Genomic DNA, 134200 nt, shown 5'->3' on the forward strand with positions numbered 1-134200 from the left:
GCCTCCCAGGTTCAAGTGATTCTCCTGCCTCAGCCTCCTGAGTAGCTGGGATTACAGGTGCCCACCATCACGCCCCCGCTAATTTTTTTGTATTTTCAGTAGAGACAGGGTTTTACCATGTGGCCAGGCTGGTTTCGAACTCCTGACCTCAAGTGATCTGCCCACCTCAGCCTTCCAAAGTGCTAGCATTACAGGTGTAAGCCACCACGCCCAGCCACTTTTGCATTTTCTAGTGAACACTTTTTTTTTTTTTTTTTTTGAGACAGTCTTGCTCTGTCACCCAGGCTGGAGTACACTGGCATGATCACGGCTCACTGCAGCCTTGACCTTGATCAAGCAATTCTCCCACCTCAGCTTCTCCAACTGGCTGGGACCATAGCTGGGCACCACCACACCTGGCTAATTTTTTATTTTTATTTTTTGTAGAAAGCAGAGTCTTGCTATGCTGTCCAGGCTGGTTTTGAACTCCTGGGTTCAAGTGATCCTCCCCGTTTGGCCTCCCCAAATGCTAGGATTATAGGCATGAGCTACCATGCCCAGCCAGTAAACACATTTTTTAAAGTTAAAAGGAGGCCAGGCGTGGTGGCTCACACCTGCAATCCCAGCACTTTGGGAGGCTGAGGCGGGTGGATTACTTGAGGTCAGGAGTTCGAGACCAGCCTGGCCAACATGGTGAAACCCCCGCATCTACAAAAATACAAAAAAATAAGCTGGGTGTGGTGGCGCACACCTGTAATCCCAGCTACCCGGGAGGCTGAGACAGGAGAATCACTTGAACCCAGGAGGCGGAGGTTGCAGTGAGCCGAGATCATGCCATTGCACTCCAGCCTAAGTGACAGAGCAAGACTTCATCTCAAAAAAAAAAAAAAAGTTATAAGGAAAAGGTGAAGTTAGTGCGTGTTTGTTTTTGAGACAGTGTCTTACTCTATCATCCAGGCTGGAGTGCAGTGGCTTTAACACAGTTCACTGCAGCCTCGACTTCTGGGGCTTAAGTGATCCTCCTTCCTCAGCCTCCTGGGTAGCTGGGACTACAAGGTGTACACCACCTTGCCTGGCTAATTTTTTTATTTTTTCTAGAGACGAGATCTTCCTATATTGCCGAGGCTAGTCTCAAACTCCTGGATTTACGTGATCCTCCTGCCTCGGCCTCCCAAAGTGCTGGAATTACAAACATGAGCCCAGGTACTCGCAATGAATTAACAATACATTTTATTTAAAATGATATACCATTTTGACAGGAAATCAATATCAAAATATCATTTTGCCAGGCACAGTGGCTCATGCCTGTGATTCCCACACTTTGGGAGGCTGAGGCAGGTGGATCACCTGAGGTTAGGAGTTCAAGACCAGCCTGGCCAACATAGTGAAACCCTGTCTCTACTAACAAAACAAAATTAGCCAGGCATGGTGGCACGCACCTATAATCCCAGCTACTCAGGAGGCTGAGGCAGGAGAATCACTTGAACCCGGGAGGCGGAGTTTGCAGTGAGCCGAGATCACACCATTGCACTTCAGACTAGGCAAAAAAAGCGAAACTCCATCTCAAAAAAAAAAAAAAACAAAAAATCATTTTGACAGAAATAAAAAATTATTGGCCAGGTGCCGTGGCTCACACCTGTAATCCCAACACTTTGGGAGGCCAAGGCGGGTGGATCAGGAGGTCAGGAGATTGAGACCATCCTGGCTAACACAGCGAAACCCCATCTCTACTAAAAAAAAAAAAAAAAAAAAGTACAGGCCGGGTGCGGTGGCTCACGCCTGTAATCCCAGCACTTTGGGAGGCCGAGGCAGGTGGATCACAAGGTCAGGAGATTGAGACCATCCTGGCTAACATGGTGAAACCTCATCTCTACTAAGAATATTAAAAAAAAAAAAAAAAAAAATTGGCCAGGCATGGTGGCGGGCACCTGTAGTCCCAGCTACTCAGGAGGCTGAGGCAGAAGAATGGCGTGAACCCAGGAGGCGGAGCTTGCAGTGAGCCGAGATCGCGCCACTACACTCCAGCCTAGGTGAGAGAGCGAGACTCCATCTCAAAAAAAAAAAAAAAAAAATTAGCCGGATGTGGTGACAGGCCCCTGTAGTCCCAGCTACTTAGGAGGCTAAGGCAGGAGAATTGCTTGAACCTGGGAGGCGGAGGTTGCAGTGAGCCAAGATCATACTACTGTACTCCAGCCTGGTGACAGAGTGAGACTCCGTCTTAAAAAAAAAAAAAAACTAATGCAGTGTATGTTTTACATTCCTTTTTTGTACCAAGTCTTCAAAATCTGGTGTGTATTTTACATTTAAAGCACATCTCAATTGGGATTAGCCACATTTCAAATACTCCACAGCCACATGTGGCTGGTAGCTTCTATTTTAACTGAGATAGCATGAACTCCATTTAATGCATGGGCGTGATTTATGGATCCAGTCTTCTACTGATGAACATTAAGGTCATTTCCATCTTTTGCTGATTAAACCATGCTGCAGTGGGTAAGCTTGTACATGCATAATTTTCCACATGTATAAGTATAGCTGTACCTTCAAATTGTATGTGTAATAGTAATTTGTATAGATCTTGCAAATTTCCCCACTTAGAAGTTGTACCAGGCCAGCCAGGCACGGTGGCTCACGCCTGTAATCCCAGCACTTTGGGAGGCTGAGGCGGATGGATCACCAAGGTCAGGAGTTTGAGACCAGCCTGGCCAACATGGTGAAACCCTGTCTCTACTAACATTACAAAACTTGGCTGAGTATGGTGGCATGTGCCTGTAATCCCAGCTACTCGGGAGATTGAGGCAAGAGAATTGCTTGAATCTGGAAGGTAGAGTTTGCAGTTAGCCGAGGTCGCACCACTGCACTCCAGCCTGGCTAAAGAGCAAGACTCTGTCTCAAAAAAAAAAAAAAAAAAAAAATTGTATTAATTTACTTTCCCAAAAACAGTATGAGAGTACAATTTCTCCACCCTGCCAGTATAATGTGTTATCAGAAAAAGTGTTTTATAATCTTTGCCAATCTAATAGGTGAAAAATTATTCCCTCAGTATAGTTTTTTTGTTGTATTTCTCAGCCTAGTTTTAATTTACATTTTTAAATTATGATAAAAGAGCATTTTTCATATATGTAAGAGCCTTTTAGAATGGCGTGGTGGCTCACACCTGTAATCCTAGAACTTTGGGAAGTCGAGGCAGGAGGACTTGCGCCCAGGAGTTCAATACCAGCTTGAGCAACACAGTGAGACCTTGTCTCCACAAAAGTAAAAAAGAGAAAATTAGCCCTGTGTGGTGGCATGCACCTGTAGTCCCAACTACTTGGGAGGCTGAGGAGTTCAAGGTTGTAGCGAGCTGTGATCACACCACTGCAATCCAGTCTGGGTGACAGAATGAGACACTGTCTCAAGGAAAGAAAAAAAAGCCATTTTTTTTTTTTTTTTTTTTTTTTTTTTTGAGATGGAGTCTCGCTCTGTCACCCAGGCTGGAGTGCAGTGGCGCGATCTCGGCTCACTGCAAGCTCCGCCTGCTGGGTTCACGCCATTCTCCTGCCTCAGCCTCTCCAAGTAGCTGGGACTACAGGCGCCCGCCACCACGCCCGGCTAATTTTTTGTATTTTTTTAGTAGAGACGGGGTTTCACCGTGGTCTCGATCTCCTGACCTCGTGATCCGCCCGCCTCGTCCTCCCAAAGTGCTGGGATTACAAGCGTGAGCCACCGCGCCCGGCGAAAAAAAAGCCATTTATGTTTTTTTCCTTTGAATATCCTTTGCCCATTTTGCTATTGGATTATAGCCCTTTTTCTTATTGATTTGTCAGAGCTTTGTGCAGTATGTATATGTGTGTATACATGTACACATATATGCACACACATACACATATATACATTCACATGTGTATGTGCACATATACATACACAAACGAATACATATATACACATACGTATATACACATACATATATAGTTTTATTTTGCACAAGCCCTCAGAAATAAATGTAGGATATATTAAGACAGTCCTTGGTTGATGACCAGAATTAGAAATATTTTTTCTGAATTTGTGGTTCCTAGTTGGACTTTGAACCACAGTCCAAACAGATATGGTACAAATCTGTCTTGTCTTTTTTTTTTCTGTAGCAGGGTCTTGCTCTGTCACCCAGGCTGGAATGCAGTAGTGTAATCGCAGCTCATTGCAGCCTCGAACTCCTGAGTTCAAGGGATTCTTCTGCCTCTGCCTCCTGAGGAGCAGGAGCATACCATACCCAGGCTGATCGCAAACTCCTGGACTGACATATCTGTCTTTTCTTTAATGGATTTGGGATTTGGTAAATTTTAATTTACTTTTATTTAAATTGTCAAGATGAGATGTCACAAAATTAAGGGCCTGGTTACTAAGGTGTTCAAACACCAAAATCCCAGTTTCCCAGCTATAACTAAACCAGCTTCGACAAGTAGACAACTTTAGTTAATATATACCTTGCTTTGAACAAAATTCAGATTTCAGAAGCAGAGTCGTTGGGGGTAATCCTTCACTTATAAAGAGATATGCGGCCAGGTGTGGTGGCTCATGCCTGTAATCCCAGCACTTTGGGAGGCCAAGGCATGTAGATCACTCGAGGTCAGGAGTTCCAGACCAGCCTGGCCAATATGGTGAAAGCCCATCTGTACTAAAAATACAAAAACTAGCTGGGCGTGGCGCTGGGCGCCTGTAATCCCAGCTACTCTGGAGGCTGAGGCAGGAGAATCGCTTGAACCCGGGAAGCGGAGGTTGCAGTGAGCCAAGAAGGTGCCATTGCACTCCAGCCTGGGCGACAAGAGCAAAACTCTGTCTCAAAATAAATAAATAAAGAGACATGCAATAGAAAAGCTTCCTTTAAATAATGAGAGAAGTAATTAACCATGCTTATGTTTAAATTTACAGCTTTCCAGGGGTCGTGTAAGTGGTGGTTCACCTGAACTTGCATCAGCTACTAAAAGCAAGTCCTATGTTGAGTAGGACATTGATTGGGTGGTGAAAAGTCTAAATTTCAGAGTATGATAGGGTCAGTATTCCAGCTCTGCCCTGTGGGACATGGAGTAAATTACCTGGCCTCCCCAGATCTAATTTCTCACTTAGAAAATGATGGTAACAACCCCAGAGAGGTTGCTGTGAGGATTAAATGGAAAAACTGTGAAATTCTCGGCACAGGTCTAATAATGAAATGCTCAGGAAATAGTGCTGCTATTCACTTATTCTCTTCCCTACTCACCTTCTTTCTACAGAGATTTAAAGAATTCATCCATCTGTCCCATCAATTAATTCATTCACTCAATGACTTATTAAATAATTTGTTATTTCAGCTGGGCACGGTGGCTCACGCCTGTAATCCCAGCACTCTGGGAGGCCGAGGCGGCAGATCACAGGGTCAGGAGATCAAGACCATCCTGGCCAACACGGTGAAACCCTGTCTCTACTAAAAATACAAAAATTAGCCGGGAGTGGCTGTGTGTACCTGTACTCCCAGCTACTCAGGAGGCTGAGGCAGGAGAATTGCTTGAACCCAGGAGGCAGAGGCTGCAGTGAGCTGAGATCGCGCCACTGCACTCCAGCCTGGGCGACAGAGTGAGACTCTGTCTCAAAAAATAAAAATAAAAATAAATTGTTATTTCATATAATTCATCATTCAATCATTTATTTATCCACTTGTGCATTTATTCATACATTCAGTCATTCATTCAACAGATATTTGAGCTCTTAATATGTGCCAGGTTCCAGGCTAGCCCCAGGAATACAATGATGTCTACAGACTGAACTCTAGACTTTAGAGTGTGAGAAACTCAAAAGGCTTCTCACTGGCCGGGTATGGTGGCTCACGCCTGTAATCCCAGCACTTTGGGAGGCCAAGGTAGGTAGATCACCTCTCAGGAGTTCAAGACCAGCCTGACGATTATGGTGAAACCCCGTGTCTACTAAAAATACAAACATTAGCTGGGTGTGGTGGCACACACCTGTATTCCCAGCTACTGGGAAGGCTGAGGCAGAAGAATTGCTTGAACCCAGGAGGCAGAGGTTGCAGTGAGCCGAGATCATGCCACTGCACTCTAGCCTGGGCAGCAGAGTGAGACTCCATCTCAAAAAGAAGTAAAGGCTTCTCATTCATTCTACAACACAACAAACACCTATTGTATTCACTATACACAAAGGCCTTAAATCCGATTACTGCTAGTCTTACTTTTATGACATCATATTCTCCAAGCTTCTTTTATTTTCTGTTTTTGAGACAGGGTCTTGCTCTGTTGCCCAGGCTGGAATGCAGTGGTGCAATCATAGCTCACTGCAGCCTCAAAATCCTGGGCTCAATCGAGCCTCCCGCCTCAGCCTCCCAAGTAGCTGGGACTATAGGCACGTGCCACCATGCCCAGTGAAATTTTTTCTTATGTTTTGTAGAGATGATGTCTCACTATTTTTCCCAGGCTGGTCTAGAACTCCTGGGCTCAAGTGATCCTCCTACCGCCTTGGCCCCCAAAGTGTTGAGATTACAGACATGAGCCACCATGCCTACCCTGATTTCTTTTTCTTTTGTTCTTTCTTTCTCCTTCCTTTTTCTCTCCCCCTCCTCCCCCTTCTCTTTAACCCTCTCTTTGCCTCTACCCAGGACTGAGACCTTTACTCCCCCACCAGAGTCCCTTGGTGACTACCAAGAGATGGATGACCACTCAGACTCTGGAGTCAGAACAACCAGAATTGAGTCTCAGCTCCCCTACTTCCTAGTTATGGAACTTTAAACAAGCCTGACCCTGAGTTTCCTCATGTGTGAAATGGGGTGAGTGATATCTACTTTACAGGGCCAATTAAATGATCTGATAAAATAGCCATATCACTACTTGGCCCTGAGGAAATAATACCAGGGAAATATGATTGTCAATTCAAATTACAATTAGTGGCTCACACCTGTAATCCTAGCTACTTGGGAGGCTGAAGCAGGAGGATCACTTGAGGCTGGGGGTTCAAAGTCAACCTGGGCACCCTAGTAAGACCCTGTCTCAAAAAAAAAGAAAAGAAAAAAATGGCTGGGCACAGTGGCTCACTCTTGTAATCCCAGCTCTTTGGGAGTCCAAGTCAGGCAGATCATCTGAAGTCAGGAGTTCGAGAGCAAACTGGCCAACATGGTGAAACCTCATCTCTACTAAAAATATAAAAATTAGCCGGGCATGGTGGCTCACACCTGTAGTCCCAGCTACTTAGGAGGCTGAGGCACAAGAATTGCTTGAACCCAGGAGGCGGAGGTTGCAGTGAGCTGACTTGCCACTGCACTCCAGCCTGGGCAACAGAGTGAGACTCGATCTCAAAAATAAAAAATAAAAATAATTAGCTAAATGCGGTGGCATGCAACTATAGTCCCAGCTACTCAGGAGGCTGGAGCAGGAGGATCACTAGAGCCCAGGAGTTTGAGGCTTCAGTGAACCGTGATTGTGCCACTCCACTCCAGCCTGGGCAACAGAGCAAGATTCTATCTCTAAAACAAAAAACAAATGACAATTTGTTAAACATCTACTCTGGGTAGGCATTATACTCAGCTCTGTGGAAGGCACACAAAGAGTGAATGCAGTCTTCCAGTCAGGACAGAAGGGTGCATAGCAAGTTCTCTATGGTAAGAGCTCATAATGAGAGCTACCATGACTTGCTATTACTGAGGAAAGGAACAAGTATTTCTTGAGCCCCTCACTCTTGGGTACTGTCGTTTCTCAGAGATCTGTGCTAAGAGGGCTGTCAGGCTGATGCTGGCTTCTCTGGTTTCATTTGCAACTCCAATCTAACATTATTCATGGCTTTAAGTCATTTCACTTAGGGGTAAGTGTGAATATAGATTGGATATTAGAGTATAAGAAGCAATTAATGTTAAATTTGTTAGGAGTGAGAACAGTATGATGGTTACATATGAAAATGTTCTAAACTTTTACATATACATTTCAGAATTTAGGAATAAAATGTCAGGGGTTTGATTTTTTTTAATCAGAAAAAAAGAATATATATGGCACAATGTGATACTTTTTGGATCAGGAGTTCATTATACTGTTCATTCTGAGTGGTTCATTATACCATTTTTCATTTTGGGTGTGTTTGATAACTTTTACAATAAAAAGATGAAATACTTTCTTTGAGGAGTGAGGTACCACTTTAAAGGAGCAAGGGGGAAGGACACTTACCTGCAAGCCAGGCTCCCACTTCAGGGAAAAGCAGGCAGCCCAGGTACCTGGGATGGGCAATGTCATTGGCCACCTGGATTGCCCTCTGCTTGTTTGCAGGGTCTTTGATAGGTGCCTTTGGGGCAATGGGCTTCACAGAGCAGCTGTCCTCAGGAAACTTACTTGGCGAGGGAAGAAGGCTTGTCAATAACTCAGCCCTTCTCCCACCCCAAGAAAACAGGCACAGGTACCCACTAGGGGAACAGCTGGCCCTGAAGCAGTTTCAAGGGCCTGTGGTCCTTCCCCTCCGAGTTTGTTGCATTTCTTCAGCCCTCTCTATTTCATCCATGAAGAGAAAACAAGACCACAAGGCCAAACTCACTGTCTCCCAATCACCCTGCTCTTCCTCTCAGGCCTGGTATCTTTGGTCTTGGTTAGTTTACTCCCAACTCCTTTCATCCCCCATTACCACACACAGGCAACCACCTTTATTAGTTTCCTTCCAGAGGTTCTTTTTTTGTTGTCATTTTTTTTTTTTTTTTTTGAGGCAGAGTCTCACTCTGTCACCCAGCTAGAGTAAAGTGGCATGATCTTGGCTCACTGCAACCTCCGCCTCCCAGATTCAAGCAATTCTCCTGCCTCTCTGAGTAGCTGCCTCTCTGAGTAGCAGCTTTCTGAGTAGCTGGGACTACAGGCATGTGCCACCATGCCCAGCTAATTTTTGTATTTTTAGTCGAGACGGGGTTTCAGCATGTTCACCAGACTGGTCTCAAACTCCTGACCTCAAGTGATCCACCCACCTCAGTCTTAAAGTGCTGGGATGACAGGCGTGAGCCACTGCATCTGGCCCAGAGTTTCTTTTCATCAGTACAAACAGATACAAGAATACATTCTTCAAGAACAGTATGTTCTGAACAGGCATAAACCCAATTCAAAGTAAATTTTCAAAACACATAAAATTACAAAATGTTCCAGGTAAGAGTGAAGTAAGTGTGGGAGTTGTTAGCATCTAGATAAGATCTAAAGCCAAAAGGGCAAGAAAAGAGGAGAAAAAGAGGACAGAAAGAAAAAGGACAATCCTCTAGAGTCACCTAGAGGAAAATAGTGAAAAGAATTACCAGGAGGAAACTTTTTTTTTTTTTGAGACCGAGTTTCGCTCTTGTTGCCCAGGCTGGAGTGCAATGGCACCATCTCGACTCACCGCAACCTCCACCTCCCTCTGGTTCAAGCGATTCACCAGGAGGGAACATTTTAAGTCAATTACATTACCCACTACTGATGTGTGAATAGATCTATGGGAACTAACCCAGACAGATAGCCAAATTAAAGTGGGATTTCAGAGTTAAATAAATCTTATGAATCCACTTTTGCAAAAATCTATCTATTATATATGTATATGTATATATATATATATATGTGTATGTGTGTGTGTTTAGGGAGTAGAAAGAAGTGTCTGGAAGACTATAAATGGAGCAAACTAATGGAAAACCCTGGAGAAGAGGTTTGTGGAAAAAGGTGGGTTTTTTTTTGAGACAGAATTTCACTCTTGTTGCCCAGGCTGGAGTGCAATGGTGCAATCTCAGCTAACTGCAACCTCCGCCTCCCAGGTTCAAGCAATTCTCCTGCCTCAGCCTCCCAAGCAGCTGGGATTATAGGCATGCACCACCATGCCCAACTAATTTTGTATTTTTAGTAGAGACGGGGTTTCTCCATGTTGGTCAGGCTGGTCTCAAACTCCTGACTTCGGGTGATCTGCCTGCCTCGGCCTCCCAAAGTGCTGGGATTACAGGTGTGAGCCACCGCAACTGGCCGGCTTTTTTACTTTGCACACTTCAGTTTTGTTTGCATTTTTGCCACAAGAATGCATTCTTTTTGTAAATAAATAAAGAAGATCTGAGGCTGGGCACGGTGGCTCACACCTGTAACACCAGCACTTTGAGAAGCCGAGGCAGGCATATCACTTGAGGTCAGAAGTTTGAGACCAGCCTGGCCAACATGGTGAAACCCCATCTCTACTAAAGATACAAAAATTAGCTGGGCCTAGTGGTTCATATCTGTCATCCAGCTATTTGGGAGGCTGAAGCCGGAGAATTGCTTGAACCCAAGAGGCGGAGCTTGCAGTAAGCCGAGACCACACCACTGCACTCCAGCCTGGGCAACAGAGCAAGACCCTATCTCACAAAAAAAATATATATATATATAGAACATCTGTAAAGGGGAGAAACTGCTTAAGGACACTTATATTGAAAATTTCTGAGCCCGTATAGAATGGCAATGAAAATCACTGGCTTTAGAGTTGAATAAACATGGGTTTAAATCCCAGCTCTACTGCCATGAACCAGTTAACCTCTCTGAGCCTTAATTTCCTCATCTGTAAAATAGTGATATAATAATATAAGTTCATTACAGGACTGTGATAAGGATTCAATGAAGAAATACAAGTCAGGCATTTAGTACAGTGGCTATCATACACAAAAGGCTCAATTAATATTAGTCATATTTTAAAATAGTGATTAGATCAAACTAGCCTATCAGAGAGGTATGCACTTGGACCACATTATGTTGACACCTCGAGACCTACTGTCACTGAATTGCTTTCTCTGTGTCATGCTTTGGATCCCCACTGAGGGTTATTGGATGCGTCTGCTACATGGCTTCCCATATTCTATTATCCAGTTATGGTTTTTCTTTCTTGCTCTGTCACTCAGGCTGGAATGCAGTGGCATGATGTCAGCTCACAGCAACCTCTGCCTCCCAGGTTCAAGTTATTCTCCTGCCTCAGCCTCCCTAGTAGCTGAGATTACAGGCGTGCACCACCACACCTGGCTAATTTTGTATTTTTAGTAGAGACAAGGTTTCACCATGTTGACCAGGCTGGTCTCAAACTCCTGACCTCAAGTGATCCACCTGCCTTGGCCTCCCAAACTGCTGGGATTGCAGGTGTGAGCTACCGTGCCTGGCCTTTGTGTTATGGTTATTTGAATGCAGGTCTCCCCTACTAGATTTCTTTGAAGGCAGGAATCATACTCTTTGTCTTCGTATTCTTCAAGTTACTCAATGGTGATGTGAAAACTGCTACTGTTATCTACTGCCAGAATCCAATCCATAGGCCCACCCTCTGTACCAAGGAGCTCAGAGGTGGGTGGCATGTACCTGGGAGTATGCAAGATGATTCTCAGAAGAATTTCCATGTAGATATGTATTTTCTTTCATTCTTTTCCATTTCTACATTTGTGTTTTACAAGGCACAGAATATAATAGTGCATACATATCATTTATAAAGAAATACACCTATATTGGGAAGTTTAACCATTTTGCTCATGGAATGTTAACCTATAAAATTTGGAAAACAGTATCTTCTTTATGAGTCCTCTCAGACTCAGGGTCACAAAAAGCTATGTTTCTCCCCAGCAATTGGTTTATTGTTTGTTTGACATGGAGTCTTGCTCTGTCATCCAGGCTGGAGTGCAGTGGTGCAATCTCAGCTCACTGCAACCTCTGCCTCCTGGGCTCAATTGATTCTCCCACCTCAGCCTCCCTGGTAGCTGGGACTACAGGCACCCACCACCATGCCTGGGTACTGTTTTGTATTTTTGTTAGAGATGGGGTTTCACCATGTTGCCCAGGCTGGTCTTGAACTCTTGAGCTCAAGCAATCCGCCTGCCCTAGCCTCCCAAAGTGCTGGTATTGCAGGCATCAGCCACTGTGCCCAGCCTAGGTTTATTGTTTTTAATGAACTTCTATCATTGATACCTTTCCTTCTTGGCTTTGGCTTCCAGAAACCTCAGAGCCAAACCACAAATCACATGTATGCATAGAATGCCTAACATTCACGTTCTGAGGGCTTTGGTAATGAGCATAGCTTCTGGAACCACATTGCCTGGGTGAGCCACTTACTACTTGTGTGAACTTGGGCAAGCTGCTTAACCTCTCTGTGCCTCAGTTCCCTCATCTGTGAAATGGTGATTGTAACTGTAGTAACCTCATAGAATCATTATGAATATTAAATAAGATGGTGCATGTAAAGCAACTAGAACAATGCAGTGACCATATAGTGAACACTCAAATGTTGTTTATGTTGTTTTATTTTATTTATTTATTTATTTATTTTTTTGAGACAGAGTCTCGCTCTGTCACCCAGGCTGGAGTGCAATGGCGCAATCTTGGCTCACCGCAACCTCCATCTCCTGGGTTCAAGCGATTCTCCTACCTCAGCCTCCTGAGTAGCTGGAATTACAGGCATGCGCCACCATGCCTGGCTAATTTTTGTATTTTTAGTAGAGATGGGGTTTCACCATGTTGATCAGGCTGGTCTTAAACTCCTGACCTCAGGTGATCCGCCTTTCTCATCCTCCCAAAGTGCTGAGATTACAGGTGTGAGCCACCGTGCCCGGCCTGTTGTTTTAATGTTATTATTCACTCTTACTCAGTGATTTCTTTACCCTTGCTTTTCTTTTTTCCTTTTTTGAGACAGGGTCTCACTCTGTCCCAGGCTGGAGTACAATGGCATTATCTTGGCTCACTGCAGCCTTGATCTCCTGGGTTCAAGTGATCCTCCCACGTCTTTTTTTTGAGACGGAGTCTCGCTCTGTTGCGCAGGCTGGAATGCAATGGCGCGATCTTGGCTGGCTCACTGCAACCTCCGCCTCCTGGGTTCAAGCAGTTCTCCTGCCTCAGCCTCCTAAGTAAGTGGGATTACAGGCACATGCCACCATACCCAGTTAATTTTTGTATTTTTAGTAGAGACGGGGTTTCACCATGTTGGTTAAGCTGGTCTCAAACTCCCGACCTCAGGTGACCCACCCGCCTCGGCCTCCCAAAGTGCTGGGATTACAGGCATGAGCCACCATGCCCGACATATAAACATATATTTTAATGTGCCAGTCACTGTGTTAGGCATTTGAAGAATACAAAGACAAAGAATGTGATTTCTGCCTTCAAAGAAATCTAGCTCGGGAGACATGCATTCAAATAACCGTAACCCAACAATAGAATGTGGGAAGCTGTGTAACAGACGTGTCTGAATGCCATGAGGACACTGAGGAGCTGAGACCCAGGAAAGTTTCCTGAAGAAGGTGGCATGGGAAAGCAAAGATTTCAAGAGAAGGAAGCAATGGAAGATGCATGACAGTCTCTGCAGGACTGATGTGCCACTCACACTGCTGGGTCCAAGTGGGTGCTCAAGAAATACCTGTTTGTGAATATTTGATTCAAGCAATGTGAAAAGAGGTAAAAAGAGTTGACGGGACAATGCCCAAGGACACTGGTTGTTAAAGGAAGTGAAGAAAAAAAAATAGATTAGGAGGCCAGGCATGGTGTCACGCCTGTAATCACACTTTGGGAGGCCGAGGCGGGCAGATCACCTGAGGTCAGGAGTTCGAGACCAGCCTGACCAACATGGAGAAACCCCATCTCTACTAAAAATACAAAAAAATTAGCCGGGCAAGGTGGCACATACCTGTAATCACAGCTACTCAGGAGGCTGAGGCAGGGGAATCGCTTGAACCCGGGAGGCGGAAGTTGCAGTGAGCCAAGATCGCGCCACTGCACTCCAGCCTGGGCAGCAAGAGCGAAACTCCATCCCAAAAAAAAAAAAAAAAAAGACAGATTAGGAGTCGATCCTCCGGAGGGGGAAAGGTAAACTTGTCCTGCCAGGCCAGAAAACACAGGTGTGAAATCCAGGTAAGCAGCAGTTGCTTTGAGGGAGGAGGAAATGGAAGCTTCGCGGTTGGGAGCGGGTAGGTTTGGGAGGGGTCTTCTGTGCAAATCTATCTACAATACAGAACAAAGGTCCAAAACCCCTAACATCTCCCCTTGGGGCTCAGAGATGGGACTTTCCTTTTTTTTCCTGTGGTGTGGCTTCAATTTCAGGCCCTTCCAGAACTACATATGGGCACAGTCTTTTAAGGTGTCCTATCATCTCTAAGCAAAGTAATCCCAGATAACTTCAGCCACATGCTTCCTTCCTTTGGAGGCATATATAGGGTAAGCCTGAAAATGAAGGACTTAATCACAGTTGATTTCCCACCCTAAGTGTCCCTTAGAAGTGACAGAGTGTGGTGAACAAAGTACGGAATTTGGAGTTGAACAAAACTGGGCTTTTACTTCTAGCTTCTAACAAGATACTAACCTAGTTAAATTAATCTGTAAAATAAGGATGTCAATGTCTGGGTGAAAGGCATGTTGCGAAGATTTCACATGTCTTACACAATGTAACGTGTGCACATCTAGTATTCTGCAGGCACTAAAATTACCTCTAAGCTCCCTCCATTCCTGAAATGAATAAGCTAGAACTTATTGAGGACTTCTACTATATCAGGCACTGTGCAGGCTTGTGTGTTTTCTTTTTTGTATATATATATAAAATTTTTTTTTTGAGATGGAGTTTTGCTCTTGTTGCCCAGGCTGGAGTGCAATGGTGCAATCTTGGCTTGCTGCAACCTCTGCCTCCTGGGTTCAAGTGATTCTCCTACCTCAACCTCCTGAGTAGGTGGGATTACAGGTGCCTGCTACCATGCCTGGCTAATTTTTTCTATTTTTAGTAGAGACGGAGTTTCACCATGTTGGCTGGGCTGGTCTCGAACTCCTGACCTCAGGTGATCCATCCGCCTCTGCCTCCCAAAGTGCTGGCATTACAGTCATGAGCCACTGCGCCCAGCCCAGACTGTGGTTTATTTATTTATTTATTTTTGAGATGGAGTCTTACCGTGTCCCCCAGGCTGGAGTGCAGTGGCGCGATCTTGGCTCACTGCAAGCTCCGCCTCCCGGGTTCACACCATTCTCCTGCCTCAGCCTCCCAAGTAGCTGGGACTACAGGTGCCTGCCACCATGCCCAGCTAATTTTTTGTGTTTTTTTTTTAGTAGAGACGGGGTTTCACCGTGTTAGCCAGGATGGTCTCAATCTCCTGACCTCGTGATCCGCCCGCCTGGGAGTGCTGGGATTACAGGCGTGAGCCACCGTGCCCGGCCCAGACTTGTGTTTTATTCATGCTCCTGTTTTGCCAATGAGGAGGTGGTTCTTGCCCTTTGGAATGAGGCAACAACATGAGCTTTTTCCCTTCTTTCTGCTCTTGCAGACTTGATCTGCTAGAGTCAAGTGGTCAACTTCTAGAATGCCTCAGGTGTAGTCAGAAAGTCTGATACTGCTACCGGGGCAGTGGCTCACACCTGTAATCCCAGCACTTTGGGAGGCTGAGGTGGGTGGATCATCTGACATTAGGGATTCGCCACCAGCCCAGCCAACATAGTGAAACCCTGCCTCTACTAAAAAGACAAAAATTAGCCAGGCTTGGTGGTGGGCACCTGTAGTCCCAGCTACGTGGGAGGCTGAGGCAAGAGAATTGCTCGAACCTGGGAGGCGTAGGTTGCAGTGAGCTGAGATCGCACCATTCACTGCACTCCTGCCTGGGCGACAGAGTGAGACTCTGTCTCAAATAATAATAATAATAATAATAATAATTAAAAAATAAAATAAACCAGTGCTCATATTGTCTGAAATATTGCCTTGTCCACAAGGGCAAGGCTTGCAAGAGAGGAAGGAGGAATTGTGGAGCAGCAAACCAAAGCCAGGCCTGTGTCTTGAGAGGGCTTCTCACCAAGGGAAGGTATAACTGCCCCCTTTCCTGGCCTGTCCTGCTCTACAGGCATTTGAAACAAAATGTGGACTTTAGGAGCCTTCCTGGGAGGAAGGGGAGCCTGGGTGGGGCCATCCCTGGGGATCAGGAAAGGGCAGGATCATAGGATGGCTCCTGTGATTTGGGAAACAGTCGGTAAACAGGTAAACAGCGCAGACTGCGGAACTGTGCAAGAGAGTTTGAGGGAAGAGTTACCCAGTTGGTCCTCAGATTCCTAATCAAGGTGGCAGGTGGGGAAGACCTGGATTCACATCCTGTCACTACTGTGGACCAGCGGACTGAGGAGGCTTGGGGCGAGCCTCTGGATCCATATATATTTCACTTTGGGCTGTGGTGAGGATTAAATGAGGAAACACATGTGATGCACCTACCATTGTTCCAAGCACACAATAGGTGCTCAATAAATAGTGTATTTATCAGTGGATAAAACCACTAGGATACCTAATCCAAGGTGATAGGGAACCACCTAGGAAAGAGGATCCCAAATCCTACAGGACAGCCACCTGTGGGGCCTGAAATCAGGAGCACAAAGTGACAGGCAAGGAGCTTCCCATTGCTGCTGCTTGGTGGGTGGGATGGATTGTCCTAGACAAAGGATCTACACCTACAGCCCTGGATTCTAGGATGTGAACCACGCACCCATATCCCGCTGCCCCACCTATCTGTGTCACAGCAACTCCCCTCAACCTCCAGGGAACCAGGAGGAGCATCTTGGGGTCCAGTGGGCCTGAGGCCGTGGCCATGAGTGGGGAGAGAGGATCATGGGGTGGGAAGGCTGTAAAAGATGTAAATGGTGTGGTGTGGAGCGCGGCTCCAGCTGTCTAGCACTCCCTGGAGCTGGCAGGAGTCCAGGGAAGGGGCCCCAGACTCAGGGCGCCTTTTGTTCCAGGGCTTGGCTATGTAAAAGGTGGGGGAAGGGGCAAGAATTCATGGAACTTGTCCATTCATTGGAGCCCCCGCTGCCAGCAGGTGCGAGAAGGAGGGAGGGAATGAGGGACTTGGGGCTGGAAGGTTTAGATATGAGAATGGCAGCTCAGCATGCAGTGGATGACAAACAGATTCCTCAGCTTCCATCCTCCAGGGCTGTGAACATTCAAGCCAGTCAGACCCCAGCCTGCTTAGAATGTGCCACGAACTGTTTCCTCTAGCCCCCAGCTGGCGTTCCAAACCCCCATCTCTCCAGTCCCCAAATTCCCATTTTCTATGCTCTGCCAAAACACCCTGCTTCCCCAGGACCACTTCCATGCTATCCGATTTTCTGAGGTTTTGTTTGTTTCTTTCTTTCTTTTCTGTTCCTTTTTGGCTGCTTGGGGCTCACAGCTTCCAGGGCCTTTTCCAAAGCACTAGATGCTGCTTGGACATATCAATTGAGATCCCAGAGAAATTAGTATGGGGAGAAGAAGGACTTGGAATCAGACAAACACGGGTCCGAACCCTGCTTGCCCTTCCCAGCTGGGTAAACTCCAGGCAAGTTACTAACCTTTCAGAGCCACATTCTTTAGGTAAAATGAGGATAATGTTTGTTCCTACTTCTCAGAGTTTTTGTACACATTAAATTCTGAGTTGATGTCTAGAAAGCTCTGCACAACTCAGAACAGGTGCTCAATGGATAATAAGCATAGGAAAATAAGTCAGAAAGCCCCTGCAGTGTTTTCATTTGTATTTCCTTGTTGCCAGAGAGATTAATCTTTTTAATGTATGTTTATTATATATTAATATTTCTTTCCTCTTTTTTTTTCTTTTTTTATTTTGAAACAGGGTCTCACTCTGTTGCCCAGGCTGCAGTACAGTGGTGCAATCATGGGTCACTGCAGCTTCCAACTCCTGGGATCACGCAATCTTCCTGCCTCAGCCTCCCAAGTAGCTGGGACTCCTGAGTAGACAGGGGTCCCACTATGTTGCCCAGGCTGTTCTCGAACTTTTGGGCTCAAGAGATCCTCCTGCCTTGGCCTCCCAAAGTGCTGGGGTAACAGGCGTGAGCCACCGTGCCCAGCCTATTTATAGTTCTTATTTCTTACATAAATTACCTGTGTTCATCTCTTATCCATTTTACTTCTAGTTTTTTTTGTTTGTTTTGGTTTGTTTCTTTTTTTTTTTTTTTTTGACCTTTGGTTTAATAATTGATGGGACAGCTTTATACATTTTGTAATTCTTTGTCATATAATTTGCAATTTTTTTCTCTTGGTTTGTCACTTGCTTTTGACTTTTTGGTGTCCTTCAACATACAAATCTCTTTTTCCTTCTATATACCATATTCCCAAATCTGCATTAGTTTCTCATTTTCCACAACATCCTCCCACAAATGGCCCACAGGAGCTATTCCTGTATAGGCTGATTTTCTCAGCATTTTGGGGTCTGCATTGACCCTCGCCTTGACCAGTGCACTCCCCAGGACTTTGTTAGGCCCTCCATTGTTCCCCAGATGTGGAAAACCTGCAGCCAGGGCTGTTTGACTGAATCCTGTAGTATTTTAGTTTTATCCTGAAATGCACACACTCCCCCCTACTGGTTTCTGGAAGGATCACACTCTTTTTTTTTTCCTACTGGTTTGCTCATTTGGGGAAACTCTAAAATCTGATTGAGAAATCAGTGTCTGAATGAGAATGTATTTATTTATTTATGGTATTTATTATTAGTTTTTTGAGATGGGGTCTCACTCTGTCTCCCAGGCTGGAGGGCAGTGGCGAGATCTCAACTCACTACAAGCCATCCTCCCGCCTCAGCCTCCTGAGTAGCTGGGACCATAGGCATGCGCCACCACACTCAGCTAATTTTTGTATTTTTGGTAGAGACGGGGTCTCGCCGTGTTACATAGGCTGGCCTCAAACTACCGGGCTCAAGTGAGCATCCTGCCTTGGCCTCCCAAACTGCTGGGATTACAGGCGTGAGCCACCACACCGGCCTGAATGAGAATTTAAATGTCCCCCATTAACCCTCTCTTTGGGGCCCAGGACTGCCTCAGTCTGTCCATATCTCACCATCTCAGCCAGCTGCCAGACAGACTGGCCATAAGATGTATTTCTGAGAAGTATGTGTAAATCTTACTTGATGAATTCCATTTTAATGCTGTAAGAGAGATTAAAATTAAAATAAATGTCTTTAATTCTTTTTTTTGTTTTTTGAGTCAGAGTCTCACTCTGTCACCCAGGCTGGAGTACAGTGGTGCCATCTCAGCTCACTGCAACCTCTGCCTGCCAGGTTCAAGCGATTCTCCTGCCTCAGCCTCCCAAGTAGCTGGGACTACAGGCGCCCGCCACCACGCTCAGCTAACTTTTTGTATTTTTAGTAGAGATGGGGTTTCACCATATTGGCCAGGCTGGTCTCGAACTCCTGACCTCATGATCCGCCTGCCTTGGCCTCTCAAAGTGCTGGGATTACAGGCATGAGCCACCACACCCGGCCTCTTATAGCTTATTTATTGGGCACTTAACATGTGCCATTCATTGCAGTTAAACACTTCACATGAAGCTCTCAATCCTCAGGACCATAAGGAAAGATCAAATTTCTCCACTTTATAGATAAGTAGACTGAAGCTCTAGGAAGTTATGCAGCTTGGCTGAGGTCACCCAGCTGGAAGGTTGCCAGATTCAGCAAACAGACATAGAGGAAGCCCAGTTAAATTTGCATTTCATATAAATAATGAATAATTTTTTAGTATTGCATGTCCCAAATATTGCATGCCATATTTTATCTGGCAACCCTTCCCAGATGATAAGTAGTAGAATGTGGCCTAGAATCCAGGTCTCCTGATTCCCTGAACTTCCAGTGGAAGGACTAAGGAGTATTGCATGGAATTCTTTGGAAAGAAACCCCTTGTACTAACTCTTAGACTCCACCTCAGACATACTGAATAGAATCTCTGGGAGTCAAGCCTAGGAATCTGCACTGGTTTTTTTTGTTGTTTGTTTGTTTGTTTTTTTTAGATGGAATTTCGCTCTGTCGCCCAGCCTGGAGTACAGTGGGGCGACCTTGGCTCACTGCAGCCTCCACTTCCCCGGTTCAAACGATTCTCCTGCCTCAGCCTCCTGAGTAGCTGGGATTACAGGCGCCCACCACCACGCCCAGCTGACTTTTGTAATTTTAGTAGAGATGGGGTTTCACCATGTTGGCCAGGCTGGTCTCAAACTCCTGACCTCAGGTGATCTGCCTGCCTCGGCCTCCCAAAGTGCTGGGATTACAGGCGTGAGCCACCGCGCCCAGCTGGAACCTGCACTTTTTAACAAGTGTCCTCACCTTCAAACCTCTACTCCCCAGAGATTTTTTTTGAACTTCGAATTTTGAGAGCACTTTTGTCTCTATGCAGCTTGTAGGTGGAGAAGCCCATATTCAGCTGTCCTGTGGCTTCCGATAATCCTAGTATGCTTTTTTTTTTTTTTGAGATGGAGTCTCACTCTGTCACCCAGGCTGGAGTGCAGTGGCATGATCTCCACTCACTTCAACCTCCACCTCCTGGGTTCAAGTGATTCTCCTGCCTCAGCCTCCCGAGTAGCTAGGATTACAGGTGCATGTCACCATGCCTGGCTAATTTTTGTATTTTTGTAGAGACAGGGTTTCACCATTTTGGCCAGGCTGGTCTCAAACTCCTGACCTCAGGTGATCCACCCGCCTTGGCCTCCCAAGGTGCTGGGATTACAGGCGTGAGCCACCGTGCCCAGTCCCTAGTATGCTTTTTACATTCATTCAGTCATCCATCCATAAAACTCCTGACAGATATTTATTGTTTGAAGGCTTGTCCTGCCAGCCAGGGATAGAAAGGAGAATTGGAGGCAGCTGGAGCCCTTGAGGAGCTTCTGTTCCACTGCAGGACACTGACAAGAAAACATACACAATAGGAATACAGGGGGTGTTGGGTTGGACAGCTCCATACGGGCTATGACACGATTTGCTTCAGAAGCAGAGGGACAGGGTGGGAGCAGTCAGTTGCAAATTTCAGGGGACACGCTTCAGTGGAGTCTTGAAAGGCCAATAATTGTGTTTTCCTACCCTGGGGAGAACAAACGATAATAGATATAAATTTTAGACAGTGGTTACAATTTTCAATAAGAAATGAATTTAAATAGGCCAGGTGCTGTGGCTCATGCCTGTAATCCCAACACTTTGGGAGGCTGAGGAGAGACGATCACTCGAGTCCAGGAGTTCAAGATCTGTCTGGGCAACACAGTGAGACCCCATCTCTACAAAAAATATAAAAATTAGCTGGGCCTGATGGTGCACTCCTGTGGTCCCAGCTACTCAAGAGGCTGAGGTGAGAGGATTGCTTGAGCTCTGGGAGGCAAGAGGTTACAGTGAGCCATGACTGTGCCACTATACTCCAGTCTGGGCAACAGAGTGAGACCTTTGTCTCAAAAAAAAAAAAAAATATATGGGGAGCCGGACACGGTGGCTCACGCCTGTAATCCCAGCACTTTGGGAGGCCAAGGCAGGTAGATCACGAGGTCAAGAGATCGAGACCATCCTGGCCAACATGGTGAAACCCCGTCTCTACTAAAAAACAAAATACAAAAAATTAGCTGGGTGTGGTGGCACGCACCTGTAGTCTCAGCTACTCAGGAGGCTGAGGCAGGAAAATTGCTTGAACCCGGGAGGCAGAGGTTGCAGTGAGCCAAGATTGTGCCACTGCACTCCAGCCTGGGTGACAGAGTGAGACTCTGTCTCAAAAAAAAAAAAAAAAAGAGATGGGATCTTGCTCTGTCACCCAGGCTGGAGTACAGTGGCATAATCATAGCTCACTGCAGCCTTGAAGACTGGGGCTTAAGCAATCCTCGCACTTCAGCTTCCTGTAGTGGGAGCAGCTAGGAGTATAGGAGCATGCCACTATGCCCAGCTAATTTTTTTATTTTTTTTTTTGTAAAGAGGGAGGTCTCACTATGTTGCCTGAGCTGGTCTCAAGCAATCCTCCCGCCTCCACTTCCCAAAGTGCTTGGATTACAGTCATGAGCCACCGTGCCCAGCCAGGGCTTGCTTCTTGAAGCACTCATTTTTCTTTGGCTTTCAAGACAACACATTTGTCCAGTTCTCCTACCTCCCTGGCTGCTCCTTCTCCATCTCCTTTGCTGGCTCTTTACTACTAGATGTTGGACTCCCAAAAGGTGCAGTCCTCTGACCTCTTTTGTTCTCAATCTACAGGTGATCTCTTGCAATCTGCTCATTTAAAACCCCACCTTTCTTCTGATGATTTCCAGATTTATGGCTCCAGCTCAGACATCTTCCCTAACTTCCAGACTCAAAACAGCCAATTACTTATATAACATCACCACTGGGTGTCCAACAGGCATCTCAAATTTAACCTGTCCATAAACAAATTCTTGATTTACCACCTGTTCCTCACACATAATCTGTTCTTTCCCCAGAACTCCCAACCCCAGTAAATGGTACCACCATTCACTCAGTTGCTCAGTCCAAAGCCTTAAAGTTGCACTTGAAGTGGGGTCTTTGATAGCTCAGTCGGTAGAGCAGAGGGCTGTTTGGATGAGCTGCAGAACCACACTTAATTCTTTTTTCTCTCATTCACCACATCCAAACCCAAATCTGATTGTCTCTATTGTCAAAATACTATAAAAATACATCCCAAGGGGGCCGGGCACGGGCCAGGCTCATGCCTGTAATCCCAGCACTTTGGGAGGTCAAGGAGGGTGGATCATTTGAGGTCAGGAGCTCAATACCAGCCTGGCCAACATAGTGAAACCCCGTCTCTACTGAAAATACAAAAATTAGCCAGGCAGTAGTGGCACATGCCTGTAATCCCAGCTACTCTGGAGGCCAAGGCAGGAGAATCGCTTGAGCCTGGGAGGCGGAGGTTTCAGTGTGGTGAGCCAAGGTCGAGCCACTGCACTCCAGTCTGGGTGACAGAGTGAGACCCCATCTCAAAACAAACAAAAAAAAACATCCCGAGGCCAGGCACAGTGGCTCATACCTGTAATCCCAGCACTTTGGGAGGCCGAGGCAGGTCAATCACTTGAGGTCAGGAGTTCAAGACCAGCCTGACCAACATGGTGAAACCCGGTCTCTACTAAAAATATAAAAAATTAACTGGGCATGGTGGCACATACCTGTAGTCCCCAGCTACTTGAAAGGCTGAGGCACAAGAATCGCTTGAACCTGGGAGGTGGAAGTTGCAGTGAGCCAAGACTGGGCCATTGCACTCCACCCTGAGCAACAGAGCAAGACTCCATTTAAAAAAAAAAAAAGAGGCAGGACGCAGTGGCTCACGCCTGTAATCCCAGCACTTTGGGAGGCCAAGGCGGGCGGATCACCTGAGGTCAGGAGTTCGAGACCAGCCTGGCCAGCATGGTGAAACCCCTTCTCTACTAAAAATACAAAAATTAGTCAGGGCCTTGCATGGTGGCTCACACCTGTAATCCCAGCACTTTGGGAGGAAGAGGCAGGCAGATCACCTGAGGTCGGGAGTTCAAGAACAGCCTGACCAACATGGAGAAACCCTATCTCAACTAAAAATACAAAAATAGCCAGGTGTGGTGGCACATGCTTGTAATCTCAGCTACTCAGGACGCTGAGGCAGGAGAATTACTTGAACCCGGGAGGCGGAGGTTGCCGTGAGCCGAGATCGCGCCATTGCACTCCAGCCTGGGCAATGAACAGCGAAACTCTGTCTCCAAAAAAAAAAAAAAAAAAAAAAAATTAGCGGGGCGTGGTGGCACATGCCTGTAATCCCAGCTATTCAGGAGGCTGAGGCAGGAGAATCCCTTGAACCTGGGAGGCAGAGGTGGCAGTGAGCTGAGATCACGCCATTGCACTCCAGCCTGGGTGAGAGGAGTGAAACTCCGTCTAAAAAAAATACGTCTCTAATCTAATACTTTTCACTTCCTCTATAGCAAGTACTAAGGTCTCTCAACCTTAGTACTATTGTCTTTTTTTAAATTTTATTTTTGAGACAGGTTCTTACCCTGTTGCCCAGGCTGGAGTGCAGTGGCACAATCATAGCTCACTGCAGGCTTGAACTCCTGGGCTCAAGCAATCCTCTTGCCTCAGCCTCCCTAATAGCCTGGACTACAGTTGCTTGCTACCATGCTCAACTAATTTAAAAAAAGAGATGAGATCTTGCTTTGTAGCCCAGGCTGGTATAAAGCTCCTGGCTTCAAGCAATACTCCCATGTTGGCCTCCAAAAGCGCTGGGATTACAGGCATGAATCACTGTGCCCAGCCACCATTGAGATTTTGTTTTTGCTTTTGTTTTGTTTTGTTTTGTTTTTTGGAGACAGATTCTCACTGTATCCTCCAGGCTGGAGTATAGTGGCACAAACTCTGCTCACTGCCACCTCCGCCTCCGGAGTTCAAGCGATTCTCATGCCTCAGCCTCCCAAGTAGCTGGGATTATAGGCACCTGCCACCACGCCCAGCTAATTTTTGTATTTTTAGTAGAAACGGAGTTTCACCATGTTGGCCAGGCTAGTCTTGAACTCCTGAGCTCAGGTGACCTGCCCACCTTGACCTCCCAAAGTGCTGGTATTACAGGCGTGAGCCACCGTGCCTGGCTCACTATTGACATTTTGGACCAAGTAATTCTTTGTCATGGGCAGTTGTCCTGTGCATTATTGTAGGATACTTTGCAGCACTCACTAGAAGCCAATAGCATCCCCCAGTTATGACAACCGAAAATATCCAGATATTGAACAAATGTCCTTGGCTGGTAGGGAGAGTTGGGGAGAGGTATGTGGATAAGCTAGAGCAAGGTCACCCTGGTTGAGAGCCACTTCTCTACAGCTCTGTACCATTCTATAGTCCCCACCAACCTGTCCCTTTCTATAGTCCCAACCATGACTCTCTCACCTGAAATACCAGAATAGCTTCCTATCTGATTTCCCTACCTCCATTCTAGCTCTCTATACAGCAGCATCCAGGGTGATCCTTTTAAATCATCCACCAAATTTTGTCACTCTTCTGTTTTGAACCCTCCAATGGCTTCCTGTAACAATAAAGATTCAAATTTTTTATGATAGTGTGCAAGACTCTACATGACCTGGCCCTTGTGCATTTCCTATCACCCTCCCCTTGTTCATTGCACTCTGGCCATGCTGGCTTCTTTGCTCTTCCTTGAACATCTCAAGAATAATCCCTCCTGGCCAGGCGCAGTGGCTCACGCCTGTAATCCCAGCACTTTGGGAGGCTGAGACGGGCGGATCACGAGGTCAGGAGATTGAGACCATCCTGGCTAACACGGTGAAACCCTGTCTCTACTAAAAATACAAAAAATTAGCCGGGCGTGGTGGCGGGCGCCTGTAGTCCCAGCTCCTCCGGAGGCTGAGGCAAGAGAATGGCGTGAACCCGGGAGGCGGAGCTTGCAGTGAGCCGAGATCACGCCACTGTACTCCAGCCTGGGCGACAGAGCGAGACTCTGTCTCAAAAAAAAAAAAAAAAGAAAGAAAGAAAAGAAAAGAGAATTGCCTCAGCTACAAGAGAGAATTTGCCCGAGGTTACACCCTTTGCAAGATATCCCACACCCAGTGACTAATTGGGGTGGGGTACAGAGGAGGGCCACTGTGGCCCAACAGGAAGCAACTGAGATGGGCCATGTCCACTCTGGTGCTCCCCATGGGGTCGGCTGAGGCTGTAGTAGGGCCTGCCTCTCAGCTTGATTCCTCTCTCTGCCCAATCATGCTTCCTTCATCTCCCTACCAAGATGCAATCTCTATAGTCATTGAGCATGATAAGCATTGTCTCAGGGTGTGGATCCAGTGGACCCCACCTGTGACACCCACTGTAGTTTTCTTAGCACTATCTGATTTATATTTAATATCGTTTTGTATCTGCCTAAGGTCTGTGAAGGCAGATACTTTGTCTTGAAACTGCTATATCTCCAGCACCTATACCTGGCACATACAGAGTAGTTGCTCAGTAAATACTTTTTGTTTGTTTTTTTGTTGTTTTGTTTTGTAGAGACAGGGTCTTGCTATGTGGCCCGGGCTGATCTCAAACTCTTGGCCTCAAGCAGTCCTCCCGCCTTGGCCTCCCAAAGCACTGGGATTATAGGCATGGACACCACACCTGGCCTGGTCAATAATTACTGAATGTTGAACGAATTATCACTGTTGCCGGTCGCGGTGGCTCATGCCTGTTATCCCAACTACTTGGGAGGCTGAGGCACAAGAATTGCATGAACCTGGGAGGTGGAAGTTGCAGTGAGCCAAGCTCACACCGCTACACTCCAGCCTGGGCGACAGAGTGAGACTCTGTCTCAATTAAAAAAAAAAAAAGTATCATTGTCATCTCCTTAATACTGTTGGAGCTCAGAAAACAATACCCCAAAGTATGGCACTTTGGCATGCTGATACTTTGAACTGAAAGAGATTGGAAGGACTTCAAAAGCAAAGTCTCTCTCTTCTCTTCTCCTGTTCTTCTTTCTCCTGCTTCCTTTCCTCTCCCAAGGCAGGCCATAGAAACTAGAACCCTTCTTCTCCAAAGCCAGCCATAAAACCTAGAAATAGGACTTTAACCTTCCTCCATCCTTCTGTGTAGGAGCTGGCCATAAAATTCTGACCTACCTTGTCTGAAAATAGACCATAAGACCTTCATTTCAGAAGGGGCACTGCCCTAAACCCAGGAGAAAGGAATGCCACACAAACAGGCCAAGAAGAATCTGAACACAGGCCTTGCTGGGTTTCCCCACTCAGTCTGTTACTATTAGATCATTCCCTTTCTGTCTAATCACATTTCAACACAGCTGTCATGCTTCATTGAATCTAAGCATAAAAATGAACAGTTTTTGGCTGGACGCAGTGGCTCATGCCTGTGGCTCATGCCTGTAATCCTGGCACTTTGGGAGGCCGAGGCAGGCGGATCATGAGGTCAGGAGATCAAGACCATCCTGGCTAACACGATGAAACCCCGTCTCTACTAAAAATACAAAAAAAAAATGTAGCCGGGTGTGGTGGTGTGCACCTGTAGTCCCAGCTACTCAGGAGGCTGAGGCAGGAGAATTGCTTGAACCCAGGAGATGAAGGTTGCAGTGAGCCGAGATCGTGCCACTGCACTCCAGCCTGGGCCACAGTGTGAGACTTCATCTCAAAAAAAAAAAAAAAAAAAAAGAACAGTTTTTTTCTTGAGTCTTTTGGTCCTTATTTCTCAAGGCTCCCACATCACATACAATTTTGATTAGATAAATCTGATATGCTTTTAGATGGACATGGTGGTGTGCGCCTGCAACCCCAGCTACTGGGAAGGCTGAGGCAGGAAGATAGCTTGAGCCCAGAAGTTCAAGGCTGCAATGAGCCATGATCACACCACTGTACTCCAGCCTAGACAACAGAGCAAGACCTTGTCTCTAAAAAAAAAAAATTAAAAGAGAAAGTTATAAATTGCTTATGCTTTTCTCTTGTTAACCAGTCTTTTGTTATAGGAGTGGTGGCCATGACCCTTATGATAAGGAGGAAATTTATTACACCTTTCCACCCCTTCAATACTCTAAGATTACTCTATGGTTGGGGAGTCCTTGGGTGATATCTAATATAAAGGCTCCAACTGTTTTTTGTTTTTTGTTTTTGAGACAGTGTCTCGCTCTGTTACCCAGGTTGGAGTGCAGTGGCACAATCTCAGCTTCCCAAGCAGCTGAGACTACAAGCTTGCACCACCACACCCAGCTAATTTTTGTTTTTGTTTTGTAGCAATGAGGTCTTGTCATGTTGCCTAGGCTGGTCTCCAACTCCTGAGCTCAAGCAATCTTCCTGTCTCAGCCTACCAAAGTGCTGGAATTACAGGTATGAGCCACCATGCCCAGCCGAGGATCCAACTTTTTAACAAACTTGCAGGGGCCATAATCTTTCCAAAATGATTCCAGGGTGGAAACAGGCCAAGATGGTTTCAGATCTAGAGGACGTGACAGCAGGGCTCTGCTCAGCTGACAACTCTGTCCCTCCTGCTCACAAATTTAATAGGCTGTTCTCACTTGGGGAAGATGCCACCGTCCTTTGAACCAGCTACACTGCAGACATTTTGACCTGGTCAGCCCACAGGATAAATTTTAGATTAAGCAGCTATTCTTGAGTATTTTTACACACTTTCATGTTTTTCAAGAACATTCACATTGCTCAGGAATTTCTCTTTTTTTTGCTCAGGAATTTCTTAGGATGGTCATTAGATGTGGGTCACTTTATCATTCTAATTTTATATACAGGGAAACCTAGTTCAGAGGAGTAGCTTCATTCATCCCAGAAGTGTTTGGTGAACACCTTCTATGTGCCAGGCACTGGGCTGGGTATTGGAGGTTGACTAGGCAAGCTCCTTGGCTAGCAAGGGAAACAGACAGGTCCAACTCTGTCTATGACTGAGGTGTGAACCAAGAGCTTGGAGGACCAGAAGATAAAATGATTGCTTCTCTTTTAGGGTATAACCTCTGAAAAAAATTTATTGTATAGGTAACATTTTAAAAAACAAAACACAGGCCAGGCACGGTGACGCATGCCTGTAATCTCAGCACTTTGGGAGGCCAAAGCAGGTGGATCATGAGGTCAGGAGTTCGAGACCAGCCTGACCAACATGGTGGAACCCTGTCTCTACTAAAAATATAAAACTTAGCCGGGTGTGGTGGAGTGAGCCTGTAATCCCAGCTACTCAGGAGGCTGAGACAGGAGAATCGCTTGAACCCGGGAGGCGGAGGTTGCGGTGAGCTGAGATCCCACCACTGCACTCCAGCCTGGGCGCCAGAGCGAGACTCTGCCTTAAAAAAAAAAAAAACACACACACAGGCCAGGTGCGGTGGTGCATGCCTGTAATCCCAGCACTTAGGGAGAGTGAAGAAGGCAGATCACTTCAGCCCAGGAGTTTGAGACCAGCCTGGGCAACATGGTGAAACCCCTTCTCTACAAAAAACACAAAAATCAGCTGGGTGTGGTGGCATGTGCCTGCAGTCCCAGCTACTCGGGAGGCTGAGGTCGAAGGATCGCTTGAGCCTGGGAGGTCGAGGCTGCAGTGAACCAAAACTACATCACTGCACTCCAGCCTGGACTACAGAGTGAGACCTTGTCTCGAAAAAAAAGAGAGATTAAAAAAACACTTAAACATACAGGCTCTTTGGTCAAACTGCCTTTTGCTCTCTCCATTCCTTGCATTTTGAATTCCTACAGATTGCAATCATCTTCAGTGGGTGCACACTTATGCACACACAAACATGCTTTTAAAAAACAAAATATGGAGCCTATCTTCTTTTAAACTTAGCCATATTTGGGATATATCCGAAGATGTTAATTGCAGCATTATATGTAATAGCAAGAGACTATAACCCACTAAAATGTCTGTCAATAGGAAACTAGATATATAGTTCCTCTGTAGAGACAGTCCCTGACTTACGATGGTACAATTTGACAATGGGTTTGTCACGAACTTAACAGTGGAAAAAAGTAATTACTTAAATCTATGTATGCTGGCTGGGCGCGGTGGCTCATGCCTGTAACCCCAGCACTTTGGGAGGCCAAGGCAGGTAGATCACCTGAGGTCAGGAGTTCAAGACCAGCCTGGCCAACATGGTGAAACCCCGTCTCTACTAAAAATACAAAAAATTATCCAGGCATGGTGGCGGATGCCTGTAATACCAGCTACTCAGGAGGCTGAGGCAGGAGAATTGCTTGAACCAGGAAGGCAGAGGTGACAGTGACCCAAGATCGCGCCACTGCACTCCAGCCTGGGTGACAAGAGCAAAACTCCATCTCAAAAAAAAAAAAAAGTCTGTATATGCTGATATGGAACAACTTCCAAGATATACTACAAAGTGTAAAACGAAAGCTGCGTCTGGGAGCGGTGGCTCATCCCTGTAATCCCAGCACTTTGGAAGGCTAAGGCAGGCACATCACCTGAGGTCAGTTCAAGACCAGCCTGGCCAACATGGCGAAACCCCGTCTTTACTAAAAATACAAAAATTAGCCAGGCGTGGTGGAGCACGCCTGTAATCCCAGCTACTTGGGAGGGAGTAGCTTGACCCCAGGAAGCAGAGGTTGCAGTGAGCCAAGACCACACCACTGCACTCCAGCCTGGACAACAGAATGAAAGGACGTCTCAAAGAGAAAAAAAAAACGCAAGCTGCAAGACAGAGTGTTTAAAAGGAAAAGGAGTAGTTGTGTTTGAGTGTGGGTATGTGTGAAATATATTAATACATATAAGTTTGCATATATATAAAACATTTCTGGAAAGATTCCTAAGAAGCTGTGAACAGCTTGGCTCTGGGGTGGAAGACAAACTTATTTTTCATTATATGCCCTATCATCTTTTGCAAAATTTTTTTTAACCACATGCTTTTCAATTTTGCAGTTAAAAAACTAGTTAATTAAATGAAACAATAGGGCATGGACATTGTTCAATGTTTAATATTAATGTCACATTTAGCTCTTATTATTGCCAGGTAATGTTTAAGTCTTAATATCTATTAACTTGTTTATTCCCCAAAACAACCCTCTGATGTGGAAACTATTATTACCCTCATTTACAGATTTTAAAAAACTGAGGCTAGGTGCAGTGGCTCATGCCTATAATCCCACCACTTTTGGAGGTCAAGGCAGGAGGAACGCTTGAGGCCAGGAGTTTGACAGCCTAGGCAACATAGTGATGCCCTGTCTTTACCCCCCCAAATTTTTTTTAAAGAAAAATTTAAAAACCTCACCGGGTGCAGTGGCTCATGCCTGTAATCCTACCACTTCGGGAGGCCAAGGTGGGCGGATCACTTCAGGTCAGAAGTTTTGAGACCAGACTGGCCAAGATGGTGAAACCCCATCTCTACTAAAAATACAAAATTTAGCCGGGCATGGTGGCACATGCCTGTGGTCCCAGCTACTTGGGAGGCTGAGGCAGGAGAATCACTTGAACCCAGGAGGCGGAGGCTGCAGTGAGCTGGGATTGTGTCACTGCACTCCAGCCTGGGCGACAGAGCAAGACTCTGTGTTTTAAAAAAAAAAAACAAACAAACAAACAAACAAAAAACAGAGGCAGCATGCCCCCAAGGTCACACAAATACCAAGTGATACAGTGGGGATTTGAACCCATACAATCCGGCTCTGAAGTCCATGTTCTGAATCACTATGGCAATGCTACTTCTCCTTCTTTTTTTTTTTTTTTTGAGATGGAGTTTTGCTTTTGTTGCCCAGGCTGGAGTGCAATGGCGTGATCTCGGCTCACTGCAATCTCCGCCTCCTGGGTTCAAGTGATTCTCCTGCCTCAGTCTCCCGAGTAGCTGGGACTACAGGCATGTGCCACCATGCCTGGCTAATTTTGTATTTTTAGTAGGAACGGGGTTTCTCCATGTTGGTCAGGCTGGTCTCGAACTCCCAACCTCAGGTGATCCGCCCGCCTCAGCCTCCCAAAGTGCTGGGATTACAGGCGTGAGCCATGGCACCCGGCCCTCTCCTTCTTATTAATAGCTGCAAAATATATTCTACACAGTGAGGGTGTCATATTTTGTTTAACTGCTCCTCCTTTGAGAAGCATTCTGGTTGCTTCTAGGATTTTGCTATTACCTTCTATGCTGTAGAAACATCCTTGTGATTGACCCTTTGTCCTTTGTGCTTTTGGGTAAATATATTTATAAGAGAATTCCTGGAAATGAAACTACGGCATCGTCTAAAATCTGATAGTTATTACCAAATTATTTTCCTTTTTTTAAAAAAACATCAATTTGTCTTCCCTTTATCTATGTATAAGAGTGAGGAAGTAGCACAAGACTCTAGTAGCTGAAATAAGGGAAGTTCGGTCCCATTAGAAAACAGTATAAGCAGAGACAGTGACCTGTGGGTTTTCTTTAATTTTATTTATTTACTTTTAGAAACGAGGTCTCACTGCGTTGCCCAGGCTGGAGTGCAGTGGTATGATCATAGCTCAACGCAGCCTCGAACTCCTGGGCTCAAGCAATCCTCCTGCCTTAGCCTCTGTTGTTGAGGCTGCAGTGAGCCCTAGCCTCACTGTGTGTTTTTTGAGGTTAGGGATTGTCTTGTTTATCTTTGTTCAACAAACAGCACAAGAATCACTCAAGGGCTTTAAGTGGGCTGTTGATCTGGTTTACAATTGTGCACATTTCTCTGGCTGCTTTGTAAAAACTGGATTAGAGCCGGGGGAAATTCAAGTGTAGAAACCCAGTTAGAAGGTTTTGCAAATATTTGTTAAACAAATTGCTATTGTGCTCTTACGAGTGCTTCTGGAAAATGGGGACACAGTAGTGTGAACACAACAGACATGGTCCCTGTCCTCCTGGGATGGAGTGAGAGAGGCATGAATGAAGTAAATGCACAAAATGAAAATATAACCAGCTGCAATAAATGCTAGAAGCAGGAAAAAGTGGGGTGCTGTGGAAGGAAACAATAAAGGGTGGTTAGGAAAAGACTCTCTGGGGAAGGGACATTCACAGTGGGGATGGAAGGAAGAATAAAAATCAGCAGAAGAGTAGAGGAAAACAAGGTTTGTTTTCTAGCCCCTAAAGAGGTTCAAACAGAAATTAGCTGGGCATGGTGGCATAAACCTGTAATCCCAGCTACTCGAGAGGATGAAGCACAAGAATCACTTTAACGCGGGAGGCAGAGGTTGCAGTGACCTGAGATCATACCACTGCATTCCATCTTGGGCAATACAGCAAGACTGTCTTAAAAAAAAAAAAAAACAACCAGAAGTTGGAGCAATAGGCAAGGCCAGGGCATAAAAAGCCTTGAAGAGCAGGGCACAGTGGTTCACGCCTATAATCTCAGCACTTTGAGAGGCCAAGGCGGGCAGATCACTTGAGGTTAGGAGTTCGAGACCAGCTTGGCCAACATGGCAAAACCCCATCTCTACTAAAAATACAAAAATTAGCTGGGCGTGGTGGCGGGCGCCTGTAATCCCAGCTACTCAGGAGGCTGAGGCAGGAGAATAGCTTGAATCCGGGAGGCAGAGGTTGCAGTGGGCCGAGATCACACCACTGCCCTCCAGCCTGAGCAACAAGAGTGAAACTCTATCTCAAAAAAAAAAGAAGGCTTGAAGGGCTTTAAGTGGAATGTTGATCTGGTTTACATTTGTTCAGATTTCTCTGGCTGCTTTGTAGAAACTGGATTAGAGCAGGAGGAAATTGAAGTGTAGAAACCCAGTTAGAAGGTTTTGCAGAAGGACATGAAAATGAGATAATAGTAGCTGGTCTAAAGGGGTAGAAGAGGAACCTATAAACTAAAACAGTGTTAAATGACATATGATCAATTGCAATGTGTAGACCTTATTTGGATCCCAATTTTTTTTTTTTTTTTTTTTAGAGATGGGGGTCTAGCTATGTTGCCCAGGCTGGTCTTGAACTCCTGGGCTCAAGCAAACCTTTGGCCTTGGCCTCCCAAAGTTCTGAGACCACAGGTGTGAGCCACTGTGCCCAAGTGGATTGTGAATTTTTTAAAAACCTAGAAAAGAAAAAAATAAAATAAAAAGAAAATATCGATCACAGTTATGAGCTAATCAGACATTTGAACTAATTTTAAGTTGGCTCTAAACCCGGTGGCTTACGCCTGTAATCCCAGCACTTTGGGAGGCTGAGGCGGGCGGATCACAAGATCAGGAGTTCAAGACCAGCCTGGCCAATATGGTGAAATGTTGTCTCTACTAAAAATACAAAAATTAGCCAGGCGTGGTGGTGGATGTCTGTAGTCCCAGCTGCTTGGGAGGCTAAACAGGAGAATTGCTTGAACCCGGGAGGCAGAGGTTGCAGTGAGCCAAGATCGCGCCACTGCACTCCAGCCTGGGCAACAGAGCGAGACTCCATCTCAAAAAAAAGGAAAAAAAAATTGAATCTTATCCAAAAGATAACTCTGAAATATAAACTCAAATATTAACAATGAATATGATATATGGCCTTTTGCTATGCTTCATTATGATTTTTTCTATACAGATATTTACATCTATATTTATTTTCATAGTTGAGATCACATTTTCCATCAAGTTTAGTATTGGTGTAATACTTTGTTTTGTTCAATGCAATACACTCTTTTTTATTGTGAAAGCTGAATTGAAATTAAAAGATCTATAAAAAACTGTCATTTTTGGCCTTCAAGAGCACCAACTCTCATGATCAAAAAAGGCCACAACAGGGCCAGGCGCAGTGGCTCATGCCTGTAATCTCAGCACTTGGGGAGGTGGAGGCGGGTGGATCAACTGAGGTCAGGAGTTTGAGACCAGCCTGGTCAACATGGTGAAACCCCATCTCTACTAAAAATACAAAAAATTGGCCAGGTGTGGTGGCAGGTGCCTGTAATCCAACTACCCAGGAGGCTGAGGCAGGAGAATCACTTGAACTCGGGAGGCAGGGGTTGCAGTGAGCCGAGATCTAGCCTGGGCAACAAGAGTAAAACTCTGTCTCAAAAAAAAAAGGCCACAACAGTTAAGAATGTATTACTTGATTTTATTGTATACTAAGTGGTGGGCACAGAGCAATTCTCCTTATAAAGTAGACAATTAGCTTCACTCCGAACATTTTAAATAATGCACATTAAAACAAGTATTCATTTTACAAGTTGTTCTGCAATCTAAACATACAATAGCTTGGAGGACAACATTTAGAAAACAAAAGCCAATGTAAAAAGACAGATTAAAACAACTAGAGGCCAGGAGCGGTGGCTCGGCCCTGTAATCCTAACACTTTGGGAGGCTGAGGCAGAAGCATCGCTTGAGCTCAGGAGTTCTAGACCAGCCTGGGCAACATAGTGAGACCTCATCTCTATTAAAAATAAAAAAAAACTTAAAAATTAGCTAGGCATGTTGGAGCATACCTGTATCCCCAGCTACTCAGAAGATTGAGGTGGGAGGAGTTGGAAATTGCAGTGAGCCGTGATTATTATCCCACTGCACTCAACCTGGACCACAGAGCAAGAACCTGTCAAACACACACACACACACACACACACACACACACACACACACACACACACACCAACTACACTAGAAGAGTATAGGTTTTATATGGTTTGGATTTCACAGTTTTCTTAACTGCATCATCAGTGTCAGAAATCTGTTCTTGGCCAGGTGCAGTGGCTCACACCTCTAATCCCAGCACTTAGGGGAGGCAAAGGTGGAGGATCACTTGAGCCTAGGAATTTAAGACTAGCCTGGACAACACGGTGAAACACCTCCCCCCACCCCTGCCTTCTCTACAAAAAATCTTTTTTTTAATTAGCATGTGCGATGCCAGCACCTATAGACCCAGCTACTAGGGAGGCTGAGGTGGATCACTTGAGCCCAGGAGATGGAGGGTGTGGTGAGCTGTGATCCCACCACTGCACTCCAGCATGGGCAACAGAGCGAGACTCCGTCTCAAAAAAAAAAAAAAAAAAATATATATATATATATATATATATATTTACGTATATCTTTTACATATATATTTTTATGCATATTATATATATATATATAATCTTTAAATTTAAATTTTAAAAAATCTGTTCCTTCAGCTGGCTTCTTTGCTCCAAATTCAAAGAAATACCTTCTCTTCCTGGTTTCATTTCACCTTCTGGATCCATCCAATATTAGTTAATATCAATTACCCTTTAAAATCCCAAACACTGGCCCAGCTTGGTGGCTCACACTTGTAATCCTAGCACTTTGGGAGGCCAAGGTGGGCAGATCACTTGAGGTCAGGAGTTCAAGACCAGCCTGGCCAACATGGTGAAACCCTGTCTCGACATAAAAGACAGAAATTAGCCAGGCATGGTGGTGAGTGCCTGCAGTCCCAGATACTCAGGAGGCTGAGGCAGGAGAATTGCTTGAACCTGGGAGGCAGAGGTTGCAGTGAGCCAAGATCATGCCATTGCACTCCAGCCTTGGGGGACAAGTCTAAAAAAAAAAAAAAAAAAATCCCAAACACTAATGTACCTCATTTTCCTAACCTGAAACATCATATTATCATCTGTGCTGCTGCTGCTGTTCTCTTTGGAAGATGACAGAGCTCTTCAAGTTTTACCAGTCTTTTGCTTCTTTACAGGTCTTTCTGGAGCAACCTGCTTTTTCCTCTTTAACTTTTTGTCAACATCACTGTCAGAACCACTGCCAGAAGAGCTTGAAGAAACAAGTTCCTTTGATTTGGGCATTGCTCTGCTCCGCTGCACTCCAGTAGCCAAAGACCCTCCCGCTTGCTCACTGGTAACTCTGGTGTATTACTTCTTCTTCTTCCTTTTTTTTTTTGAAACAGTCTCACTCTGCCACCCAGGCTGGAGTGCAATGGCACAATCTCAGCTCAGTGCAATCCCCACCTCCTGGGTTCAAGTAATTCTCCTGCCTCAGCCTCCCAAGTAGCTGGGATTACATGCACCCGCCACCACACCTGGCTAACTTTTGTATTTTTAGTAAAGACGGGATTTCGTCATGTTGGCCAGACTGGTCTTGAACTCCTGACCTCAGGTGATTTGCCTGCTTCGGCCTCCGAAAGCGCTGGGATTACAGGCGTGAGCCACTGTGCCCAGCCTGCTACTTCTTAAAAGTTTACAGTAATAGACAACGCTGAGGCACCCTGGGACAGTAATGCCACCGAATACCAAACTAGGACATTTTTGAGAGTGAAAGGGGACAAGATCTGTAAACCTAGATTACCCTAGAGATGTGAGGTTGCTTGCTTTAATACTTTGGTTGCCTTATTAATTTTTCAAAAATTGCATTCTATTTTTTTGGTTTTCAAAATAAGAAAGACATACTTGAATAAAGTTATTTCCTCTTTAAAGTCTTTCTAGATTCCACTTTTCCCCATGCTGAGTTAAATGCCTCTCTCTTTGGTTCTGGGGCAGTGGTTCTCAATGCTAGGAGGTGGGGTAAAGCTGGAATTTTGGTCCTTTCTCCCCTAAGGGACATTTGGCAATGTTTAGAGACATTTTGGTATGCCTAGGTCAGAGGGAATGCTACTGGCATCTAGTGGGTAGAGGCCTGGGATACAGCTAAACATCCTACATTGCATAGGAAAGCCTACTCAACAAAGAATGATCAGGCCCAAAAACTTAATAGCACCAAAGTTGAGAACCCCTGCTGTATGGCATGTTTGTCAGTGTGTCCGGAATTGGTGGGTTCTTGGTCTCACTGACTTCAAGAATGAAGCCGCGGACCCTCGCTGTGAGTGTTACAGCTCTTAAAAGCAGTGTGGACCCAGAGTGAGCAGTAGCAAGATTTATTGCAAAGAACGAAAGAACAAAGCTTCCACAATGTGGAAGAGACCCAAGCGGGTTACCGCTGCTGGCTCGGGCAGCCTGATTTTATTCTCTTATCTAGCCCCACCCACGTCCTGCTGATTGGTAGAGCCGAGTGGTCTGTTTTGACAGGGCACTGATTGGTGTGTTCACACACCTTGAGCTAGATAACAGAGTGCCGATTGGTGTGTTTACAATCCGTGAGCTAGACATAAAGGTTCCCCACATCTCCACCAGACTCAGGAGCCCAGCTGGTTTCACCCAGTGGATCCTGCACCGGGGCTGCAGGCGGAGCTGCCTGCCAGTCCCTTGCCGTGCGCTCGCACTCCTCAGCCCTTGGGTGGTCGATGGGACTGGGCGCCGTGGAGCAGTGGGCGGCGCTCATCGGGAGGCTCAGGCATGGTGGGCTGCAGGTCCCAAGCCCTGCCCCGCAGGAAGGCAGCCAAGGCCCGGCGAGAAATCCAGCACAGCACCAGTGAGCTGGCACTGCTGGGGGACCCAGTATACCCTGCGCAGCCACGGGCCCGGGTGCTAAGTCCCTTATTGCCCGGGGCCGGCCGCGTGCTCCGAGTGCAGGGCCCGCCGAGCCCACGCCCACCCGGAACTCCAGCCGGCCTGCAAGCGCCGCACGTAGCCCCGGCTCCCGCTTGCGCCTCTCCCTCCATACCTCTCCGCAAGCTGAGGGAGCCAGCTCCCGCCTTGGCCAGCCCAGAAAGGGGACCCACAGTGCAGTGGTGGACTGAAGGGCTCCCCAAGTGCCGCCAAAGTGGGAGCCCAGGCAGAGGAGGCACCGAGAGTGAGTGAGGGCTGTGAGGACTGCCAGCATGCTGTCACCTCTCAATAGCACTTCACAAAGACAGCTGTAGGCCGGGCACGGTGATTCACACCTGTAATCCCAGCACTTTGAGAGGCCGAGGTGGGTGTATCACCTGAGGTCGGGAGTTCGAGACCAGCCTGACCAACATGGAGAAACCACGTCTCTACTAAAAATACAAAATTAGCTGGGTATGGTGGTGCATGCCTGTAATCCCAGCTACTCGGGAGGCTGAGGCGGGAGAATCGCTTGAACCCGGGAGGCAGAGGTTGCAGTGAGCCAAGATAGCACCATTGCACTCCAGCCTGGGCCACAAGAGCGAAACTCCGTCTAAAACAAAATCAAAAACAAAAAAGGGCCAGGCGCGGTGGCTCACGCTTGTAATCCCAACACTTTGGAAAGCCAAGGCGGGCAGATCACCTAAGGTCAGGAGTTCGAGACCAGCCTGACCAACATGGAGAAACCCTGTCTCTACTAAAAATACAAAATTAGCTGGGCGTGGTGGCACATGCCTGTAATCCTAGCTACTCGGGAGGCTGAGGCAGGAGGATGGCTTCAATCCAGGAGGCTGAGGTTGCGGTGAGCTGATATCGTGCCATTGCACTCTAGCCGGGGCAACAAAAGCAACACTCCGTCTCAAAAAAAAAAGCTGTAATTGTCAACTGATTGACCTACCCAGCTAGACTGCAACTTTCATAAATACAATTGATACATGTATGTTGTAGAGTGTTTGGCATGCAGTTGAAACTTAATAAGGATTGGAGGAAAGTGAGAAGATACATCCAGATTCAAATTTAGGGACCTGTGGGATCATGCTGGGTTTTTTTTGTTTTTTTTTTGAGCCATTTCCCACCTCCCTTTGGGTACTAATCAGTCAACTGATAGGCATTTCATTCATTGAGACAGGGTCTCTCTTTGTCGCCCACGCTGGAGTGCATTGGCACAATCACGGCTCACTGCAGCCTTGACCTTCTGGGCCCAAGTGATTCTCCTGCCTCAGCCTCCAGAGTAGCTCGGACCACAGGCGCTCGCCACCATCCCCGGCTAATGTTTTTATCTTTTGTAAAGGCGGGGTCTTGCCATGTTGCCCAGGCTGGTCTTGAATTCCTGGGCTCTAGCGATCCTCCCGCCTTGGCCTCCCAAAGTGCTGGGATTACAGGAGTAACCCACCGCGCCCGGCTGGAAGCCTAATTTATACTTTTTTAAAGATCATGCTGGCTCCTCTGGGAGAATATGTAAAACATCTATTATACTCAGAATCTAAAATTCTTGCCGTAAAGTAGTTACACTCTCGGCTACCTATTGTCAAAAGGGAAGTCTCCCAGAAAATATGGGGGCGCTGTAGCCGCCGGGTCAGCCGAGTCCACTCTCTGGTACTTTTAGAGACGTCGGTCGCTTCCGGGGGAGGCCGCATCTCCCGCACCTTCCTCTCTATCCGCCGCCGTCTCTGTGGTAGCCGGGGCCCCGCCCCTCCTCGGACTCTGACCAGTACTGAACTCGCGGCTGCAAGGCTCCAGAGTCCCTCGGGTCTCAGGTCATGGCGGTCCCGGGGCCTGCGCCCGGAGCTGGCGCCAGGTAAGCAGGGCGGTCGGGGAGGAGGTTTGGGAGCAGGAGTTCCGGGCTGTGGGGAATGGGCTGTCCTGCCCTCCGTGCCTCGTCCGCCGCCCTGGCGCCCCCGTCTCTCCCCCGTGACTTCTGAGAGAAAGACGAGCTCCGCCCTCCCGCTGCTCGAGGCCGCTCCGCACCGGCCGCGGCCCCCTCCGTTCTTGGCCGGACTTGTGCCATCTCCTGCCGTGTGGGACCCTCTCCCTCGCAACTGGCATTTTTTTTGAAAAAAGAACCTCAGGTGCACAAAATTGAGTTGATCCTTCTCAGTTCTTGACACCCTGTGGGCCAATGCGAGGCTCCTTGTTTATTTTATCACTTTCTCTCTCCGTTCCTATTCCCAGACCCCTTTCACTCCCGTTTTCAGACAGCCACTCTGGTGTGTTATATAAGTGGCTTTACGGTCCACCTCGTGTGAATTTGTGCATGTGTTCCTTTGAAATCTATATAGTGGTTTCGAATTCTTCGGTATAATATGCTGTGATTTTTCTTTAAACCTTTTTTCTCAACATTCTGTTTTTGAGTCCATCCATGCTAGTCATCTCGTTTTCACTTCTGAGTGCTTGCATGGTGGGTGCTATGTGCATAGACTTATTAACACCCCCACAAGCCACACTGTAATGAATATTCTGGCAGTTGTCTCCTTGTGGATATTGGTGCATTTCTCTGGGTATCCTCCCCAGAGTTGGGTCCTGGTCATATCTAATTTTGCTGGATTGTTCTTTGGAATGGTCACACCAGTTTATACTTGCCGACGCGCAGTGCATAAAGCTTCCTGTTTCCCAGTATCCGTCCATCGTTCGGTAGTGGTTGGTTTTGTAATGTTTATCAGTCTGGTGGGTGTAAGGTGGTTATCCCATCGTGTACATTTTATTTATTTATTTATTTATTTATTTATTTATTTATTTATGAGACGGAGTTTTGCTCTTGTTCCCCGGGCTGGAGTGCAGTGGCACCATCTTGGCTTACTGCAACCTCCGCCTCTCGGGTTCAAGCGATTCTTCTGCCTCAGCCTCCTGCGTAGCTGGGATTGCAGGCGTGCGCCACCATACCCGGCTAATTTTTTGTATTTTTAGTAAAGACGGAGGGTTGACCAGTCTGGTTTCGAACTCCTGACCTCAGGTGATCCACCTGCCTCGGCCTCTCAAAGTGCAGGGATTACAGACATGAGCCACTGCGCCAGGCCTACATTTTCATGTGTTTATTAAACGTGGGTTTTCCCTTTTTTGAATTGCCTATTTATATCCTTTCCCACTTCTCTATGGATTTCCTATGTTCCTGGCTTGCAGGGATTCTTGTAGGCTCTAGATTTTAGATCCTGGTCATGCCCAGTGGCTCACACCTGTCATCCTAGCATTTTGGGAGGCTGAGGTGGATGGACCACTGGAGTCCAGGAGTTCGAGACTAGCCTGGGCAACATGGTGAAACCCCGTCTCTACCAAAAATACAAAAATTAGCTGAGCATGTTGACGCACGCCTGTACTCCCAGCCACTAAAGAGGCTGAGGTAGGAGAATCGCTTGAACCCAGGAGGCAGAGGTTGCCCTGAGCTGAGATCGCACCACTGCACTCCATCCTGGGCAACAGAGCAAGACCTTGTCTCAAAAAAAAAAAAAAAGATTTTAGGCCGAGAGCAGTGGCTCACGCCTGTAATCCCAGCATTTTGGGAGGCCGAGGCAGGCAGATCACCTGAGGTCAGGAGTTGGAGACCAGCCTGACCAATATGATGAAACCTCGTCTCTACTAAAAATACAAAAATTAGCCGGGCGTGGTGGCATGCGCCTGTAATCACAGCTTTTCAGGAGGCTGAGACAGGAGAATCACTTGAATCGGGGAGGCGGCCGTTGCAGTGAGCCAAGATCACGCCGTTGCACTCCAGGCTGGGCAATGAGCAAAACTCCATCTCAAAAAAAAAAAGAGATTTTAAGTCCTTGTTGGTTTTGCATTCTGTAGGTACCACCTCCAAGTCTTTTAACTTAATCTATGGCACTGTGTTGAATAAAAACATTTAACTCTAATGAAGTTAAATTCATCAGTTTTCCCCTGTATAGGTTTTTAAGATATCTTCATTAATATATTTTTCTACATTTCCTTCTATTAACATAATAGTGTTACTTTTCACATTTAGGTTTTTAACCCATTTGTAGTTATTTATTTATTTATTTATTTTGAGACGGAGTTTCGCTTTTGTTGCTTAGGCTCCTGTTGCAATGGTGCAGTATCGGCTCACCGCAACCTCTGCCTCCCAGGCTCAAGCAATTCTCCTGACTCAGCCTCCCAAGTAGCTGGGATTACAGGCATGTTCCACCAGGCCCGGCTAATTTTGTATTTTTAGTAGACATGGGGTTTCACCATGTTGGTCAGGCTGGTCTCTACCTCCTGACCTCAGGTGATCTGCCCACCTCGGCCTCCCAAAGTGCTGGGATTACAGGCGTGAGCCACCGCACCGGGGCTTAAGTTTATTTTTGTAAGTGGTTTGAGATAATGACCTAAGATTTTTTCCACTGTTTTCGATTACCACCACGCCTGGCCCAATTAATAACTAATTAATTAGTTGAAAATTAGAGAAGCTGTATAGCATAGTTAAGAGCGCAGATTCTTGGAGCAGGTTGACTGTCTTCAAGCTCTAAGGCTGCCACTCACCAGGTGGGTCACACAGGACAAGTTACTTAACCCTTTTTTGCCTCCATTCCTCATCCATAATATAGGATATAGTCTCTATTTCCTAGGGTCTTGGCTATTAAATGAATTATACATGTAAGGCCGGGCGCGGTGGCTCACGCTTGTAATTCCAGCACTTTGGGAGGCCGAGGCGGGCGGATCACGAGGTCAGGAGATCGAGACCACGGTGAAACCCCGTCTCTACTAAAAATACAAAAAATTAGCCGGGCCTGGTGGCAGACGCCTGTAGTCCCAGCTACTCGGAGAGGCTGAGGCAGGAGAATGGCGTGAACCCGGGAGGCGGAGCTTGCAGTGAGCCGAGACTGCGCTACTGCACTCCAGCCTGGGCGACAGAGCGAGACTCCGTCTCATAAAAAAAAAAAAAAGTCACCACCCCCGACCTATAGACTACTTTTGTTAGAACTGAGGTCTTCAGACCGGGTGCAGTGGCTCACGCCTGTAATACCAGTGCTTTGGGAGTCTGAGGCGGGCAGATCATGAGTTTGAGACCAGCCTGGCCAACATGGTGAAAGCCCGTCTCTACTAAAATTACAAAAAATTAGCCAGGCATGGTGGCAGGCACCTGTAATCCCAACTACTTGGGAGGCTGAGGCAGGAGAATCGCTTCAACCTGGGAGGCGGAGGTTGCAGTGAGCCGAGACCATGCCACTGCACTCCAGCCTGCGCAACAGAGCGAGACTCCGTCTAAAAAAAAAAAAAAAAAAGAACTGAGGTCTTCATAATGTTGGGTCATGCCAACCCTGTCTTTCTAGGTCTTCTTTCATGTCCTAAAATAGAGCTTTTCATTTTCCCTCTAAAATGTCTAATATGTTACTTTCTTTTTTTTTTTTTTTTTTTTTTTTTTTTGGAGACAGAGTCTCACTCTGTCACCCAGGCTGGAGTGCAGTGGCACCATCTGAGCTCACTGCAACCTCTGCCTCACGGGTTCTAGCAATTCTCCTGTCTCAGCCTCCCGAGTAGCTGGGACTACAGATGCACGCTGCCATGCCCGGCTAATTTTTTGTATTTTAGTAGAGATGGGTTTTCACTGTGTTGCCCAGGCTGGTCTCGAACTCCTGAGCTCAGGCAGTCCACCCGTCTCGGCCTCCCAAAGCCCAAAGTGCTAAGATTACAGGCGTGAGACACCACACCTGGCCAATATGTCCTTTTTAAAAGTTAACTCCTGGATATTTGATAGTTTTTCTGTAGGTTTTTTGCCTTTGTAAATGACATCTTATTTTCTTTATATCTTCTAATTATTGCTGGTATAGAAGAACACTATTGATATTTGTATATCTAATGACATTGGCAAACTCTTTATTTTCAACAGTTTGTCTGTTGATTTGCTTCTTTCCTGTGTAAATGATCACATCATCTGCCAGTAGCAGTTTTGTTTGTTCGTTTTTTGAGATGGAGTCTCGCTCTGTCACCCAGGGTGGAGTGCAGTGGCATGATATCAGCTCACTGCAACTTCCGCCTCCCGGGTTCATGCGATTCTCCTGCCTCAGCCTCCCAAATAGCTGGGATTACAGGTGTGTGCCACCATGCCCAGCTGATTTTGTGTTTTTAGTAGAGATGGGGTTTCACCATGTTGGCCAGGCTGGTCTCGAACTCCTGGCCTCAAGCAATCCTCTTGCCTCGGCCTCCCAAAGTGCTGGGATTACAGGCATGAGCCACCACGCTCGGCCAAAGAATTTCCTTTGTATCCGTGGTCTGTTCCCAGCCTACCATCTTCAGCATTCGGAAACCATTCTTTCTGGATGGCCTGGACCCTCTACAGAACAATGTGGATAAGCTTAATAACTACTCCCTAAGGCTTAATTACTGTCTTGGGGTTTTCTCTGCCTCCCCACCTTCTCTTCAGACCCAGGTTAGATCTGCAGTTTCTCCAGCGGTTCCTGCAGATACTGAAGGTTTTGTTTCCTTCTTGGTCATCACAGAATACCTTAATGTTCCTGACCCTTTTGTGCCTGACCCTACTGGGTGAGTGAGTGAGCCCAAACTAGAGGAGGGAGGGGAGCTCTGGTTTGGGGTCCCTTTCCATCTTTTTTTTTTTTTTTTTTTTTGAGACGGAGTTTCTCTCTTGTTGCCCCAGGCTGGAGTGCAGTGGCACGATCTCAGCTCACTGCAACCTCTGCCTTCCTGGTTCAAACGATTCTCATGCCTCAGCCTCCCGAGTAGCTGGGATTACAAGCACCCGCCACCACGCCTGGCTAATTTTTGTATTTTTTTAGTAGAGATGGGGTTTTGCCATCTTGGCCAGGTTGATCTCGAACTCCTGACCTCAGGTGATACACCCCCCGCTCAGCCTCCCAAAGTGCTGGGATTACAGGCGTGAGCCACCACGCCTGGACCCTTTTCATCTCTTCGGGGTGCTGATGAGGCAGGGACTCAGGAAGAAGCCTCCCTTCTTTTTAACCCCTCATCACTGATTTCTTACTCCTCTCCCTCCTTTCAGAGCAATTGGTGATCTACCAGGTTGGCTTGATCCCCAGTCAGTACTATGGGGTCCTGGGAAACAAAGACTTGGAAGGGTTTAAGACTCTGACAATCCTGGCTGTCATGCTCATTGTTCTGAACTCCACGGTAAGATCTTTCCCTCTCTCTTGTGTCACTCTCCCTCTCCAGTCCAGTGTGAGCGTAATGCCTAGTGGAACTTAGCCTTCAGGAAACAGGAAGCAAGCTGTGGGGGTGTGTTTCCTCCCTTTTCTGGGAACTAAAGGGATAGTTGCCCTTATTAAGCACATTGATCTTGCTATTGGCCCACCTGGGACTGATTCATCAGATGTTTCCACTCCTGGGCCCAGGCCACAGGTTCTGGTTTAATTCAGCATTTAGCAGAACTGATCATTGCCCCTTTCCTTCCTAGAACTCTTGTTTCTGGCAGCTCATTAAAACTGGGCTCGGCAGCCAGAGCTGCTGCTCCTCCTCTGTGGGACCGAGGCCGTGATTCACCCTGGCACCATGTCACACCTCCCAGCCTTTGAACGGTGCTTTCTTGCAGAATGGCCTCCTCCCCTACCCCTCATTCAGTAGGGGGGCTACCGCCTGCTCACTTTTCATCATCCCTCCGTTGTCACCTCTTTCAAGTCTTCCTCAGCTTTCTCCTTTGTGTCTCCTCCACCAAACTCTACCCTTTTCTGTACTTAACTAATTCCTTGAGTTTACCTCTGCTGTACACTCCTCACAGCCTTGTAATTGTTTTCTGGCTAAACTGTGAGCTCATAATGTCCCTAGTGCTTAGCACACAAGTGCTCTGGAAATGGTAAATGATGAGACTCAAGGCTCTGCCAGAACTCAAGCCTAATGCTCTCTGCCAGGCTGTGCCACCTGTTTCCTTGGGGAAGCCACTTCTCATCGTACCGTGGCCACTTTTGATGGGTCTTCGGTCAGTAAGCACCTATGCATACAAATCTCTGTCCCAAGCTTGGGGGATAAAAAGAGTAAGAACATAAATGGAAGCGATAATATGATCTCCAATCTTCAGAAGCTCATCTACTCTCAAAATAAGACAGTGTAGAAAGAGGCCTGGGGGTCTTGCATCTGGTAAGCCCTTTAATATTTGGTGAAGGAGGCTGGGTACAGTGGCTCATGCCTATAATACCAGCACTTGGGAGGCCAAGGTGGGCAGATCACCCGAGGTCGGGAGTTCAGACCAGCCTGACCAACATGGAGAAACCCCGTCTCTACTACAAATACAAAATTAGCTGGGCATGGTGGCACCTGCCTGTAATCCCAGCTACTCAGGAGGCTGAGGCAGGAGAATCGCTTGAAACTGGGAGGTGGAGGTTGTGATGAGCCAAGATCACGCCAATTCACTCCAGCCTGGGCAACAAGAGTAAAACTCCGTCTCAAAAAAAAAATTTTTTTTGGTGAAGGAATGAACACGTGAGTGAGTGAGTGAGTGAGTGAGTGAGTGAGGAAGGGAAAGTCCCATGACTTGACGACTGAAACAAGAAAAGTGCTGAGTGGACAGAGTAATCAGAGTCAGAGTGGGCTGGGATAGGTCAGCGGAGGCTCTTGCCAGCCTTGAGCTTTGAGCTGAGATTTTCAGGAAGCCATCTCTCCCTTCCCCTTGCTTCCCCCGCTGCACAGCTGAAGAGCTTTGATCAGTTCACCTGCAACCTGCTGTATGTGAGCTGGAGGAAGGACCTCACTGAGCACCTCCACTGCCTCTACTTCCGGGGCCGTGTGTACTACACCCTCAACGTGCTGCGGGATGACATCGATAACCCGTAGGTGCCCCAACTCAGTCCTTTCTACACTCTGTGTGGTCCTTTCCATCTGGCCTAGCCCTGGAGACTCCCGGCGGCAGACCCCATGGAGATCGTCTACAGTTGTTTTCAAATGCTGCTGCCCAGAGTCATGGGGGAAGGTGCCCTGCAGAGGACTCCTGGAGAAGCTGCAGGGCTGTGAATAGGCAGCTAAAAAGAAGAAGCCTGCCAGGTGCAATGGCATGCACCTGTAGTCCCAACAACTCAGGAGGCTGAGGCAGGAGGATCGCTTGAGCCCAGGAGTAGTGCACCGTGAGCACGCTTGGGAATGGCCACTGTACTCTAGCCTGGGCAACATAGCAGAAACCCCCATCTCTTAAAAAAAAAAAAAAAATCAGGAGCAGCTTCCTTTTGTTGTTTTCATATTTTATATCTTAGTCTTCCAGTAAGGCACCCTCTAAAGAAAATGTCCTTGCTAGAAAAACCAGCTCTTTGATTTTTATCAGTAAGTAATTACCGCTATCCAGGATTCAGTCTAGGATTCAAATCCCCATTCTATCACCACTCAGGTATAGCTCTTAAAGTCACCAAGCCCCAGGTTCCCCTTCTGTAAAATGAGGATAATAATAGTTCCTATCTCAAAGGGTGTAGTGAGGATGAAAAATCATTCATGTAATGCACATATACAGTGCCTGACACATAGCAAGTGTTCCAGTGTAAGTTAGCTATTGTTATTTTACAGATGAGGAAGCTGAAGCCCAGAGATTGCAAGTGACTTGCCCAAGGTCACGTCACTCATTGAGAATAGGAGTCAGTATGGCCCTAGTGGTGAGATGAGACATACGGGGTCTCCTTCACACCCATCCCCTCACTCATCACTGCCTTCCTAGCAAGCACTTTGTTGCTTGGGGTGCCTCTCAGCTCAAGCTGAGCTTTGGTGCAAAGATGCATGGGAAGCTGCTGCTGCTGCCTAACTTCTAGGCCCCTTTCTGATGGCTATGGCTTCCATCCTCCCTCTGCTCCCTGAGTAGCTGGGACTACAGGTGTGCCTCACAACCTGGAGCTTTCACAGCCAGATAACTAAAGGGGCCAGGCTAGGGCTTATGTAAGAGAAATTTGGGAGGATTGAGATAAAGGGGATAGTTTTCTTGATCATCCAAAACAGCTCATCTACCTTCCAGTTTTTCTTTGGCTCTGCTCAGAGCTGGCTCAGGCCCCTGGGTGCTGGACCTTTCAGTTCCCACTTTTTCAGAGGATTAACTGAGGCACTGTAAGATGCAATTCTCTAGAACTCTGTTTAAAGGCGCCAGGATTTAGTTGCCCCTAGGAAACCAGCCTTGTCTGGTTCCCTCTTCCCGTAGGGTCAGTGTTCACAGCACTGTGAGGCAAGGTCAAGAGCAGAGGTGATGTGAAAGTTTCTCGCTCTCTCTACCTTTGGGCCCATCTTCCTGGGTCCAGCTACTCTGTGTCATTGGCTCCAGGGACCAGCGCATCAGCCAGGATGTGGAGCGATTCTGCCGGCAGCTCAGCAGCATGGCCAGCAAGCTGATCATCTCCCCATTCACCCTCGTCTACTACACTTACCAGTGCTTCCAAAGGTGAAGCCTCCCTCCTCCCCAGCCTGGTGTTTCCCCAGAGGGCCCTCAGTCAGCTCTCCCAGGTCAAGGTCCAAAAGAAGCTTATTTCCCCTCTCGCCCACCGTACCTTACGGAGTCTTCCCGTCCCACGTGCTCAGGCCCGTGCCCTTCCTTTGGCCCTGTGTTGTTGCAGTGTCACAGGTATCCTGGCTCTGACAGCTCATACCAGATGCCCCCACATAGGAGCAGAGGGCCCATTGGGCCACTCAGATTGGACAGGGACTACCCGAGAGGGAACAGGAGTCAGGGCTGAGGCATGTGGGGATAGGTGGCACCCCACACCCTCTCCCTTCCTCTCTCCCTCTCTTTCTATTTCAGCACAGGCTGGCTCGGGCCTGTGAGCATCTTTGGGTATTTCATCCTGGGGACTGTGGTGAACAAAACTTTGATGGGCCCCATTGTGACGAAGCTGGTGCATCAGGAGAAGCTGGAGGGAGATTTTAGGTGTGTCTCCCTCGCTTGAGGTTTCTGGGCTGGGGCATAATGGTTAAGGAAGGGGATCTGGAGTAAGACTGCCTAAGTTCAAATCCTAGCTGTGCCGGTTACTAGCTGTGTGATCTTGGAGAGGTCTTTAACCTCTCCAAGCTTCAATGTTCTTGTCTCTAAAGTGGAAATGGTACCATTGCCTACTGAGAGGATTAGGAGGATTAATGAAATCATACCTGAGAAGGGCCGAGAACCGTGTCTGGCTGGCCATCACCATCGTCATTGTCATCTCTTGGCCTTCTCACTGCCCTGGCATAACCGCCCTGTCTTGGATCAGTTGGGCGTGGCAGCCGATGGATCCAGCGCCTACCCTGTGCTTCTTGTCCCCCTCCTTTGGGCCAGGCCCTGGGAGGAGGAGATGCTGTGAGCAGGAATACCCCTGTCCTCTCTGCAGAAAGCTGAGGGGCAGCCCTGTCTCTGCAGAGCTTCTGCCACACCACCTAGCCCTGGGGTTTTCTACCCCATAACAGTCCAGGAAAGGGTCAGACTGAGGCAGCCACGGTTTTGAGGCAGAGTCGGGCTCCATTTGGGGGGTCTTCGTGATCCAGGACTCCAACAAGAGTGAGGCCAGTACTCCCTGTTGTCAGCACACATTTCCCTTTGGTCCACCCAGGTTCAAGCACATGCAGATTCGGGTGAATGCGGAGCCTGCTGCTTTCTACAGGTGAGTCTGGAGAGGTGGTTCCCCTTCTGTCTTGCCAGAGCTGAGAGTGGAGAAGGAAAGATGAATCCTACAACCCTCCCACCACCACCGAGCTCAGGGGCTGAGTGTTGTCACACTTGGCTGTGACCCTCTCCTTCTACCTCCCCCTGCCCTTGTCTGCCTCATCCTTAGGTCCAGGGATTTGCTTCTGAAGCTGGTGGTTCCTTACTGTGGCCAGCTTTAGTCTTAGTGGCCTAGCGTGGGGCCTGAAATTGTCAAATGAATGAATGCCTCATCCTGTTGCTGGTGACTGTAAGACATCCCTCTGCCTCTGCTCTTCTGTCTGTTAAGAAGCTTTCTTGCCAGTGCCTGAGGTTCAAGCCTGATCCTTTGTCTCTGTAGTGTGGGATGGAACGCGAGCTTCTCAGAAAACCAGGAGGCCTGCTCCCCACAATGCTGTCTAATGGAGCCAAGCGTCTGGTCTCCTGACGGCAGCAGCAGGAGCAGCAGCGGCATGAAATCCCATCCCTTCCCTCCAGGGCCAGGGCCGGTCCCTGTGCGCTGCCTTATGTGAGGCCTCTGAAATCAGCGTTAGGATTGATAGTGCAGGCGGAGGTTTGCGTTTAAGAAGTGGAAGCTACTCCTTGGCTCACCTGTACTTGGGGTGGATCTGATAGCCCTTGGGACCTTTGCTCCTCAGTCTCTGCTGCAGTTTGCAACCTCCACCACTTGAGGGCACCAAGAATACTGGGAATCTGCACTGGGGTGGGGTTGTGAGGTGGGCAGGGCTGGGTGTGTAAAAAAGTTGCTTTTGGAGGCCAGGCACGGTGGCTCATGCCTGTAATCCCAGCACTTTGGGAGGCCAAGGCGGGTGGATTGCCTGAGGTCAAGCGTTCGAGAGCAGCCCGGCCAACATGGTGAAACCCCGTCTCTACTAAAAATAAAAAAAATCAGCTGGGCGTGGTGGCGGGCACCTGTAATCCCAGCTACTCGGGAGGCTGAGGCAGGAGAATTGCTTGAATCCAGGAGGCGGAGGTTGCAGTAAGCAGAGATCCTGCCATTGCACTCCAGCCTGGGTGACAGAGCAAGACTCCGCCTCAAAAAATGAAAAGTTGCTTTTGGATTCTGCAACCTCTGCTCATGAGCTCTGGGGAAGACAGGTTAGTTCGTAGAGTTTCAATGAGTTCTTCTGTGGCCTCTGTGCAAAATCTGAAATCTCCCTCCACCTTTTCTGCTTAGCGAATTTCTTCCCATCCTTGAAACCCCAGATCACCTCCTCTGGAGAGCCTCCCCAGACTCCCTTAATGGCTAAGCCTATTTGCTGCCATGGCCCTGAGGGCACACTTAGTACTGATTCCAGATGAAGAATGCAGTATGCCTGCCTGCCCTCTGGACTGAGAGCTCCTCAAAGACAGAGATAATTTTCTCATCTCTTTATTGCACTAGCTACCTAGTGCAGAGCCTGGTACACCTAGTGACGGCTCTGTGTATGTTTATTTAACAATAGTTTTTATTTATTGAAGGCTCCTTATGTGCTTGGCACTTTATATTTAGAAACTTTTAATTCTCACTCTAACCTATTACATAGGTATTATTGGCTCCATTTTATAGATGAAAAAACTGAGGCTTGGAGGCTTAAGTAGCCTGCCTGTGTCACCCAGCTAGTAACTGGCCAGAGCCAGGATTTGAACTAGGTCTGCCCAACTCTAGAGTTTATGTTCTTCACACAGACGATACCATAAGGCATGACTGAAGCCGTGAATGGGTGCTAGCAGTAGACAGAGCCTGAGACCAAGATCATTTGGATGGCCTTGGTTTCTAAAGGAGGGTGTGATATGGGACAGGGGGCCCCCCAACCTGGCTGAACCTCTCCAGCCCTGTGGACATCCCAGCCTTTCCTTGTCAGAGCTGGGCATGTGGAGCACATGAGGACAGACCGCAGGCTGCAGAGACTCCTTCAGACCCAGAGGGAGCTGATGTCCAAGGAGCTCTGGCTGTACAGTAGGCGAGGGGGCCCAGGGAAGTGGGAACCGTGGGGTTGGACTGGTCTGCTTCCCTTCCCACACCTCTCTACCTCCTGTCTGCAAGGATAAATATGCCGTGATGAAGGAATTAACCGGGGGCCGGCGGGGGGAGCTGTTGCCTTTCTGTGAGTGTCCTTAGGAGAATGAGGATCCAGGGAGGCCACGTGGCCCTACTTGGCATCCTGCTCCCCGTCTTAGGGTTGTGTCCCCTGCAGGGCATGTGGATGGTTCCTGGGTATCTCATGCATCTGTCTTCTACAGTTGGCATCAACACCTTTGACTATCTGGGCAGCATCCTGAGTTACGTTGTCATCGCAATCCCCATTTTCAGCGGGGTCTATGGAGACCTGAGTCCCGCAGAGCTTAGCACCCTGGTCAGCAAGGTGAGACTCCCTCTTGGTGACACCTCATGCTGTCCCTCTCTGTCCTTGGCTCAGTGTCTGTGGGCTGGAGTCAGGACCCGCTTGACCTCTGCCCATCCTGCCCAGAATGCCTTTGTGTGCATCTACCTCATCAGCTGCTTCACCCAGCTCATCGACCTGTCCACAACGCTCTCGGATGTGGCTGGCTACACGCACAGGTGAGGCCGTGTCCCAGCCCTCTGGCTCCTGAGCAAAGTGTGTGCTGCCGGAAGAAGTGGCTGAGTGAAAAAAGGAACAGAGACATACCATGTACTCGTGGGTGTGAGATAGGAAAAGGAATTTACCTTCACCTGGCCCCCAGACCCTGCCTCAGATTTTCTTTTCTTGCTCAGAATTGGGCAGCTTCAGGAGACGCTGTTGGACATGTCCCTGAAGTTGCAGGACTGCGAGATGCTGGGCGAGAGCGAGTGGGGCTTGGACACGTGAGTAGTGGGCTGGCAGAGCAGTAGTTGAGGCTGCAGGCTCTGGCATCACCTGGCTTGGGTTACCCTGGAGCCCTGCCCTTTCCCAGCTTGGCAGCAGAGTTGTGAGGAGTAAATGGAAATGGAATGCCAGGCACATGTAAGTTCACAGTCCATGTTTTGCTCTTCCGGCATCTGTTGTGTTAATTTACACCATTCCCCCAGCCAATGGAAGCAAAGTACACACACCTTCTGCCTGAGATAACAGCAATCTGCAGTGTCCTTCCCTTCCTGTGCTTCCTCCTCCCGCTGATTCCTCTCCCTGCCCCTTTCCTTGGGGCATGTCTGTCTTTGTTCCCCCACTTCACTCGGCCCCAGAGATGTCTGTATTCGTGTGTCTGCGTGGATCTATAATGTTTCTGTGCATTCAAGATTTGTTTGATCTCCACACTTTCCTTGGGCAGATTACCTAACTGTTCTGTCTGTTTCTTCATGTCTGAAAAGGAGGTCATAATGAACTTCCTTCCCTTGTTGTAAGGATTGGATATCATCATCCATGGAAAGTGCTTGGACAGTGGTCACATCATAAGCTTTCAAAAATCAGTCTGAATTCCAGGGCCTACACTCAACTTGCTTTTCTTAGGAGCTAATGCCTTAACTGTTGCTTCTGTTCCAAATGAAAGCTTCATGCAACCATGAGTCCAGAGGCTAGGCATGAAAGGAGGGTCGGTAGGAAACTGGAATTGCTGTTCTGTGGGGAGCCAGGCGTCCATGCAGAGCCAGAAACTCCAGAACCATTTAGCTTTAACCACTCCCATTCTTATTAGTACTCTGGTCACACTGACGCTATGAAGACTCATCAGCATTAGAATTAGTTGAATACTACTCTGTGACCTGGGCAGTTACTTAGCCACCTGACTCTCAGTGTCCTCATCTGTGATGATATTTGAGATTCATGGGCATTAGACTGAGTAAGATCAGTCCCATAAGGGGCTGTGTCCAGCCAGGCACAGAGTAGAAGTTCCATCCCTACCCCTGTATTAATGTGCTCAGGCTGCTATGACAGAAGACCACAAGCCGGGTGGCTTAAACAATAGAAATTAATTTTCTCACAATTCCGGATGCTTATGGTCCACGATCAAGTTGTCAGCAGAATTGGTTTTTTCTGAGGCCACTCCTTGGCTTGTAGATGGCCACCTTGTTGCTGTGTCCTCACATGGCCTTTCCTCTGTATGTGCGTGCCCCTGCCACTTCTATCTTAAAAGGACACCGGTCATATTGGATTAGGGTCCCACCCCAGCAACTTCATGTTAACATCATCTCTTTAAAGACCCTGCCTCCGGCCAGGCACGGAAGCTCACGTCTATAATCCCACCACTTTGGAAGGCTGAGGTGGGCGGATCACCTGAGGTCACAAGTTCGAGACCAGACTGGCCAACATAGCAAAACCCTGTCTCTACTAAAAATATGGGCGCGGTGGTGGGCATCTGTAATCCAGCTACTCAGGAGGCTGGGACAGTAAAATCCCTTGAACCCAGGAGGTGGAGGTTGCAGTGAGCTGAGATCGCACCACTGCACTGAAGCCTGGGTGACAAGAGCGAGACTTTCTCTCAAAAAAAAAAAAAAAAAAAAAATGACCGTGCCTCCAAATGCAGTTACATTCTGAGTCACTGGGGGGCTTGGACTTCAGCATGTGATTTTGGGAGGCTGCAAGTCAGCCCATAACAATCCACAGGTGGTGGCTCCCGGGAGCAGTGCCTCCCCCACAGCAACACTGACCCTGCCCGTCTTCCTCACGCCCCCTCTCTTCTCTGACACAGAGCCCCAGGGTGGCCAGTGGCAGAACCAGCAGACACAGCGTTTCTCCTTGAGCGGGTCTCCATCTCTGCCCCTTCCTCTGACAAACCCCTAATCAAGGATCTGAGCCTAAAGATCTCCGAGGGACAGAGCCTGCTCATCACAGGCAACACGGGCACTGGCAAGACCTCCTTGCTTCGGGTTCTGGGCGGCCTCTGGACGAGTACACGGGGTGAGAGCCAGGCCCTCCCTGCCTCTGACCCAGCCTGGGCCCTAGGGGTGGGGTGAAGGCGGGGACAGTGTGGCAGAATCCATTCTTTTCTGTTGGGGAACAAGGAAGAGAGGAGACAGGCAATTGCCTCTTCTGGGAGATCTCACAATGGAGATTTCTGTGGGCTCTGCAGGCTCAGTGCAGATGCTGACGGACTTTGGGCCCCATGGGGTGCTATTCCTGCCACAAAAGCCGTTCTTCACTGACGGGACCCTTCGGGAGCAGGTCAGCCTAGTTCAGGGGGCCCACTCATCCCTCCTCACCCCTGCCCACCCACAGCTGGGACCTCTGGCACTGTGACAAGTCTCAGGCCCTAGAGTCAGGGCAAAAGATGAGGTAGTGAAGTGGCCCAGGCCTGGGAACTGCTGGCTTTAAGAACCTTCTATTCACATCCATGGACTGGGCCCACGACTCAGAGCAGCTCCTGAGGCAGGTAAATGGGTCAAGGACTCACACCACATATCACACGCATATGTCAAACACCCGAGGTCGGATTATGGGGCCCCTGCCCTCAGGAGGCTGTTAGACTCTTCCCGCTAAACACACTTCTGAAGGTTGTAGGGACCTTGCCCCGCTGTCTGTGGGCCAGAGCCTCTCCCATCTGACCTGGGCCAGGTGTTCCCACCTCTCCTCCTTGGGAGGTTCCAGTGGGTTCTGGAGGGAGGGTGGGCTGTGTGCAGCTCCATCTTTTGCTCGCCCTCCTCCTAGGCTGGTGTGGTTTTTTTCTTTTCTCAGGTGATATATCCCCTGAAGGAGGTCTACCCCGACTCAGGTGAGCTGGTCCTCCTTAGGTCATGTCCTTTCCTTCTGTCGCGGTTGTCCCTGCTCTACCTGACTGTGGCCTCACCTGTGCCCTTTGGGAGAGGCTCCAGCTAGGCCGCTGATTCAAGGAAGAGTAGCTCCTCTCCTCTTCCTTTGACTGTTTTGGGGTCTGCACCCAGATCTCACCTCATTCTGTCTTTCTGTCCTTAAGGAGAGACGCCCACTGGGACAAGGAAAGTGATGCCTTCCTTCACCCACCCCTTCCCTTATCAAGGGCTGCAACCTGTGGTTTCAAAGCCTTCGCCCAGCATTCTGAGGCCCCCACCCCTGCCATCATCCATGGTGTGCCCTGTCTATTCTTTTTTTTTTTTTTGAGATGGAGTTTCACTCTGTCATCCAGACTGGAGTGCAGTGGTGTGATCTCGGCTCACTGCAACCTCCACCTCCCAGGTTCAAGTAATTCCCCTGCCTCAGCGTCTTAAGTAGCTGGGACTACAGGTGCATGCCACCACACCTGCCTAATTTTTGTATATTTAGTAGAGACAGGGTTTCACCGTGTTGGCCAGGGTGGTCTCTATCTCCTGACCTTGTGATCCACCCGCCTCGGTCTCCCAAAATGCTGGGATTACAGGCGTGAGCCACTGTGCCCAGCTTTGCCCTGTCTATTTTGACCAGCCAGGAGGCTCTGGCTTTTTGCAGAAGGCTTCTCTGTTGTGCAGGTTCTGCTGATGATGAGAGGATCTTGAGGTTCTTGGAATTGGCAGGCCTGGTAAGTGGGGGCAGGGACCCTCAGGACCTGAGCCCACCTGGGAGCACCAGCTACAGGTAGGCAGGTGTTGGCCCTGCTGTGCCTTGGCCCAGGACTGGAAGTCTGAACCTGGGGTGGAGAATGGGAGTATCAGTTGACAGTGTGTGCTGTTGGCCAGGTTTAGGCATGAAGAGGGTAGTGCTCTCATTGCAGAATTTTAAAACAAAAATAGGATTGACGAAGGCAGTTTGCTTTTTACTGTCACCATGCTGCAGCAAGTCTAAACAGTGTCATTGGTAGAATATTCCTCTCTGCCTGGGGCAGACTGTCCCACAGCCCTCCACCTTGGTATGCCACTGGGGCATATATTTGTCTTAGAGGTGTGTGTGTGTGCTGGGGAGTGAGGGAGGTTCCCCATGATGGCAGGTAGCAGGGCTGGCCATTTCATGGACATCGTGCCCTCTGGGTCTGTTACAGTCCAACTTGGTGGCAAGGACAGAGGGTCTGGACCAGCAGGTGGACTGGAACTGGTAAGAAAAGAGCTTGGGTGCTCCAGAGATAGCTCCACCATAAAGACAGTGGGTTTCAGGGTCCCTGTCAAGGAATGGAACGGCTCCTGACCCCAAAGTCCAGATGTTTGGCTGGTCAATTGGGTGCAAGTTTATGCCCTTGGGAACAGTTTTGCCTCACTCTGTGAGGGCTGTAGGCCTGTGGTCGAAAGGCAAGGGGCTTCTGTCTCCTGGGGCTCACCTCTGTGCAGAGAAACCTCTTCCTACCCAAACCATTCTAGGGTGAAAGCCAAGCTATATCCTTCCTCTTCTAGCCATCCTCTCTCCTCCCTTTCCTCAGGTATGATGTTCTGTCCCCGGGAGAGATGCAACGGCTCTCCTTTGCCCGACTCTTCTACCTGCAGCCGAAGTACGCAGGTGAGGTCTGCCTTGTGGCTGCACATGCCATGCGCTGTCTGCACTCACAGGTGTAGCAGCATGTGTTCACAGGCACCCAGGCACACCTGTGCTTGGCTGGGCTTCTCCGCATTCCCTGCTGGAGAGGACAGCAGGCCCTGCCCATGTAAACAGTGCTTGGCATCTTCAGAGTAACACTGAATATGCTGTACTGCCAGCTCATAAGCTTTCTTTTCTTCTCTTTTCTTTTTTTTTTTTTTTTTTTTTTTGGAGACAGTCTCACTCTGTCACCCAGGCTGGAGTATAGGGGCACAGTCGTGGCTCAATGCAGCCTGGAACTCCCAGGCTTAAGTGATCCTCTCACCTCAGCCTCCTGAGTAGCTAGGACTACAGGCATGTGCCACCACACCCTGCTAATTTTTTTTATTTTTGTAGAGATGGGGTCATGCTTTGTTGCCCAGGCTGGTGTGGAGCTCGTGTGCTCAGGCCATCCTCCCACGTTGGCCTCCAAAAGTGCTGGGCTTACAGGCATGAACCACTGTGCCCAGCTCATAAGCTTTTTGCCTGGCAGCAGCTGGAGCCAGGAGCCAACCTTGAAGGATTGTAATTTTATGCTCCTCTGGCTTCACCATCAAATGATATGGGCACCCATCCTCCTCTCCCGCCAAGCCGTGCCTGGCAGGGGGATGGGTGTGGACTTTTCCAAAGACTGACATTCTTGCGGGGGACTGGGATTCCCTGGATTGAGTAGTCCCAGGGAGTGGCTGGTGCTTATCTGTAGAAGCTGAGAGATTTCATGCAGCTGCTCACAGGCGATTCCTTCAGAGAGTCTGGCCCTCTGCTCCTCTCGCCCATCCTTCTCCCTGAGGCAGAGCTTCTGGAAGCCAGAGCAGCTTTCAGCCTCCCCTGGGTCCCAGCTGGGGTTGAGTACGGGTGGGAGGAGAAGCAGCGGCAGCAGAGGGCAGGGCTTTGATCTCTTCCTCTGTGCTCTGCCCTCAGTGCTTGATGAAGCCACCAGTGCCCTGACAGAGGAGGTGGAGAGCGAGCTCTATCGCATCGGCCAGCAGCTGGGGATGACGTTCATCAGTGTGGGACATCGGCAGAGCCTTGAGAAGGTACCCATGCTCACAAGGATGGTCTAAGGAGGAGAAAGAACCCAAAGGCTGAGCCCGGCCAGGGCCAGAGGCCCCTCAAAACGGGCAGTAGCAGTAGCAGAGAAAACCGAGTGGCCTCCTGTGCCGGCGGCTAGGGCAGCCTGATCTCTGTGTGGTGGTGGTCTCTTGTAGTTTCATTCCTTGGTTCTGAAACTCTGTGGAGGAGGAAGATGGGAGCTGATGAGAATCAAAGTGGAATGAAGCTCCGGCTTTTGGAAGGAGAGCCACACTCTGGCGGGTCGGCAGCCCTCAGGAGAGATCAGGAGGACTGACGGCGAAGATCGAGCTCAGGTTCGCCACATAGGTCCTGTGCAGGAGCCCTGGCAGTGGTGGACTGAGCCCAGGTCTAGGTTTCTGTGGGGGACACTGAGTCTCCCAGTGTTCAGTCTCCCAGGACTCTGCTGCCTCAGCCAGAGCTTCCATATGCTTGAAGTGCTGATTACCTACAAATGATTCCAGATCATGTTTGCTAAAGGGAAATCTGGAAGTGTGAGATCTGTAAGAAATGAAAGGTCAGGGTGGAAAGAGATCTCTTGGAGTCAAGAGATCTGGAAATCTTTTAATCAGTTAAATTGTGCAGCAATAGATTTTTAACTTTAACTGACCATTTAAGTTTTTTTATAAGTTTTTTACAAAGAAAAGTTAAACATTAAAAAGAATTACAGCTTTCTGTCTTCTCTGTCATGGAATGATCTTTTTTATTGAATCTCCAGATTTGTATTTGAGAGCTTGGTGGGAAGGGAAGCACGCTTTGCTGTTCGGGAATCTTCTGCCTAGGGTTTTTCACTTCTCCCCACATCTCCCTTTCCACTCGTCAGTGTTGTGTAGTTGGAACCTGAACCACTAACCTCTAGGGGCCTTTGGTCTGTCCTATCTTAACCCAAATGAAAGTAAATCCCTTTCCCCTTAGCCAAAATAAGGTTGGTTTTTTAAAAAAAAAAGTCTGTATTAGGGAACAACAACAACAAATTAAACAGACAAAACCCAGAAAGCACAAAGCATGAGGTGGCATTACTGTGCCCAAAGTCCTCACTCAGACCAGTGCCCCTCCAGTTCAGTTGTCTATGTATTACCTTCCTCACCTTCATAATTTTTGCCAGGCTTCTGTACTTCTAGTACTTGAGTTACTTGATATTTTTAAAAACAAACTCACCTTTTAAGTTCAAATGGATTTTTAAATGAAATTTTACACTTAACATAAATGGAAAGTAACTAAAAATAAATACAAGAAAAACCACCAGACAGTGTTATTAAACCACCAGACAGTGTTATTCAACCACCAGACAGTGTTATTCAACCACCAGACAGTGTTATTAAACCACCAGACAGTGTTATTAAACCACCAGACAGTGTTACTAAACCACCAGACAGTGTTACTAAACCACCAGACTGTGTTACTAAACCACCAGACAGTGTTACTAAACCACCAGACAGTGTTACTAAGCCACCAGACAGTGTTACTAAGCCACCAGACAGTGTTACTAAGCCACCAGACAGTGTTACTAAGCCACCAGACAGTGTTATTAAACCACCAGACAGTGTTATTAAGTTGCGGCTGTAGATGCTATCGCCTGCATAGACTCTGGGCCTGAGGCTTGTTGTTTTTGTAAAAAGGGAGGTGAGGAGTTAGATGGACTCTGGCACAAACTGAGATTCTCTCCTTCATAAAATCAGAAAGATGGAGTGAGAATTGTATTTTCTCACTGTAAAATGTAAGATTATTTAACGCCTTCTTGGTACCACTTAAAAATGACTTACTCTATCCTTACTGACTTCTTCAACTCCTAAGCCTTTTTCACAGGTGCTGCTGCTGCTGCCAAGTTATTTTGTTTATTCTTATTTTTTACTTATTTATTTTTGAGACAGTGTCTCACACCTCACTCTGTAGCCCAGGCTGTAGTCTAGTGGCACAATCACAGCTTATTGCAGCCGTGACTTCCCAGGCTCAAGTGATCCTCCCACCACAGCCTCCCAAGTAGCTGGGACCACAGGCAGGAGCTCCTATGCCCAGCATCCAGATTATTTTGGAGACCAATTCATTCCTATCCCAGGGTCTTTGCATTTGGTGCTTCCTCTGCCTCTAACTAGTTCCCAGTGCTGTTCTGTTCTTAACACTCGGCCTTCTCCCTCACAGAAACTGCCCAAGAAAGCTACTCCTAGGGGCACACTCTGCACCTGTATCCCTCCCTCATGTCAGAGATAGCTAAGAGACTACTCTTAGATGAGTCGATATAAACGTGCATGGAGGAAAATCAGGTCTTGTGTCCTTCAAAGTACATTGTGGACAAAATGTTTGTTTTAAATGCATCGTACATCAGCCGGGCAAATAGTTTCCTAAACTTAAGACCCATTTTGGCCACCCAGGAATCTACAGTGACCCATGTGGATGAGACATAAAGATAGCCATAAGTTTCCCATCACTCTTCTGGAGGGTCCTGGGCTGCAGGACAGGCAGAAAAGCCATCTTTTGTCATCTCTATCCACTGTCGGCTTACCATGTCAATGTGTGTCTAGTAAAGGCACCTCAAACCCAACATGTCCCAAACTGAACTTAAGAGCTTTCCCTGGCCGGGCATAGTGGCTCATGCCTGTAATCCCAGCACTTTGGGAGGCCGAGGTGGGTGGATTGCAAGGTCAGGAGATGGAAACCATCCTGGCCAACATGGTGAAACCCCGTCTCTACTAAAAATAAAAAAATTAGCTGCGTGTGGTGGCACATACCTGTAATCCCAGCTACTCGGGAGGCTGAGGCTGGATAATCGCTTGAACCCGGGAGGTGGGGGTTGCAGTGAGCTGAGATCGCGCCACTGCACTCCAGGCCTGGTGCCAGAGCAAGACTTTGTCTCAAAAAAAAGCTTTCCCCACTCACACCTGTAATTCCAGCACTTTGGGAGGCCAAGGCCAGCAGATCACAAGGTCAGGAGTTCAAGACCAGCCTGGCCAATATGGTAAAACCCCATCTCTACTAAAAATACAAATACAAAAGTTAGCTGGGTGTGGTGGCAGGCACCAGTAGTCCCAGCTACTTGGGAGGCTGAGGCAGGAGAAACACTTGAACCCGGGAGGCGGAGGTTGCAGTGAACAGAGATTGTGCCATGGCACTCCAGCCTGGGCGACAGAGCAAGACTCCGTCTCAAAAAAAAAAAAAAAAAAAGCTTTCCCCAGAGCCTTTTCTAGCATCTCCTCTGATGGCAAGTGGCGTTACTCACTGTCCATCTAGCACATCACCAGGTGCTGTCGATCTGACCCCGTAAGTAAATCTTCCAGCCATTCACTTCTCTCACCTGCTTGAATCCTAGCTAGAAGCAGCTCAGAGGGAGCCAGAAAAATGAGCAAAACCACAAGGAGAATCAAGGAACAGGAGCCTGGATGGCAGCTGGACTGTGAAAAAAAGAAATATCAGGAGGCAGCCTGAGCCTGCCACGTAGGGAATGTTAGTAACCAGTGGCACGGCATTCTGTGGGCTATGGGGCAGCTCTTGAAAGTGAGGACACTTTGGTTTGCTGCACACCAACCATGTCTGAGGCACCATTCTCAGTTCCAGGGTTACAGTGGGGAGCAAGATGGACCTGGCACCTCTGCTGGAGCTCGCGTGTTCCATGTGGCACATGGTGGGTCTGAAGACAGAAAGCAGCAGGAAAAACAAGTGGAAAACATTTACAAAATTGTATGTCTGTTGTGATACTGTAGCAGGTCGTCTTGAGCTGCCTCTAGAAGTCGAGCATTCTAGCATTCCCCAAAACACCAAGTCAAATATGAAACCATGGAAGACTATTACAGAATGTTACCAGATGGTTCATGAGTGTGTAGGGAGTCCTATTTCCTGCTGCAAGGCAAACCGTCTTTGTTTTTTTTTTTTTTTTTTTTTTTTTGAGACGGAGTTCACTCTTGTTGTCCAGACTGGAGTGCAATGGCGCAATCTCGGTTCACCGCAACCTCTGCCTCCCGGGTTCAAGCGATTCTCCCGCCTCAGCCTCCTTAGTAGCTGGGATTACAGGCATGTGCCGCCATGCCCAGCTAATTTTTTTTTTTTTTTTTTTTTTGAGACGGAGTTGCTCTGTCTCACAGGCTGTAGTGCACTGGCGCAATCTCAGCTCACTGCAAGCTCTGCCTCCCAGGTTCACGCCATTCTCCTGCCTCAGCCTCCCAAGTAGCTGGGACTACAGGCGTCCACCACCACGCCTGGCTAATTTTTTGTATTTTTAGTAGAGATGGGGTTTCACCATGTTAGCCAGGATGGTCTCGATCTCCTGACCTCATGATTCGCCTGCCTCGGCCTCCCAAAGTGCTGGAATTACAGTCATGAGCCACCACGCCTGGTTGTATTTTTTTTTTTTTGGTAGAGACAGGGTTTCACCATGTTGGCCAGGCTGGTCTCGAACTCCTGAACTCAGGCGATCCACCTGCCTCGGCCTCCCAAAGCGCTGGGATTACAGGCTTGAGCCACTGCGCCTGGCCTGCAAACCATCTTTAACATCCCCATTATCTTTCCCTTGATTTCACTTCTTAGGCAGCGGCCTGTGTCTTCTCTCCTTCCCCTGTATCTCCCCTGCAATCCCTTTAACCCCTCCGAAAGGATTGGGTACTGGAGGGGACAACTTGGATTCCGGGATAGATTATCTCAGGAAAGACCAGGGAGGATGGACGTGATCTTAGCTTTTGAACAAAAATTCATGAATGCAACATCTGTGGGGCAGGCACTGCAAACAAGTCCTCATAAACAGCTGCCACACCTCCCCCACATCCAGCATTTTGCAGACATTTTTTCACTTATGTATAAGTGTATGTTTGAGTGATGGGGTCTTTCTCTGTTGTCAGGCTGGAGTGTAGTAGCACAATCATAGCTCACTGCAGGCTCGACTTCTGGGCTGAAGCAATTCTCCTGCCTCAGCCTCCTAAGTAGCTGGAACTATAGGTGTGCACTAGCACGCCCAGCTAAATTTTTTTTTTTTTCTTTGTGGAGATGGGGTTTCATCGTGTTGTCCAGGCTGATCTTGAACTCCTGGGCTCAAGCAGTCCTCTTGCCTCAGCCTCCCAAAGTGCTGGGATTACAGGCGTGAGCCACAGTGCCCGGCCATTTTTTTTTTCTTTGTAGAGATGGGGGTCTCACCATGTTGCCCAAGCTGGTCTTGAACTCCTGGGCTCAAGCAGTCCTTTTGCCTCGGCCTCCCAAAGTGCTGGGATTACATGCGTGAACCACTGTGCCCTGCCCATTTTTTCATGTAATTGTCACCACAGACCTAGCAGCAAGGAAGGTTGCAGGGCTTGGGCTATCACTGATGGGGCTGCCAGAGGTAGGGTCCTCGAGTCCTTGCAAAACAAAATGCCTGGGGGTTCTGCTGGGTGTGGAAGAAAGACAGGGACTGAGGAAGGTGGGCTGGTAACCTGGCCACACGGACCAGGCCAGTTGAGAAGGAAGCAGAGTGGGAAAGGCTCTGGGCAGAGGAAGGAGGGAGGGAGATGCTTCTCTTGGGCAGAGGATAAGGAGCCCCCAAGAGACTCGGGCTGGTCACTCTGGTCATTTTGAGGGTGGCAGAGACTGGCAGGTCACAAATAAGCCTCTGTTCCTGCCATAGGCCAGAGAGAGCTGTGCTCTGTGTTCTGTGTCCGCAACAGAGCTGAGCTTGTCAGTTCCAGGAAGCCGGAGAAACACAATGCCAGTTAGTGTCTGTAAATGCTGCCTTTCTGGAAGCACTGTCCTGTTGGTGCCAGGAGCTCCTGGCTGATGCTGTACTTGGATTTTGGGACGAGTGTTCCTGAGCTAATCCCTGAGACAGAGGGGGCCCTGTGGAGGCACATGTAATTGTTGGGACAGCCTGCCCTTGGAGAACAAGTCAACTGAGAGGGGGCCAGTACCCTTGTGGGAAGCTGCAGCAATGCCCTCCTAGGGGGTGGGGAGAAGCTTAGCTAGACCCTGGCCCTGGGCATCAAGCAGGAGGACATGGGCTAGGGAACATTGACTTTGAGCCTCCAAGCAGGGTGAGGCTGGCCAGGGTGGGCCAGTGGATTTCTTCATCTGTAGGTAGGAAAGAGTCTTGAAGGTTGGAAGCCTCAGGGAAGGCTCAAGTTCAGAGTAGGACAGAGGGGTTCATTTGTTTTTAGCTCCTGGCATTCAAGGAAATCTCTGAAGGCGCTAGCTGAACAGAGACCACACATGACAAGGATTACTGACTTTGCAAAAATAGTTTGGTAAAGTCACCAAACAGAGGCAACTACAGCCTTCAGCAATTAAAAACAGTAAACTGGGGAAGGAGGAGAAACATTTCTAGGGTTGCCATATTATATAATATTCCAATGTCTAGTTTTCTTTTTTTTTTTTTTTTTTTGAGACGGAGTCTTGCTCTGTCGCCCAGGCTGGAGTGCAGTGGCGCGATCTCGGCTCAGCGCAACCTCTGCCTCCAGATTCAAGCAATTCTGCTGCCTCAGCCTCCCGAGTAGCTGGGATTACAGGCGCATACCACCACACCCAGCTAATTTTTGTATTTTCAGTAGCTGGGATTACAGGCACATACCACCACGCCCAGCTAATTTTTTGTGTTTTCAGTAGAGATGGGGTTTCACCATGTTGCCCAGGCTGGTCTTGAACCCCTGATGTCAGGTGATCCACCCACCTCGGCCTCCCAAAGTGCTGGGATTACAGGCCTGAGCTACCACGCCTGGCCTTCAAATGTCTAGTTTTCAATAACAAGTAGAACCTCACAGATTATACAAAGAAATAAGAAATGATGGTCCATTCAAGAGGAAAAAAGTTGACAAAACCTGTCTCTAAGGAAGCCTAGACATTTAAATATGCTCAAAGAGCTCAAGGAAAGCACAGGCGAAGAACTAAAGGAAACCAGAAAAATGATGTACAAAGAAAATGAATATCAAGAAAGAGATAGAAATTATAAAAAGGAGGCTGAGCGCAGTGGCTCACGCTTGTAATCCCAGCACTTTGGGAGGCCAAGGCGGGCGGATCACGAGGTCAGGAGATCGAGACCACGGTGAAACCCCGTCTCTACTAAAGATACAAAAAATTAGCCGGGCGTGGTGGCGGGCGCCTGTAGTCCCAGCTACTCGGAGAGGCTGAGGCAGGAAAATGGCGTGAACCCGGGAGGCGGAGCTTGCAGTGAGCCGAGATTGCGCCACTGCACTCCATCCTGGGCGACAGAGCGAGACTCCATCTCAAAAAAAAAAAAAAAAAGAAATTATAAAAAGGAATTCAGGCCAGGCACAGTGACTCACGCTTGAAATCATAGCATTTTGGGAGGCCAAGGTGGGTGGATCACCTGAGATCAGTAGTTCGAGATCAGCCTGGCCAACATGGCAAAACCCCGTCTCTACTAAAAATACAAAAAGTTAGCCGGCTGTGGTGGCGGGCCCCTGTAATCCCAGCTACTCGGGAGGCTGAGGCAGTAGAATTGCTTGAATCTGGAAGGCAGAGATTGCACTGAGCCGAGATTGCACCACTGCACTCCAGCCTGGGCAAAACTCCATCTAAAAAAAAAAAAAAAAAAGAATAAAGGAATCCAATAGAGCTGGACCTGAAAAATACAGCAACTGAAATAAAAAATTCACTAGAGGGGTTCTACAGCCAATGAGAACAAGCAGAAAAAAAAAGAACCAGCAAACCTGAAGACAGGATGATTGACAGTCTCCAATCTAAGGAGCAGAATGAAAGAAAGTAAAACAGAATCTAAGTGATTGTGAGACACCATCAAGTGGAACAACATCCTGAGACTGTGGGACTCTTGGGAGAAGAGAAGAGGAAGGGGAAGGAAGAATATTTGAGGAAGTAACAGCCAGAACTTCTCAAGAGTGTGAAAGGTAGAAAATATTTGCAAATCAGAAATCTGATAAGATTCTAGTATCCCAAATTAATATTTAAAGAACTCTTACAACTCAACAACAAAAAGACAATCCAATTTAAAAATGGACATTTCTCCAAAGAAGATATATAAATGGCCAACAAGCATACAAAAAGATGATCAACGTCATTAGTCATAAGGGAAATGCAAATAAAAACCACAGTGAGATATTTCATACCCACTAGGGTGGCTGTAATTTAAAAAACAGAAAATAACAAGTGCTGATGAGGAGATAGAAAATTGGATCTAGGCATGGTGGCTCACGTCTGTAATCCCAGCACTTTGGGAGGCCAAGGCGGGTGGGTCACCTGAGTTCAGGAGTTCAAGACCAGTCTGGCCAACATGGTGAAACCCTGTCTCTACTAAAAATGAAAAAATTAGCACAGAGTGGTGGCACACACCTGTAGTCCCAGCTACCCAGGAGGCTGAGGCACGAGAATCGCTTGAACCTGGGAGGCAGAGGTTGCAGTGAGCCAATATCGCACCACTGCACTCCAGCCTGGGCAACACAGCAAGACTCCGTCTCAAAAAAAAAAAAAAAAGAAAAATTGGAACCTTGTACATTACTGGCAGAAATGTAAAATGGTGCAGCCACTATGGAAAACATTCTGGTAGTTCCTCAAAAAGTAAAATAACTACTATATGACCTGGCAATTCCATTCAGGCATATCTCAAAAGAACCAAGGGTGGGTACCCCAACCAATACTTCTATAGAAGTGTTCATAACAGCACTATTCACAACAACCAGAAAGTGGAAACAGCTCAAAAATGTCCATCAAAAGATGAACTGGCACTGGCTCTATCACTGGATTTGGTGCTGAAGCTGCTTCTAGCTCTGCAGCTGGCACTCATTCTGGCTTTAGCTTGCGGATGACTGCTGTGGTGGGTGCTGGAGCTAGCTCCTGCTTTGTAGCTATTGCTGGCACTGGCTCTAGTGCTAGTGCTAGACTAGGTGCCAGAATTGTCTAGCTCTGGAGCCGGATCTAGGGCTGCTGCTGGAGCAGGAGCAGGCTGTAGCTTCAAAACTGCCATTGGAGCTGACTCTAGCTCTAGAGCTGACACCAAAGCTGAGTATAGCTCTGTGGCTGGCACCACAACTGGCTCAAGCTCTGAAACAGGTGATGGAGCTAGTTGTAGAGCTAGCACTGGCTTTAGCTCTGGAGGTGGTGCTGAAGCTGGCACTTCAGCTGGCCTAGGCTTTGAAGCTGGTGCTAGAGCTGGCTCTAGCTTCTCTTCTGGTGATGGAGCTAGTGATGGAGCTGGCTCTAGCTGTGCTCCTGGTGCTGGAGCTGGCACTAGCTCTGGACCTAGAACTTGCTTTAGTGCCAGCATTGGTGCTGGACCTGCTTCTGGCTCTGGAGCTGGCACTAGATTTGGCTGTAGCTCACGAGTGGATGCCAGAGTTGGTGCTGGTGTAGGTGTAGAGCTGTCTGTAGCTCTAGAGCTGGAGCTAGTGCTGGTACTAATGTTGACATTGGCACAGGAGCCGGAGCAGGCTTTAGCTTTGGAGCTGACTCCAGCTTTAGAAGTGACTCTACCTCTGGAGATAGCACTGGATCTGGAGCTGGCTCCCGAAGTTGAATGTAGCTCTGGAGTTGGCACAACAACTGGTTCTAGCTCTGGAGCTGGTGGTAGAACTGGCTCACTCTCTACAGCTTGTGCTGAAGCTGATGGTAGAACTGACACTGGATCTGGCCCTAGCTCTGGACCTGGTGTCAGAGCTGGCACTGGAGCTGGAAGAGGAGAAAAGTTTGCCAGCATGATTGGATTCCATGTGCCTTTTCAAAAACAGAAAGCATCCCACTGCAGGCTGGGCATGGTGGCTAGTGCCTGTAATCCCAGCACTTTGGGAGGCCAAGGCGGGTGGATCACTTGAGGTTAGCAGTTTGGGACCAGCCTGACCAACATGGTGAAACTCCGTCTACTAAAAATACAAAACTAGGTATGATGCACGCCTGTAATCGCAGCTACTTGAGAGGCTGAGGGGCAGGAGAATCATTTGAACCTGGGAGGCAGAAGTTGCAGTGAGCTGAGATTGCGCCACTGCACTCTGCACTCTAGCCTGGGCAACAAGAGTGGAACTCCCATCTCCAAAAAAAAAAAAAAAAAGCATCCTACTGCTTTAAGAACAGTCCCAGCCAGGTGTGGTGGCTTACGCCTGTAATCCCAACACTCTGGGAGGCCGAGGCAGGTGGATCACAAGGTCAGGAGATCAAGACCATTCTGGCCAACATGGTGAAACCCCGTCTCTACTAAAAATACAAAAATTAGCTAGGCGTGGTGGCGTGGGCCTGTAATTCCAGCTACTCAGGAGGCTGAGGCAGGAGAATGGTTTGAACCCAGAAGGCGGAGGTTGCAGTGAGCTGGGATCACGCCACTGCACTCCAGCCTGGGCAACAGAGCAAGACTGTGTCTCCAAAAAAAAAAAAAAAAGAGCAGTCCCAGCCCAAGAACTCTGTCCCCAGCAAGTCTTTTCAGTCTGCAGCCCACCAAATGAGTGCTCCGAGCTTACTCTCTGCTCCTGTCCAACACTGCTCGCCCAGGGTGGCCCAGCCCTAGGCCCCTCCCCACACATTCCCGCACACCCACCCCAGTCCTCTTCATCCTCTTGCTCTACCCCAGTGGCCTCTAGGTGCTTGAACTGGGCAAGAAGAAGTCAGGCCTAGCACTCCAGGTACCAAGCCAGCATGGTGAGCTGAATGTAGCCACCAACAGCCTCCGGCAGGGAAAGTCTTGAGGCTGACAGAATTCTCCAGGCACTGGTCCAGACAGGATCCCAGAATGAGGAGATGGCGCTGGGACAGGTGAGTGAGCAGTGGAATCAGAGGCCTGGCCTTTCCTCCCATGCTACCCTCCTGTGGCACCCCTGCAGGGGTCTAGGCTCCCGTGTTTGCCCTTGCCCACTTCTACACCAAACCCCAGCCCCACTCTAGCTGTCCTGGCAGCAGCAGACCTGGATGCCAAACATGGGGCTAGCAAGGAGCCTCAGGCATAGGGAGCTCTCGATAAATGTCTGACCAGCCGGGCGCAGTGGCTCATGCCTATAATCCCAGCACTTGGGGAGGCCGAGGTAGGCAGATCACCTGAGGTCGGGAGTTCGGGAGGTGGAGATTGTGGTGAGCCGAGATCTCGCCATTGCACTCCAGCCTGGGCAACAAGAGCAAAAAAAAAAAAAAAAGGTCTGACCAGCTCCCCCAAGGCAGGCCTAGACAGTCTGGAGGAGGCCCTCCCCATCTAGGGACACATGAATCACCCTTGCTCTTCTGCTCAGGAGGTACCCCAGGGCCTCTCCCTGACTCCAGTCCTCCCAGCCCAGGCTATCTTCTCACACACTGCTCGCTCTGTCTGCCCACATTCTTCCTCTAATTTTTTTTTTTTTTGAGACGGAGTCTCACTCTGTTATTCAGGCTGGAATGCAGTGGCATGATCTTGGCTGACTGCAACCTCCACCTCCCAGGTTCATGCGATTCTCTCACCTCAGCCTCCCAAGTAGCTGGGATTACAGGCAAGCGCCACCACACCCAGCTAATTTTTGTATTTTTAGTAGAGATGGGGTTTCGCCATGTTGGCCAGGCTGGTCTCGAACTCCTCACCTCAAGTGATCCGCTCACCTCGGCCTCCCAAAGTGCTGGGATTACAGGTGTGAGTCACCACGCCCAGCCAGTCTGTCCACATTCTTGACATCTGTCTCTACTCACTAGCCAAACCGCAGCTTCCAGAGAGGAGTGGGCCTGGCCCCCAGCTTTGCCAGGGGTGGTCAGGTGGGTGAGCACTTTCCAGTCCTAGCATAGCCACAGAGTACAATCCTCCTACCATCTATCTCCCACTTACAGTGGAAAAGATGATGCTGCCCCAGGGGACCTGGCACCATGCCACCAAGCTCAACCACAGCCCTCTCTGCACCCCACCGGGCAGATAGAACCACCAGAGGAGTCTGGTTTCCCTTCAGTTCCAGACTGGGGAGGCCATCATCCCACCTCTCTAATCCTGATGTACCACGGCCAGGGAGCCACATGCAGCCAGTGGCCTCACAGGGCTATAGTTAACTCTAGACACACATCCACTATGCAGTCACAGACTAATATAGGCAGAAGCCCAGAATGCTCTCTGGCTGATAGCTCTGCCTTCTGTTACTCAGTTGGAAGTATGCTAAGTCATCAGCATGCTTCCACTTCACCCAGTCTCCTGGGAGGATCAAAACCAAATCCTAGGTTTTCTGGAATAACTATACCCCCCACCCCCACTGTAAGTTGATTGTGTTTGAAATCTAGACTGCTACTGCTATACCCCTAGCACCTAGAAGAGTAGACACTCTAGTGTCCATATTGATGAAGCGTTGGTTAGGTTTCTAGCACATGCTGCCTTTATTAAAAACTGTCCCGGCCGGGCGCGGTGGCTCACGCTTGTAATCCCAGCACTTTGGGAGGCCGAGGCGGGCGGATCACGAGGAAACCCCGTCTCTACTAAAAATACAAAAAATTAGCCGGGCGTCGTGGCGGGCGCCTGTAGTCCCAGCTACTCAGAGAGGCTGAGGCAGGAGAATGGCGTGAACCCAGGAGGCGGAGCTTGCAGTGAGCCGAGATCGCGCCACTGCACTCCAGCCTGGGCGACAGCAAGACTCCGTCTCAAAAAAAAAAAAAAAAAAAATTTCATTGTCTCTCTGCCTAATCACTCACTCACTCGCTCCTCCAATGCTTACTTGACACTTCTAAAGGCAGAGGGCAGAGATGAAGAGGAAGGTGCCAGTTACAGGAGAGACGCAGAACCGTGGCCCAGGGAGGCTAAACGTTCGGTTCAGAGACCCCAGAGCGTTTACGGAAGCCTCTTCACCAGAAGGGATTGATAAGAACCAGGCAAAACAAATCCAAACAGATAACTGATGTCAGGACCGGGGGAAATGTCCCAACAGGGAACTGAGTGGGGCAGTGACCACCAGCCATAGGGAAGGATACCAAAAAGCCAAAGGCTTGAGAGGTAACATGTTGTTCCCATTTCACAGCCCTTTATAGTTTACAAAGGAGCTTCTAGGACAACGGTGGAGTGGGCTGGTAAACACTTCTGATGAAGAACATCTAGAGGCGAACAAAATATAACAAAAACAAGTTTCATGCATGACTGGAATAGGAAACAAGAAAGGGAATCCCAGGTATGACAAGTCAGAGTCAGAAGGTGACTATTGACTAGGACTTGCATTTTATTTATGAGATGAGGTCTTGCTATGTTGCCCAGGCTGGAGTACAGTGGTGCAGTCATGACTTACTGCAGCTTCAACCTCCTAGGTTCAAGTGATTTTGTAATTTTTGTATTTTTTGTGGATTTGGAGTTTTGCTATGTTGCTCAGGCTTCTCTCAAACTCCAAGGCTCAAGTGATCTGCCCACTTTGGCCTCCCAAAGTGCTAGGATTACAGGTGTGAGCCACTGTGCCCAACCCTTAGGACTTGCATTTTATTTTTTAATTTTATTTTAATTAATTTTTTTTTTGAGATGGAGTCTCGCTCTGCCACCCAAGCTGGAGTGCAGTGGCATGATCGCGGCTCACTGCAACCTCTGCCTCCCAGGTTCAACAATTCTCCTGCCTCAGCCTCCCGAGTAGCTGGGATTACAGGCACCCGCCACCATGCCTGGCTAATTTTTTGTATTTTTAGTAAGATGGGGTTTCACCATGTTGATCAGGGTGGTCTCGAACTCCTGACCTCAGGTGATCCACCCGCCTCGGACTCCCAAAGTCCTGGGATTACAGGCGTGAGCCACCGCGCCTAGCCAGGACTTGCATTTTAAGTGTCCACTTGGGGACAAAAGAGCCGACCTCATGGTGAGGACTGGAACGAACACTTACACAATGCAAGTATTCGCACAGAAAAAAAGAAGAAAAGCTCGTTATGGTCAATAACAAAACACACAAGCAGACAGTATACTATGAGAGTAAAATATGCAACAAACAAGCAAAATTACAAGGCAAAATTGGCAAATCCACAAAGCAGAAGATTTTAAACTCTAATTTCCCAAAATTAGAAAAAACATGTTTAATCACAAATGGAATATTTATGAAAATTAACCACATACGAGCCCTAACCAAGTCTCAATATATCAAAAGAGCAAGATGATGAACCATGATCTCCGATCATAGTGTAATAAAATTAGACCAAGCGCAGTGGCTCACGCCTGTAATCCCAGCACTTTGGGAGGCCGAGGCGGGTGAATCATCTGAGGTCAGGAGTTTAAGACCAGCCTGGCAAACGTGACAAAACCCGTCTCTACTAAAAATACGAAAATTAGTTGGGCGTGGTGGCAGGCGCCTGTAATCCCAGCTACTCGGGAGGCTGAGGCATGAGAATTGCTTGAACCTGGGAGGTGGAGGTTGCAGTGAGCTGAGATTACGCCACTGCACTCCAGCCTGGGTGACAGAGTGAGACTCTGTCTCCAAAAAAAAAAAAAAAAAAAAATTAGAAGGCAATAGTAGAATCACTTCCCTCACAAAAATCCTAGAGCTTGGAAATTTCAAAACATTCAGAAGCTTAAAAATGGGATTTAATAAATATGTAAAACAGAAAATAAGTGAAAGCTCTGTGCAGCCTTTTGGGATGCAACTCTAATAAAACTTAGACATGTATGATTTTTAAGGCCAGGCACTGTGGTTCACAGCTGTAATCCCAGCACTTTGGGAGGCCGAGGAAGACAGGATCGCTTGAGCTCAGGAGTTCGAGACCAGCCTGGGCAACATGGTGAAACCCCGACTCTACTGAAAAAAAAAAAATTAGCCAGGTATGGTTGTGCACACCTGTGATTCCAGCTACTGGTCAGGCTGAGGTGAGAGGATCACTTGAGCCTGGGAGTTGGAGGTTGCGGTGAGCCATGTTCACGCCACTGCACTGCAGCTTAGGTGACAAAGCAAGATCGTCTCAAAAAAAAGAAATGTATGATTTTTAATATCTGTATTAGTAAATAATAAAGATTTAAAAAGAATAAGATAAGTGTTTAAGAAGTTAGCAAAAGCCCACTCTCCTCCAAAAAAGATACAAGGTAGGAAAAATTTTTTAAATAACAGCAAAATAAAACTGACTTAAGAAATAAAGTTTAGTGCAAACCACTTCATCTCATTGGGCTTCACAACAGTGCTGTGCAGGACTGTTGGGACTGCAGTTTTATGCCTGAGCATACCAATACTTGAGGAAGTTAAGGGAGTAGTAAAGGCCAGGCACGGTGGCTCACGCCTGTAATCCCAGCACTGTGGGAGGCCAAGGTGGACAGATTGCCTGTACTCAGGAGTTTGAGACCAGCTTGGGCAACACGGTGAAACCTCATCTCTACTAAAATACATGGCAGTGTGCACCTGTAGTCCCAGCTACTCAGGAGGCTGAGGCAGAATTGCTTGAACCCAGGAGGCAGAGGTTGCAGTGAGCCGAGATCATGCCCTTGCACTCCAGCCTGGGTGACAGGGAGACTCCGTCTCAAAAAAAAAAAAAAGAGTAGTAGAGACTGCATTTAAACTCAGGTCTTCTAGATCCACTCTGATGTTCTTTCCATTTTTAGGTCACACTCTTCTCATCACGGGTTGTCTTCCCTGGGCCATGGTGCCTTGCACTTTTCTGTATAGGAAAGGTCCCGAATGAGGGAGGGCTATTGGGAAGTCTTCACCTTTCACGATCCTCTGCCCCTCGCTTCCTAAAAACTTGTGCCTGCTGCATGGAAACCATGCATGGACTGACTCCTGAATCACAGGACATTGCGGGAGACAGAAATGTGGGGTGGAGGAGAAAGAGGCGCTCCTGTTAGAGAATGCTGTTGTCCTTTGGTCCTTTGAACATCCTCCTGTATCTGTTGCTGTTAAGCTCAGACTTGTCTTAAACTTTCCCTTCCATTTTTTTTTTTTTTCTTTCTGAGATGGAGTCTCCCTGTGTTGCCCAGGCTGGTCTCAAACTCCTGAACTCTAGGGATCCTCCCACCTCAGCCTCCCAGAGGGCTGGAATTACAGTTGTGAGTCACCATGCCCAGCCTTAATTTCTTCCTTTCCTTCGCTTTCCCTTTCCCTTTTTCTTTTCTGTCTGCCTTCTTCTTTCTTTTTTCACAGTCTTGTTCTGTCATCCAGGCTGGAGTGCAGTGGCACGATCTCAGCTCGCTGCAACCTCCACCTCCCGGGTTCAAGTGATTCTCCAGCCTCAGCCTCGCAAGTAACTGGGACTACAGGTGCATACCACCACACCTGGCTATTTTTGGTATTTTTTAGAAGAGACGGGGTTTCACCATGTTGGCCAGGCTGGTCTCAAACTCCTGGGCTAAAATGATCCACCCACCTCGGCCTCCCAAAGGGCTGGGATTCCAGGTGTGAGCCACTGGTCCCAGCTCAGCCTTAATATTTTCTTTTTCATAACTATATTCATCAGTCTAATTCCTGTGTAATCATCTCTTTGATGGCTGCGAAGCTGTTTGTTGGCTGAGCATAGATTTGCCTTTTAATAAATTGTTTCTGCATCTGAGCAGGTAAAAACTGCTCTGGTCTACGTTCACTGAGGCTGTGTGGAGGAAATGGTGAATGTTTCCTCCTCTTTCCTCTCACCTCTGAGCCCACTATTGTCCCCCTGGTCAACCACCTTTTCTCTGGCCTCAACACCAAGCAAAGGGGTGAGTGAATATCAGCCCAGTGAGCAGCTCAAGCAATTCTGCAGCTGAACAGAAGGCCACCTCCTTATTCTTTGACCCCTTCCTGTGACAGAGACTCCCTGAGGTCCACAGCCCGGCTCTGCCTCATGAGGAACAGAGCCATGGAGATAAATGGGAGGGTTTCTTGGCTCAGAGGCGAGGAGTGGGGGAGGGGAGGAGGCCAACAATCAGTGAAAATAGTCAGCATTGGGAGGGATTGATCTGGAGTGAGGAATTAATAGAGCAAATCACTGCTGGGCCTGCTTAGCTGTGATTAAGCAGAGACTTCCCTGACTTTATTGCTACCTGAGTTGAGCAGCAGGCAGGCAGGAGGTGGGGACAACACAGAGACCTAAAGGAGAAATAGGGGGCAGGAAGCTCCAGGAGACAGGGCCAGCCAGGGCCAGGGGCTCTTGACCCCAGCTTGGTTCCCCAGAGGGGAGGTCTTGGGGCCCTGGGGGACCAACTGGGATACTTGGTAAATGGAGCCCTGGGGGGATCAGAGACAGGGAGAGGGGGAGCCCTGGCACTTGTTCCAACCCAAAGAAGCCCTCTGTTGTTTTCCCTCTAGAAAACAAACTAGTTTATTTTAAAAAATAAAGAAATAAAGTTTTTTGTTATTTTTTTTGAGACAGAGTCTTACTCCATCGCCCAGGCTGGAGTGCGGTGGCACAATCTTGGCTCACTGCAACCTCTGCCTCTCGGGTTCAAGGGATTCTCCCACCTCAGCCTCCCAAGTAATTGGGATTACAGGCACCCACCACCATGCCCAACTAATTTTTGTATTTTTAGTAGAGATGGGGTTTTGCCGTGTTGCCCAGGCTGGTCTCGAACTCCTGACCTCAAATGATCCACCTGCTTCAGCCTTCCAAAGTGCTGGGATTACAGGCGTGAATCACCACACCCGGCCTAAAAGTAAGCTTTATTTTTACAATTTTAGATTTACAAAAAAAAGATTGTGAAGATAGTACAGAATTCCCAGGTCCATAGTACAGAGACCTCATAACCCCCTGCTGTGGTTTGAATGTGTTCCTCCAAGTTCATGTGTTGGAAACGCAATCCACAGTGCAACAGTGTTGGTAGGTAGGTCCTAATAGCTGATGAGGTCATAAGGGAGAATGGATTAACATTATCATGGTAGTGGGCCTGTTATAAAAGCAAAGTCGGCCCCCTTTTGTTCTCTAACACATGCTCTTGTGCCCTTTTATCTCCCACCATGTTATGATGTAGCAAGACCCTCACCAGATGCAGTCCCTCAACCTTGGACTTTCCAGCCTCCAGAACTGTAAGAAATAAATTTCTTTTCTTTTCTCTCTCTCTTTTTTTTTTTTTTTTTTGAGATGAGGTCGGGCTCTATTGCTGAGGCTAGAGTGCAGTGGTGCAATCTTGGCTCATTGCAACCTCTACCTCCCAAGCTGAAGTCTTGTGCCTCAGCCTCCTGAGCAGCTGGGACTGTAGGCATACACCACTACACTAAGCTAATTTTTGTATTTTTCCTAGAAATGGGGTTTCACCATGTTGGCCAGGCTGGTCTTGAACTCCCAGCCACAAGTGATCCACCCACCTCAGCCTCCCAAAGTGCTGGGATTACAGGTGTGAGCCACCACACCAGTCTCTCTTTTCTTTATAAATTACTCAGTCCATGGTATTCTGTTATAGCCACACAAAACAGACTAAGACACCTCCTCACCCAGTGTTGCCTCTTATTGGCATCGATATTAGTATGGTACCTCTGTTGAAACTGATGGGCCAGGCTGCCTCAGCTCCACACTCTGAAGAGAGGTGGGGAAGGCACTGCAGTAGGAGAAAGACTTCAAGGCCCCAGTGAGTTGTTGGGTGCAGGAGACACAGGAGGCTGGAGGGCCAGCAGGAGGCTGTGACCAGGTCCCAGTGATCCCTGAGATCGAGTCCCTCTTTCTTGCAGCAGCTGCTCTCTCCAGGCCATAGGACTGGCCTAAGAAGCTCCCCCGCTGTCACCAGCCCTGCTTGCCACTCTCCCACCCCCAGCCAGACTCTTCCTCATCTTTCCCTGCCAGGCCTGCTCCCCAGCGCCCGCAATCCTCATGAATCAGCCCCTCCTGCCCCTGTAGCTCTCTGCTGCTCTTCCTGGGGCATGCAGCCATCTCTTGGCAGCCTGTTAGCCCTGCAGAACCTGGAATAAAATCTCCCTTCCAGGAGCCAGGTGTCAGGGTCAGAGGGAAGAAGACACTCCTGGGGTACAGTCCCACCTAACAGGACTTCTTTCTTTGTTCTGCCTCAGTTGGGCCTGGCCATCCAGGCCTTCCTTTCCTGTCCAGCCTCTCCCCTCATCGATTACTTGTAAACCTATTTGCATTTCCTTGTGCAGAGAGCTGCTCGCTTCTCCTCCAGGCAAATCCCCTGAGGTGATCGTCCAAGAGGATTTCTGCTATCTCCCAAGGCTCTGAGTGTCCCAGTTGTCCCCTAGGCCTACCTGAGGGTGGGGCAGCTGCCAAGGATGCCCCCTGGGCTTGAGAGGCTTGCGTTGGCCCCTCCACCTTTCCTTTGAGCTATACAGTGCCTTTCTCCACGTCCTCGCTTCTTCCTGGAAACTCTGCGCCACGATGGGCAGAGCAGATGTTACTCTTCCATTTTAGAACACAGAGAGAGGGTAAACACCCTGGCCCAAGGCCCACAGATGGTCAGGTCACCCTATTAGATTCTTTCATGGTTTCTTATAGCATGCCTCCAAGTTCACAGGACATTTGCAATTTTATATTTTATTTGTATGGTTACTTAAATGCTGTCTTTCCCTCCAGACTGTAAGTGCCACGAGAACAGGGAACTTGGGGCCAGGTGCGGTGGCTTACGCCTATAATCCCAGCACTTTGGGAGGCTCAGGCAGGCAGATCACTTGAGGTCAGGAGTTCGAGACCCCGTCTCTATGAAAAATACAAAAATTTAGCCAGATGTGGTGGCATATGCCTGTAATCCCAGCTACTCAGGAGGCTGAAGTAGAATTGCTTGAACCCAGGAGGCGGAGGTTGCAGTGAGCCAAGACTGTGCCACTGCACTCTGGCCTGGGTGACAGAGTAAGACTGTCTCAAAAAGAAAAAAACGAAAACAACAACAAAAAAACAGGGAATATGGGACTGCTTTGCCTGCTACTATATCCCCAATGCCTTGCCCCACTGCCTGATACATATTAAATGCTCAGTCATTATTTTTAAATTATTGAATAAATGATGAGTTATAGGCAGAACATTCATCCGTGCATTCAATAATGGATTGAGGGTCAGGCCCTTTTATGGGTCCTGGGATAAAAGAAGAATAAGATGTAGTGCCACCCTTGAAGAAATCAGTCTTATGGGAAAGATAGACTTGTAAATAAAAAAATTACATAATCTCAGCACTTCGGGAGGCTAAGGCAGGCAGATCACGAGGTCAGGAGTTCAAGACCAGCCTGACCAACATGGTGAAACCCCGTCCCCACTAAAAATACAAAAATTAGCCCAGCGTGGTGGCACGCATGTATAATCCCAGCTACTCAGGAGGCTGAGGCAGGAGAATCCCTTGAACCTGGGAGGCGGAGGTTGCAGTGAGCCGAGATCGTGCCTCTGCACTCCAGCCTGGGTGACAGAGTGAGACTCCATCTCAAAAAAAAAAAAAAAATTACAACACAACGTGGAAAATGCCATAATCAGGAATGTCCCAAGTGCTGTCAGAGAACAGAGGTTATAAACTATTGCTGGCTAGGCGCAGTGGCTCATTCCTGTAATCCCAGCACTTTGGGAGGCTGAAGTGGGAGGATTGCTTAAGCCCAGGAGTTCAAGACCAGCCTGGGCAACATAGTGAGACCTCATCTCTACTAAAAATTAGCCAGTGTGATGCACACCTGTAGTCCCAGCTACTCAGGAGGCTGAGGTGGGAGGGCACCTTGATCTGAGAGCTCAAGGCTGCAGTGAGCCATGATCACATCACTGCACTCCAGCCTGAGCAACAGCAAGACCCTGTCTCAAAAATAAATAAATCAGTAAACAAATACACTCTTCCTGGAAGGTCAGGAAGGCTTTGGAGGGGAGGAGACTGGAAGGTTGACAAACGGTTTCCTTCCTGGAGAGTTGGTGGAGGACAGGGTGAGAGAAAGGCATTCCTAGACCGAGGATGAATCCTGCAGGGGCTGACATGCCGGGGAAGGCCTGGGAGCAGCCTGGCACGGCAGGACTTGAAGCCAAGCTCATAGCTCTTTCCCGTCCCCACACAGGAGCTGGAGATTTCCCACGTGTGCCCCTCAGGGTCCTGGTCTGTGAGGACCACATCTGGGTCCAATCCAGGGTATTAGGACTGCTGACCTCCTGTCATTCTCCTTCGCTGATGGGCTGCCAGAAACCTCATCCATGAGGGAGTTCACATCAAAGCCAATTTGAAACAATCTTATGAGATTCCTTGAGCCCAAAGCTCAAATACAGCCTATCTCATCTGCTCACCCCACTCTCTCATCTCATAATTCCATCCATCAAATCACCAAGTCGGTGGGTCACAGCTGTCTGCAGACAATTTCATGTGGTCTTCCTTGAGCTGTTTCTCTTTGACTCTCCTTCTCTTTGACACCAATTTAGCATAATCTGTCTGGCTTTCAACTCCAGATACTGTTACCTTTTTCGTTTGTTGTTGTTTAGGTTGAGGGTAATATGTGGAAGGGCACAGGTGTGCACAAAAGGAAGGGAGTCCTCTTGGGGGCCAAGGTGGGCTGTGAGCTTCCGCAGAGGGTGGTAGGAAACAGGGTTATCAGTAAGTCAGTACCAAGGAGAGAAGCAAATGCCAACTACTATGTGGGGAGTAGGAGGGAGTCAGAGGTAAGAACTATGGATCGTTGGGACATTTAGGTTGTGTTGATCATGGAGGCCAATCCCATGTCACAGTGATGAATGTCATTGAAGGGTGGTATCAGCTCAGTGGAGAGACGTAGGCCACTTATATTTTTTTAAAAAGGAACCCAGTAATTTTGACCTAAAATATCAACTTGCAGATTTACTTTTTTTTTTTCAACACAGGGTCTTGCTCTGTTGCCCAGGTTGGAGTGCAATGGCATGATCACAGCTCACTGCACCCTCCACCTCCCGGGTTTAAGCAATCCCCCTGCCTCAGCCTCCTGAGTAGCTGGAATTACAGGAGTGTGCCACCACCCCTGGCTAATTTTTATATTTTTAGTAGACACAGGGTTTCACCATGTTAGCCAGGCTGGTCTCGAACTCCTGACCTCAAGTGATCTGCCCACCTCGGCCTCCCAAAGTGCTGAGATTACAGGCATGAGCCATCGCACCCAGCTGTAGATTTACTTTTTATGCCACCCATACACACGAACACAAACCATTCCCTACCCACAGTGGACTCCTGGATTCCTCCCCTGCTATTTTTAAGCCAATTTTATTCTTACTTGTATCTTTACAGAAAATGGCACAGAAATCACAAGTTTCGAATACCTAGAAGTTATTACAGTTCCATATTTCAAACACCTCAATATCAAGTTTCTTTCTTCTCACTCTATGTACATTATTTACACACCAGGGGCTATAGTCTAACACTTCAAACCAACAGGGACAAAGACAAGAAGAACCGGGCTGGAGGGAGGGAAGTTCCATAAATGGAATGAAGAAGAAATCAACTTTTGATATGGAATTAAAGTTGCAACGCACTGTCTCAGGCCATTCTGTAATGAGGTATTCCCTGCAAAGGTGGGTGGGGTGGTGGATGGGTGGATGGGGTCGGGAGGCTGGCCTGGGAATCTGGATCTGGCAGGTCAGCAGGGCTGTGTGCTCCCATTGCTCATGCAAATGGAAAAGGCCAGGCCAGAGAGGTCACCGTACTAACAGGTCCACTTATCAGCCGGCAGAAAGAAGCCCCGGCTCCTTATTCTATCATGGTTACCGTGTTTTAGTCTAGTGGACGTGCCTCCTGGCATGCACTGGCATGAAGGCGTGTGTGCCTGCAGCTTAGCTTGTGCTTACTCCTGGCCTTCTGCCTTGCTTTTCTTCCAGCCTTTTTCCCATCCTTCTGAACAGGTCAAAGCCTTGCTCTGAGGGGTGCTCAGACCTAGGCCCTTAGTCCCCCGTCTGTCTGGAGTGAAGGTTTCTCCAGCAGGCCCTTAATGCGTATGCATAGCCCCGGGCCTACTCCAGGCTTGGCTTCTCAGTTGAGGCCAGGCCTGTGGCTTCCTAGATGTCATTTACCAGCCAGATTGGGTTGTTCAAGGCAGGGCACATGTGAACTCATAGTTTGCAAGGAGCTGTGGGGGAAGGGTGCCTTCACAGCAAGTCAAGGTCACAAGCAGCATATTGCAAGAGTCGAGATGCTTCAGGACACAGGCTCAGGGGCCCGAGGACCCAGGGTGGAAGGTTTGGACTCCTGAACAGTGCAGTGAGCCACGGCATTTGTGAGGCATAGGACATGGACTCATGGCACGCAGCGTACGTCGCCACATGCCATGTAGGTGCCTGTGCTGGGAGGAGCCAGTGGGACAGGCTGGGTGTGGAGAGCGTGGGTTCCTGAGGGTGACCATGGCAGGGCATGAGACCAAGGGTGGCTGAGGGGCCCAGGCTGAGACTTCCCAATTGTAGCCTGCCATCTGGACTCCACTGATGGGTGGGGCAGAGGCTGGGCCTGCCCGGGCCTGCACGGTGTCTTCACACTGTGGAAGCCCAGGCCCGGCCAGGTCTGCAGGAAGGAACAGGCTGAGTTGGGAGAAGACTTTTACTGAGGACTGGGGTGCTCAGGACGCTGGAGCTGCAGTTCCAGTCCTCCGTCTGTGTCACAGCTGTGGCAGGCAATGCACAATGCATTTGCAGCAATGGGCTTTAGGCATGCGCAGAGCGGAATGTAGAGCTGGGAAGGAGGGATCTTTAAAGCAAGAGAACAGAGAGCAAGGGGTGGCCAAAACCAGTGAGCATTGCAAAGAGATTGAGAGAAAAGGGGCTTGAGGGGATGTTGTGGGCAGCAAGAAGGCTTCTGAGGCTGGGATGCTGGAGAGGTCAAGACTAGATGAGGGATGTCTCCGCATGGTCCAGAGTCAGAACGCAGCGGTGCCTGCAGCCACCAGGGGTGATGGAGGACCTGGGGGGAACAGGGAGGATGGCAGAGGCCAGGCCTGGGCCTTGCCTCAGAGAGCACCTCCCAGCACCACAGGGCCCGAGGAGAGCAGAGTCTTGGGGCTTCGGCATCTGAGCGCGCCTTGACCTAAGCCATGTCCTCCAGCTGCGGTGGACTGAGCCTCTCCGCCGGTCTGTCTTCATCCATGGCCTCCTCCTCCTCTGGCTTCTCGGTACTCCGGGCCAGGCTGTCCGGCCCAGACACAGTCCCCAGCACTTTGGTGCTGTGCTCCTGAGCTTTGGCCCGGAGCGCCGCAATGCTGTTCTCCCTCAGTTCCTCCTGGGAGATGGCCGCCTGAGCGTCGGGGCCCCGCTCGTCCTGCTCCATCTTGTCGAGCTTGGGCAGGGCCTGGCGTTCCCCCTCGGGCTTCCTCCCCGACTCGGCTGCTGCCTCCAGCGACTTTTTGTGCATCCCTAGAAAGAATTGTTGGTATTCGGGTTTAGAAAAGCGCCTGGGAAAGCCATCTTGAACTGAAAACGGCAAAGATAGAGAGAGGCCAGAATTAAGGACGAGCAGAAAGCCTTACTTCCCACACCGCAGTCACACAAGTCCCAGGGCTGGGCCAGGGTCAGGGAACGAGGAGATGGGTCGCCAGCCCTGTGGAGGACCTCCCCCTGCCAAAGCCCTGGGCACCTGGGCCTCAGGTGGCCTGTTCTGTCCCAAGCCACAGCGCATGCTCCCCGTCCCTCTCCCGTGGGATTCTGGATCTTAGAACCCCAAGAGAAGCTGGTGCTGTTCTCAGATATAGGCCCAGAGGGCGGGTGGGGAAGTTGGCAGGTGGGGAAGATAGCAAGTAGAGAGATTTGGGGGACAGAAGTCCTTTGGGCAAAGCAGAATGGCAGCCAGAGGGACCTAGGGGTCCTCTTAACCCCCAAGGAAGGCTGTTTTGTTCACTATAAGCCCACCTCTGGCCAAGGGGAGAGGAGGGTACAGACTCCAGGGCAACAGCCACACCCTTCTCACAGGACAAAATAATCCACAGTTAGGGACTCGTTCATGATGAGAGTTCTTGGCACCCAGTGCAAGTGACAGACACCAGGCCCCAGGCCCACCCTGCTCTGAGTCCCCCAAGGTAGACCAAGAGGTTTGCTTTGAAGAACTTCTCTCCTGCTAGGCTGCTGTGGCCCAAGTCCCCCTGCCTCAAGGCTCTGTCCCCTCCTCCAAGGAGCCTGCTCTCCTCACCGCAGGGGCAGGACCCCAAGGAGGGTGCGGGCTCTTACCCAGTAGCCACGGGGCACAGGAGTCCATGATGCCATCCTTGGCCGACTTGAGGATGGACTCGGGCAGGGGGATGGAGTGCCGCACCATGGCCCCGTAGAGCCCGTACTCCGCCATGACACTGCTCCGGCCCCAGCACTTCTCCCGCTTCCTCCACTTGGCTCGGCGGTTCTGGAACCAGACCTGCAGGTGCACAGAACAGGTCAGAGGCTTGCTCTGAGAGGTGTTGGGCCCAAGGCCCTTACCCCTTGTAGGCCCGGAGTGAAGTTTTCTCCAGCACGGCGTCCTTAACCTAAGCTTGCCTACTCCGTGGTGCCCCCTGGGTTCCTCCAGGCTCAGGGAATATTCAGAAGGAGGACATCAGTCTTAAGAGAATACCGTGGGTAGTTCTAGGGAGGTGGGGTATGGATGCTTCCTGGACAGGGTCTTGCAGGTGCGCAGGACCCAGTGCCGTCGACTGTTTGCAGCTGAGAAGCCTGCCCTGCCACTGATGGTTCTCTTGCATGTGTTCACACCTCCGGCATATAAATCTTTTTTTCTGATTTGCAGAGGGACAAATTCCTTTCCCAGCACTGGACTAGCAGTGTGTCTGGCTCAGGGCTTCCTCTCTGCCAGAAGCCCAAGACCAGAACCATCCAAGAGGGCCGCAGGTGAGTGAGGGATCAGGGACAAAGAGCAGGGGACAGTCTTAGGGGCACTTCACCCAGGTATCAGAAAGGCTGGGAACTCAGGGAGGGAGACTCCCCTCGGAGGCCTGCGTCAGCCTCCCTCCTCTGCCCTGTCCCAGCTAAGCTCTGCCAAGCCACATGTGCCCTCCGGGTACCTGCTCCCCCACAGCCGCGGGCCTAACTCTGAATGGTGTTTGGGGGAGCTGGACCAGGGATGAAGATAGCATTCTCCAGGGTTGAGGAGCAAATGGGAGGAGGGACCTGGGAGGGAGTGGGGGCGGAGGAAGCACTAGCGAATGTGTCTCTGGCCCCAAAGCTGATTGGTGCAGGGTCTGAATGACAATGGGGTACCCTGCGGTGTCTGCAGCACTCTAGCCCATTCTGGGAAGAGATCCCAGAATCCCTAACAGGTTTGAGAAGGGAAGATTTCTTGGTCCCTCAGAGCAGCTTTTCGGAGATTTCTCGCAGCTGACAGAGCCGGGAGCGCCTCGCATTGTCAGCCAAGGAGGTCCAGGCCCGCCGGGAACTGGTGGGCCCCAAGCCTGGCCGGTCCCTTCTCGCCCCTCACAGTCCTTAAAGGCTCCGACCCCGGGGGCAGCGAGTCGCCCCAGGGAAGTCGAGGGAGTCGGGAGGGAAGGACCGAGGCGGGCTCGGGAAATCTGTTCATTTCCTCCCGATTTCCTCGCCTGGGTCTGGTTCGGCCCCGCCCTTCCCTCCGGGCCCCCTCCCCCGCGGCCAAGGTATCAGCTTTTAATGAAAAATTGCTCCGGCTCTATTCAGGAGGCGGCAAAAGAAGAGTCACCCCCAGGGGCAGCCCTGGGCTGATTGAAAAATAAGTTAATTTCAGTTTGAATCGATGGGCCTCAGGCACTGAAATATCACGGGAAATTAAAGCGGCTGCTCTCCCGGGAGCCGCGGCATTGACCCGTACTAATTAAAGCTGGGGAGGCAGCGCTCGCCTCGTCGCGAGCGCCCCCGCTTCCCCGGGGACCCCCAACTCTTCTCATTTAACTAATTAGACGGGGAAAATTGGGTGTTAATTTGTTTAGGATTTTCCCCCTTCCCCCCGGCAGCCCCTCGCGGCCCCCGCCCTGCGCGGCGCGGAAATGCATGCGGGCTCGGCGGCAGATGGCTGCCCGGGTCACGCTGCAATCTCCTCCGACTTGATTGCTTGATTAGGTTGTTAGCACATTAAAAAAAAAAATTGCTTGCCGTCTGGCGCTGGCGTGATGAGTGGGACGCTCGGCAGCGCCTGGGTAATTTATCTTTTTATACGGCGAAGAATTTGATTTCAATCTGCAGATATATGGGGCGCCTTTGACACCTGTTTAACATCGCGCCGCTGACAGCTTAACCCTTCGCTTCCTGGGGAGCCGGAGCTGGGGCCGGCGGGGCTCGGGGGTCCGCGCGCTCCTGCGGTTCCCGCCGTCGCCGCCAGGTGGCGGAGTGAGCGCCCCGCGGCCCGGAGTCTGCGGCGGAGCGCGGCCGGCCATCCCCGGCAGGGGGCGCTCCGGCCCGCCAGCCTCGCATCCCACGGAGGTCACAGAACACTGCACGCGCACCTTTAAGTTGACCCAAACGCGTGTCCTCTGGCCTTTCTTCATTTGTAAATAACTGGCAGCCTCTAAACATGGGAGCTACATGGCCTTAGATGCCTCCGGCCTCTCCCGCGCCGGGTGGCTCCATCCCCGTTTGGGCAGCACTTTTGCTGCCTCCGTGTTTGGCACCTGCAGTTCCCGCGCAAAACTGGGGGGCTGGGAAGCACAGGTGCAAGGCCTCTGCCTGATCCGGACCTGACCGCCCTGGGAGACCCCTGCCAAGGAAAGGGTTTGTGTAATCCGAAGGCCGCTAGATGGCTGTCCTCCCTGCCCTGAAGGGAGAGGCAGCAATGCCAGCCGGGCTAACTCGGGCCTGCGTCCCGGCCTGGCTCCATGCCGTATGTAGATCTCCCCAGCGCTGTGGGCCTGTGCTGCAGGATGTGTGTCCGACTAGCTGTCTTACCCGGGGCCTGCGGTTTGTCTGGGGCCTCAGTCCTGCCCCATCATCCTCCCCTTGGCGTATCTGCTTGCTGCAAGCTGCTTTCTCCCACAGAGGAAAAATCTAAAAGGACTAATCTACATAAAAGTATGACTCCCGGCCTGGCGCAGTGGCTCACGCCTGTAATCCCAGCAGTTTGGGAGGCCGAGGTAGGTGGATCACCTGAGGTCAGGAGTTTGAGACCAGCCTGGCCAACATGGGGAAACCCCATCTCTACTAAAGATACAAAAATTAGCCGGGCATGGTGGCGCACACCTGTAATCCCAGCTACTTGGGAGGCTGAAGCAGGAGAATCGCTTGAACCTGGGAGATGGAGGTTGCAGTGAGCCAAGATCGTGCCACTGCACTCCAGCCTGGGCAACAGAGCAAGACTCTGTCTCAAAAAAAAAAAAAAAAAGTATGACTCCCGGTTTTATCCACCTCTCAGAGAAGACAGCAAAGAATGAATCCCCCTGGTGATGGAATTCCAGACACCAAGTGTGACCACAGAGGGCTGCAGAGGTTTGGTTCATGAATATAAGAAGCTACCTACTTCCTGGTCCGGAGACAGTCTTTCCTGCTTGAATACAGTGCATTATTAGGTTGGTGCTAAAAGTCATTGCAGTTTTTGCCATTGAAAGTAATTACTTTCTTTCTTTTGAGACGGAGTCTCTCTCTGTCACCCAGGCTGGAGTGCAGTGGCGTGATCTCGGCTCACTGCAACCTCCGCCTCCCGGGTTCAAGCAGTTCTCCTGTCTCAGCCTCCAGAGTAGCTGGGACTACAGGTGCCTGCCACCACACCCAGCTAATTTTTGTATTTTTAGTAGGGATGGGGTTTCACCTTGTTGGTCAGGCTGGTCTTGAACTCCTGACCTCAGGTGATCCAACCGCTTCGGCCTCCCAAAGTGCTGGGATTACAGGTGTGAGCCACCGTGCCTGGCCGAAAGTAATTACTTTCAATGGCAAAAACCGCAATGACTTTTGCACCAACCTAATAAAACAAGGCCACAACCCCTCAACTGGTATCTGTGCAGCCAGACTGGAGAATGTTTTGTATTTAAGAAAAAAGATGTGATGCATAAACCACAGTAACACAATGTCCTGCAGCAGTAGCACCTCATGATCAAACCCATCAGCTTCGATTTCTCAGCAAAGCATTTATGTACATGTTCACACTAAGAACAATAAATTCTGTAAGGTCTGGTCAGGTTTTTGTCATCACTGAGTTTTGATGCCAAATTTATAAAAGAGCGTTCTGTTTTCAGTGCAGTTTAGACTTAGGGTTTCTGAGGCCGGGCGCGGTGGCTCACGCTTGTAATCCCAGCACTTTGGGAGGCCGAGGCGGGCGGATCACGAGGTCAGGAGATCGAGACCACGGTGAAACCCCGTCTCTACTAAAAATACAAAAAATTAGCCGGGCGTGGTGGCGGGCGCCTGTAGTCCCAGCTACTTGGAGAGGCTGAGGCAGGAGAATGGCGTGAACCCGGGAGGCAGGGCTTGCAGTGAGCCGAGATCGTGCCACTGCACTCCAGCCTGGGCGACAGAGCGAGACTCCGTCTCAAAAAAAAAAAAAAAAAAGACTTAGGGTTTCTGGAGAAGGCATTGTGGAATATACAAAGACAGAGATGCCCCACCCACCCAGTGTGGATACCTGGCAAGGTGCACTGCCCTGGCTTCCCCAGGAGTTCCACGAATACCCATGCTTGAGATGGGGCACTTTCTCAAATGGAAACAGCATTTTTAGGGTACTAAAGAAGGGGGTGCAGACTCGGGATTCTGATCATCTCTGGGGCCTATAAACAGAACCATTTTCCTGGGTCTCCTAATTTGGGCAAATGAATATCTGGCTGATCTGTAGATCAGACTTTGCCCACAGACTCCCAGGGGAGCTGGTGCCAGCTGGTCGCTCAAACCAGAAGTCATCCAGACCCTCAGTTATGGGCTCCTGGAATGCCTGGCTCTCTGTGAAGACCAGATGCTGCTCCAATTTATGGAGGAAACCTGGACGGCCAAAACAATTTCTTTCTAAGACAGTTGGCAAGGACGCTATGGCAATGGTGCCTTGGAGGGAAGTAGACAAGGAATTAGAATTAACCCTAACTGCTCTGTATATGTCCCTTTCTATTCCCTTCCTGGAAGCCACCAGCCTGTATATAGAACTGAAATATTTACCAGTTGAAGCCAGCCAGTCCTGACCTGGAATTCCCAGCTCTGAAAAATTGCTGTGTGACTTTGGGCAAGTTACTTGACTTCTCTCAGTCTCAGTCTCTCCAAATGAAAGATAAGAATATCTACTTTTCAGGCCGGGCATGGTGGTTCACGCCTGTAATCCCAGCACTTTGGGAGGCTGAGGCGGGTGGATCACGAGGTCAGGAGATCGAGACCATCCTGGCTAACACGGTGAAACCCCGTCTCTACTAAAAATACAAAAAAATTAGCGGGGCGTGGTGGTGGGCACCTGTAGTCCCAGCTACTCGGGAGGGTGAGGCAGGAGAATGGCATGAACCCAGGAGGTGGAGCTTGCAGTGAGCCGAGATCACGCCACTGCACTCGAGCCTGGGCAACAGAGTGAGACTCCATCTCAAAAACAAACAAACACTTTTTGGGGGTTTTGGAGGATTACATGAAATAAGTGAGTGCCTAAAATCAGTGCTTGTCATACAGAAGGTGTCCGATAAGAATTAGTTTTCAGTAGAGGCACTGAAAATAAATGGGAGCCTGCCCAGAAGGCAAGTTAATCAATGGCATTACCTGGCCCTCTGGCCTCCTTCACATGCCCTTCAAGGCTGGACTTACAAATAATAATAACAACAATCCAGGAGGTGGGGAAGAAAGATCTAACCTTCGGCTGTATATTCGATACAGATAGTCTTTAGTTCCCCCTTAGGCATTTGGAGAGCTAAACAGGTGTCCCTGAAACTCTCCTCACATTTCCTTTTTTTTTCTTTCTTTTTTTTTTTAATTTGAGACAGAGTCTTGCTCTGTCGCCCAGGCTGGAGTACACTGGCATGATCTCGGTTCACTGCAACCTCCGCCTCCTGGGTTCAAGTGATTCTCCTGCCTCAGCCTTCCAAGTAGCTGGGATTACAGGCGTCTGGCACCACGCCCAGCTAATTTTTTGTATTTTTAGTAGAGTTAAGGTTTCACCATGTTGGCCAGGCTGGTCTCGAACTCCTGACCTCAGGTGATCTGCCCGCCGTGGCCTCCCAAATTGCTGGAATTACCGGCGTGAGCCCCTGCGCCTGGCCTCTCCCCACATTTCTAATATATCCCAAGCCCTTAAGTCTCCATTACAGGGGAACACCCACACAGTGCCCATACTCCCTGTGAGTGGACTGTGGCGCAGCAGCTAGAAGCCCTAGGCTGAGGATTTCTGCTCTGCCTCTAGGTGAGTTTGTGGCTATGAGTGCATTTCTTTTTCTTTTCTTTTCTTTACTTTCTTTTTTTGATGGATTTTCGCTCTTGTTGCCCAGGCTGGAGTGCAATGGCGCGATCTCAGCTCACTGCAACCTCTACCTCCCAGGTTCGAGCAATTCTCCTGCCTCAGCCTCCTGAGTAGCTGGGACTACAGGCTTTCGCCACCATGCCCGGCTAATTTTGTATTTTTAGTAGAGACAGGGTTTCACCATGTTGGCCGGGCTGGTTTTGAGCTCCCGACCTCAGGTGATCAGCCAGCCTCAGCCTCCCAAAGTGCTGGGATTACAGGCGTGAGCCACCACACCTGGTCGAGTGCATTTCTTAATCTTTCTGAGCTTCCCATTCCTTACCTGCCCTGTGACACCACCTCTCTGCAGGTTTCTGGTGGAAATTAAACAGTGTGTGGGAAATGCCTGCCACATAGTAATAGCTGAAACACACTGGCCTGATGCTTGATGAATTCTGTGGACAGATGTGCAACAAGCTTTGCTTTCTAGCAAATGTTCTAGGATACCTTTCACATAAAACGCATAATTTTATCTCCCACCTTTGATATGTCTTCTCAGCATTTAGGCTTCTTTTTCTAGGTGGACTGTTGGTTCTGACAAACCCACAATATTCCTTTGATCCCTCTCTCACTCACTTTCCTGACCGCTCACTTTCTAGAAGAGACTGCTCCTCTCACATGGGAGTCTGGTCCCAAGTTCTTCAGGAGACCCTGCATCAAGGTGCCAGTGAGGACCAGAGCCCTGCCTTATACTTCAGTCAGGGTGCCAGGTGCCTGAAAAGGGGCCCAAAGTGACACCCAGGGCCACCAGATTTGGAGTCCCAGGACAAAGTGAGTTGGGAGGGCCTCTGGATTTCTTTTTTCCTTTTCTTTCTTTTTTTTTTTTTTTTTTTTTTTTTGAGATGGAGTCTCGCTCTGCCACCCAGGCTGGGGTGCAGTGGCACGATCCCGGCTCACTGCAAACTCTGCCTCCCAGGTTCGAGGGATTCTCCTGCCTCAGCCTCCTGAGTAGCTGGGATTACAGGCACCCACCACCATGCCCGGCTTATTTTTGTATTTTTTAGTAGAGACAGGGTGTCACCATGTTGGCCAGGCTGGTCTCGAACTCCTGACCTCAAGGTGATCCGCCCTCCTAGGCCTCCCAAAGTGCTAGGATTACAGGCGTGAGCCACCATGCCTGGACAAGCCTGGGTTTCTTGATACATTTCTCCTCAGAGGTATCAGCAGCGATACCCCAGCAGCAATCAGAAAGCCCAGGTCGGCCAAGCGCAGTGGCTCACGCCTGTAATCCTAGCACTTTTGGAGGCCGAGGTGGGCGGATCACAAGGCCAAGAGATCGAGACCACCCTGGCCAACATGGTGGAACCCCGTCTCTACTAAAAATACAAAAATTTGCTGAGCGTGGTGGCGCGAGCCTGTAGTCGCAGCTACTCAGGAGGATGAGGCAGGAGAATCACTTGAACTCGGGAGGCAGAGGTTTCAGTGAGCCGAGATCGTGCCACTGCACTCCAGCCCGAGCAACAGAGGGAGACTTCATCTCAAAAAAAAAAAAAAAAAGAAAGAAAAAAGAAAGCTCAGGTTGTGTGGAAAGACTGTGGCTGTCCACAGCTGGCTGGCGGGTGCCTCCACAGCAGGCACAGAACGTGCCTGTGCCTCGAAGGATAGACTGGCCCCGGGGAAGGACTTCTTGCTAAATGGATGCAAAGGCACAGCTAGCAGGCCAGGCAACCCTGTCAGCTCTTTCTCTACGTGGGCAATCAGCAGGAACAGCCAAGGCCATGCCTCATACCTCCTCTTGTCTCTGCATCATCACTTAGCTGCTGTCCTGCAAGCTCCCTCCCTGGCATCGCCACCAGACAACATGCCCAGGGTTTCATCCCTTAATCGTCTCAACAGGAGACCCTCTGCAGTCCTTCGGGGATCGCCCTCCTAAATACCTCCTAAAGGAGACATTGTGCCTGACAGATGCCCTTTGCACATTCTGGTCTCCTCGCTACCCCAGGCCCTGCCCTGCCATCTTGCCACATGCCATCAGGTGAGCGTCCATCACATTCCTCCAGTCTCTTTCTTCCCCTCTGGCTGGAAGCTGATGAATTTGGGCTTATAGCTGGTGTGACTTAAGGGCTTCACACTCTGCACCCACTCAGCACTTCAGCCGCGGTTTATTTCAGCGCGCTCTGTGCAGCCCCCGCTAAGGCTCAGAAAAGTGGAGTCTTGCTGCAGCCTCTGTTACCCACTAGGGGGCAGCTCCGACCACACTTCCAGACAGCCTCCTGCCTGAGCACTAACAGGCCATTTTCCTTCCTCACCCCAACCCCGTGCCACCCAAAACGCCACTTTCTTCCACTCATATTAACCCACTCAGAACAGAAACACCCCTCTCCTGAGCCTCCAACCCAGTGTGTTTACATTCACTGCACACAGAATCACCTAGAGAGATTTAAAAGCATACAAATGCCAACATTAAGATGTTTTGTTTTTTTTTTTTGGAGACGGAGTTTCGCTCTTGTTGCCCAGGCTGGAGTGCAATGGCGGGATCTCGGCTCACTGCAACCTCCGCCTCCCGGGTTCAAGCTATTCTCCTGCCTCAACCTCCTGAGTAGCTGGGATTACAGGCATCCGCCATCATGCCTGGCTAATTTTTGTATTTTTAGTAGAGACGGGGTTTCACCATATTGGCCAGGCTGGTCTTGAACTCCTGAACTCAGGTGATCTGCCCACCTCGGCCTCCCAAAGTGCTGGGATTACAAGCGTGAGCCACCGTACCCGGCCTAAGTTTGTATTTTTAGTAGAGACGAGGTTTCACCATGTTGGTCGGGCTGGTCTCAAACTCCTGACCTCAAGTGATCTACCCGCCTCGGCCTCCCAAAGTGCTGGGATTGCGGGCATGAGCCACCGCGCCCTGCCAAAGATGTTTGATTTTAAACCAATTAAATCGGAATTGCCAGGTGTTGGCGGAGGGGGGAGCCCATGGGCGTTTTAAAAATCTGTCCTGGGGTTTGGCGAGGTGGCTCACGCCTGTAATCTCAGCACTTTGGGAGGCCAAGGCAGGCGGATCACGAGGTCAAGAGATCGAGACCATCCTGGCTAACACGGTGAAACCCCGTCTCTACTAAAAATACAAAAATTAGCCAGGCTTGGTGGTGCGCACCTGTAGTCCCAGCTACTCTGGAGGCTGAGGCAGGAGAATTGCTTGAACCCAGAAGGCAGAGGTTGCAATGAGCCGAGAAAAAAAAAAAAATCTGCCCTGGTGATTCTAATAACCATCCTGAGATGAGATCCATACAACCCTTCCCTACTCAAGCACCCATCTTCTTACTTCTGGAATATGACCCCCTGATACTTTGTTCCCTACCCTTAGGCAGGGGCCACTTTAGAAGAAGCAAAGTCACACAGTGCTCGGCAGAGAATCTAAGCCTCAGCCTTCAAAATATACGAGACTTCTAAGAGGGGTGAAATGTAGTCTCTGCTCACTTCGAACATTCATAGCTCTGTAATGTTTGCATTTTATAACAAGCACATCTTAGAAAAAAAAATAGAGTAAACATGTGAATATATATGTAGCCTGCCCTCACAATTCTAGTAACAATTGACCCCACAGAGGAAATTAAGTCAGTCTGGAAACCCACCTTCTCTTCCCCAGGGCTGATAGCTGGCAGGGACTTCCAGAATGCCATATCCTAGCATTAAAAAAAAAATTTTTTTTTTGAAACAGGATTCTGCTCCGTCACCCAGGCTGAGGTGCAGTAGCACAATCACAGCTCACTGCAGCCTTGACCTCCTGGACTCAAGTGATCCTCCCACCTTAGGCTCCCAAAGTGCTGGGATCACAGGCACCAGCATTTTATTTATTTATTTAAGACACAAAGAAGACGGTGTGCCTGAGTCTGACGTGGAGGCGTAGGAGCTTTTCTTTCCCCAACACTGCACCATAATCCTCCACCTCCAGCCCAGAGAGATGTGGAGTGAGGACATGTTTACTCTCCAAACACAAAGGCAGAGGAAATCGCCATGCCTTTCTGCTGGGACTGGTTTGTCATCACTGTTCTTTGCATTATTACAGTTTGTATAGAGAGACATTCATGTCTATCTCGTAGGATCTCATGTCACAGTAGCTGAGTACTGGGTTTGAATCCCAGTCTTACTTTACCTCTCAGCCCCTCAGTTTCTTCATCTAGAAAATGGGTATAGGAATGACATCTAACTAATTTGTCTGTTACGGATTAAATGAAATCAGGCAGGCCGGGCATGGTGGTTTACACCTGTAATCCCAGCACTTTGGGAGGCCAAGGTGGGTGGATCATTTGAGGTCAGGAGTTCGAGACCAGACTGGCCAACATGGCAAAAACCCGTCTCTCTAAAAATACAAAAATTAGCCAAGCAAGGTGGCAGGCACCTGTAGTCCCAGCTACTCAAGAGGCTAAGGCAGGAGAATTGCTTGAGCCTGGGAGGCAGAGGTTTCAGTGAGCCGAGATCACACCACTGTACTCCAGATTGGGTGACACAGAGACCCTGTCTCTAAAAAAAAAAAAAAAAAAAAAAAGAGAGAGAGAGAAAGAGAAGAAACGAGACATGGAAAGCACTTAATATCTGGGACAATGGTGAGTACTTAATAAATGCCAGTAACAACACTATTTTTATCAAGTTAGCATTATGGAAAGATATTATTATCTTACAAATGAGTAATTTCAGACTCAGAGTTTGGCTTGCTGGCAGCGAAACAAACACTGGAAGTAGGTGTGTCTGCCTTTCCACGTCCACACCGCAGGTTCTCATCAGACATCAGACAGTAGACTTCAGACATGCAGGGGTTTCTTGGCTTGGCCCAGCAGTCCATCTGGGCCTGTTAAACTTCACCTGCCCTGCACCCCCATTCCACCAATGGCAGCCCAGAGGCTTGTGGTGGGGGAATCCTCAGGAGGCACTTGCCTAGAAAGGATCTTACCTCTTTCTTCTACAGATGGGGAAACTGAGGCTCACAGATGGGAAGTGGCCTAGCCTCTGCCACACCAGATGTCAGAGTTGGAGCTAAAATCCGGATTCTTGATCTCCAGTTCAATAACCTTTCCATTCCACCTTGGTACTTTCTGTCTGTTTTTTTTTTTTTGTTCATTTGTTTTTGAGACAGAGTCTCACTCTGTCACCCAGGCTAGAGTGCAGTGGTGCGATTACAGCTCACTCTAGCCTCTACCTCTTGGGCTCAAGTGGTCCTCCCATCTCAGCCTTTTGAGTAGCTGGGACCACAGGCGTACATCACCATGCTCGGCTAATTTTTAAATTTTTTTTTGTAGAGATGGGGATTTCACTATGTTGTCTAAGCTGGGCTCAAACTCCTGGACTCAAGGAATTATTCCACCTCAGCCTCCCAAAGGGCTGGGATTACAGGCATGAGCCCCTGCACCTGGCCAGGAATTTCTTTTCTTTTCTTCCAAGACAGGGTCTCATTTTTTTTTTTTTTTTTTTTTTTTTTTTTGCTTAGCCTGGTCTCAAACTGCTGGGCTCAAGCAATCCTCCCACCTCAGATTCCCAAAGTGCTAGGATTACATGCCTGAGCCACCGCGTGGCCGAGAATTTCTTACTCCAGACTTGGAGCTGGTAATAACTTCCCCTTTCCCGCTCATCTCGTCTACAGAGTCCTCTGACCCAAAGCTGGGCTGGGAGGGGGCTGGCTTCGGAGTGGTGGCCAACACGTGGAGGGGAAATGATGGGGAGGGAAGGCAAGGTAGAGAAGCAAGGTTTTGGAGTCTAAAAGGATTCAACTCTGGCCTCTGTCTGTGCCTCAGGTTCCCCATCTGTCAACTGGAAATAATATCCCCTAGCTCATGGGTGTTCTGAGGACTCTACTGAATATAAATGAACTAGCTCTGTGAGGAAATGAAAGACACAGGTGGGCTGCTGGTAGAGGGAGGGTGAGGACTTGCTTTTCACCCTCTTGAACTCATGTACAGAATTTGCCCATTCAAAAATAATTTTGTTATGTAAGTGAGTTTTGGGCTGTTTTTTTTAAACAGTGCCTGGTACTCAATAAACATTGATTATCTTTACTGTGATACAGGTCCCCTGCCTGACTTCAAATCACCTCTGCTCCCCCAGCTTCAAGTCAAAGCAAAGACTTCAAACAGAAGAGGCGGGCAGGGCCACTGTGGGCTTTGGATTCAGAGTTAGGTTTGAGTCTTGTGTCTCCCACTTACTAGCTGTGGGGCCTGGGCAAGTGGCTGTGCCTCAGCTGCCTCCGTTCTCAAAGGAAATTCATGGTCTTCAGCCCCTGATTGTCACCAGGACTTAATAAGATCAGATCTGACACCGAGTGAGCCAGGGGCACGTGCCAGGCACTGCCCTGAACACTGCACACACATGGCTCATTGCCTCCACACAAAAAGCAGGTGCCACTGTCACCCCCATTGTACAGATGAAGACTGAGAGGCTCTGGGAGGTGAAACCCGGCCAGGAGCCCAGACAGTCTGGCCCCAGAGTCAGTGACCCTAACCACGGTACCACCCTGCCTGTCCTGTGCACGTCGTGAATTCAGGAGAACACCTGGCACATGGAAACTCCTCTGGACACGATCGCTGTGACTGCTGTTGATGCACACCAACATCTTTCCCAGGCCACTTTACTGAACTGGGGCAAGAGGCCTTGACAACTCACAGACAGCTTCTGGGGGTAGCATTCAGGCATGTGGTGCTCAGAGGCTCTGAGACTCTTCCCTCATTTCTCCGATATCCACAAATTGCAGAGCCAATCCTCACAGTCCCAGGGCGATGAGCTCTCCTCATCCCACACCCCAAGCTCCTTTGTGCTGGTTCTGGTGCCCTCAGGCACCACCGTATAAGCAACCCCCAAGCAACTTAACAAAGCCCTGTTAAGTTAAATGTGCCTGTTGGGGCATTCGTAGCAATGCAGTTACAGCTGAGGGAGAGCCTGCCCCCAAATCCTGAGCTCAGCAGGTTTCAAACACTTCATCCACCCTCCTCTACCTAATCTACCAAGCCGATTTCAGGACAACCCACTGCAAGAGACAAGCTATTGCTTCATTCTGGTCAATACTGCAAATGCGGGGCCTGCCAACAGCGGGGATTTGTCATTGCTCCTCCTTGCCGCAGCCACCTGGAATGGCCAACTTTATGCTAATGAAGGCCAGGCAGGGGTTACTGCCATGCAGTGTAAGGCTTGGCTTACACACACACACGCACGCACGTGCACACACACAATTCAACATCAACACCCAGCTTACCTCACTAGAACCCAATTGGGTGGAGGGTAATGGGTCCAGGCCACCATGGATAATGCACCAAACATAATCTGCTTATGAATAATTGAGCTTATTGTTAGTGTCAATGTCTAAAACCATCGGCTGAAATTCCAAATAGATTTCCAGGGGAGAGCAAGACCTCACAGCCTCATTTCACATTCTCTGGTCCTCCAGTGAGAGAGTACAGAGCAACCCACACACCTTACTTGGCTCCCTCTGCCACCCAGGCACACATCACATGTGGAGATACAAGGGACCTAGACTGGGGAGGAGACGCAGAGCAGAGCAGTTCCAGGAAGTCAGGACCAGCCCCCAGCCTCCGCAATGAACTAGCTCTGGACCGCTCAGGCGATGTGAGCAGCTTTCATTGAAGGTTGAGCACCAGCTAAGACAACCCCAAATATTCTGGAAATGTTCCTCCCACCCCACTCCTTCTGCCTCATGGAGGCCCTGCCCAGACTCCATCGTCCCCCAGAGAAATGATTCCACAGCCCTACTCCTGCCCAAGTAGGGGACTCTGGACTTGCCAAGGTCCTGCTGCCGCTAAGTGGAGGCCCCATGCCTACCACATGCCTAGATCAGTGACAGGTTATGTCACAAAACTGCCCAGGAGAGGAGGAGGAGGGCTTATAGTGAGCCACCTGCAGGGCCCTGCCCCAGGTCACATCCTGGGCCAGACCGAGGAGAAGAAAAGGAGCAGCAGGTCAGGGCAGCAGTTGCTGGGCTGTATGTGGGAGGAAGGAGCCTTAGATGGATGGAGTGGTGGGGAACAGGAAGAGAAGGGGTAACACTTTCATCATGGGGAGGGGAGCAGAGGGGAGGGGAACAGACTGGGGTTAGGACTAGAAGCCACCTTCCTCTTCACAGCCACCCAGAGGCCTGGGGCACCCGCTGGCCTTGGAACAGACATTTAGCTGTACCAAGGGGAACTCTGCCTCAACAGAGACCCTGCCCAGGACCGGGGGCCCCTCCAATACTCCACCTCTCATCCCCAGACCCCCGCAGGGTCTGTCTGACATACTCCCCGGGAAGCCTATAGTCTGGAACAACAGCCAGGCCACAACTGGGTGCCTCTCATCCCCCGACAGCACCCACCTCATGTGGCAGGTGTTCAGCTTAAATAGGCTGAGAACATGATCACAGGCAAGCACACGCCCAGAGTGGGGCTGGGAGGCGGGGTCATGGGCATCTGGAACCCTGGAGTGGTAGATGTCACCCAGAGAGGGGAGAGTGAGGGGGAGGGGCTCAGGGTTGTTACCTGTATCCTGTCTTCCGGCAGCTCTGTTTTCATGGCTAGCATCTCCCGGGCGTAGACGTCTGGGTAGTGGGCCTCGTTGAATGCCTTCTCCAGCTCCTCTAGCTGGTAGGAGGTAAAGATTGTCCTGAGGGGAGCAAGACCGAACACTCAGGGCCCCAGAAACTAACAGAGCCTGTCTCAGAGAGGACAGAACCGCCTTCCTCTGTGACTCCTGGGCAGACCCCGAACCCAGGCTGGCTCAGCACAGTAGGACATAAATTCTCTCTCTCTCTCTCTCTGACACACACACACACACACACTTTCTCTCTCACACACACACACACTTTCTCTCTCTCACACACACACACACACACACTTTCTCTCACACACACACACACAGACACACTTTCTCTCTCACACACACACACTTTCTCTCTCTCTCTCTCACACACACACACACACACAGACACACTTTCTCTCTCACACACACACACACAGACACACTTTCTCTCTCACACACACACACACTTTCTCTCACACACACACACACACACAGACACACTTTCTGTCTCTCTGTCTCATAGTTTAACCCTCTGGACTCTTCTTCCTCAAGGCTGAGGGCTCACACTACCCTTCCTGTGTTTGGAGGGTGGCCATTATTTCAGCCCTCAGTGACATTTCACACTGGGAATCTTTCTGGAGGTGCTCTGGGGGAAAGGCTGTTAAGAAGAAATTCTAGAAAAGCAGAAAGCCCCTCTTCCTCCCAAGCACAGAGAAGAGGGGCTTACCAGATTACTAAATAGCCCAGCTCCACCCAGACCAGCTTCCTGGGCCCCTCTCACAGTCGCTGAATTTTTAAATGCCTTTCAAAGTTAGAAGATTCACCAGAAGGTCAAATGCAGCCTCAACCTCAGTGTTTATACAGCAGAGAACTGAATCTCCCACTCCCTCAACTCACCCCAGTGCCCCTTCCTCCTCCCCTGCTCTTCCTCAACGCCACCCAGACCTGCCGGCTTCCCGGCACTGCCCCGAGCCTTTTCCCGTCCTCTTCTGTGCTGAGAAGGGAAGGGCCACCTTCCAACCATCCCATACTTCCAAACTCAGCCACTCACCTGCAGGGGGTTCCATTGGGGCCACCCTGAGAGCCCACAGGCACAGTTCCCCACCCCCCACAGAGCAGTTCATATTGATCTATTTTGTGTTATAAACTGCTTTAAGAATCTGGTAAAAACTACATTCTCTCACCCTAGGAAAATGGGCAAATAAATATGCCCCAATTAGTAAAATTTTGCCTCCAACATTAGGGGATTCATAGGTCCCCTTTCTTGAATAAACCACTAAACACCTACTTCCAGACACAAACTCTTCTCTTTTCAGACCTTAATTTCACCAGGTTTTGGGTGATCTTTATCCTGAAACCTCATTAACAAGCCAACAGGCAATATAGTCCAGCGTCCACAAACTGAACTTGTAGAAATGGTCCAGCCCTTGCCTGGTCCCCTGGGATCAGACGCTGGGGCCAGCACAGGGGTGTAGAATCCCTCACTGCTGGGCCCTCGCCTTCATCTAACACAACCCAAAAGTACAGATTTGAACCTCACACACTCCTTGTGCTGGTGTCCACTTTAATATCTCAGGAGATAATTCAGGGAAGAAAGATTGTGCTCTTTACAGAAAATGACTGGTTTGATTCTAAATCGTTTCTCCTATTCTCTGGGGGGAGGGGGGCGCGGTGATGTGAAATGCTTATGCACACACAAAGTTAATTCTTGAGAATTTTGAAGATCTGCTGCTTTTTCGTTTCTGCCATCTGCTGAAGGGCCCATGGACAGTGTCAAAATAAACAATAAAGAAATGCAAGTCCTTTCCAAAACCAGGGAAACTGAGGCACAAAGGCAGTCAAAGAGGAGAGCCAATTATAGGTCATGTAGAACCATTCAAGTCCCAGTCTCTACTTGGGAGTGCCCCTCTTCAAAAAACAAAACAAAAACTCAAATCTCCCAAACTTTCCCTAATTCATGCCTCAGAGCTGACACGCTTCCCCCATAATGTGACCCAGCCTGTGTTCCTGGTTTATGCAGAACCCCAGACCCTTCAGGCTCCTGTTGTGTCCAGTCTGAAGAGGAGCTGAGCTTTCCCAGTAGAAAGAAAGAGCAAAATCAGAGAGACTCTCACCGTGGCTGCTTTGTCCCCACCCCACCCCCCAAACGCTTTTAAGTCTGGTTTGTTTCTGGGAGATAAAAACAAGCCCATCTCTCATCACCAGATTCCAGGGTCTCTTACCCCAAATCCCCAAATGACAGAGGCTCGAGTAAAATGTATTTTTTCCTAATTAAAACAAGTACTTGAAATCCATAGCCATTCTCCTCTCTTCGATAACCTTCTCCCTTCATGCAACAGAAATAGAAACCCCAGACAGTTAATACCCAGGTGTTGGTGAGTTGCTGTTCTACCCCCATGAAAACCCACCAAAGCCCCCAAAGGTGTTCCTGGCCAAGAGAGTGACAGATGAAAACAGACGGTCAGAGACCTTAAGCATAGAATTTGGGCTATGGGTCACCCAGCTCCAAGTGCCATACAGTGAGATGTCCTGATGCAGAAATGCCATTCCTGTACCCAGGGTTTAGGGATGCTTTTTCCAGGGCTCTCCATGCTATGGGAACCCCTCCCACCCCTCCTGGCACCAGGACAAGAGCAGTTTTGCGGGTCTCTGACCTGCCCTCCCTGCAAGGTCCCTGTCCCTGCTTGGGGAAGATGACAAGATTACCCACCCTGGGACCAGCGTAAGATGGGTGCATAAAAAGTGTTTTAATGAATATTCGTTGAATGAATTGAATGTAAAAAAAAAAAAAAAAAAAGACCAAAGATCAAGACCAAAAAAATAAAATAAAACAATACAAACTAAACAAATGCAAACAGCTGCCGGAAAAAGAATAAACCGCGGTCCGGAGAAACCAAGTCGAAGTTCACCTGCATTCAAGCCAAAACCTATTAGGGCCTGAGGGGTGAGAATAGGCCGTTTTAAAAGATGGGGGTCAACAGTGGAGTTTCCCAGGGCCAAGGAAGAACGAAGCATAGAAAAGCGAAGAGAGAGAGGGTGCAAAGAGGCTGAGAACAAATTGGGATGGGAGAAAAGGATGTGGCGGCGGGGGTGCCCGAGAACGCCCTAGTGGAGACATGTTTCGAAAGGGCGCAGAGCCTGCGGCGGCCCCACCTGATGGGGACGGAGTTGGGTGCGGGGAAATAGCTCCGAGGTGAGCGCCGGGGCAGCATCTGCGAGCCGCACCCGCAGAAAGGCAGGCAGATTTTTGGTTCTCTCTCCTTTATTTCCTTGAAAACCACCTTACAAATGTACCCAAGGAACTGGTAGCAGTGCGGCTGGTGCGGAAGGAAATGAGGGCGGGGGTGGGAGAAGGGTAGGTTACTTTTCAAGATATACCTGTCGGCATCTATTGAGTTTTAACTTTGTGCAAGTAATTTCCATTTAAAGACAAAAAAAAAAAAAAAAACCCTTTCTAGTCTGTACCCCGATGCAGCCCACCCTACTCCAGCTACGGCTGGTGGGACCGTCCAGTCTACATCGCCTCCCACTCCATTTTACAGACGAGGAAACTGAGGCTCACGGAAGGGAAGCGACTTGGTCAGAATCACGAACGAGCAGAAGCCAAAAGAAAATGCACTGTCAGTGCAGAGATCGCTCCAGCTTTGGAGAACGGTGGGAGCAGAAAGCTTAGGGAGTTGGCAGAGAGGACAGGGACCCTGGGAGAGAAATGGGGGCGGTGGGTAAGGCCGAGGGCAAAGAACGGGCTCTGGCAAGAGGTGGGAGCTAATCTGCCAGCCGCGGGGTCTGTGTGGCTCTCGGCATGTACAGGTGCGGGGATCTGGGAACCGCCTCCACTCTGTGGCTCAGTTTGGCCTGTGTTGGAGCCTTTCCTTTCTCCTGCACAAGGAGGAGAAAGCCCGAACTGATGCGCTTTCCCGGCGGCCACTCATCGTGCTCAACCGGCGCGGACGCCAAGGCCCCGGGCAGATTCCGCCAAACAACCCGTGGTCTGCGCCCTGGCACGGCCTCGGACCTCAGATTCGGGGTCGGCTAAAATAGGGTCCGAGAGACACGAGGCCGGAACGGGGGACGGCAGAGGGGTGCGCGGGCAGGAGAGGTAACAGAAATCGGGGGCCTCACCTGTGTCGCCGCTTCTTCCGTTTCTTGGTCTGGTTTAAAGCAGATTTGGACATTTTTCGATCGCTGGAGGAAACATCTTCAGAATCTGAAAAGCGGGCGGAGGGACATGCGGCAGAGTGGGGGACGCGCTCGGCTGTGCCCGAAACCCGCGAGGGCCCCACCCCGGGCTGCCTCCGCAAGCAGCGGGGACCTGCTCTGTCTCCCAGGAAGCCTTCGGACGCCCCGGTGGCCGTCCCATCCCTGAGCTCAGGCTGGCCTCTCCCGCGCCGGGGCCCGAATCCGGAGGTTTTGAACAGATTTCGTTGTAAGAGAGGCAAAGGCCCCGGCGCGCTTGGGACCGGGACGACGGAGAGCGAGGCAGCCTTAGGGGGCCGCAGAGACCCCCGGCAGCCCTCGCGACCCTGCTGCGCCCTGCCCTGCGCGGCCAGCCCCAGTGCCCCGGGCCAGAAAGTTGGCCTCGAGTAGCGAGGAGCGGAGCCGAGGCATGCGGAGCTGGGCTCCGGGAAGACTGGGGGCTGCCGGGCACCGTCCTTTTCTCGGGGCGGCACAATGCGTCCCTACTCGAGGCCCGAGAGCCTGCGACGCGCTGGTTTTCGTTGCCTTTCCACGTAAAACAAAATAAAACGCAACGAAAAATCGGGGGAATTGCCAAGCTCAAACAAGAATCGGAGGTTCGAGCGGGCCGCGACACACCTTCCGGAAAGCAGCGCGGGGAGAAAGCGGAGAGGTCACCCAGGGTCTCCGAGCCCGCGCGTCGCCGGGCTCCAGTATATAGTGGCGCTTACGTGGGAGCGGATGGCGGCCGCTTTGGCTGCCGCGATGGAAGGGTTGTCTGAGCTCGTGGGGGTGAAAAATAAACCCCAGTTGACCAACGCGGGATTTGGGAATCAGACAGCTTTGGACACCAGGGATGGGGCCGGAGCCGGAACAGCATCGGGCTCGGGGAGTGCGGATCCTACACGAGGCCGGGGCCGCAGTGGAGCCGCGGAGCTGGGGCCCTTCGACCCGGCCGGGGACCCTGCACCACGGGCTCCGACACCCCAAACCCGGTTTTCAGTGGGGCCCCAACAGAGTGCCGTGGCGGAGCCCTGCCCGACGCGGGGACTGGAGAACTGCGCGGCCTCCCGAAACGCTTGGGGCCGAAACCCTGCGGACGCCGAAGTATCCTCCCGGGCCCCGTCACCAGGCGCGTCGGCCCAAGGCCCGGGCGGCGACCCCCGGCCTGGCAGTAACTTTTCCGCCTGGAGGTCTGGTCCAGCAAGCGAGAGCCGACGGCGCGGGACTCCGGGCTGTCGCACCCCAGTCAGGCAGCAGCGCGACCTCTCCTCACCTACCCGAGCTGGCCGTCTGGCTGGTGTCCAGCGGCCCCGATGCTCTGCCCAATGGCTGCAAGTGGACGCTCTGCGGGTCGGACAGCACTTCCAGGAAGGTGGGCTGCGCGTAGAAGCCGGGGAGCCCCCCGGGCCCCAGAAGCCCCATGCCGCCCACCCCCGCGGGGCTGAGCACTGAGCGCGCCGACAGCAAGTGCCCGGGGGCCAGGCCGTCGAGCGCTGCCCGCGGGTGGGAGCTCGGGGGCTCCTTGTTCAAGCCCAGGATCTCCTGGATGCCGAACCCAGTGCACCTGGCCGGGGCGCCCCCCGGGGTACTCTTGGCCACTGTCTCGGATTTGGGCTTGCTCAGCGCTTCCCCTGCTTTCCCCGTCATCTCCCGGTTCTTTGGAGGGGCTGAGGCCGCAGGTCTTTAGCTCCCCCCACCCCCCCGCCGGGCTTCCCGCTTCGCGAAGTTGGTCCCAGGTGCCCCCTCCGGTGTCTAATGCTCTGGAGCCCAAGGAGATTCCCCTTTTATCCAACCAGGCGGCAGCCCAAGTGGGGTCAGAGCTGAGCAGCCAATCACCGGGGCCAGGGGCGATTAGGAATTCCAAAAAGCTGGCAGCTCCCGCCGCAGGCAATGTCGAGTGGCCAGGGTGCTGGGGGTCGAGCACCGGGTGGGCTCTGCAGGATGCCCATGGGCAGGGACCCCAGGGGCTGAAGTGAGACAACCAGGTTCAGGTTAAGGTTCAGGTTCAGGGCTGTTCCGGGAGGCAGAGTGGCTTGGGGCTCTGCGCAGATTATGGCAGGGACAGGTCCCTGAGGTCAGGTGGAAGGATGGGCTAAGGGCAGAGGTGAGAGACTGGGAGACCTCCTTCCCTCAACTCCTATGCAGGTTGGCAGCATCAGGGCAGCCTGAATATGGCACCTCTGTGTAAACGGTGGAACAAGGGAAAGGTAAGTGCCGGGGCAGTGTGTGTGGTGGTAAGCCAGGAAAAGATCAGGCCAAGGTGTGCAGAGGGTGATGTGGGGGTGGGGAAAGCTTGCTAGGTACAATGCCTAGTTCGGAAGAGCTACTCAACACATATTGGCCCAATGAATGAATGATAAATGGGTCAGAAATAGGGGTCCCTGGTGGGAAAGAAGAGCAGTGATGATTACTTTTGGAGAACAACCGTGGACATCCAAACCTCTTCCTAGAGCAAGCATGAAGCATGCCCAGCTTTCATGGGAGGACTTGATTCTTCCACCCAATTCATTCGACTAATATGTATTGAGCTACTAGCTCCTAGCTAGTAGCCAGGGGTTCCGCAGTAAATCAGATAAGGCAAGGGCCCTGCTATACTTCAGAGTTCATTGAGCAAACAGAATGAAGAGGAATGGATTGTTGATGTGGAGGGAGAGGAAAGAGGAAGGGGGTGAGAGGCAATTAAAAGGTGAGCTGCTTTCCCCTGCACTCCACCACCTCAGCTAACTCTTCTGTGACTTTCTTGGAGCTGGGAACTATCTTATCGACCTTGAGGCTCCCCTCTCCACTGCGCCTAGCATATATGGTCAGTTCATGGTATGTTCCTTGAATTGAAGGCACCCTATTGGGAGATAAGGACAAGGTCCATTGCTTTAAACAGAGATTGGAAAACCAGGCTGGGAAGATTCCATGCAGGATTTCTTAGCCAGTCAGGTGCAAACCCCCAAACGGAAGGGATCCCCCTAGCCATACCTGGCCTATTGCCAAGGTGTCTGGTACCCTCATGGCTGCCATGGGGCCAGCCTGAGAGGTAAGAGGAGGCACCTCAGGAGTGGAACCTAGACCTTGCTAGCAGGGCTGTTGTGAGGAGGGTCTCCACTCCCATTTGTTTGGTCCACATGACAGCTGGAATTAGGTAGGGGCATCTCACCGTGCAGGTGATATCTGGGAGAGCGGTGCCTCCGTATCCCATAATAAGGCCATGCCTACTGTGCATACATCATCCCAGGCCCCTTACATGGTGTCATCTCTGGTGGCACAATCTCAAGGCATTCTTCACCTTATATTCTATGGAGGTGGGTCCCAAGTAACACCACTCACGTAGACAACAATGTGAATGGTGCCCTCTGGAGTTGTGCAAAGCAGTAGACTCACCTGCCAGAAGAGAATTTCTGTCCCCATTTTATGGATACACAAACTTATGTTGCCTAAGAGGTTACCTAGCTAGTAAGCATCAGAGGTCAGATGAGTCAGCCTCATGAGTCTGATGTCAGAAGCTGTTCTCTTTTGACTCCATCCCTCTCTCAGCCCACTCTCCACTCCAGCCCACCCTGGGAGGATGGATGAGGATGTTACGTTAATGGCATCTGTCATGTCCCTGACTTATCATGAGACATCCACGATGAGCCAGATGCCAGCTGATGGGCAAACGTGAGTGATGGAAAACAAGTGTGTGAGTGATGAAGTCGGCTCTTGCCAGGAGATGAGGATGAAAAATCTCTTGACCAAACCCCATGTCTGAAGCTGCCAGTTCCGAATATCAGAGAGACAGTCACCATCCTGCTGTAGGAGGTTGGAGACCAGGACAACTGCAGACCCCCTGAGAAAAACCCTTGCCAGAGGCTGAGGGTGAAGGGAGGACTCAGCTTCCACCTGTGGCCAGCTCCATCCATCCTGGGAGCTGGACTCCTTGACAGACTCCTGGCTACAGGGCTGTCTCGGAGCTTTTGAGGTGTCATTGTTACTGCTTCCCAGCTGCCCAGCTTGGGCTGGACCCAGACTTAAGACATTTGTGGGTGGGCGTGGTGGCTCACACCTGTAATCCCAGCACTTTGGGAGGCTGAGGGAGGCAGATCATTTGAGGTCAGGAGTTTGAGACCAGCCTGGCGAACATGGTGAAACCCCGTCTCTACTAAAAATACGAAAATTAGCCAGATGTGGTGGCGTGTGCTACTCTGGAGGCTCGAGTGAGAGAACTGCTTGAACCCAGGAGGCGGAGGTTGCAGTGAGCCGAGATCGCGCCATTGCACTCCAGCCTGAATGACAGAGGGAGACTCCATCTCAAAAAAAAAAAAAAAAAAAAAAAGACATTTGTGGACCTCAGCAGGGGACCCTACAAGGAAATGCAGGTCCCCACAGCTTGGGCCAGGGGTGTGGGGAGTGAAGTGAACCCTTTCAGAGGCATTTAGCTTGGTCACACTGAGTCCAAACCTGGGGCTTCTCTGAGCTCATCATTTCTCTTCTCTCTTAACATCGATTGCTTTACCTAGAAAATAGCCCGATAACAGGGTTGTGTGCATCCCTTGACCCCCTGAGTTAGCATAGAGGACAAGGGCATGGTCTCTAAAGCCAGACTGCCTGGGTTCAGACTCCCACTCTATCACTTGCTTGGTGACTTTGGGAATATTATCTAACCTCTTTGTGCCCTCTGTGCCTCAGTTTCTTCATCCATAAAATGGGGATCATAGTAGGACCCACCCCTTAGAATTATCATAAAGGGCCAGGCGTGGTGGCTCACGCCTGTAATTCCAGCACTTTGGGAGGCCAAGGCGGGTGGATCCTTTGAGGTCAGGAGTTCAAGACCAGCCTGATCAACATGGTGAAACCTGGTCTCTCCTAAAAAATTAGGCGGGCATGGTGGTGGACACCTGTAATCCTAGCTACTCGAGAGGCTGAAGCAGGAGAATTGCTTGAACCTGGAAGGCAGAGGTTGCAGTGAGCAAGATTGCACCACCAGCCTGGGCGACAGAGTGAGACCCTGTCTCAAAAATAAAAAAAAAAAAAAGAAGTGTCATGAAGGCTGGGCCTGGTGGCTCATGCCTGTAATCCCAGCAATTTGGGAGGCTAAGGCAGGTGGATCATGAGGTCAGGAGATTGAGACCATCCTGGCTAACACAGTGAAATCCCGTCTCTACTAAAAATACAAAAAATTAGCCGGGCGTGGTGGCAGGCGCCTGTAGTCCCAGCTACTCAGGAGGCTGAGGTGGGAGAATGGCGTGAACCTGGGAGGCAGAGCCTGCAGTGAGCCGAGATCGCGCTACTGCACTCAAGCCTGGGCAACAGAGCTAGACTCCGTCTCAAAAAAAAAAAAAAAAAAGAAGTGTCATGAAGATTAGAGCTACCCAGTGCTGCACATGGTGAATCAGTGTAGACTGTGAGTATACAAAAAGGCTACAAATGAATGCTCCTTTGATGTTTATTATTATTATTACCATGCAGCAGGATACTGTACTTGGGACTGGTAATGTGGTGGAGAACAAAGACCTGGTCCTTGCCTTCCTGGAACTTGGGCGAGTGGTGGGAGGAGGTGACATATTTAAAGCACTTAGCATGGTGTCTGACCCTGGGGACTCAATACATTGTGGCTTTTACTGCTACTGTGAATGGGTACCAGGCCCCTTATCACCTCTAATCCACTCAACTTCTGTGAGAGGCCAGAAGTTCTGTCCCCCTTGTCACAAATAAGACACTAAAGCTCCAAGAGGGCGATTAGGGAAGAGGGAGGATGCTGTCTCTATACTTTGCCTTGGTTACTGGTCATTTGTAGCACCAGCTACAGCCAAATCATTCTCCCTTGCTAGCTGCCCCCCCCAAGTCACCATCCAGCCATCAGCAACAATTTTTTGGGAGGGGTTGGAAAATGCAGGGAGGAGAAAGGATCTGTGTTTGAATCAATAATCCCATTATGAATCTGTCACCCATGAGTGTGTTTCACTTTTTTAATATGCTTGTGTATTTTGGGCTTACCCTGAGGGGTAAAACTTATTTTTCTTTGTGCTGGACAGTTTTCTTGAGAGAGTCTCAGGATGTGCCTTCCCCAAAGGTCCTGCTCTCACCTCCTCCTGTCATCGGACATTGGACCAGATATTTGGTTCCCTTTGTTCAGTAAAGAGGCTCATGATGGGAGGAAAACAGGAGGGATTTTGATTCACATTTAACCTACACACACTGAACATTTATAAACTCCTGGGCTTTTTGCATTGTCTCAGTGAATCCTTCCAACCACCCTGAAAGGTGTGTATCATTTTTTTCAAATGAGGAAGCAACTTTGGAGAGGCTGGGTGACCTCCCCAACAACACAGAGCTATCCAGGGCCAAGATGGAGTCCAAGTTCACTGCATTCTGGTTTTCTTAAAGATGGAACCACAGCCTCAAGCAGAGGAAGGGATCTTGGATAGAGGGAGGTGAACCCTGCCCCAAAAATGCTTGAGCTACCAGGGCCCACGGAGAATGGGAGGGAAGAAAGGAAGGGGTCCTCAGAGGGCTTGGGAAGGGCTATCCAGGTCCAGGCTGGTGGGCATCCCCAGAACCCAGGGCTGCTAAGGGCATCTCACCTCAAACACCTGGGTCTGGTTTTTTCTTCTAGTTTTCCAAGGAGTCATCTGTACTCTTAGAGTTTTCTCGGAGGGCCTGGGGGAGTGGGAGGGAAGGAACAGGTTCTTGGTAATGCCTCCAGCCAGCCCTCTAGAAGGCCTTGACTTCTGTCAGTCATGTTCAAGGTGCCCCTTGTAGCTCAGCTGAGGGTTTCATCCAGCAGAACATTACCTATCAGGTTTTAGCTGCCCACAGCCCCTACATCACGACGCCCACAGCATTAACCTTTCCTTAGCCTCTCAAGGGAAAAGCAAGACACCCGCACCATGTCCTTGTCTCTCCTGCCACGTTCAGCTGTGGGCAGTGTGGAACAATGCAAAGATGCAACCATACAGGACTGTCTATTACCACCTGGCTGGCCGCCTCGGGCTGTGTCTCAGGTTCCCCTTCAGGCTCAGATGGTGTGGGTGCCACCATCCTGATGCCCTGAGAGGGCATGCATTCTGTTTTACAGCCCCCCCATGAGACCGTTGTAAGACAATCTACTTGAGTATTTATTCCTTCAACAAATATTTACTGAGAACCTACTATGTGTCAGCTACTATTCTTTTTTTTTTTTTTTTTTTTTTTGTATTTTTAGTAGAGACGGGGTTTCACCGTGGTCTCGATCTACTGACGTGATCCGCCCGCCTGGGCCTCCCAAAGTGCTGGGATTACAAGCGTGAGCCACCGCGCCCGGCCGTGTCAGCTACTATTCTTGGTGGGAATACAGTGGGGTGAAAGAAAGCAAAGCCCCTGTTGTCATGGAATTTATGTTCTGTTTGTGGGGTACAGTTCACAAACAGGCAAGGACATAAGCAAGACCATTTAAGAAGGTGAAAAGTGCTAAGGAGGAAATCAAGCCACATGAGTGACTGCAGGAGGGGCCTCTTTTGTTTGTTTCTTTGTTTTTGAGTTGGAGTCTCGCTCTGTTGCCCAGGCTGGAGTGCAGTGGCGCAATCTCGGCTGACAGCAACCTCCGCCTCCTGGGTTCAAGCGATTCACCTGCTTCAGCCTCCCGAGTAGCTGGGATTACAGGTGTGAACCACCATACCCAGCTAATTGAGGGGCCTCTTTTGGATGCAGGGCAGGAGGGGCCTTTCTGAGGAGTTAGCATTTGGGCAGAGACCTGGGTGGGGAGAAGAGGCCAATCTTGTGGGGTGCAGGGGCAGGGGGTGGGGTTAGGGGGTCTGTACATGTGCATATCCTGGGGGTCAACAAGGTAGGTGTCTCTGAGGACCAGTGAGGAGGTGAAGGAGGCTAGAGGGGAAGGCGGAAGAGCAGGTGAGCCTCTGAGAAGAGCTCATTAGGGTTCATAAGCTGGGCCTCCTGGGCCAGGGCAAGGACTTTGAATGTTATCCCCAGTGGGAGAGAGAGAAAGCTGTTGGCAATTGTGAAACAGGGAGGCCAGTGAGGGGCTCACAGTGTGGTCCAGGCAAGAGCCAGCAGGGGATGGCTTCAGGGTGGAGGGTGGCAGTGGAGAGGGAGAGAAGAGGATGGCCTTGGGATTCACACAGAAGAAATTTGAAAGTGCCCAGTGCTCTCCCAAGGTGGAGTATGATTCCGATAGTCTGTAGCTCAGAGAGCTTGGAACCTGAAGTCTTTTTGAAAACCACTTCTGCATTCTCCCAACAGAGTCCCAGCAGCCCCCATGTCAGCTTCTCCTGGGTCAAGGGCCCTGCAGCCTCTCTTCTGGCTCCTGGAAGTTCGGCTTCCATGTCTTTGTCAAAATCAAGGGCAAAGCTAGAATCACACGATGAACAGTCGGTGCCCACAGCAGCCATTACTATTAAGCTATTAAGCTGTTGTAAATGTGTGGAAAGGCAGGTGGATGTGAGGAAGGCAGAGAGCACATGACCTTGAGGGTAGCTTCCCCAAAGACCCAGAAAGCAGGTGGGGGCCAGGGACCATGGCCATGGGGCATCTAGTCAAGGAAAGGAAAGGGATGTGGGCTGCAGAGGCACGACCAGGATCTGACCCCAAGAAGATATTTCCAGATTCCATACTTATTGGCCCTCTGAGGTGTGCAGCTTGGCCCTTCTAGTTAAATGACCTTGGGAAAGTTACTTCATTCTTTGAACTTCCATTTTCTCATGCAAAAAATGGGAACATAAGGTCTACTTCAGAGGATTGTTGTGAGGATCGCATGAAACAATGTAAAGTCTTATAATGGACAGTGATTATTTTATGGGCTGTTCTACATTTCAATTTGATTCCTATTTAGGGAAATTCCCCAACTTACGAGTCCTAGTGGAAGACAGAGTTTTGTGTGTGTGTGGTTTTTTTTTTTTTTGAGATGGAGTCTCGCTTGGTCACCCAGAGTGGAGTGCAATGGCATGAACTTGGCTCACTGCAACCTCTGCCTCCTGGGTTCAAGCGATTCTCCTGCCTCAGCCACCCAAGTAGCTGGGACTACAGGCATGTGCCACCACACCCAGCTAATTTTTGTATTTTTAGTACAGATGGGGTTTCACCATGTTGTCCAGGCTGGTCTCAAACCCGTGACCTCGTGATCCACCTGCCTCAGCCTCCCAAAGTGCTGGGATTACAGCTGTGAGCCACCGCACCCGGCCCAGAGTTCTTATTCTGCAATGAAACTGGAAATGCCAAACATTTGCTTTTCCAGCTTCCCTTGCAGCTAGAATGTGGCCATGTGACCTGGGCTCCACCAATCAGAAGCAATCATCTTGGACTTTTAACCAGAGTCAGTGACACAAGAAGCAAGAACTGTGGAGAATCTTTTCTGGTAGCAGTAGTGGTTGCAGCAAGATCAAATTGCAGGGCAATAAGTTAGCAACAGAATTCCATGCCCAGGGTTGATGGTGGCAGCAGTGAGAGCCTTGGCACTTACCTAGGGTCCAGTGAAGGTGACAGTAATTACAGTAGCTTCATCAGACTAGTACTGTGGCAAGATTTTGGGCATTGATTCTAGTCTCTAAACCTACTGGTGAATCTCTGAGCTACTCAGTGTCTTTCTTTCTTTCCTTTTTTTTTTTTTTTTGAGACAGAGTCTTGCTCTATCACCCAGGCTAGAGTGCAATGGTGCCATCTCGGCTCACTGCAACCTCTGCCTCCCGGGTTCAAGCAATTCTCCTGCCTCAGCCTCTCAAGTAGTTGGGATTACAGGCATGCACCACCACGCCTGGCTAATTTCTGTATTTTTAGTAGAGATGGGGTTTCACCCTGTTGGCTAGGCTGGTCTCAAACTCCTGACCTCGGGTGATCTGCCCACTTCAGCCTCCCAAAATGCTGGGATTACAGGCTTGAGCCACCTCACTTGGCCACTACTCAGTATCTTTCTAGTAAATCTCCTTTTTGGTGAAATTCAGAGTTGCTCATAACCCAGAACCCAAATTATTACAGGATGTGAATGTGGTACCTAACCCTACTCTCCACCACAATCTAAGCTGGGGACATTCGTTTCTCTAAAGAATCTAATTTGGGCCAAATTTGAGCTGTGATTAGCATGGGATTATAAACGGAAAGGCTTTGGAGAGAGATCTCTTCATAAATTCTGACTCTATGGATATGGCTGAGACCGATGGTTGTCATCCCAATTTCCACCCTCTCCTTCCTTCTTAGTATGAGAACCCTATTTTTTTTCAGTGGTACTATCCCTAGATAAAAGACTACACTTCCCAGCTTCCTTCATCCTAGAAGACTCTAAGACACTTGGCACACACCCTTTTTGCTCTTTTCACCTTTCTTCTGGCTTCCTTTCTGAAACACAGACATGATGGCTAGTATTCCAGCAGCTGTTTTGGATATGAGGTGACCTTGAAGATGGAAGCCAACATTAGAGCAGAAGGAAGGAAGGAGTCTGGGTGCCTAAAAACCCGTGAGCCACCATATCAGCCCAGGACTGCCCCAATGAGCTCAGCGTTTAATCCGCTGGTCTCTGATCTCTGTTACTAGAGGCCACAAGTGATTCCTCAGTGATACCATGGAGAAGCATTTGAAATCAAACATTTTGACCTGCCGGAAAATGGAAGGGTTGCTGTCATAGCAGAGATCTGATTTGTCCCCATGTCCTAACAGCTGGAAATCTCTCTTGTATCTGTCTCTCCTCTCCAGCCTCCTAGAACTCGATACTCACTTTGTCCTCTTCTCTTCCCTGCCATCTAGATGTCCTTCTCCAGCATCTTGAGTGGTGGCCCCTAGAATAGCTTTTGCAGTGGTCTAGGTACCACCAACTTTGGCTTTGCTGCAGGGAAGCTCCTTACTGTTTTTTGTTTGGGTGTTTTTTTCCATAATGCCCAGCATTCTCTGCACAGAAAAAGCTGAGGTAGGGGGCAGGGCTTGACTCCGGACCAGACTGAAGACTGGCTGAGACAGAGAAGAGGCTAAAGCACCTCCCCATAAGACATACCCACCAGTGCCCCATGACAGTTAACTGTAGCCATGGCAACACCCAGAAGTCACCACTCTTTTTCTAGAAATTTCTGAATAACTTACCCCTTAATTTGCATGCAATTTAAAGTGGGTATAAATGTGACTACGGACCTGCCCCAGAGCTGCTACTCTCAACACTGCCTGTGGGTTCGTCCTGCTCTGCAGGGGCAGTCACAGAGCTGCAACACCGCCATCTCAATAAAGCTGTTTTCGGCCGGGTGTGGTGGCTCATGCCTGTAATCCCAGCACTTTGGGAGGCCAAAGGTCAGGATTTGGGAGGCCAAAGGTCAGGCGGATCGCCTGAGGTCAGGATTTCGAGACCATCCTGGCCAACATAGTGAAACCCTGTCTCTACTAAAATACAAAAATCTGCCGGGCGTGGTGGTGGGCACCTGTAATCCCAGCTACTCGGGAGGCTGAGGCAGAGAATTGTTTGAACCTGGGAGGCGGAGGCTGCAGTGAGCCGAGATCGTGCCACTGCGCTCCAGCCTAGGCGACAGACTGAAACTCTGTCTCAAAAAACAAACAAACAAACAACAACAAAAAACCTTCCCAGACAGAGCCCCGATGTGGGGGCTCCCCTGCCCTGCAGCAGAGTTACAGTCCTGGCTCTAATCCTGCCTCTAGTACTTGTGGTGTCCTGTGGGCCAAGTCTTTTAGCTTCTCTGTCCCTCAGTTCTTTTGTCTGTAAACTGGGGATAGTGATGCCTGTCCTGGCTTTCTTAGAGGGCTCTCAGAAAAGTGCTCCGAAGATGGTGAAGGATTGTGCAGAAGTCTGGTCATCTGTTTCTTGTTTATAAATGATAACTCAGAGTATATCAACCATCTCATTTACAAGCTTTAGTTATTTTTTCTGTGTTATACTTGTCCACAATTGCGACTCATCTTCCCACATTTCTTACTCTTCAGCCTTTTGAAGATCCACCTGAAGATTTATTCCTGTTGACTTGGTATTCTACCCTCTGTCATTTACATAGATGGACTATCATTGATCTATTGAGATTTACAACTACCTCTAGCAATCTCAGCTAACATTTATTGAGTGCTTACTATGTGCCAGGCATTTTGCTTAACACCGTATACAGATTATCATATTTAAAACTCACAAAAAGCCATGAAGTGGGTGCTTCTATTATCTCCTTTTTACAGATGAGGAAACTGAGTTACAGCATGGTTACAGTCAGGCAGCTAGTGAAGTTGTGTAGTCAGTATCTGAACTCAGCGAATGAGGTTTTGTGGCAAACAGTTTGGGGACTCTAAGGAAGCAGCAGCTGGGACACAAGCTGGGGAGTGCAAGTGGCTTATCAGTGGAGGGGTGACACCTGTGAAAGGTGAAGAGGAGGAAGCAGGACTGGGCAGAAGAAGCCTCAAACTGCAGTGTACATCTGACCATCTCAGTCAACCTAACAGGGAGCTCAGAGCAAAGGCTGTCCATTAGAGGAGCTTGAGCTGGGCAGAAATGGCCAGACTCTGTGTCACTCAAATCACTCAAACACTGCAGTCGAGTTCAGAGGGGCTACAGCTAGAGGCCGTCTATTAACTGCACTCTTTTTTTTTTTTTTTTTTTTTTTTTTTTTGAGACGGAGTCTTGCTCTCTCCCCCAGGCTGGAGTGCAGTGGCGCGATCTCGGCTCACTGCAAGCTCCGCCTCCCGGGTTCACGCCATTCTCCTGCCTCAGCCTTCCGAGTAGCTGGGACTACAGGCACCCGCCACCGCACCCGGCTAATTTTTTGTATTTTTTTAGTAGAGACGGGGTTTCACCGTGTTAGCCAGGATGGTCTCGATCTCCTGACCTTGTGATCCGCCCGCCTCGGCCTCCCAAGTGCTGGGATTACAGGCTTGAGCCACCGCGCCCGGCCTTAACTGCACTCTTGCACCTGAATAGCAAGTTCTTTCTTGAGGGACATCCAAGCAGTGCAAAGCCATAGTGTTACCAGAAAGGGATCCTGATCCAGACTCTAAGAGAGTGTGAGTCCATACGGTAAAGTGAAGGCAAGTTTATTAAGAAAGTAAAGGAATAGGCTGGGTGTGGTGGCTCACGCCCGTAATCCCAGCACTTTGGGAGGCTGAGGCAGGTGGATCATTTGACCCTGTTATTTGTGTTCTAGATGACTTCACCTCTCAGGCCATAGTTGGTTGGTTCGGGGATGGGTACCTGACCTAGGTCCCCCTGCAATTTCTTGGGATTTCTGGATTTGAGACTGAGATTTGGGTTTAGTCTGTTGCTGATGGTGGAGAAGATTTAACACAACAACCCTGAGAGTTGTCAGCGACCATTTTTTCTGCTTCTGAAGAAAGTCCATGGCCAGAGCATTAGGATGATAAGAGGGAGTTGACCAACATGGGAGTCCCTTCTCCAGTCGCTCCTTTGGCTCAAGTTCACCTTCCTGCCCTGGTCAAGGTTGTGCTGTAATGTTCCAGCATTCCCATCAGTTCAATATGGGTTTCTGTCACACTATCAACTAAAGAACATCTTAACTAAGACACTCCGCCTGTTATGTTACAAATCCTATTTTAGAGAATAAGGGTCGGACAGAGTATGTAGCTTGGCTAATGCCACAGAGAAGTGAGTGGCAGAGATGAGGTTTGAGTCCAGGCCCAGGACACTCCAAAAGCCATGCTCCTTGTGGCCTTCCCCAAAAGAACTCAATGTCGTTGGCCAACCTGTAACCTCACCAGATGCACAGTTCCCAGGCTGGTGATGAGGGTGCTGAAGAGAAGCAGTCTTGGTGCTGACCCCACTCAGTGGCCGTGTCATCTGCACTCGTCTCTTTTGGTCAAGCCCATCCAGCCTCTGGAGTGAAGCCTCACCTCAGTGGTCCCCCCAGACCTCTTCTTTTCAGAGCCCCTTTGTTTTCAGCCCTGGCTGGGCCCTGGGCTTCTAGATGCCCATCCCAAGGGTCACCGCCCTCTCTATTCCAAGGCCTCAACCTGGGATGCAGCACCCTCCTGCCCCTTTCCCATGGGCTTACTGGCTTTGAACTTCTGCCTCTTCCCACAGGGCACTTCTTGTGCATGGTGTGCCTCCTAGGCCTCGTTCTGTCCCCTCCTTCTGCCATCCTTGCCCCACCGCTAGGCCTTTCTCCTTCCCCTTCTTCCTTAGCCTCAGGGGTGCTTCCAATAATTCTAGGGGCCACCCATGGCCCAGAGCCTTCCAGGCCCCTCTACTCCACCCCACTTCTTGACCTAGGTTTACCTCTTCCCATTCCCCAGCATGCTGGGCTCAGACAAGGCCCAGCCTCGATGACTCCCAGATGCCCCTGCTACACCCAAGTTCCCTGCCAGCGGCTGATCAGGGGCAAACAAGACTTAGAAAGGCTGGGCTTGGTGGCTCACGCCTGTAATTCCAGCACTTTGGGAGGCCAACACTTGAGGTCAGGAGTTCGAGACCAGCCTGACCAACATGGTGAAGCCTCGTCTCTACTAAAAATACAAAAATTAGCCAGACATGGTAGCAGGCACCTGTAATCCCAGCTACTTGGGAGGCTGAGGGAGGAGAATCGCTTGAACCCGGGAGGCAGAGGTTGCAATGAGTTGTGATCACGCCACTGCACTCCAGCCTGGGTGGGGAAAAAAAAAAAAAGACTTAGACGAATCACCAAGAATCTGAAAAATGCCTTGTTAGGAAAACCTCAACCTAACATACATTTATTATTATTATTATACAAGTAATACATGTTCATGGTGAAAAATAAGAAAATACTGATAAATAAAAAGAAAAACATTAAAATCATCCAGAGATAACTGCCATTAATATTTTGGTTTACCTGTTGTTTGGCAGCTTTCTAAGCATGTAAGTACTTGTATTCCTAAAAATGGGGAGCCAGGCACAGTGGCTCACCCCTGTAATTCCAGCTACACAGGAGGCTGAGGCAAGAGGATCACTTGAGCCCAGGAATTTGAGACAAGCCTGGGCAACATAGTGAAACCTTGTCTCTATTGTTTTAAAAGTGATCCTTCTGTATACTGTTCTGTAAACTTTCTTCCTCCCTGAATACATTGTAATATACCCCAAATGTCTTCTACCCCTCTTTGATACACATTTACTAAATGTCTGGATGTTCCCTGACTCAAGCTCAAGTCCTTTCCACTTAAGGCTGACAGAACCCACCTATAGAACCACCCATTGCTCTCAATGCCTTGCCAAACCCTGGCACTAGGATGGGTCTGTGGGGGTTCATGCCAGGGCCTCTGCCTCATTGCACTCAGTGACTGGCCAGGGACAGAGCACAGAAGCCTGTGGGTGGCAAAGCGCAAGACTGGGAGGTCGGGTGCAAATGGCCGTGTTCTGGGGGGACTTGGGGTGGGAGAGAAGATGGGAAGGCTGGTAGGGTGGAGGTGAAGGGCCAGGGCCAAGGTCTCAGGAAAGAGGCATCCGGGAAGACTGCCCAGAACACTGTTATGAGCCTGAAGACAGGTTGGCATTACTTGGCAAGGTGTTAGAGGGAGGAAGAGATGGCTCCCGAGGAAGGCCTGTAACGTGAACAAAGGTGGAGAAAGGGCTCCCTTAACCTCTTCAATTCTCAGTTTTTCCTTCCGTAAAATGGGAATCTCTTTTGAAAACCTGCTCTGCAGTGAGACTGAGAGGACCCAGGGACGTGATGGCGACGAAGCATGCAGACAGGCCCCGGCGCACTGTGGGTGCTGGGTCTTTCAGCCTTTCCTTCTCCCCAATCTCCTCCAGGCCAAGATCACCCACAAGGGCCGGGCACGGTGGCTCACGCTTGTAATCCCAACACTTTGGGAGGCCAAGGCGGGTGGATCACCTGAGGTCAGGAATTTGAGACCAGCCTGGCCAATATGGTGAAACCCCGTTTTTACTAAAAATACAAAAAATTAGCCGGATGTGGTGGCGTATGCCTGTAGTCCCAGCTACTCGGGAGGCTGATTCTCCTCCTCAGGAGGAGAATCACTTGAACCCAGGAGTCAGAAGTTGCAGTGAGCCGAGATCAAGCCATTGCACTCCGGCCTGGGTGACAGAGCAAAACTCGGTCTCCAAAAATAGAAAGATCACCCACAAGGCAGCGTGGTGTAGTGGCTAATGACTCTGGCCCTTAAATTACACAGTCCTGGGCTCAATTCCCCCATTTACCACCTGCTAGCCTGTGACTTGGCAACTTAGCTTTCACCATGCCTCAGTTTCCCCTTTTTAATATGGGCCATGCAGGGAAAACTTCCTAGAGGAGGCAGCAGTGGGGCTGGACTACGAAGCTAGAATGATCACTGACCTGCAACAGTGAGGCCCCAGCTTCTTTGCCTGTGACCATCTCCTCCCAATGCTTTTCCACCAAATCTCAGGCTTAGGACACCCCTCTGGAAAAATCCCATCCTGCCCACCATCTCCTCATGTTTTCTTTTTCTTTTCTTTTCTTTTCTTTCTTTCTTCCTTTTTTTTTTTTTTTTTTTTTTTTTTTTTTTTGATGTTTTGCTCTTGTCGTCCTGGTTAGAGTCCAGTGATGCACTCTCGGCTCACTGCAACCTCCACCTCCTGGGTTCAAGTGATTCTCCTACCTCAGCCTCCAAGTAGCTGGGATTACAGGCACAGCGCCACCAGGCCCAGTTAATTTTTGTATTTTTAGTAGAGACAAGGCTTCACCATGTTGGCCAGGCTGGTCTTGAATTTCTGACCTCAGGTGATCTGCCCGCCTCGGCCTCCCAAATTGTTGGGATTACAGGCGTGAGCCACCGCGCCTGGCCATTCTCATGTTTTCTTTTAGCCATCCTGGGAAGAAGGTGGGAAGAAGGTCACCCACTCTCACACGGCCACAGCCCAATTTTCTCTTGAAAATCACTACTAGAATCATCATCTGTCATAGTCCAAGGATCGGGGACAGAGTCTGGGGGAAGAATTTGATGAAGGTGGGCAGGAAACCCGCCCCCCCCCCGTCGAGCCCTGCTGGAGGGAAGGACTGTGGTAGGCACAGAGGCGAGGAGGCCAACCGAATGCAGAAACCCAGCCAGGGAAAGGTTTAGCCCCACAATCCAATTCCACTTAATATCCCATAATAGAATGCTGTCAACATGAGTTTCCTGTTCAAGTGGATTTGTTAGGAAGGCTGGGGAGGTCAGAGGTGTATTCCGGCCCTCCTGGTGTGGGGGCTCCAGTAGGGTGTGTCTGGTGGGGGTTACTCGGGCACAGGGGCCCCCTCCTCACCCTCTCCCCTCAGCAAGCCAAACAGGCTCTCAGGAAGGGGTCTGTCCCACTTGTCTGTACCAAGGCCTCATGAGTTTGTGATGGCTCACAGAGGGTCCTGGAGCCTCCTGAGGGAGCGTGCATCTCCTTTGAGAAGCGTCCAGCCACTAAGGCTGAGAGCAGGATATTCATGTGAGGGGATCCAGACCTTGAGCAGAAGGTGGGGAGGGGCTCCCAGTTCGGGGGAAGGTACACAGGAGGAGCCACAGGGCCAAACTTGAGGCAACCTTGGGGGGCAAGGGGCCGCTTAGGGAGAACCCTGAAGATCTGGGGTGGCCTCAGCCCCCATGAGTGACAACCCAGTGGGTGACCCCATGTAGTTACTCAAACTGGCTGCTGCCTGCTCCTTCTGCCCCGTGGCTGGCCCATTGCTAGGCATCCTTCCTCCCAGGGACAGAGGCCCGACTTCCCTAGGGTCCTTCAGTGGCTGAGCTGACTAAGAATCCTTTCGGGGGAGACTCCTGTGAGAGCTTGTGATTGAGCGGTCCCCGTGGATCAGACACAGTGCTGGGCCTTCCATATGCTGCTGCCTCATCAAATTCCATGGAGCCAGGCCAGGGAGCAGCAGTGGGGGTCAAAGCTGGGGAGAAGGGCTGTGTGAGGACAGGAGCCGTTATTATCCTCATTTTCCCCAAGTAATAGGGGCTCAGGGAGTTTAAGAAACAAAACTAGGACCAGGCGTGGTGGCTCACGCCTCTAGCCTCTAATCTCAGCACTCTGGGAGGCCGAGGCCAGTGGATCACTTGAGCCCAGGAGTTTGAGACTAGCCTGGGCAACAGAGCAAGATCCCATCTCTACCAAAAAAAAAAAAAAAAAATAGACAGGCATGGTGGTGCACACCCATAGTCCTCGCTACTCAGGAGGTTGAGGAAGGAAGATCACTTAAGCCCAGGAGTTAGAGGCTGCAGTGAGCTACGATTGAGTCACTGCACTCCAGCCTGGGCAACAGAGTGAGGCTCTGTCTCTAAAAAATATATTTTAAATAAATAAATAGAAACAAATCAAGACCTCACATAGTAGGGGAGGGCACTGGGACAAGCATGAAGTTCTGTCTGACCCCAAAACCGGTGCAGGGGAGATGGGGAGATGAATGAAGACTCAGTGAGAGCCTTCAAAACCCAGCCTGCGCCTGGGCTTGGAGAGCGGGTGTTGGGTGCAGTTCCCTGTAAGTATCCAGGAGGGTGTGGGGCAGAAGTTGCAAGGATGAGGTCAGGCCTTGGCTCCTCTGAGGACTGCGGGTGGGTGAGACCAGGGGAGGGGGGAATGGGCCTGGGGCCGAGGAGGGCAGGGCTGGACCTCCAGCTCTTTTGTGAGCCGCTTTAATTCGTGTAAATGAGGGTTTTTAATTTGTTATTCTGGGTTTTATTTCTATTACCATCTCATTTGCCTGTAAACCCTATTCTGCTCCTGCCTGGACCGAATTCCATTTGATGCATTAGGACTAATTCTCCTCCCAAAGGGTTAGATGTTTTCTCCCCACACAAAAGTCGCTTATTTTGGATAAAGAGACGATTAGATTTATCTTTAATATTTTAATGGCAGCTGGGATTAGTGGGCAAACAGCCCCGACTGGGGTTGTTGGCGGCGGATTAGGTTCTGATCAACTCTCAGATGGGGAGCCCCCACCCCCACCCCACTCCACTTTCTGTTTTCCACAAAGTGCTTTTTATTATTTTTTGTTGAAAAAAAATTCCCTTGTCTTTTGGAGCATCATAAATTCCATTTGCTGTTTTCTATTAAATCAAGTTGATTAAATTCGTTGTGACTCTTTGCACATAGATCTTTTTAATTTTAACGTCTCCAGCATAAAATCTTTAATGGTGCAATTTGAAATTGCTGCAATATACAGTACAGGCCCTGATAAAACAGATGGAAATGAGGTTCTGCCAGGGCTGGGGGAGGTCCTGTCAGGAGGGGGTAGAGTTGGGAGAAGGCACGGACCTCCAGGTGAAGGCAGGGGAGTGACTCTTCCTGAGGTCCAGAGAGCCCCATCTTCTCCATTCAGCTATTTTCTAGCTTCAGGGCTTTGGCTAGGAACATTGGCCAATGCTATCGAGGGCTTGCTATGTGCCTGGCACTGTGCATGCATCGTCAGTCATCCTTACAAGGAGGTTCAGAGACAGGTCGCTTGCTCAAGGTCACACAGCAAGTCCGTGGCGGTGGTTGAGTCCAGATTGTCTTTGCCAATAGGGCCTCATTTCCCCTTTCATCAGTGGAATGGGGGTGATCACTTCCGCTCTGAGTCACAGGTGCTTGGAAAGATTGGATGAGGTCCACGAACTGCTTTGGGAACAGTACAGAACTGTCCTCTCCTGGGGGGATGGAGGAGTGGGGCTGACCCATTTCAGCCTCAGAGGCTCTGCTACCACTGGGTAGAGCTGCCTTTTGAGACCCTGGGAACCTTCACTAACTCCAGGGTCTCGGCTCCCCCCGCCCCTCAGCTCTCCAGCTCTCCGGCCTCCGGCCTCAGGCTTTTTCTCCCCGTCTCTAATCCTGACCTCATCAAGTCCTGAGAAGAGGGTTGATCCACAGGAGCAAATCCCTCATTCAGAGGGGCAAAATCAGCTTAATTTGCAGCAATTTGAAGCAGGTCTTTGCCAGGATTTGAATATCAAATTATCCCACAGCCTGGGCTGGTCTGGGAGGCCTCCCCCAGCTGCAATATGGACCGATGTGCTCAGGCTTCACAAGGGAGATTGTCCTGGCAGTGACTGAGGCTGAGGCTGGGGAGATAGGAGTGTCAGAGGGTAGTGGGCAAGGTGGGGGTCACCAGTCAGCCCCCACTCCCAGAGGGCACTGCAGCAGTGACTGAGGGACAGATGGAGTTTGGGGTCAAAACCTCCTGTTCATGAGACTCACCGGGGGCTCTTGTCAAATGTGCAGATTCCCAGGCCCTTCCACAAACATAAGAAATCAAGATTTTCTTGACAAAGAAAGCTTAGAAAAATCTGGTGCAGCTCAGTTAGCCAATCAACAAACACTTGTGGTGCACAATCTGTACTGCCTCTCATTTTGAGAGAATCAGCCTCCTCTGGTGTCCACCCCATTCATTCCCAGCCTCTGGTACTGTGGACAATATTTCCTTGGCTGTCTGCTCCATGATGGCCCCTGAGGCCTGAGTCAGTGGCCGCAGAGAGCTCTTCAGCCTTCCCTTCCTGGTCTGCATGCCCATCTCCTCTGGCCAACCGGGCCTTTCATTCCTTTTGTGCAAGCTCAGGCCTAGCAGACACCCTCTTATGTCAGTCACACAGGCCTCGCTGCCCAGACCTGAGCCCCGGGGCTCAGACCCCTCTCATGGGCATGTCATGAACTGTGAGTCTCTTCAGGAAGGCCTAAGGTTGGTGAAACATTCTGGTCTCGCCACAGTGTTGTGTCCCTGTGGCCCCTGCAGTGTAAAAGCAGCAGCCAGGGATGTTGGGATGGCTTTGTGCAGGCCCACTGTCCAGCCAGCACCATCAACGGAGATGAGAGGCTCTCTGTGTGACAAGCATTATAAGAACCACAAGTACTTCCATTTAATTCTCACAAAAATCCTATGGAGTAGGTACTATTATTATATACACCACTGTATAGATGAGGAAACTGAGGCACAGAGAAATTAGTAACATGCCTCACCCAGGTCATACAGCAATAAGAGGTGGACCTGGGATTCATACCCAGGCAGTGTGACTCCAAACTGGTCCTCTTAACCACTTTGCTCTATTTCCATCTATCCACTTTTACCTAAAATTTTGTCCCTCTCTATATTCTCCATGGCAATGACTTGCCTTATTTTTAAAGGCATAATCACAGTGTGTTTGGGGAGCAAAGAAAGGAGCGCATAACCTACACCAGGGCAATCACAGAGGCTTTTTGCAGAGGCTTTTTGGAGGTGGTGTCTTTATTTGTTCAATGATGTGGCAGAGCAACCACTGTGTGCCTAGCACTGGTGATACAGAGATGAAAAAGCCATGGAGCTCACAAACGGGGGCCTGAACACCCCATCGGCAGTGCTCAGTGCACTGATGGAGAAAACACAGGGCATTGTAGAAACACTGGGGACACCCCAAAGCCCAGGAGATCAGGGCAGGTTTCCTGGAGGAGGGTCACTAGTCCCCTTCACTAGATCTAGTCATTAACCTGAGGTTCAGATGGCCCAGAGGTCCCACTGGGCACACTCACCCTTCTTTGTCTCAGCCAGTCCATCCTCCATGGACCTTCTGGGCCAACCAAGCTTGCGACCCTCTCTGACCACCTATCTATCCTAGACAGGCAGACCCCCTCAGGGGAGGCCTGTGTTCCGCACTGCTAGGTGTTCTTAGAGGGGGGCCCTGAGCAGGAACGAGATTCCTGAACCCCAGATCCTATGCCTAGCAGGGTCTGGTGTAAGTCATTGGCTGCCTTGGGAAAGCCCAGTGGTTTGATTCGAGGGTGACTAGAATTTAGAGCAAAAAGGGAGCCCAGAAGCCACCCAAACCTGTTTTGAAGGAAGCCACAGGAGATGCCCATGCCCCACACAGCTCAAAGGTGCTGCAAATTCCAGGCTCTCAGTGCCCTATCTTCTCTCTGGGGTGGTCTAGCCCCACCTGGCTCTGCCCCAATCTTTGTCCCCGTGTCTGCCTTGCCTGATGGTGGCCAGGGGGGCCTTTCCGGAATAACGATGGTATTGGCTCAGATTAAGGGCAACTAGCTGGCTCTTGGCTTTTCATTTTTATATAACAACTAATCTCCTTCTAATCAGCCATTATTAAATTATATTCCATTTTTAATTCATTCACAGATCACCGTTGGGACAGCTGGATGGATAATTGGAGAGAGATAATTTATGTAAATGAGGAGCAGCAGAAGGTGGGGGAGAGGGAGGCCCAGGGCACCAAACGGAGCCTCCCCTGTGTCCAGGCTGGGGAGGGGGCAGTGGCCTGGCTCCTTCTGGAAACAGGCGCCTGGGGATGCTGGGAGGATTGGGGGCTGCCACGGGACCTCAGGGCTCCTGACTGGTGGTTCCTGGTGTGGCCCATCAGCATCACCTTGAACACTTCTGGCAAATGGGGAGCTCACTACTTTGGGGGCAGGGTGGCTCTCAGACATCAGCTCCCCCTTTTAGAAGCAGATCCTGAGAGGCAGAATGCCCCAGAAAATTCTGGAGTCAGAGCTGTTTTTGATTCCAACTCCACCACTGTGTGCCGTTTCCTAACCTTAGTTCCCACAGCTGCAAAACGCAGGTAATGACAGTACCTACCTCATAGGGTGCTGTGAAGCTTAAGTGCCTGGCGCCTAAGGAAGAGATCAAGACAAGTACATGGCGGGTCTTATCACCCTTATAGGACGGTGTGTATCTTTCAGAATCTTCCTCTCTAACATCTGCCTTCTGGCCATGGAGCTTCTTTCTGGTAACACACAAAAGAAATCTACTTCCTTTGCATATCTGAAGACAGCTCTGTAGCACTGACAATAACACTCCGGAGGTTTGTGTCTCATTGGGTCCTCAGTGTCTCATTGCATCCTTGGAACGATTATAGAAAGTGGGGGCGATTGTGTACATTTTACAGATGAATATACTGTAGATCCAAGCTCTCTCCTGCCAATTCCTTCAACAAAAACAATAACAAGCCCCAGAAGCCTGCTTAGAAAGGAACACGAGGCTCAGAAAACCTGGATCCCAGGCGGAGGCTATCTTGGGAAGGTGCCTTGGGGACTGGCAGGCAGGGTCAGGGATGGCAGGGAAGGTGGGTGAGAGAGGTTGGACCTCCACCCTTCTTGGCTGTCCCTTTGGGGCCCCAAGAATCAGGTACGGATGGGCATTCATGGGCACAGGTGGTCTGACAGAGCTTGAGGGGCAAGGTCTGCCTGTGCCTGGGGCTGGCATGGGCTGGCAGGAGGCCCTTGGACCATTCCCAGAGGGAGACAGGGGATTAAGGGGGGTTAGGGAGGTGGTCCCAGAGGGTCCATGCAGAGTAATGGGATTAGCTCTTGGGCAGTGAGTGAAAGTTATTATCGTGTGGGGCCTCTGGCCTCCCACCCAAGGCTGCAGCTGTCACCCATCCTGGGAGGCACCAACAGCCCCCTCCACCCCACCTTGGGGCAGGCTGGCACCTCTTCTTCCCACAGGCTTTTCTGCTGTGGTCATCTGCCTAGGGGCTGGCCGCCTAGCTTTAGCCTCCTGTCCGTCCTTGACAGACTGGGCCACCCACGCAGTATGCTCTAGACATGCTCTGTGCCTCAGTTTCCCCTTGAACAGAAGGCTACAGGAAGGTGCTTGAGATCCTCTGAGGCATGGGGGTCCGGAGCCAGGCCCCCTGGGTTTCTGGCTCTGCCACGCATTAGCTGTGTGACCCTAGGTACATCTGTCAGCCTCTCGGTGTCCTAACTGGTAAAATGGGGGCAGTAGCAGAGCAGCGTTAGGGTTCTCATAGGGGAGGGCTGGGTAGGGGGCATGGCGTCGGCCTATTGGTGCTGGGCACCTCCTAGAGGTCGGGGCCGCGGAGGGCTGCAGGCCTAGGGCCTAATGACAAGAGGAGACCAGTCTTGTCGGAGCCTCGCAGCCCCTGCGAGGCGGGTGAAAGGCAGAGCCCGAGCGAAGCCGCAAGCGGGAGCCTTCGGGGCCGCTCCCGGCTCCCTCTAGCGGTGGCCGCGCGGGTGGCGCGGCGCGGGCGCGATCCCCTCGGGGTGGGAGGAGACCAGAGAGGCAGGTGGCGGATGCCGGTCCGGGAATCTGGGCCAGTCCGCCTTCCTCCAAGGCATCAGAGGGGAGGGATTTCAAGGGTCCTCAAAGGCTCCCCTTCTTAAGCAATGCATAGCACCCATCCTAGGAGCGTCTGTCCCTTAGCTTGTATGTCTGTCCAAATGGAAGTGCCTCCCTGGGCCAGGTGCGGTGGCTTACGCCTGTAATCTCAGCACTTTGGGAGGCCAAGGTGGGCAGATCACTTGAGGTCAGGAGTTGGAGACCAGCCTGGCCAACATGGTGAAACCCTGTCTCTACTAAAAAACAAAAAATTAGCCAGGCGTGGTGGCGCATGCCTGTAATCCCAGGTACTTGAGAGGCTGAGGAAGGAGAATCGCTTGAATCCGGGAGGCAGAGGTTGCAATGAGCTGAGGTAGCACCACTGCATTCCAGCCTGGGTGACAGAGTGAGACTCAACTATAAATAAATAAATAAATGAATAAATAAAGGGCCTCTTTGGAGGCACAACACATCAGGGACATCTCGCCCACCGCATACTCATCCCAAGCCCAGCAGAGCAGGGAGGGCGGCGGAGCATTTGCCCACTGTGCATGGCTAATGCCAGCCCGTCCACATGATCAAGTGGTACCTGGAAGAACCTGACAAGGCAGCTCCAGACTACGGACAAGTCAACCTCTTTTCTAGCCTGTTTCCCCATGGTGAATTGACAGGGTGGGACTAGGTCAGTAGTTTCACCTTTTCACTCGGAAAAGCCTCATCACCCCGTTTTTTAGAGACAGGGTCTTGCTTTGTCGCCCAGGCTGGAGTACAGTGGTGCCTCCACGGCTCACTGCAGCCTCGACCTCCTGGGCTCAAGTGATCCTCCTGCCTTGGCCTCCCAAAGTGCTGGGATTACAGGCGTGAGCCACCGCACCCAGCCCAGGGAGGCACTTCCATTCGGACAGACATACAAGCTAACGGACAGATGCTCCTAGATGTGAGACACTGCGCCTGGCCAACTTTTACGTAATTTTAAAGAGAAGAAAAAAGTTCATGTTCATGCAGTGGAATACTGTGCTGCTATTCCACATTCAGTCTCCAAGACAGTATTTTTTTTTTTTTTAGTTGGAGTTTTGCTTTTGTTGCCAGGCTGGAGTGCAATGGCGCGATCTCGGCTCACTGCAACCTCCACCTCTCGGGTTCAAGCTATTCTCCTGCCTTAGCTTCCCAAGTAGCTGGAATTACAGGCATGTGCCACCACGCCAGGCTAATTTTGTATTTTTAGTAGAGATGGGGTTTCTCCACGTTGGGCTGGTCTCGAACTCCTGACCTCAGGTAATCTGCCCGCCTTGGCCTCCCAAAGTGCTGGGATTACAGGCATGAGCCACTGCGCCCGGCCAACAGTATTATTTTTAAAAAAGGAAGATGGACAGTATGTTTTATTCCACTTGTGAAAATGAAATATGTATATACATATAAATATTTTTTAATTTCTGGAAAAGTATATGAAAAACTGGTTACTAGTTGGTTGTGGGAAACGGAATAAGATGGCTGGAGGGCAGGGGAGTGAGGGAAGCCTATGTTCCTCTACACCCTTATTTTAGTTAAAAAAAATTGTGTGTATATGTATTATCTATTTTGATAAATATATAATTCATTAAACATAACAGTATATACAGGTGTAATATATTCACGGAATCTCTTACCACTCCTGTCAGCACACAGTAGGCACTTAATAAGTGCTAGCTCCTTTTTGTTCTTTGTCTCTCCAGAGCATGCATTAATGATTTCTGTTCACCTGCCCATCACCCCTTTACACTGAGCTTAAAAGGTACAATGTTTGCTAAATGACCGAGACCAAGGAGGGGGAAGATGTTTCCAAGCTTTCATGGCGGCGAGGCTGAGGGTCTCTGTTGCCACAGGAGACAGGGAAAGGTCTTCCTGTGCCAGGGCTGAAGTAGTGGGTACAGATTACAAGGGGTGGCTAGGGTGGGGTGAGGGGACAGATCTGGCATAGGAGTGGTGGCATTTGACAGTCAGTGGGAGCACAGAGCTGTCTAGGTGGTCCCCGGCCTCATCCTGCCCTGTGCCGAGGAGAGTGGGAACTCTGTTCAGCCTCCCAGGACTACGGCTGGGGGCATGAACTCAGTGACCAGGGCCTGCCTGGAGACCCCCCTTGCTTTAGGCCCTGCAGCCCCAAGACCCAAGGGGCCCTCTTCTTCTTGGTCTCTAATTAGAGAACTGTGGTCTTCTCATCTGGTGAGCTCCATATGGCACCAAGGGCACTTTGTGAGTGGAGCTCTGATCCCTGGAAGGTGCTGGGCAATGGGGAGGGAGTGGAGAGGAAGTGGTAGCCAGATAGCCCAGCATCCAGCAACCGTGCGTCCTAGCAGCCCATTCACATTTCCACATTTTTCTTTTTTCTTTCCATTTTTTTTTTTTTTTTTGAAACAGTCTCACTCTGTTGCCCAGGCTGGAGTGCAGTGGCGTGATCTCAGCTCACTGCAACCTCTGTTTCCCAGGTTCAAGCGATTCTCCTGCCTCAGCGTCCTGCGTAGCTGGGATTACAGGCACCCACCCCCACACCCGGCTAATTTTTGTACTTTCAGTAGAAACGGGGTTTCTCCATGTTGGCTAGGCTGGTCTCGAACTCCTGATCTCAGGCGATCCACTCGCCTTGGCCTCCCAAAGTGCTGGGATTACAGCCCTGAGCCACCAGGCCTGGCCAGCCCACTCACATTTTTCAGGGGTGCACTACAGGCTTGAGGCGCGGGGGCTCAGAATTTGGGGATACAATAAAGCTTCAGCAGTTGTTAGGTGAGGTGGCCCTGGGTCTTAAACCACCCACGTCCACTGTCACCACTAGTAAAGACATTGAACATTTACCACGCGGCAGGTGCTCCACAAGCATGATCCTACTGAACCCTCACAAAGACCCAGGACAGTGTTTAGAACAAAAAAAATTTTCTTCCCAGGGATGGAAACTGTGGCTCAAAAACATTAAGTCTCTTCCTGGGGTCACAGAACTCAACAAGTGGCCAGGCCAGCATTGGAAGCCAGCTCTGCCTGCCCACACAGGCCTGGACGCCCAGCCACAACCTGGCATCCCCTCTGTCCAGCTCCCACCTTGGCTCTCAATAAATGCCAGGAGCTGGTCACCACACCTTGAAGCCCCGCCCTTCTCCGTGGCCTCCAGTTCCTACCACCCCACTGCCCCAAAGCTGTCTCACCTGCCTCTAGGCTCTACACCTCCCTCCCAGTCCACTCAGCTTCCCAGGAGGTCCTCAAGTAACCCAGTGTCTGGGGACAGTGGTGGGCAGAGGGCCCCAGGGCCTCTCAGCTGGGCCCATGGCTGAGCGCTGTGGGGAGGCGGGCGCAGTGCACAGAGCTGATCCTAACCAAGTTTGCCAGCCCAGCTTTTCTCATGGCTCTCACACAATGGTCTGCTTTGTGCCCACCTGCCGATAATGCTTAATTAGGCGAGGAGGTGATTAATTTGAGGTAATTGACAGCTAATTAGAGGCCCACAGGCTCATTAACTTGACATCTTGTCTTCGTGAATTGGCTGAGTAGGGTCAGGTGATGGAAGCCGTTGCTTCTCCCTCCCCAGCTCTCCCGGCCCCTGTAGGCTGAGGTGATCACCTAGGGGAGGGCTGGGCCGACCCAGGAGTTCAGGTGGGGCAGTCCCAAGGCCAAGAGTAGAGGAAGCCAAGGCAGTGAGGGAGGAAGGGTCCGGATGGAGGTGTCTGCCCTGACCTTAAGAGAGAGAGAGTGGGCAGGGAGTGAGGGCTTGTGGGCACTTCAGCAAAGACACCTAAGAAAGGTGGGGTATTAACAGGGCCAGAGGGCGGGAGGGAGAGCTGGTGTCCATGAAGGGAGGAGGGATGAGGGGAAGCGGGTGAGTGGGGCAGCCTGTTGGAACTAAGCATAGGCTGTGGGGTGACACAGACCTGGAGCTGGATCCTAGCTCTGCTACTAACCAGCTAGGTGACTGTGAACCAGTGAGTTAATCACTAAACCTCAGGCTTCTCTGCTGTAGAATGGGAATAATAATGGTACCTGCCTCAGGAGGTTGTCGTGAAGAGTCCATGAAACACTGAAGTAAAGGACAAATCTGTGAATTGAATGAGCAGGGTCAGGCTGAGTAGGATTTGTACCCAGGGGCCTGATGAGTGCTCAATCAAATGTTAACTAGTCCATTAAAATTTTTTAAAATAAAAAGTTAACTATTCTTGGTGGCAGGAAGGAGTGACAAGAAGAGATTGTGATTGGGTGGAATGGGCCCCAGGGCTGTGGGGAGGCAGTGGCAACCCCCTCCCAAGGTAAGCCACCGTTACCCTGCAGGACACCTGCAGGCCTGATTACAGTGGCCTAGTGGAAGGTATGGGGAAAAGACCTTCTTGTTGTTACCATCTCTTTTTGGCATGGGGCATGCAATTCAGCAATATATATTAAAGTTTAAAATGCACGTGGTCTTTGACCCAGCAATTCCCCTGCTAGTGATATATCCATAGATACCTAAACACAAGGATATCTGCTCATCACCACATAGTTTGTAGTAGCAGAAGACAGGAAATGACCTGAATGTCCATCACAGGGCCTGGCTAGGTAACCAAAGGCACATCCATACAGTGGAATAGTATGTAGCTGTTACATCTCTAGGTACTAATATGAACAAGATCCAAGATAAAAAAAAAAAAAAAGCAAGCTGCAGAACAGGTGTAGTTTCCACAAGCTGTTAACTAGTGGTCTGAGGGTTATGGGACGGCAAGGAGATGTATTTTTTCATAATCTGTTCATTTTAAATATAGTTTGTATTTACTACCTTTTCAAAAAGTATTTAAAAAGTCATACTTTTTTTTTCCAAATGAAATCTAACTTGAAATCTGAATTTATAGGCAAAGTGCCTCTGGTTGAACTGGGGGTGGGGGCCCAGTCCTACCCACCTATTTCCTTCCTCCCCTCCCCTACGGGCTCCAAGAGGATTACCTGGAATCCATCATTGTCCACTGGAACTTTCTACGATGATGGAAATGTATGCAGTTCTGCACTGTCGAATACAGTGGTAGTCAGTAGCCGTAAGTGGCTACTGAGCACTCAAAATGTGCCTAGCGCAACTAAGAAACTGAATTTATTTTATTTTAAAAATAAAGGCTAGTCTCAAACTCCCGACTGCAGGTAATCCGCCCGCCTCAGTCTCCCAAAGTGCTGGGATTACAGGCGTGAGCCACTGTGCCCGGTCTGAAGATCCTTTCTAACAGAATCAGAATTGCACTGATCGGAAGCATGTCAGAGACACTGGTAGCTCTCTTGGAATCCCAGTTATTTTAGGAAGGAGCGCCTGAATGATCCATGAGTGAAAAAGCGTATCTTTGGCTTTGAGATCAGTGGCCAGTTCCATCTGGGAAGAATTTAAGTGATGAGTTAGGTCACTGGAGGCATCCATTTGGCAACTGTGCAATGAGCATCTATGGTAGGTCAGGCTCTCGAGAAACAGAAACACACATCTGGTCCTCGCTCTTGAGGAGCTCCCAGTCTAGGGACTGATTTCTCAGTAAAGGGTGGATAGACAATGGTGCTCCCTCGAAGGAGAGCCCAAGGGTGCAGCATCTGGGCTTGGAGTTTGGCTGACAGCCCTCCCCCACATTGAGGTCACGGAGAGTGAGGGCACGGGACAGGGCCCTCCAGCCCTTATGCTCAGTCACTGGTGGAGCATGAGTGGCAGCTGCCAAAGGGACATGTTGACCATCTTCTGTCCTTCTTTCTGACTTCACAGCTTTGAACCCAGGGTGAGTCTGGGATCCTCTAGATTCCCCTATGCTATTGCCCCAAATAGCTTCCATGGGGTGGTTTGAAACATAAAAACCATCAGCTTTCATCAATACTTCCTTTTAGAGGCTCAGAGAACCTTAATTTCTTTTGAGGCACAGCTTACCTAAAGTGTGCAACCATTAACTGCACAGCTCAATGAATGTTTATACACATACCCTCCTGTGCTAACCACCACTCAGATCAAGAGAGAGAACACTTCCAAAACCCCAGAAGGCTCCCTGGGCCCCTTTTCAGTTAATACCTCCAAGGTTACTACTATTTAGACTTCTACCACCTAGATTAGTTCTGCCTGTTCTAGAATTTCATACAGATGGAGTCATATGGTATGTGCCCGTCATTCGTGTTTGGGAGATTCATCCATATTACTGTGTGAAGCGGCATGGTAGTTCGTTCATTCTTTACTGCCAGTTGGCATTCCACATAGAATATACAATGTATCCATTCTCCTGCTGATGGCCTTTGTTCCCCCAGTTTTTTACTTGAATGAATAAAGTTGCTATTGTTTTCACACGTCTTTTGGTGTCAACTCATTTTTCTTGGGTATAAGTGGAATAGGCATAGGTATATTCTTTGCTTTTTTTTTTTTTTTTTTTTTTGAGACAGTCTCACTCTGTTGCCCAGGCTGGAGTGCAGTAGCACAATCATGACTTTCTGCAGCCTCAAACTCCTGGGCTCAAGTGGTTCTCCTGCCTCTGCCTCCCAAGTAGCTGGGACTACAGGTGTGCGCCACCATGCCTGGCTAATTTAATTGTGGAGTGATGAGGTCTCACTATGTTGCCCAGGCTGGTCTTGAACGCCTGGCCCCAAGTGATCCTCCTGACTCAACTTCCCAAGGTAATGGGATTACAGGTATATCATGCTTGCCACCCCCTGTCCATTTTTTGACAGGGTCTCACTCTGTGGCCCAGGCTGGAGTGCAATGCTGTGATCATAGCTCACTGCAGCCTTGAACTCCTGGGCTCAAGCCATCCTTCCAGCACTGCCTCCTGAGCAGCTGGGACTACAGGGATGTGCCACTGCACTGGCTAATTTTATTTAATTAAAAAAATTTTTTTTGTAGAGATGGGGTCTCACTATGTTGCCCAGGCTATTCTCTAGCTCCTGGACTCAAGTAATCCTCCTGCCTCAGCCTCCCAACGTGCCGAGTTTACTGGTGTGAACCACTGCATCTGGGACAGTTGATCCTTTCGACAACCTGGTGAAGTAGTTATTTTCCCCCTTTAACGGAAGAGGAAACTAAGTTCAACAAGGCTAAGAATCCTATCCAAGGCCACACCCCAAAGCTATTAAGTATTAAGAAACCAGATTAAAACTAGACTGATCAACTGTCACATGGTCAAGACTGTTCCTCCTGCCAGGAAACCCCTGAGTTCCAAGCAAATCAGATGGTTAGTCACCCCAATTCAAACCCGACTGGACTCAAAAGTGGAGCTTTTTTTTTTGTTTTTGAGACGGATTCTCGCTCTGTTGCCCAGGCTGGAGTGCAGTGGTGCGATCTCGGCTCACTGCAAGCTCCGCCTCTCGGGTTCACACCATTCTCCTGCTTCAGCCTCCCAAGTAGCTGGGACTACAGGCGCCTGGCACCATGCCTGGCTAATTTTTCGTATTTTTAGTAGAGACAGGGTTTCACCGTGTTAGCCAGGATGGTCTCCATCTGCTGACCTTGTGATCCACCCGCCTCGGCCTCCCAAAGTGCTGGGATTACAGGCGTGACCACCACACCCAGCCCCAAAAGTGAGCTCGTAATCATCAGGTTGGGATTTCCTCTGGCCTAGAATTTCACCAGACAGCACGTGGTGTTAGCATAGACTCAAGGCAGAATATTTTGTCTTCAAAACACTCTTGTGATATCAGGATTTTACTTGTTTTTGTTTTATTTTGAAGAAAGCGATTTCATTTAAAGTAGATCTGAGTTGGGTAAGAATAAAATTATTTATATGAAAAGAATTTTCTAACACATTAATCCATCAAACAAGGATTTATTCAGCACCCATGAGCTGAAAAGAAGTTTAAGGCAGTCCTTGACTTCAAGAAATTAATCATTTACTTAGGGAGCTAAGAGTAAAGCTTAAGGAATAAAATTAGAGGATAATAAACAGTAATAATAATCACCCCATATGTGAGTACTTACTGTGCCCAAGGGGCTTTACCGATCTAATTTAATCTTTACAACACAGCTGTGAGATATGTTCTGCTGTTATGCTCATTTCAGACGAGGAAACCAAGGCTTGGTGAAATGAAGTGATTTGGTCAAGGAAAAAAATCATTGAGCCGTTCACTTAAGATTTGTAGATTTAATGTAAATGAGTTACGCCTCTGATAAATCTTTATTGAATGGGAAACTCTTGAAAATATGGACATCTTTTCCTTTCTTTGCTCTTGAATATCCTATCCCCAGTAATTTAGTGCAAAATGTTAAAGATGTATTTTGGCTTGTTTCATTTTAGGAAAATAGCAGGTCGGGTCAAAATGGTGCTTTTAGCCTTAATGGCTTGGGTGCAAATAGAAACAGCTTGTGACTGTGAAATCAGAGGTCCTGGCTTGCAGAGGGGTCCTGGGGCTGACACAGGCCAATGGGCCGGTACAACCTGCTTGGTTCCCCGGCTGCACAAACTGTTGGCCCCATGGTCAGTCCTGACCAGAAATGCACGAGGGTATTTGTCCCCTGGGTCCTCAAGGTCAGCTCCTCTTTCTCTCTCCAACACACTCCAAACCTTATCACATCCCTCAACCTCCTGACCCTGCCACCCATTTCTGCTTTTCAGGTTTGCAGGCCCCCACCCAGAGGCACGTTCATCATTCCTCTCTGACATGTTGACTTTCATTTTCCTAAGACGAGTATCATTTGACAATCTCCTGCCCATATTTCTAAGCTCTCTGGGTCTCGTTGTGCTATTTCTCTGTCCTCTCTGAGGTTTGTAACACCAATCATCTGCAGGTTTCATTAGCATGCTGTTTACCCCTGTCTTTCAGATCATTAATGAAGATGTGAAGTGAGACACCAATCCTCACGGCCCCCACCACGTGCTCCCTCCCATGCCTGGCGCTGCTGGAGTCATTATCCTTCCTGGTGTGACAGGGTCAGAACCAAACCAATTTGCATCAATCTTTGGTGATGTTGTGAAGTGTCGCCTGTCCTGCAATCCTGCTGCTGTAACAACTGCTTCAGCCGTCTGTTCTAGAGTGCTCTTCTCTCCTTTGGAAGGCTGATCAGATCTGGCCACCCCAGTTCTTCTGGCTGAAAGCCCTAGAGCGACCGCAATGGTCAGGCAGGATTCAGGGCTACACATGGCTGACATTGTTCCTTCTTTGTTTTGCTCTTCTGAGCTGGGCAGAAAGCAGTCCCTCTTTGGAAAACAGGATGGACAAGTGCATACACTAGTGGAGGACACAGATGTGGCAGGCACGGAATTTTACTCATTGCTGCATCTATTTCTATCAAGGAAAATGGGGAGTGCTCCCCATTTCCCCCCATTTTCTAGCCCAGGCCTAGTCAGATGTGTGGGCTTGTATATTCTGGGAA

General features: G+C 49.6%; 2 protein-coding genes and 1 pseudogene across 15 annotated transcripts; 1 reads left to right on the forward strand and 2 right to left on the reverse strand.

Annotated features, from left to right (window-relative positions):
- Positions 1–34631: 34631 nt before the first annotated feature.
- On the reverse strand, positions 34632–35789 carry LOC129488722 (activated RNA polymerase II transcriptional coactivator p15-like; annotated as a pseudogene).
- A 3284-nt stretch (positions 35790–39073) lies between these two features.
- Positions 39074–58077, forward strand: ABCD4 (ATP binding cassette subfamily D member 4). Of its 13 annotated transcripts, XM_055288819.2 has the most exons (19): positions 39074–39253; positions 43808–43926; positions 44402–44529; positions 46039–46178; positions 47639–47755; positions 48113–48238; positions 48894–48944; positions 50830–50924; positions 51209–51330; positions 51436–51527; positions 51702–51791; positions 53591–53799; positions 53972–54063; positions 54574–54610; positions 55320–55369; positions 55826–55878; positions 56198–56274; positions 57253–57368; positions 57540–58077. In XM_055288819.2, exons 1-19 carry the CDS (start codon positions 39216–39218, stop codon positions 57606–57608), a joined length of 1821 nt encoding a protein of 606 aa, XP_055144794.1. In that variant the 5' UTR covers positions 39074–39215; the 3' UTR covers positions 57609–58077. The 13 variants fall into 13 exon arrangements, 10 of the variants coding, with proteins under 10 accessions (XP_055144794.1, XP_055144798.1, XP_063500294.1 ...); XM_055288823.2 differs by lacking the exon at positions 43808–43926 and having other exon boundaries at positions 39094–39253; XM_063644221.1 differs by having other exon boundaries at positions 39117–39253; positions 51209–51527.
- Positions 58078–79260: 21183 nt separating this feature from the next.
- VSX2 (visual system homeobox 2) lies at positions 79261–102810 on the reverse strand. Of its 2 annotated transcripts, none has more exons than XM_055288850.2 (5): positions 102328–102810; positions 100994–101078; positions 96832–96955; positions 82216–82396; positions 79261–81408 (listed from the first exon to the last, which is right to left on the reverse strand). In XM_055288850.2, exons 1-5 carry the CDS (start codon positions 102695–102697, stop codon positions 81083–81085), a joined length of 1086 nt encoding a protein of 361 aa, XP_055144825.1. In that variant the 5' UTR covers positions 102698–102810; the 3' UTR covers positions 79261–81082. The 2 variants fall into 2 exon arrangements, with proteins under 2 accessions (XP_055144825.1, XP_063500387.1); XM_063644317.1 differs by having other exon boundaries at positions 79261–81465; positions 102328–102697.
- Between the last annotated feature and the right edge of the window lie 31390 nt (positions 102811–134200).

The sequence above is a fragment of the Symphalangus syndactylus genome, chromosome 8, assembly GCF_028878055.3.
Source record: "Symphalangus syndactylus isolate Jambi chromosome 8, NHGRI_mSymSyn1-v2.1_pri, whole genome shotgun sequence".
In the NCBI taxonomy this organism is placed as follows: Eukaryota; Metazoa; Chordata; class Mammalia; order Primates; family Hylobatidae; genus Symphalangus; species Symphalangus syndactylus.

What these genes read in the sequence shown, in the direction of transcription:
- ABCD4 (XM_063644221.1), top strand. Translation starts at nt 39,216, where the DNA reads ATGGCGGTCCCGGGGCCTGCGCCCGGAGCTGGCGCCAG. An exon ending in TCATTGTTCTGAACTCCACG is followed by an intron (nt 44,530 to 46,038) that starts GTAAGATCTTTC and finishes CCCGCTGCACAG; the next exon opens with CTGAAGAGCTTTGATCAGTT. An exon ending in CCTGCAGCCGAAGTACGCAG is followed by an intron (nt 56,275 to 57,252) that starts GTGAGGTCTGCC and finishes CTCTGCCCTCAG; the next exon opens with TGCTTGATGAAGCCACCAGT.
- VSX2 (XM_063644317.1), bottom strand. Translation starts at nt 102,697, where the DNA reads ATGACGGGGAAAGCAGGGGAAGCGCTGAGCAAGCCCAAATCCGAGACA. An exon ending in CAGCCAGACGGCCAGCTCGG is followed by an intron (nt 101,079 to 102,327) that starts GTAGGTGAGGAG and finishes CCCGCTTTTCAG; the next exon opens with ATTCTGAAGATGTTTCCTCC. An exon ending in CTGTGCCCCGTGGCTACTGG is followed by an intron (nt 81,466 to 82,215) that starts GTAAGAGCCCGC and finishes TGCCGTTTTCAG; the next exon opens with TTCAAGATGGCTTTCCCAGG.